At 41.7% G+C, this 144,179-nt stretch overlaps 2 protein-coding genes across 2 annotated transcripts; both read right to left on the bottom strand.

The window, feature by feature from the left end:
- Positions 1-24,907: 24,907 nt before the first annotated feature.
- Positions 24,908-94,083, bottom strand: SCN10A (sodium voltage-gated channel alpha subunit 10). The gene is made up of 24 exons (XM_032351968.1): positions 93,907-94,083; positions 93,266-93,357; positions 90,974-91,195; positions 90,525-90,588; positions 86,754-86,895; positions 86,416-86,613; positions 85,530-85,700; positions 82,078-82,371; positions 79,656-79,770; positions 68,262-68,500; positions 65,905-66,078; positions 54,741-55,100; positions 52,750-53,196; positions 51,264-51,404; positions 49,486-49,609; positions 48,276-48,430; positions 44,953-45,126; positions 40,695-40,817; positions 39,161-39,445; positions 38,393-38,446; positions 37,412-37,553; positions 35,021-35,121; positions 29,434-29,704; positions 24,908-26,678 (listed from the first exon to the last, which is right to left on the bottom strand). The coding sequence occupies exons 1-24, from the start codon at positions 94,062-94,064 to the stop codon at positions 25,465-25,467; spliced, it is 5,460 nt and encodes a 1,819-aa protein (XP_032207859.1). The 5' UTR covers positions 94,065-94,083; the 3' UTR covers positions 24,908-25,464.
- A 28,493-nt stretch (positions 94,084-122,576) lies between these two features.
- Positions 122,577-141,289, bottom strand: LOC116589206 (sodium channel protein type 10 subunit alpha-like). The gene is made up of 3 exons (XM_032341208.1): positions 141,157-141,289; positions 124,418-124,696; positions 122,577-122,780 (listed from the first exon to the last, which is right to left on the bottom strand). The coding sequence occupies exons 2-3, from the start codon at positions 124,682-124,684 to the stop codon at positions 122,577-122,579; spliced, it is 471 nt and encodes a 156-aa protein (XP_032197099.1). The 5' UTR covers positions 124,685-124,696; positions 141,157-141,289.
- Between the last annotated feature and the right edge of the window lie 2,890 nt (positions 141,290-144,179).

Below are 144,179 nucleotides of genomic sequence, written 5' to 3'. Positions count from 1 at the left end.
AGCAGTTCAAAGTTTTACAAGATGTGTAAGATGCAGGGAGAAGGTGACAAAAATGTGAAAGTGTTTGCAAACATGTGAATACAAAGCTAGACCATGACATCAAAGTAGGTAAGAGGTAGCATCTGGGTGGCTCAGTCTGTTAAGTGTCCAACTTTTGGTTTTGGTTCAGGTCATGATCTCAGGGTCGTGAGATGGAGTCCCCATCAGGATCTGCCTGCTTGAGACTTTTTCCCCTCTCTTCCCCACCTCCTCTGCTACTCCCTCTGCTCTCTCTCTAAAAATAAATAAAATCTTAAAGAAACAACAACAAAGTGGGACAGGAGAGGATAAAAGTGATGGAAAGTCAAAGACCTACAGAAGACTTACAGCACTGAAAGAATTGTTTCAAGGAGAATAATAAGTTAAGTGTACTGGAGAGGGAAAAGTTGGCAAAATTAGGAGATTGGTGTTGCAATCGGTGATGGCAAAGTTCAGAATATGATCATCTGAGAGAATGATGAACGTGGAGTGGAGGATATCATCACTGGGCCTGAGAAACCTGTGTACTGGATGAATCACTCTGGAACTGAGGATAAGAACAGAGTTGGGAACAGCAAGTCAGAGGCCATGGCATTGATGTATGGTGAAGAATAACCTCAAACTTACTGCCAGTGATACTCCAGAGTTCAGTGGATAGATCAAAAGCACTGGTCATTAGGGCCAGGATTAGGATGAGGCAAAAAAGGTGCCAGGTGCAAAATATAAAGAGGCACTCACTCTTGGGTTAATGCAAGTGCAAGATCAGCACTTGAGAATCAACTCTTCCCTAAATTTAGTGCTCAGAGCACCTTGCTTGCCTCATTCTAGTCCCAGCCTGGTAAATGTTACTAGAGGGGAAAGGACATCCCTGAAAAAGGGAAGGAGGTTAGCCTTCTCTTTGAGTACTTGGCACACTGAGAAAGATCAAGATTACCATGGGGAGGCTTTTTGAATGGACCTCTACTTCAGAAACCCTGCTTCATGATACTGAGGGCAATCCATGAGAACCACAGATACTTGGCAGGAGGTGTTGCTAAATCTAACTAGAAAACAACTTTTCTGGTTCAATATGGCTAAGGATTCTCAGACAATACATTGTTGGATATTTGCTCAGGTGGGCTCCAGCTATGGTGTCTTCAGGATCTACTGCAATGCAAAAGTTCTGCTTTTTCTGTGCTGCTCCCACCAATGACTGAAGATGGTGGGGGGACAAGAGTTGGGCCATTCTTGCTCAACAAATAGTCCTCCACTGGGCAATCTTTGTTCTGGGACTCCCCAGCAACTCTCACAGATGCACTGCAGTCCGAGGGTCTTCCTGCCCAATCTTACTTCCTTCCCGTTCTTCTTCCAGAGCATCAGACTTGCATCTCAGTCTGAGGCTCTCCCTGCAGACTCCTGCACCCTCCCTTTTATTCTTCATAAAGGTCTACCCAATAAATCTCTTGCACATATAGTTATGACTTGACATCAGCTCTTGGAGGACTAAGGGTGACACAGGAGTCCTCTCCCCATCACGTACTAAGAGAAGTTTGTTTTGGTAATAGATTCTTTATGGGAGAGATCCAGGGAGGGATTTTGAGAACTGGTTGCTATAGGAAATGTTTCAACTGGCAAAGATAAAGTGCTCTCTATTTTCCTCAAGGAGATTCATATTCAGAGATTTAAAACTTTGTAAAACACAGTGCAGGCTCTGTCCAAAGATGGGAGAGTGGGTGGAGCAGTTGGACATCACAGTCCACACATATGATCCCACTTGGAATGAAGGCATCAGTTTGACTCCTTATTCCTTGGTGCTCAGGAGAGAGCTTCACATGCTCATTGACTTCTTTTATGGGGTAGCTAACAAAGGGGAAAACAGGAAGTTTCTCTCAGTCCTCTGCTGCTTTGAGCGACACAAATTAAGCTACTTGTTAAGTGATGGACACTTAGCATGTGCCACGTGACATAATGCCACATGCCAGGAATAGGCATATGTCAACTTCTCGGTAAAGTCCCAACCTGAGGGTCTTGGTGCAAACTGTGGACTTCCAAGATGCCCAGTACAATAAAAGCAGTAATGGAAAAGGGGGCCATAGGTGGTCGTAGACTTGTGAAGAATCTTGTCAGTTTACAAGATGTTCTGAAAAGCCCAAACTTGAGCTTATAATGAACCTTTGTTTATCACAGAACAGTTTTGAAGGGGAGGCAAGGATCTGCTTGGTCTTAAGGCCATTCCCCGCCAAATCAAATCTTCGGTAGTACTTTGAGAGGATAGGGAGAGGAGCCTCACCAGCATCATCAGTCAGGAGTGGGGGGTGATGGGTAGGATACTAGAACAGGGAGATTACGTTATCACTTCTGGGCAGGACCCTGTATATACCTCATATAACTTAGGGGAAGTGATTCCCTTCCTGCAGCTTTTTTCCGGGAATAATATACAGCAAGCCTGCAGATGGGATGATGGGTATGTGGACAGCCTGAGAAAGCAGCTTCCTAGTTCTGAGCAATGGGATATCTGGGAGTTTGTCTTAATTTGGGTTCCCTCAAATCAGGAGCTGAGACAAAGAACTGGGGACAGGTAGTATTTGGAAGGTGACAAAAGTGAAGAAGCAGAGAGAGTTAGCTAAGGAAAGGAGAAAATCCCCCAAAAGCTGGATAGTGCTGTGGGCAAATGGGCAGTGCGGGGGGTAGGGTGAGTGAAGACAGTCATCTAAGGCACAAAAGTTAAGGGGGCTCTAACTCTCAGGTTTGCAAAAAGCTGCCTCTATAACCAGGGCTCAGACGTCTCTGATCAAGCTGACTCTGAACTGCCCTCTGAGGCCTAGAAAGCTGGGTATTTACTGCATTGGTTGAGAGTTATGCCGAAGGCTCTCAACATCTCCCCTTCTCTGTGTACACCTGGGATGTAGTGCCTATTGTGTGCTTGTGCAGAAAAGCTCAGTGACTTTGGAGAAGGCCCTGAGAGTGGAAAGCTGTATGGTTATTCAAAGCTGGATGAGGCAAGGAATGTGGTGTAGGGTGTGGTATCTGCTCAAGGGTCAAAAATTGTAGGATGCAAGCATGGCCTCCCAAAATGGGTTTTGGAGAAGCTGTCCACCAGCTTGTGTGCTATTCAAAGTGCTGGATGTATCCAGAGAGGAACCTGCATGTCGTTAGATGCTCCTTTGCAAGCGAAGTACGGTGTTACCCACCCAACACATCTACACTCCATGGGGGTGGGGCTGCAGCATTGCCCTTTCTGTGAACTACCCTAAGGCACTTCATGGCAGGATGGGTTTTCTGATTTTCTCCTCTGTTATTTTTCTGCTTCTTTCAGTGGGCAGAGAGAGCATTTTTATCTCCTTCAAACTTTCTTGGTGGGTTCTACTGGGCAGGAATCTTTACTCCCATTGTATAAGCAAGGGAAGTTGTTTTTGATCACAACCAAAGATTGTGACATGTGAGCAAGGGAAGGCCTGGAATCAAATTAGAACCTTCTGCCCTCTCTTCCAGAGCTCAGTCTAGAGCACCATATTGCTTACCTGATGAATTGAGTGATCATTTGCAGACATCTTCAGCCTCCAAATGATTCTGGGGCTCCCTGTTCTAACTATAGGAAGCATCATCATTCAACAGGCATACAACACATGCCTTTATATTGCTTTATAATATGATTAAATCTGTAAGCAGGAGCAGCCACATTTCTAGTAATAAATTCACTTGGTTCTAATCAGGGAAAAAAATGAGTCCTCGTCATGCATACCCCTTTAGAATTTGTTTTCTTCATATAATGAAACATATCAACTGAGTTTTGTTTTTGGTGTTGGTTCTATTATCAGAACCGGTGTTTTAATGGGTCAACAGTAGACATGAACTACCTTGGTATAGATTTGATGTCTATAGGCAAATCCTGCTTTTCTCTGCCTAAACTCTCTTGGGTGATGATTCATTTGGGGCCACTGAAGAGAACACTCTTCAAACATATTTCCACATCAGGGAATATATGAGTGATTTTCCAGAGACAGAGTGCATTGCTCATATTTGGGCTCATATTTTCCTTCAAACTATTTGTTTGAAGGAAAAGGATTTGGATTTGTCACCACAGATGAAGATGCAAGCTGACATTCTGGTCCATGTTGTGGGGTGGGGAGTGGGGTTCTCACGGAGCATACCTAGTGACTTTAGCCTCTCCAGAGACTAAAATCCACAGTACAGGTTCCCATTTGACACAACCTCCAGTCTCTCTGTCCCAAACTTCAGCTTCTCCATGATTCATCACTGTGGCCAGAGTGATTTCTACAATACACACATCCATCTGTAACCTTCACTGGGCATTTTTGCCTGTCCAATAACTTCTTCCTATTTGGTAAGAGTACCTTAACTTGTTTTTGGGGTGTGTGTGTGTGTGTGTTTCTGGGATGGGAGGAGGTAATTGACTGGAGTCTTGTTGGGGCTATCAATCAAAATGCCCTTGCCCTGTCTAGCTGGAGCTGGGCCAATCAAATCCCTGACTGGACACCTGCAGGGAAAAGGCTGGGACTAATTGGTCCTGGCTCCCTGAAGAGATTGTCTGTTGGTGCCTATTGCCCAGAGACCTGGCTGCTATTCTGGCTGATTATTCAGCATTTATTTCCATTCTGAGCTTCCCCAAGGTCTTCCAGTAAATTTGTTTTATGTTGGAATTGTTGTCTGTTGCTTGTAACCAGAAACTGATACCTGGAGGTGGGTATTGCTATTAATATACCTTAAAGTGTGGCATTGGATATGTTGAGAAGTGGCAGGATACTGAGACTCTCCCATGTCAAATCAGAATCTGGACGTTCATTTCTTTCTTTCTTCCTTCCTTCCTCCCTCCCTCCCTCCCTCCCTCCCTCTCTCTCTCTCTCTCTCTCTCCCTTCCTTCCTTCCTTCCTTCTTTCCTTCCTTCCTTCCTTCCTTTTAAAAAGACTTTACTTATTTGTTTATTTACTTAGAAAGCACAAGCAGGGGGAAGGGCAAAGGGAGAGGGAGAAAGGATCTTAAGCAGACTACTTCTGAGCATGGAGCCTTATACAGGGATCAATCCCATGACCCTAAGATCATGATCTAAGCCCAAAATCAAGAGTCAGATATTTAACCAACTGAACCTGGAAGACACTCCTGAATCTGGAAATTCCTGCTATGCTTTTAGCTATAGCTTGTTGTATCTGGAGACTCAGATAACCTGCTCTTTACAGCAGGAGTTTAAGGGACTTTGAAAAAACAACAGCTCTAGGATTTGGAAATCTGTGGGCTCCTTCCCGCAGCCTTAGTGAAGGCACATAAAGAAAGACAAACTTTGCCTCAACCGGTCCATGTGGAAGCGGAAAGCGAGGCTTTTTCTGACTTGTACCCTGAGTCTTGGAATCTTAGCCTTAGAGAGTGTCCTAGATTAATATTGTTAGAGAAAGAGCATGATGGTTTGAAACAGGGATGTGTTGGAGCCAGCTCATACTGGCTCTAGTTGACTGCACACACTTCTTCTCCATTCTGTCTTCAGGGATGTCATGTTGGTAGCCTTGATATGGACCATGGTGGGAGTATTTATACCCGATAAATCAGAAACTGCTAAAATCAGAGATTTTATACATTATATGTTTATAAAAAAATTTAAAAATTAAAAAAAATAAAATCAGAGATTTTTCCTCCTGAAGAGCTAATTGTTGAACATTTTCCAGCATACCAATGATTGGAAACAGAGAGATGACAGTAAGAATGGGAGCTGGGAGAAGACTGACACCCTTCCTGCCTTTTCTCCCCCTGAATGATCCTTTCCCTCTACTCCCTGTAGAGAAATGGAGACATGACTCTAATTTATAGAGCTTCTCAGTGAGATATAGACTGGGATTGGGCAGGTGAGATGTGCCTCCACACCCAAGCCAACGTTTTTCAACAAAATCTGTATACAGTGGGTAGTTGAGGCCAGGATGAAGGCCATTCAGCCAAGGACTGCAGATGGGGGTGGGAGGGACAAGATGTTTATTGATAAAAAGCAGTAATATTCCACCCACAAGTCTAGATGAAAGACCATAACCCAGCAAAAACTACTGAGTTGCTAAAATGCAAGAGATGGAAATCATGTCATTGTTTTTAGGGAGTTGTATTGCCAGAGAGACTTCAGTCCAGGCAAATAATGGCTTGTGACTGCTCAAACCTGAAGACAATTCCAAGCCCACAGAGGCCAACAGAAAGTGCAATAAGTTGTCCATTCCTCAGCAGGAGTCTCTTCCCAGTGCTCCTTCTCATGAGGGAGTAGGACAGTGGATGAAGGATTCTCCCAGAAGCAGAGCCAAGAAGTCCCTCCATTGTCAGGGCAAGCAGTACATGCGCCAGTGTATACTGTGGACTTGTACTTCTGGAGGTGGTTCCTTTTCTAAATAGGTTTTTTTTAAATTGGAGCTAAATGTTTATCCTATATTATTGTATATCAGATGACTAGCCTTCAGGTAGGGGCTATAAGAAGTTAACTGTGGACTGATCAAGAAGAAAGTGCTTCATTCATTTTACAAATATTGTGAATCTACTTTGACATGTTCTAGGTATAGGGAACTATCAGTGAGCAAAGTAGGTAGAGTCCTTGCCCTCATAGAGCTTACATTCCAGTGGGGAAGACAGACCATAAACAAGTACATGTATGATATCTGGGAGGGCGATAAGTGCTATGGATATAGCTGGTAATTAGACAGGTTGGTCAGGAAGAACTGAAGAAAGTATAGGAAAGAGCCATGTGGATATATTGCCTGAGAGAAAAGCAAATTCCAAGGGCCTTTATACCAAGGCAAGAGCATGCCTTGTGTATTTAAGGAACAGGAGGGAGGACAATATGGCTGGGAGATGAGGTCAGAAAGGAGTGAGAGGCAAATTACATAAAACCATTGTAATTACATCTACTTGGAGAACCATAGGTGCCATGGTTGGATTTTAAGCTCTGGCTGCTGTTTGAGGAGAACAGACAATTGAGAACAAGAGTAGAAATGGGGGACCATTTGGGAGACTATTCAAAAAACACTTGTGAGAGATGATAATTATTTGGATAAAGTTAATTGTTAAGGTGATAAGAAGTGGTCAAATCCTGGATATTTCTTTAACATAAATATTAACTTTAAACAATGTTTTCAAGAATTTTAATTTAATATTAATATAAAAATTCAAAAAAGTTTTTGATAATGCACAAAGTAAAAAGAATAATATCATCTATTCTATCATCATCAAAACAAAACCACTGTAAAATATTTTGGTGTATTCATCCCATCTTTTCTTTTTTTAATGCATAGAATTTAAAAGATCATCATAATATTACATCATATGCAGTTTTTCATACTTAGTTTTTCATTTAACATTAGATTATCAACATTTTCACAGTATTACCTCATCTTTATAAATATTATTTTTTAAAAATTTCTAACTTAAGTTCAATTTAATTAATATATACTATGTTATCAGTTTCAAAGTTACAATTTAGTGATTCATCAGTTGCATACAAGACCCAGTGCTCATTACTTCAAGTGCCCTCTTTATTTTTATTTATTTATTTTTTTAAAAAAGATTTTATTTATTTATTTGTCAAAGACAGAGGGAGAGAGAGCGAGTGAGCACAGGCAGACAGAGAGGCAGGCAGAGGCAGAGGGAGAAGCAGGCTCCCTGCCAAGCAAGGAGCCCCATGTGGGACTCGATCCCAGAACCCTGGGATCATGACCTGAGCCGAAGGCAGCTACTTAACCAACTGAGACACCCAGGCATCCCTCAAGCGCCCTCTTTAATGGCCATCACTCAATTACCCCATCCCCTGATCCCTCTCCCTTCCAGCAACACTCAGTTTGTTTCCTACAGTTAAGAGTCTCTTATAATTTGCCTCCCTCTCTCTTTTTATCTTACTTTGTTTTTCCTTCCCTTCCCCTCTGTTCATATGTTTTATTTCTTAAATTCCACATATGAGTAAGATCATCTGGTATTTGTCTTTCTCTGACTGACCTATTTCACTTAGCTTAATACCCTCTAGATCCATCGATGCCATTGCAAATGGCAAAGTTTCATTCTTTTTTGATAGCTGAGTAATATTGTATATATTTATATATGTCTATTATAGATCTAGATATATATAATCTCACATCTTCTTTATCCATTCATCTATTGATTGATATTTGGGCTCTTTCCATATTTTGGCTATTGTGGACATTGCTGCTATAAACATTGGGGTGCATTGCCCCTTCAAATCACTATTTTTGTAATCTTTAGATAAATACTTAGTAGTGCAATTGCTGGTTCATATGGTACTTGTGTTTTTAACCTTTTGAGGAACTTCCATACTGTTTCCAACAGTGGTTGCACAAGTTTGCATTCCCACCAACAGTGTAAGAGGGCCCCCTTTTTTCCACATCCTCACCAACATCTGTTGTTTCTTGAGTAGTTAATTTTAGCCATTCTGACCAGTGTGACGTGGTATCTCATTGTGGTTTTGAATTTTATTTCCCTGATGATGAGTGTTGTTGAGCAGCTTTTCATGTGTCTTTTGGCCATTTGTTTGTCTTCTTTGGAGAAATGGATACTAGCCCTTTATTTGATAGGACATTTGCAAATATCTTCTCCCATTTTGTAGGTTGCTTTTCAGTTTGTTACCTGTTTACTTTGCTGTGCAAAAGCCTTTTATCTTGATGAAGTCCCAATAGTTCATTTTTGCTTTTGTTGCTCTTGTCTTTGGAGATGTGTCTAGCAAGAAGGCGCTGTGATCAAAGAGGTTGCTGCCTGTGTTCGAGTCTAGGATTTTGATGGATTCCTGTCTCACATTGAGGTCTTTCATCCATTTTGAGTCTATTTTTGTGTATTGTGTAAGGAAGTGGTCCAGTTTCATTCTTCTGCATGTGACTGTCCAGTTTTCCCAGCACCATTTATTGAAGAGACTGTCTTTTTTCCATTGGATACTCTTTCCTGCTTTGTTGAAGATTAGTTGACCATAGAGTTGAAGGTCCATTTTTGGGTTCTGTATTTTGTTCCTTTGATCTACGTGTCTGTTTGCTGGTACCGTACTGTTTTGATGATTACAGCTTTGTGATAGAGTTTGAAGTTCAGAATTGTGGTATCTCCAGGTTTGGTTTTCTTTTCAACATTCCTTTGGCTATTTAGGGTTTTTGTGGTTCCATACAAATTTTAAGATTGTTTGTTCCAGCTCTGTGAAAAATGTTGTTGGTAAGTGGATAAGGATTGCATTGAATGTGTAGATTGCTCTAGGTAGCATAGACATTCTCACAATATTTGTTCTTCCAATCCACGAGAATGGAATGTTTTTCCATTTCTTTGTGAGTTCCTCAATTTCTTTTGTGAGTGTTCTATAGTTTTCAGAGTACAGATCCTTTACCTCTTTGGTTAAGTTTTTTCCTAGGCACCTTATGTTTTTTAGTGTAATTATAAATGGGATTGATTCCTTGATTTCTCTTTCTTCTGCCTCATTTTTGTTGTATAAGAATGTAACTGACCTCTGTGCCTTGATTTTATATCTTGCAACTTGGCTGAATTCCTGTATCAATTCTAGCAGTTTTTTGTTGGAATCTTTGGGTTTTCTACATAGACTATCATGTCATCTGGGAAAGAGTGAGAGTTTGACTTCTTCTTTGCTGATTTGCCTGCCTTTTATTTCCATTTGTTGTCTGATTGCTGAGGTTAAGACTTCCAGTACTATGTTTATGTTGAACAGCAGTGGTAAGAGTGGACATCCCTGTTGTGTTCTTGACCTTGGGGGAAACCTCTCAGTTTTCCCCCACTGAGGATGGTATTCACTGTGAGTTTTTTGGTATATGGCTTTTATGATATTGAGGTACATTCCCTCTATCCTTACAAGGCAGGGAATTTTTATCAAGAAAGGATGTTGTACTTTGTCAAATGCTTTTTCTCCATCTATTGAGATCATATGGTTCCTGTCCTTTCTTTTATTAATGTTGTGTATCACATTGATTGATTTGTAGACGTAGAATCACCCTTGCAACACAGGAATAAATCCCACTTGGTCGCAGTGTATAATTCTCTTAATGCACTATTGGATCCTCTTAGTATCTTTTTTAAAAAAGATTATTTATTTATTTGACAGAGAGAGAGACAGCAAGAGATGTAACACAAGCAGGGGAAGTGAGAGAGGGAGAAGCAGGCTTCCCATAGAGCAGGGAGCCTGATGTGGGCCTTGATCCCAGGACCCTGGGATCATGACCTGAGCTGAAGGCAGACGCTTAATGACTGAGCCACCCAGGTGCCCTGATTCAATTTCTTTGCTGGTTATGGGTCTTTTCAGGTTTTCTCTTTCTTCCCTTTTCAGTTTTGGTCATTTATGTTTCTAGGAATGCATCCATTTCTTCCAGATTGTCTAATATGTTGTCATATAATTGTTTATAATATTCTTTTACAATTGTTTGTGTTTCTTTGGTGTTGGTTGTGATCTCTCCTCTTTCATTCTTCATTATTTATTTGGGTCCTTTCTCTTTTTCTTTTGATAAGTCTGGCTATGGGCTTATCAATCTTATTAATTCTTTCAAAGAAGCAACTCTTAGTTTCATTGATCTGTTCTACCATTTTAAAAAAAATTTCTAGATCATTGATTTCTTTTTTTTTTTATTTCTTTTCAGCATAACAGTGTTCATTGTTTTTGCACCACACCCAGTGCTCCATGCAATCCATGCCCTCTCTAATACCTACCACCTGGTTCCCCCAACCTCCCACCCCTCGCCCCTTCAAAACCCTCAGATTGTTTTTCAGAGTCCATAGTCTCTCATGGTTCTCCTCCCCTTCCAATTTCCCTCAACTCCCTTCTCCTCTCCATCTCCCCTTGTCCTCCATGCTATTTGTTATGCTCCACAAATAAGTGAAACCATATGATAATTGACTCTCTCTGCTTGACTTATTTCACTCAGCAGAATCTCTTCCAGTCCCGTCCATATTGCTACAAAAGTTGGGTATTTATCCTTTCTGATGGAGGCATAATACTCCATAGTGTATATGGACCACATCTTCCTTATCCATTTGTCCGTTGAAGGGCATCTTGGTTCTTTCCACAGTTTGGCGACCGTGGCCATTGCTGCTATGAACATTGGGGTACAGATGGCCCTTCTTTTCACGACATCTGTATCTTTGGGGTAAATACCCAGGAGTGCAGTTGCAGGGTCATAGGGAAGCTCTATTTTTAATTTCTTTTTTTAAAAATTTATTTATTTGACAGAGAGAGATCGCAAGTAGGCAGAGAGGGAGGCAGAGAGAGAGAGAGAGAGGAGGAAGCAGGCTCCCTGCCGAGCAGAGAGCCCGATGTGGGACTCGATCCCAGGACCCTGAGATCATGACCTGAGCGGAAGGCAGCGGCTTAACCCACTGAGCCACCCAGGCGCCCTATTTTTAATTTCTTGAGGAATCTTCACACTGTTCTCCAAAGTGGCTGTACCAACTTGCATTCCCACCAACAACAGTGTAAGAGGGTTCCCCTTTCTCCATATCCTCTCCAAAACATGTTGTTTTCTGTCTTGCTGATTTTGGCCATTCTAACTGGTATAAGTTGGTATCTCAATGTGGTTTTAATTTGAATCCAGATCATTGATTTCTGCTCTAATCTTTATTATTTCTCTTCTTCTATTGGGTTTAAGCTTTATTTCCTGTTCTTTTTCCATCTCCTTTAGTAGGAGTAAGGTTAGGTTGTATATTTGGGATTTTTCTTGTTTCTTTTTTTTAATTAAAAAAAAGATTATTCATTCATTTATTTGACACAGAGAGCAGAATAGCTGAGAAAAAACACAAGTGGGGGGAGGGGCAGAGGGAGAAGGAGAAGAAGCCTCCCCACTGAGCAGGGAGTCTGATGATGTGGGGCTTAATCCCAGGATCCTGGGACCATGATGCAAGCTAATGGCAGACATCCAATTGACTGAGCTACCCAGGCACCCCTAGACTTTTCTTCTTTCTTAAGGAAGGTCTGTATTGCTATAGACTTCCCTCTTAGGACCACCTTTGTTGCTTTCTAAAAGTTCTGAACTGTCATGTTTTCCTTTTCATTTGCCTCCATGTATTTTTAAAATTCATCTTTAATTTTATGGTTAACCCATTAATTCTTTAGCAGGATGCTCTAATCTTCATGTATTTGTGGTCCTTCCAAATTTTTTCTTGTAGTCAACTTCAGGTTTTAAAGCATTGTGGTCTGAAAATATGAATGGAATAATATCAATCATTTCATACCAGCTGATACCTGATTTGTGACCAATATGTGATCTATTCTGGAGAATGTTCTATGTGCACTTGAGAAGAATGTGTATTCTGCTGCTTTAGGATGAAATGCTGTGTATATATCTGTTAAGTTCATCTGGTCCAGTGTATCATTCAAAGCCCTTGTTTCTTTGTTGGTCTTCTGCTTAGATAATCTGCCCATTGCTGTGAGTGGGGTGTTAAAATACCCCACTATTACTGTATGATTATCAATGAGCATCTCTAACTTTGTTAACTGGTTTATATGTTTGGCTGCTCCCAAGTTAGGGGCATTAATATTTACAAATGTTAGAACTTCTTGTTGGATAGACACTTTTATTATGAAATAGTATCCTTCTTCATCTCTTATTGCAGTCTTTGGTTTAATTTCTAGTTTGTCTGACATAAGGATTGCTACTCTAGCTTTCCTTTGATGTCCATTAACATGATAAATTGTTCTTCACCCCTCACATTCAATCTGGAGGTGTCAAGGGTCTGAAATGAGTCTCTTGTAGACAGCATATTGAAGGGTCTTTTTATTTATTTATTTATTTATTTATTTATTTATTTATTTATTATTATTTTAAAGACCCCATTCATTCATTTGACGGACAGAGATCACAAGTTGGCAGAGGCAGGCAGCGGGAGGTGGGGGGGAAGCAGGCTCCCTGCCAAGCAGAGAGCCCAATGCGGGGCTCAATCCCAGGACCCTGGGATCATGACCCAAGCCAAAGGCAGAAGCCTAAACCGCTGAGCCACCCAGGCACCCCTGAAGGGTCTTTTTTTTTTTTAATCCAATCTGATACCCTATATATTTTTATTAAATTTATTTTTTATTTATTTTCAGCATAACAGTATTCATTATTTTTGCACCACACCCAGTGCTCCATGCAATCCGTGCCCTCCCTAATACCCGCCATCTGGTACCCCAACCTCCCACCCCCCATCCCTTCAAAACTCTCAGATTGTTTTTCAGAGTCCATAGTCTCTCATGGTCCACCTCCCTTTCCAATTTTCCTCAACTCCCTTCTCCTCTCTAACTCCCCATGTCTGCCATGCTATTTGTTATGCTCCACAAATAAGTGAAACCATATGATAATTGACTCTCTCTGCTTGACTTATTTCACTCAGCAGAATCTCTTCCAGTCCCATCCATGTTGCTACAAAAGTTGGGTATTCATCCTTTCTGATGGAGGCATAATACTCCATAGTGTATATGGACCATATCTTCCTTATCCATTCGTCCATTGAAGGGCATCTTGGTTCTTTCCACAGTTTGGCGACCGTGGCCATTGCTGCTATAAACATTGGGGTACAGATGACCCTTCTTTTCACTACATCTGTATCTTTGGGGTAAATACCCTTTGAATGGAGCATTTAGTCCATTTCCATTCAGAGTAATTATTGAAAGATATGAACTTAGTGCCACTGTATTACTGTCAAGTCACTGTTTCTGCACATCGTCTCTGTTCCTTTCTGATCTTTGTTATTTTTGGGCTCCCTCTCTGTTTAAAACATCCCCTTTAATATCTCTTTCAGGATTTGTTCACAAATTCCTTTAGTTTCTTTTGTCCTGGAAACTCTTTATCTCTTCTTCTATCCTGAATTACAGCCTAGCTGGATAAAGTATTCTTGGCTGAATATTTTTCCCATTTAGCATACTGAACATACCATGCCAGTCTTTTCTGGCCTGTCAGGTCTTTGTGGATAGGTCTGCTCCCAAACTTATGTTTCTACCCTTGTAGGTTAAGGACCTCTTGTCCTGAGCTGCTTTTGGGATTTTCTCTTTATCTCTGAAATTGCAAGCTTCATTATTAAATGTTGAGGTGTTGACCTATTTTTATTGATTTTGAGGGGGTTCTCTGTGTCACCTGGATTGAATGCCTGTTTTCTCCACCAGATTAGGGAAGTTCTTGTCTATAATTTGTTCAAATAAACCTTATGGTTCCCCCCTCTTCATCTTCTGGGACCTCTATTAGCCAGATACTATTTTGCTTTATGGAGTCACTAATTTCTTAAAGTCTTCCTTAGTGATCCAGTAGTTGTCTTCTTCCTCTCCTCATTATGTCCAAAAAAGAACAAAGAGAGAGAGAGAAAAAAAAAAAAAACAACACCAATGCAACAACAGGGAAAAAACAAACAAACTAGAAGAAAACAAAAACAAAACAAAATAAGAAAAAAATCAAACCAGAAACAAAACAGAACAAAACAAAATACTAGATCTTGGGTGTATTTTGGTCTGCTTGTTAAAAGAAATGATCCCAAAATAAGAATGAAAGAAACACACACACACACACACACACAGATACACACACACACACAAAAGTAAAAAAAAAAAAAAAAAAAAAAATGAACAGAAACCAAAAAGAAAAAAAATATAATGTATATATAAAAATAGTAGGTATTATAGAGGGCACGGATTGCATGGAGCACTGGGTGTGGTGAAAAATAATGATACTGTTATGCTGAAAATAAATAAATGAAAAAAAATTAAAAAAGAATTGAAAAATTAAGAAAATAAGTTGAAAAAAGCCTGAAAGGCAAAAGAATAACTTAAAAACCTGCAAATGTTATATACTGTTTTCCCTAAGAGCTGAGGTTTCACAGTTCTCTATGATTGGTAAACTTGGTGCTAGCAGGTTGTTCCTGCTGGTTTGTTGGGGGAGGGGCCTGTTGCACTGATTGTCAATTGGTAGAGTTGGGCCTCCTTTGCCAAGAGACCAGGCTCCAGAGGCTCCTGATTGCACTATGTGGCACTGTTTGCTCCCTGAAGACTTTGGACACTGATATGGGGGATGAGAAGTCAATCACTTTTGACCAGTTTCCCAACAGACTGGATGTTCACCCAGCCCATGATAGAACATTTTTATCTCAGGCACGTGACTGAATTTCACATTGCTAAACTTATAGACTCCTACAGCTCAGACCCACAGTGTTCCTCTCAGAGGAGGGAATGATGTCTCCCTGTGCTTCTTCCTTTTTCTGGGCTCCTGATGGGAGAGTGGTCACGGCTTATGGAAACACCAAGCAGAAAGCCGATGCCTAGACTTGCTATTTTCAGCTAGCTTCCCCACTTTGATGCTTGGGAACTCTATCTCACTCAGGCACCCCTTTTCTACTTGTGACTTCAGGGACCCTGAGACTGCTCTGTGCCACATGGGATTCCACCCTGCTTTACCACCTGAGTACCATTAAGCCAGGAATGTCCCCCACTGTAGCACACTTCTAAAAGTTCCAATTTTGTGATCTGTTGATTCTAATACTTTGCGGTAGCCTTCTTAAGCTGTATCTCTCCCTGCTGCCATATCCTCCAGTTTATCACCCCGATTCAAGTCTCCGCACCTCCTACCTTCCAAAAAGTGGTTTATTTTCTATTTGTAGAATTGCAGCATTTCTTTTCACAGATCTTTGATTGATTTTGCAGATGTTCAGAATGATTTAATAATGATCTAGCTGAATTTCATGGATTGGAGGAACTTAGGGTCCTCTAATCCTTTGCCATCTTAACTTCTCCCCTCCTGGATGTTTTGAAAGTAAAGTTGGCATGATTTGCTCATCTATTATTCAAATAGTCTTCAGTTGAAGCTGGATGCAATAATTGGACAAAATTTTGGACTGCCTTTCTTTGGGAGGAGGGGGAGTGCATTTCTATGTAGGATAGTTACATTATGTTAGGAAGATGTTTCGATATTACATGTCTGGAAAAAAGTGATATTGGGTGACTCATGTGTGGACAGAGTGGATGGTTATTGTTTTAGCCTGTTCATCATCCTTTCTCTCTTCTTATGACCACAGAACTTTTCTATTTGGAAACCGATCCCAGCTCAGCTTGTGGCTTTCAGGGTGAACATAAGATCTAGGAATAGTCAATGAGTTGCCTGTCTGGATACGGCATTTGCTTAAGGAAAGGGGTATGATAAGATCTGGGCCAGGGACATGCTTCCCTGGGAATTTTGCTAGAATTATTGGGAAAGAGTAATTTCCCCTCTTAGATCACAGATGTAATCTGTGACTTGCAGAATAATCTTTTGCCACTACATGGAGAGAGCCTGCTTGAGAATGGAGCTAATATAGAATAAAGCAGAACCCGGAAGGAGAGACATAATATCCTGATGCATCATTTGAGCTCCTAGATCCAGGTAGGCCTGGATCCAACTGTATCTCTTGCCTTCCTGTTAAATGGATGAAGATATTTTTTTTCTTTTCCCCATAAACTAATTTGGGTTGGATTTCTATCACTTGCAACCAGGGCTAATAATATTCCATCAGTATGAACAGGTAAAACAAAGTACTTCTGTACTGTGTGGTAAATAGCTGATGCCTTGGGTGCTCCCTACCTTTTCCCCAGCTTTCCTGGCCTTCTTTTGGGACCTCCCTCTAGACTTCTTCTAGATGCAACAACTGAAGGGTTAGTACCTGGCACAATGGCGGGGAGAGGGAGGGCCGAGTTGCTGCCAGAAGCCTGCTTTAGCAATATGGTCAGTCCTGATTGGTGCCCTATGCCAGGCAGGTTGTTAAGTATTTTAATATCACCCATGATACTGTAAAAAGAATTTATAGAGGTACAAAATTTTGTTCTCATTATGATCATATCACTCCTCCATTTCCTGCTGTGATTGGTTCACAATAGTTCAGTTACATTTGCTCAAACTCTTCATCCACTCGCACATTTCCTTCATCTTTTGCTTTTGGTATTCCTTTTCTCTAAAATTTCCTTTTTTATTACTCATTATAGGCAGTCCTCAAAGACATTGCATGTTTGGTTCCAGACCATCACAATGAAGTGAATATAGTAATAAAGTGAGTAAAATTAATTTTTTGGTTTCCCAATGCATATAAACCTTATGTTTACACTATATTATAGTCTAGTAAGTGTGCAATGGGATTATGTCTAAAAAAGTACATATTTGGGCACCTGGGTGGCTCAGTGGGTTAAGCCACTGCCTTCGACTCAGGTCATGATCTCGGGGTCCTGGGATGGAGTCCCGCATCGGGCTCTCTGCTCAGCAGGGAGCCTTCTTCCTCCTCTCTCTCTCTGCCTGCCTCTCTGCCTACTTGTGATCTGTGTGTCAAATAAATAAATAAATATATATTTTTTAAAAGTACATATTTTAATTAAAAATACTTTACTGCTAAAAAATGCTAACCGTCATTCCAGCTTCCAGTGAGTCATCTTTTTGTTGATGGAGGGTCTTGCCTCAATGTTGATGGCCACTGACTGATCAGGGTAGTGGTTACCAAAGGCTGTGGTGACTGTGGTAATTTCTTAAAATAAAACAACAATGAAGTTTGCTGCATTGATTGACTTCCTTTCATGAATGGTTTCTCTGTAGTATGAAATACTGTTTGATAGCATATTACCCACAGTGGAACTTCTTTCAAAATGAGATCAGTGTTCTCAAACTTTGCTGCTGCTTTATCAACTAAATAAATATAATATTCTATATCCTTTGTTGTCATTTCATAAATCTTCACAGCATCTTCATCAGAAGTATATTCCATATTTATTTTAAAAGATTTATTTATTTATTTTAAAGAGAGAGAGAGAGTGCAAATGGGAGAGTGTGGCTCCCAGTGAGTGTAGGGCCTGATGCTGGGCTTGATCACACAACCCATGAGATCATGACCTAAGCCAAAATCACAAGTCAGATGCTTAACTGACTGAGACACCCAGGTGCCCCATTTTTTTTTTTAAGATTCATTTACTTATTTGAGAGAGAGAGAGTGAGAGAGAGAAAGAGAGACAGAGTTGTAGGAGTATATTTCATCTTAGGAAACCACTTTCTTTGCTCATCCATAAGAAACATCTCTTCATCCATTCCAGTTTTACCATGAGATTGCAGCAATTCAATTTCACCTTCAGGCTCCGCTTCTAATTCCAGTTCTCTTGTTATTTTGACCACATCTGCAAGTACAACCTCCACTGAAGCCTTGAGCCCCTCAGTCATCCATAAGGAATCAGCTTCTTAAATTCCTGTTAATATTGGTGTTTTGATCTCCTCTTGTGAATCACAAATACTCTTAATGGCATCTAAAATAGGTGAATCCTTTCCAGAGGGTTTTCAATTTACTTTGCCCACATCCACCATGGGAATCACTATCTATGGCAGCTATAATCTTATGAAATGTATTTCTTAAATAATAAGATTTGAAAGTCAAAATTACTCCTTGATCCATGAGCTGCAGAATGGATGTAGTATTAGACATGAAGACAACATTAATCTCATTGTCCATCTCCATCAGAGCTCTTGGGTGACCAAGTGTATTGTCAGTGAGCAGTAATATTTTAAAAAGACAGTTTTAAGTAGGTCTCAGCAGTAGCTCTCAACACTGGACTTAAGATATTCAGTAAACTGTGTTGTAAAAACATGTGCTCTCACTCAAGCTTGTTGTTCCATTTATAGCACATAGGCAGAGTAGATTGAGCTTTATTCTTAAGGGCCCTGGCATTTTTGGATTGGTATATGAGCATTGGCTTCAACTTAAAATCACTGGCTGCATCAGCCCCTAAAGAGAGTCACCCTGTCCTTTGAAGTCAGGCACTGACTTCTCTCTCACCTTGGAAGTCCCAGTGGCATCTTCTTCCTTAGAAGGCTGTTTCCTCTACATAGAAAATCTGTCGTTTAGTGTAGCCACCTTCATTAATGATCTTAACCAGATCCTTAGGAGAACTTGCTTTATCTTCTACACCAGCAGAAGCTGCTTCACCTTGCACTTTGATGTTATGCAGATGGCTTCTTTCCTTAAACCTCACAAATCAACCTTTGCTAGCTTCAACTGCTCTTTTGTGGTTTCCTCACCCCCTCAGACTTCACAGTGGGTATTATAGAGGGCACAGATTGCATGGAGCACTGGGTGTGGTGAAAAAATAATGAGTACTGTTTTTCTGAAAATAAATAAATTAATTTATTAAAAAAAATAAAATAAAGAGAGTTAGGGCCTTGCTCTGGATGAGGCTTTGGCTTGATAGAATGTTGTGGCTGGTTTGATCTTCTGTCCAGACTCCTAAAACTTTTTCCATATCAGCAATAAGGATATTTTGCTCTCTTATCATTCCTGTGTTTACTGAAATAGCACTTTTAATACCCTTCAAGAACTTTTCCTTTGCTGTCACACTTGGCTGAAAGATTGGTGCAAGAGGCCTAGCTTTCAGCCCATCTTGGTTTTCAACATGCCTTCCTCACTAAGCTTAATAATCTTTAGCTTTTGACTCAAAGTGAGAGATGTATGACTCTCTGTCCTTTTCATTTGAACATTCAGAGGCCACTAAGCATTATTAATTGGCTTAATTTCAATATTGTTGTTTCAGGGAATAAGGAGGCCTGAGGAGTGGGAGAGAGGTGCGGGAAATGGCCAGTTGGTGGAGCAGGCAGAGCACACACAACATTAATTAGTTAAGTTTGTCGTCTTATATGGGCACAGTTTGTGGCACCTTGAAACAATTACAATAGTAGCATTGATGATCCTTGATGACAGACCATTATAACAAATATAATAACAATGAGAAAGTTTAAAATGTGAGAATTACCACAATGTGACCCTGAGACATGAAGTGAGCAAATGCTATTGGGGAAATGGCGCCAATAGACTTGCTGGATATAGGGTTGTCAAAGAATTTCAACTTGTTAAAAAACGGTATTTGTGAAGTGCAATAAAGTGACACACAACAAACATGGCATGCCTCTATTGAACTCCTACTCCTCCTTTTATAATTCAGCTCAGATAATCCAAGTCCAAGATAGAAACACCATAATTCAGAGTAGCAGATAGTAACTACTTCTGTGAGAGGGAGGGGAATCTAAGCTAAGTCATTACTTTTTAAATTGCAATATATACACACAGAAAAGTACATTAGAAATGTATGTTTATATTCACATTTAGTTATAAATGCAACACTCATTAAGAGAACCACCTGTGTGATGAATTAGAATGTTGCCAAAAACCCAGTCACAAATGTCTCTTTCCCCCTGGTGGGAATCTCTACCCTAATTTTTATGTGGTAATCTGTTTTTTATGTCATTCCTAAACAATATATTTCTTTTGCCTGTTTTTGAACCTCTTTTAATCACATAATATATGTAGTTTTACATCTGGCTTCTTTCACTCAATATTGTGCTTCTAAGATTCATCTGTAGCAATCTCTTAACCATTTTCATTACTGCATAAAATTACACTTGTGAAAACATACAACATATTGACTTATTCTATTGCTGGTGAACATGAGGTTCTGTCTAACTTGTGTCCATTATGAACAATGTTGATAAGAGGTTTTCTTGTACATGTCTCCTAGAGTATGTGTGCATAGATTTCTCTAGGTTTCCACTTAGAGTGGAAAACCTGAGTCATAGGTATAATGTATCTTTAAGTCTTCTAGTAAAGTGTTTCTCAGGATGATTGTGACAATTTAATTACTTTCCAGTGGTGCAGTTCTTGTTGCTCAACATCTTTGTCAACAATTGTTATTTGTTAGACTCCAAAAGCTTTGCAGATCTGATAGAGGTGTAGTGGTATTTCACTATGGTATTCATTTGAATTTCTCTGATTACTAATTAAGTTGTGTACCTTCACATTTCTTGGTTATTCAGGTTTCTTTTTTTGTGAAGAAACCATTTTGCCATTTTTTTTGCCATTTTTCTACTGTGTTGTGTATTGATTCGTAGAAATCCTTTGAATATTACACTTTCACTGGGTCTAAATATTTTAAATATTTTTTCCACTGTAAAGTTTACTTTTTCACCTTTTAACAATCTATTTTAATAAACTTTTTAATGATCTATTTTAATGAACCGATGTTCTAAATTTTAATGTGTTTAAATTTATCAGTCTTTTCCTTATTCTATGTCATGTAGATATTTTCCTGTATTGTCTTTTAAAAGCTTTATAGATTTGCCTTTCACATTTACGTACACTTGAATTTGATTTTTCACGTACAGTTTTTAGTAGGGATCCAATTTTGTTTTATTTCTTGTGAAAACACTATTGTCCTATTACCATTTGTAGGAAGGTCATCTTTTCCTCACTGCTATGTTATGCCATCTTTGTCATATACTAAGTGTCCATATATGTTTGGTCTGTTTCCTTTTGTTATTGATTCTCAGCTAAATCAGATTATGGTCAGAAAACACACCATATGATTTTAATTTCCTGAAAACTTTAAAAATATTATTCTATGTCTAGTTATAATGACTATTTTTTAAAATTATCCCTAAGAACTTGAAAAAAACCCATGTATTTTGCAGCTACATGTTTAATATTTACATGATATATCTTTTCCCCTTTTTTTACCTTTTTGATAATCTTAGGTTATAGTGGTGTCTTTCTATAAACATTATTTATTAGAATTTTAAAATTCTGTCTTACAATCATTGTTGATTTTTTGAAGCACATAGTCCGTTTATATTTAATACAATTCTTGATATATTTGTGTTCAAATATATTACATTTCTTTGTCTTTTGAACTCATTCCTCTTGCTCTTTATTTCTCTTTTATCTTCTTTATTATCTTACTTTTTTAAAAAAGGTTTTATTTATTTATTTGACAGAGAGAGAGATCACAAGTAGGCAGAGAGTCAGGCAGAGCTAGAAGGGGAAGCAGGCTCCCTGCTGAGTAGAGAGCCCAATGTGGGGCTCATCCCAGGACACTGAGATCATGACCTGAGCCGAAGGCAGCGGCTTAATCCACTGAGCCACCCAGGTGCCCCATTATCTTACTTTTTTGATTGTCTAATTATTTATTCATATATTTCCCCCATCCTAGTTTGGAATATACTCTGTTTCTGTTCTGCTTGTGGCAATCCTAGTAATTAATTCATGAATTCTTAACTTATCAAAGTCTAATAATAATGCAAACTTTTATTTTCCTTTTGAATAAAAGTAAGGCTTTAGAGCCCTTACTCAATTCACATCTTCCCAACTTACATATTATTTTAGTCTAGTATTTATCTATCATTTTCATTGTTTTCAATTGGAGGGGTGTTTCAAAAAACTTAGCTTGTAACTGCTGGAAATCTTGGGATTAAAAAAAATTTTTTTTTTAAATTAATCTCAGCCTATGTTCAGCTCCAGGCTGAGGATGTGTCTTACTAATTTTTGCATCCCCAGTGCTTAAGGAAGTGACCTCTTTTAAGGCAAATGCTCTAGCAGAGTGATTTCTGCCGACATCTTCCCATATGTGTTGGCTGAATGTTCCTGAATGCTCTTGGCCATCTATATCTGCGTGTTACACAGTTTAGTGGATTAAAAAGTCAGGGTAGGGGTGTCTGGGTGGCTCAGTCAGTTAAGTGTCGGCCTTCTGCTCAGGTCATGATCTCAAGGTCCTGGGATTGAGCACTGAGGGAGCCTGTTCCTCCCTCTGCCTGCCACTCTCCCTGCTTATGTTCTCTCTTTTGCTTTCTGTCAAATAAATAAATAAAATCTTTTTTTTTTTTTAAGTCAAGGTAGTGTTTATGGAGGAGACATTTTAAGGAACCTGCAGGTTCCAGATATTTATACAGTCAACACCACTGTTCTGTCTCTTGTTTCCCTTCAGCACTTAGGTACACTCACATAATCTGGATCAGAGAGATTCCAGTGCCATCTCCTATGGGTGATGCTGAGGAGCTAGCTCTGACTCTCCATCTGCCCTGGATCTCTGAGATTTGCTCCTATCTTGTAAGTGGACCACCAGGTGAACTTTGAAACTAGATCTCATGAAATTTTCGAAGGCTAAGCCTGAATTTGCACCGAATAAATTTCTGAAAACTGTGCAATACACTCTGTATATATTGTATCACTTTTCCAGTAGTTCCCATCATAATTTGGAATATGTGTCTGAATGGCATTAAATGTGGGGTGTGTTAGTTTGCTAGGGCTCCTGTAAAAAAGTACTACAAACTAGGTAGCTTTATATAACTGGAATGTGTTCTATCTCAGTTCTGGAGGCCAGAGTCTGAAATCAAGATATTGATAGGGCTGTGCTGTCTCTGAAGGTTCCTGAGAAGAATCCTTCCTTGCCCTTTTCTAGTTTTGGTACTTGCCAGCAATACTTTGCATTCCTTGGCTTGCAGCCATGTCACTCCAATTTCTGCCTCTGTCTTCACAAAGTTGCCTTCTCACTCTGTGTGTATGTTTTCACATGGCATTCTTCTCCATGTGTGTTTATGTCCAAATTTCCCTCATGTTTTAAAGACATTCATCATTGGATTAGGGCCCACTTAAATCCAGTATGACTGTGTTATAATTTGATTCATCTGCACTCTATTTCCAAATAAGACCACACTTGCAGGTACCATGAGTTAGAACGTCAACATATCTTTTCTTTGGCAGAAGGAGTGTGTGTGCACAGTTCAACTTACAGCCTGGGGCAAAAAATGTATCAAGAATATCTTCAAGAATAATAGCATCTACTTAATAGAACTAGTCTGATGATTTGGTACATTTAATTCTTCCACATAACATAAAAATAAGCCAGTCTCCAAGCTCTCTGTCTATCCAGCTGTCTTAGATGACATTTTAATTTACTGCATGGGATTTAGATGTTGAAGAAATGACACAGTCAATATCTGTTCTCCCTTGTTCGGTGGAACCAGTGAGGAAGAGCCATTTTGTTGAACTCATCCTTAAGATACAAACCGTACATCTGGAGAACATCTGATTTGTACAAAGACAACCCAGCCCTCAGATATTCCATCATAGCCTTACTAACGTACATCTGTGGGTACTGGCCAACCCCACAAACATCTTGACAGCCTCCTCAACCTCTGAGGGGCTAACAGTGACAGAGAAAGGAAATCAAGATTTCAGAAAATCTGTACCAATGAGGCATGTATGGTGGACTAGTATCTAGGCTTTGTAATTATATAAATGGGAGCTTTTATGAAGTGACCAAATGTCAGTCAAATTGACCTGATCCTTGTCATTGTGGCAGGAAATGTCCCAAAGGCTAATGCAAGATCATGGCTGTCATTATGATCCTTTATATCCTATGTTGTCACAAAACTCCTTGCTCTCCTTCATCTTAAGACCCACTACATTCTTTGGCCTGAATATTATTTCCTGACAACAAATTCTCCACCTGCTGCATAAATCCAAGTAATCATATGGGGCTTAGTTTCCATTATCTCTTGTGCTTAGAGCATGCTTGTCATATAATAGGTACTTAATAACATTTGTAGGATATATTTAAGAAAATAGTGACCATACTTTTTATCTTTCAGACCATCTTTTTCAAAATGTCCCTTTTCTTTTGATTATACTAATTATGGAATCGTGGCCAAAGGGGAATGTGAAAACCTTCCTTATTAAGGTCTGACTATGAGATGTGAAACAGGTTCTGGAATGTATCCAAAGCTACCACTTTAGCTACACAAAAGAAAAGTCTGGCCATTATAACTTCAGGAGAGAGTGTTTTCCTTATTTAAATTGGTGCAAAGCACCACTGAGTTTTACAAAAAGAAATGCAAGGGCCATAGAGAATGTCCACTTTGTCTCCCATCTCCCACCACTTTTACAAGTGTGGAAACAGGTTCAGAGGGGAAAGAATGTGGTGCAGGTAGCATGCTGTTGGTGGAATACTTAGGATTAGAACAAACTTTCAGGACAGTGCTCCCTCCTGCTCCACCCAGATTCAAGCTCAAACTGCAAAATAATAATAGGAACACTGAAAATGAAGAAGTGATTTATGACACATGTCAGTATTACATTAGATTTAAAAATGGTGCTTTAAGATGTAACATTGGTCTTGATATACTTTTTAAAAATATTAATTTTAATGGATATCTCAAAGGCCTTTCATGACATAGACCACAGGTATTACCTTGGGCAGGAGCAATTGTCTGGCAGCTGTCAACATGCAGTCATGCAAAATCCTAAATAACATTGTCATTCTCAGTGTGGTGTTTCGCAGAGGAATAAACTGGACCTTCAGTAACATCCTTGCCATATATCTTTGGTAGTTCTGGTCCTGAGAAGTTTATCACATTAAATGTAAGCTCTGGGCACAATTAAAGTAAAAGGACCAGGGACATTTTCTGGAAAGTAAGAGAATACATCATCTGATATTGAAATTCAAAAGGATTGTCACAGTGGAGATGTTCTTGGCTTCTGACCCCTGTTGGTTTTGAGGGCTTCTCCAAAGGTGGGCACCAAATGCATTCTCTGCCCAGTTCTGACACTGTGACTGGTGGCATGCATTGGTGAGGTGGTAACTGAGTGCCACCTTTAGTGGGAAAGAGTTAGCACAGAGCAGAAGGTCACACCAGAACTTGTTAAGTCCATGCCGCAGTGTCCTCACTAGGGCCCAGGGGCAGTTACTTTTTTACTGGTAGCTTCCTCTTCATTCTGCATTGAGCTAGATGTGCTCATGTTGACTCGATCACTAAGGCCTCTAGTGACACTATCATAGGATGGTGGGAAAGATGTGGTAGATGCAGTTTCAGATTTGTCTGGGAGTGTGCAATTTTCATTTGCCATGAATGCAACAAAGGCTTCATCTGGGGGAGACATAGCCTCTTCCTCAGCCCTTGGCACATCTCGGGGGTTGGAGATTGTCATGGAGCGGTGTAACACATAGCTCCGATAGGCCTTTTGAATGACAGTAGCTGAAATGTCTTCCTGCTTCCATCGGAGGGTAGTTGCTATTGGTTCATAGGATGTTTTTGAAACATTAGTTGCCATAAACTTCTCTTCAATATTTGCCTTCAGAGAATCCAACTCCCCAGATTCTCCCAGAACATTCTTAGTGAAAGCAAAAAGAATGTCCAAACAGTGAATCTTATCTCCAGGGACCAAGGGTAGGTCCATCTGGATTAATATATTCTGATTGGGTTTTGGAATTCGCAGGGGGCCTGAAAGGGTGTCTGCAAAGTCTGAGAGGGCAGAAAAGGTAATAAATTGAGTGGCCTCTGGGTCGAACTTCTCCCAGGTCTCATAGAACATGTCAAAGTCATCCTCACTCAAAGGTTCACTGCTTTCCTGCGTGGCCACATTGAAGTTCTCCAGAATCACTGCAATGTACATGTTGACCACAATGAGGAAGGAAACGATGATGTACGTGGTAAAGAAGAGGATGCCCACGGCGGGGTTCCCACAGTTGCCCCGGGAACCATTGCTGTTGGGCAGATTGGGGTCACAGTAAGGGGGTCCTGTGTTGAGGATAGGACTGAGGAGGCCATCCCAGCCAGCTGATGTGGTGATCTGGAAGAGGCACAGCATGCTGTTGGCGAAGGTCTGGAAGTTGAACATGTCATCGATGCCAGCCTCCCAACTTACATGGGGGAAGCTGGCCATGCCAAAAATGGAGTAGATGAACATGACGAGGAAGAGCAGCAGCCCTATGTTAAAGAGGGCAGGCAGGGACATCATAAGGGCAAAGAGCAGTGTGCGGATTCCCTTGGCTGCTCGTATCAGCCTGAGGATGCGACCAATTCGGGCCAAGCGGATGACTCGGAAGAGTGTTGGGGAGAAGTAATTTTCAAGTGACGTAAGAATTGCAGAAAATACCAGGCCTTTAGAAGAGAGGGAAATGATCTAATTAGTACTTGCAAGCTTGAGCCCTGACAAAGCTGGCTGCAATCATACTCTCCAATCTCTGCTCTGTATGGATCCCCATGTGAGCATCTATATTCAAGGACTCTGGGCCTTCTGAGCCTTGCATGGTGGCTGGCATAAAGTGGAAGCTCCGTATATGCTCATTGCATAAGTTTTTTCTCTCTCAAATAGGTCTCGTGCTTCCCACCATGTTCTTATGTTTCTTTCCCTCCACCCAGAATGTTTTCTTCTCAGTCTATGGTCAAAGCCCTGCCCTTTGCAGCCTAGTTTAATTGGAAGTGACTACACCATATTCTGCATGTACACAGCCCTTGTCTGCTTCTGTCTATGACACAGGCTCTACTCTTGCCTGAGAATTCAGCCTTGAGACATGACTTTTCCTCCACCTTTTCCTGGTCCTGTGCTCTGCGAAGGCCAGGATCCCCTGTGATTCATCTCCTCATCTCCTACTGTGAAGATTGACTCAGTTCCTGGCACACGGTCCTGGGAATAATTGTACAGAGCTTGGTGTTAATTATAAGGGGGTCTGAAGAGTCGGGCAACTTGCTGACAGCTAAAGTAGACTGGCTTTGAATGGCCAGCTGTCTGCATAATGGCTTTTATTTGTTTCTTTCATCTCCAGCTGTGTTTGAACTCTATGTTAGGGCCTGGAGATGGGCTTGTTTAGGGTCAGTTATGGTCCTCCCAATCCCCAACTATGAACAAAGTTGGAAAGATGAAGAATGTATATGTCTCTCTATATGATATTAACTTGAAGATTTCTTAAGCTTGATCTTGGGGCTGTGGATCCCTATAAGGACCATGAAAGATTAGGTGAAGTTAGGTCAAACAGGATTCAAAACCTCTCAGGACAAATGGTGAGGAGCGTGGTGGCAAACTCTCTCTCCTTGCCAGAGTTCCCTTGACCCTCTTCCCCTACTTGCCTTTCATCATATGAATATGGATGGTCATAGTATTGTGTTGGAAAGAGGAAGGAAATGGGAAGAGATTTCGGAAGTAATTATAATATTGTATTATTAAAAACTTTATGAAAGCCCCTCTCTTAAAGCAAATTTAATTAGGATGTATATGTCTATATAATCTACTAAGATTCTGCCAGCCAATGAGTCTACATAATACCTTAAGGGAGTATGAGTCTTTATACTTGTAATAAATTGTTACTCAGTACATGTCTTGCTAGTGGGAAGGGAGAAAGGGAGAGAGGGAGGGCAGAAGGATTAAGAGGTGGGTTCTTTCGCTTGTTTTCCAGCGGTCTCTATGACTGATTTCTAACCAGTGGATTGTGTTGTTGTGTAGGTCATTGGAACTGGTAGTTACAGTGTCGCCATCATAGAATGGAGTACTCTGAGTGTATTTTATTTCTATAGTGTTGATATGGCAGTCACATAAGCAGGCTCTTTTCTCTATTATAAAGTCAAAATGATCTTTAGAGTTTCTCAGTTTGGAAAGCAAACACACAAAACAAACCTCCCACAAAAAACAGCAGCAACAGGAAAACAAAACAAAACAGAAAACAAAAATAAACATAAACTTCCCAAACGAACAGTCCAAGGCTGTATTTCAGCACCAGGGTGGAGAGATTGATTAAGTTCTGCCAAGTTGTATTTAGATACTATTAGCTCTTGATGGTAAATCAATGGAAAATTAAATCTACAGCAATGTTTTGACATGAAAAGTAAGCAGATCATGATATAATAGGTCAGGATATATTTATAATGCCAAGTAAATCTGGCGCACTGGGATTTGGCCTTTGTAGGGCCAGACTTTGCCTAAACCACAAGAGGGCTAAGGACATTCTTTTGGTTGTTGGTAGAAGGCAGCTAACTCATTAGAAGAACATTAGCTAGGTCTAAATTCAGCTCTATCCTTTACAAACTATATGACCTTACACAACTTTATTAATCTGTAAGGCTCAATTTTAAAATGTATAAAATGAGGATAATGACATTCCTTCAGAGAGCTGTTGTGAAGATCCAAGGAACCCAGTCTAGTCCTCAGAAGTCAGCAAACTCTCAGTTGTGGTGGCTCTTTTCCCTGCTTTAACATCTGACTTTATGAGTTTTCTCTGAACACCCATTGGCCCCCGCAATACCGGGTCTATTCAACACCCAGACTAGGCTCTAAGAGCACTGATCTCTTGGTATTGATTCTTTGACTTGTCAAAGATTCTTTGACTCACATTCCCTAAGTAGATAGTTATATAAAGATTTAATTGCAGATTCTTGACTTAAGAATCTCCTTTGAATAGTTTTGGTTGAATACTCTTTGAATACTCCTAGTTTTTCTCACTCTTCTGGCAACCACTTCCTTTTACAGAAAGCATTTAATGACTCACCTCAAATCATACCACCCATTCTCCTCTTTGAAGACCATCAAGATAAGGCCCACTGGAAATTCCATCATATATCATCTGGAGGAGTGATTGTCCCTATCAGCCCCAAAGTTCAGGCAATAGGGTATGCACACAGTGGGTGTCTAAAAACACTTTGTGATAGCATGGAGAAGGCCAATGGAAACTCTCCCTTTCACAGAGAGGATAGGGACATTTTAAATCTGCTGCTCTTGGAAAGCAGCAAATACTGGGCTCCTCTAACATATAATGTATATTGAAAAAGTTTGTTGGTTGTCCTCTTGGTTTTGAAAAAAAAAAAAAAACAGCCCAAACAACTCAAGCAGAGTTTGGGTTTCCCCACCACCTGTAAGCCCACTTACTCCCAATGGAGAGGACCACGACAATGAAGTCAAACACATTCCAGCCATTGGTGAAGTAGTAATGCCGCAAGGCAAACATCTTCATGACACATTCGCCCGTGAAGACAGCCACAAAGAACTGATTGATTTTGTTAAGGATTTTTGTCTTTTCTTCACTCTGCTCATCAGTCTCCACCATCATGGTGATCATGTTGAGGCAGATGAGGACCATGATGACAATGTCGAAAGCTTGTCTGGTCACAATGTCAAAGACAAAGCCCTGGTACTTGTTCTGGGAAAACAAGAGATGGTCCATCAGTGCCTTTCTGGCCAATATACAAGGGGCATCTGGAGAGGCTGCATTCTCCATAGAAGGCTTTCTGAAACCTGTCTCTTACCTTCTTCACACCACATCCAAACAGAAGCCAAGTCCTGTCCTTACGCCTTCCAAAATCTTATTCTTAGTTGATTCTACTTCAACTCTTCAATTCAAGTCCTCATTGCCTTTCCCATCCCCTTGAAGTCACCAGGCAATTTTCCTCATTGGTGGACCATTTGCAAGCTCTTCCCATTCCATCACTTGGCTATCTAAATTCCAATAGTCTTGAGTATCTATTTTTCTTAAACCCCACTCCTTCCAGGGAGATCTCCCTAATTTCCTAATCACATAGCACTACATTGCCCATTTCCTCTCTCCCACAGCCTTTGGTCAGACTTGAGTTCTAGCATTTCGTGTGTGTTTCTTTTCTTCTCTACTAGAGAGAACTACTTTGAAGTTGGGACCATGTCTTATTTAACATTCTGTTCCCATAGTTTCTACATAGCACAAGTTCAAGAACTCCAAACCCAGTGGCTGCTCATTCTCCCCTACCCTATGTATTCTAGGGCAGGAGGGTAGGCCTGGAGTCCTTCTTGTTTCCCACTATAACTTTCAGACCTTTGCTCCTCCTGCATCTTGCAAAACCCTTCCTCCTTTGAAGCTTGTGTCATCTAGGTAGTTTACCTTCACCTCTTCTTCATTGCTGCCACTTACCAACCTCCTGATCCTCTGGCTTCATTACTAAGGAATGAGGCTTTTAGCCAGACTTGCCCACTCTTTGTTACTTACTCTTGGTTCCTTAGGTAAATCTCTAATGACCTAGCTCTTCCTAGTTTAAAGAAAAAAAAAATCTTCCTGAACCTTACATCTCCCTCCAGCTACCACCCTACTTCTCCCCCCTACTTTCACAGCCGAATTCTTGAAGGCATTTTCTGTAATCACTGTTCCCACTCATTTCTCAATTCACTCCCCACATGGCTTTTGTCCACATTCTGTTACTGAGATGGTTCTCGTTAAGATCACCAATGACCTCCAGAATTTAAGTACAAGGACACCTGTTTGGCATTGCTTGCCACACCTGCCACCCTGAAACTCTCCTTTCTTAGTCTTCAACATGCCTTACTTCCTTGGTTCTTTTCTTGTCTTTCTTTTTCTTTTTTTAATTAATTAATTTATTTTCAGAAAAACAGTATTCATTATTTTTTCACCACACCCAGTGCTCCATGCAATCCGTGCCCTCTATAATATCCACCACCTGGTACCCCAGCCTCCCACACCCCCGCCACTTCAAACCCCTCAGATTGTTTTTCAGAGTCCATAGTCTCTCATGATTCACCTCCCCTTCCAATTTACCCCGACTCCCTTCTCCTCTCTAACACCCCTTGTCCTCCATGATATTTGTTATGCTCCACAAATAAGTGAAACCATATGATAATTGACTCTCTCTGCTTGACTTATTTCACTCAGCAGAATCTCTTCCAGTCCCGTCCATGTTGCTACAAAAGTTGGGTATTCATCCTTTCTGATGGAGGCATAATACTCCATAGTGTATATGGACCACATCTTCCTTATCCATTCATCCGTTGAAGGGCATCTTGGTTCTTTCCACAGTTTGGCGACCGTGGCCATTGCTGCTATAAACATTGGGGTACAGATGGCACTTCTTTTCACGACATCTGTATCTTTGGGGTAAATACCCAGGAGTGCAACTGCAGGGTCATAGGGAAGTTCTGTTTTTAATTTCTTGAGGAATCTCCACACTGTTCTCCAAAGAGGCTGCACCAACTTGCATTCCCACCAACAGTGTAAGAGGGTTCCCCTTTCTCCACATCCTCTCCAACACATGTTGTTTCCTGTTTTGTTAATTTTGGCCATTCTAACTGGTGTAAGGTGATATCTCAATGTGGTTTTAATTTGAATCTCCCTGAGGGCTAGTGATGATGAACATTTTTTCATGTGTCTGCTAGCCATTTGTATGTCTTGATTGGAGAAGTGTCTGTTCTTGTCTTTCTATCTATTCTTTTTTGAGTCTTCTTCATGCAACCCTTAGATGTTGGAGCACCTCAAGGCTCAGTCCTAGGCACCCTTTGCTCTTCACTCCATTCTTTCTCTCTTAGGAATCTCTCCAACCTGTGAATTGGTATCTGTGTGATTTTTGCTAATTTTATTTCTATGTCACAGGACTAAAGTCTCTTTGAGGGAAGGAATTTTTTATGTGTTACTCACTGCTCTTTCCTCAGTGTCTGCAGAGTACCTGGCATGCAATGGATGTTCAATAAATAGATGAATGAATGGATGACAGAATGGACAGCTCTGAATTACCCACACCTCATATAAAATTAGAAGATCACTCTATTGTATACAACAGGCACTTACTGAATGTATACTATGTGCTGGCCTCTGCATGAGTGGAGGCAGAGAGGACCCTGTTATGTGTCTCATCAGGGAGCTCACAGGAGCTGCAAAGCAGATATGGGAAGAAGGGCTGAGACAGAGACTGGGTCTCACTTTATTCTTCCTGGTGAGGAGAGGTTGTTACACTGTGGAGTTAGAGCAAAGAATCAGACACAGGTAGGCCTGGATCTGGGGATAACTGATGTCCCATGTCTTTTCCGGAGTAGGAGGGGGATTGAAGAGCCACTAATAACTTCAATTTCATCACTGAAAATGGTGAAAAAATAAAGCCCTTTCATGACCACACAACTTCTAATTAAACAGAGCAGGTGACAACATTACTAAGTTGTGGGCATTGAGCTTATCCTGAGTATTTGGATGCTGGGGAATGGAGCAGCTTGCTGGCTGCTCTTGGCTTAACCTGTGAGCAGGGTTCACTCCTTTGCAACTCTCAGTGCTCTCAGAGATGTTGAAGTGGGTGACTGATGATGTGAGCCTATTATTTTCCTATATAGTGAAGTACGTGAAACCTGCTTTTAGTAATTTCTATAGCAGGGAATGTTATAGAATAAAACTTCCCAGTTTTGTGGAAGCTGTAGCCTTTGCTATGGATGAAGCATACAATTTAGAACTTGAGCTTTGCCAGTGGTGAGGTGGAGTGAGTGTGTGTGTGTGTGTGTGTGTGTGTGTGTGTATCCCAAGTTGGCCCTGCTGTGAAATGGCACCTATGCTCCTGTGAGGCAGAACTCTTGTGTCAGTGCTCTGTTTATCTGACCAGCTCAACCTATTGGGGCCGCTAAGAGAAGAAGGTGAGTATTCCAGTGCCAATAATCTAGTGAAAAGAGAGCTGGATCTGGGAGGATGAACCTTAGATAGGAGTGGGAATTTCTCTTTTTGCTGGTGTTTCTTTCTTGGCTCTGGACTTTGAGGAGGGCAGATGATCAGGCTTATCTGACAGGGTGGTGGGTGACAAGATGTGGCCTGCCATATGGCTGCTGTCCAGGAGCAAGGATGGGCCGAGACTTGTGGACCCTGGAGAGCAGCCATATGCAGTTGCTGCTTGGGCCCCTGATCTGCTAGTTTTTTCTTTGGGACCCCTAAGACTTCAAAGCCTTGTTTAAATGTTCCAGCCTTGCCTTGGCTATGATAGGGGAACAAAGGGAAAAAAGTGTTGGCTATGCTTGGAACAGAGTGTTAAGGAGAGAGCCACGTTCCTCCCCTAAAGCTAGGGCAGTACTGATAGTTAATTAATAATATACCCCCTTCCCATCCAAAGGGATGATGACTCTCAGAAACACAGTTAGGTTGTGAGGCCTCACTTCCCTTATCTGTGTGGTGGGCCTGTCTCACTGTCAACCTTGGAGGGTCTTGGTAATGGTTTGATTAGGAGAAATGGTGACTATCATGATTTTGCCAAGGGATGTCCATAGCACAGACTCCTTAGTGTCTGGTTCAAGTGTAGATTCAGCATCAGTCCAGCCACCAGTGAAGGCCAGCAGGGACTCATCTGCTTGTTTCTCTGTAAGTTGCAGGATCTTTCTTCCCTGAATTGATGCTGATTGGCTGGGCTCAGCCACTTACCTACATCTTTTCATTCTGAGCCTGTTCCTGCTCATTGGACTGGATGACTGAGGGGTACTTCCTGAGACTTAAGGCTCACTGAACCCCAGTTATCTTGATTTGATAGGGATTTGGAAGGAAACCTCTGCCCCTACAGAGGTCTGAACATCCTATCACCCTTCATTATAACACTTCTTATCGGAACCGAGCATACCAATACATTTATGACCACTGTTTCCAAGTAAAGTATATCCAAAGGTCATAGAATTTTTTCCCCCTGCGGATGTTTTCAAGACTATGTGCTCATGAAGTTTTTAGCAATTTATATAAATCCCATACCTTGACTTAGAAATCTTAAAGCCTTGGCCAACAGAATATGTCTCCTTAATTCTAGGGAAAGGTCCTCTCCTTTGTTGTAGGTCTTTAGGCTTTGCCCTGGTAGTGGTGGTTGGAGGGGGTGCCAATGGCATAGTGTCCTAGACACAGCTATAGTTCTCTTCACAGATACTGCATCTTATCCACAGAAAGGTTATGTAAGTGAACAAGATGTCAATTCTATTCTGATGGCTCAGAAACTCTTGGAAGAGGTTACTGTACATTTCCTACATAATAATACTCCCACTGACAAACCTGTTCATCCACTCTCAGCAGAGGCTAACTAGAGGTTTGACATTTTCCATCTTCTAGTGGAGGACTGAGAGGAACTTAAGTGATAATATGTATGGTTTGGGTGTTGTGTTTCATGGGGTAATGGAGGGCATGTCTCTTAAGGCTTTTGTGAATAAAGAAATCAAAGTGGAGTATAGCTCTAAGTTTTGGTCAATCTTTAAACACAAGGATGGGATAACTTTTGACTCCTATTGACCATGACCATGACCATGACTGGGGCAAGGATTCTACGGGCTTGGGTTTTGGCCATTTCCTATCTATGTACTGTAGGCATGGGGTGGGATGTAGGATGAGGCTGGAGATTCATTGCCACCTAGATCCTGAAGCATAACCACAAAACCGCTTCATCTCAGGACTCTTACCATCTTTAGTATCATTTAGCCTAACCTGCTCCCAATCTTGTGATTGAACCCTAAACTGGTTGGGGAACTCAGTACTTCCTTAAATAGATATATTTGGAGTACCTATGGAGATATACTCTCTCCAGAAGACCAGAGTTTTTTCTTTAACGCTTCTAATTCCTTGGGCCAGGGAACTCTCATTACATCATCCCCAAATTCAACCCAGTTTTCCCCGTTCACAGAGAGCACTGGCCAACCCCTACCCACCCACCATAGGCATAAGCTATTGGTTGGACTTCCAGACACATTCTGCTCCGGGGCTCACCAGGGGCCGTGGGATGGGCTTCTGGGGCTTCTTGGAGCCTAGCTTCTTCATGGCGTTGTAGTACTTCTTTTGTTCCTCTGTCATGAAGATGTCCTGGCCCCCTAAGTACAGGAGAGGATAACAAACACCACTGTTATTAAAGTTACAGGAACTCCCAGGGCTACCAAAATCAGAGCATGCTGGAAAAGAGCAACATCTCCACATTCTTCCTTCTCTGCAGAAAGACAATGTCAAGGCCCGAATCAAGCAGTGACCTGCCTAGGTGCCACAATCGGTGACAGAGTGGGTGGGACAGAGCCCCATCTCTGTCTCCCTGCCTGAGTCTCTGGAACAAAACCTGTTTGTTTCTCTTCCATAAGAACCCAGAGGGGATGCTTGAAAAGAGGGTGGGAAGAATCTGGAGGCAGAACCTAAGGAGAAAGTAAATATTGTTTAAATCTGAGCCTTGCATCCAGCCTGACCATTTTAGTCAAATCCACTGGGCTTCTGGAATCTTAGTTCCTGCCTAGGACAAGATATCCTCTCAGGGCATTCTGCAGCAAAGACCTTGAGATCCGGCCCCTTAACCCCTTCCTGGAGAGGAGGAGCTAAGGACAGTTACTGCCTTATCCAAGGGTCCTTGGAGAACTCTTTATTGGTTCTCTTGAGTCCCACCATTTGCACTGACTTCTGCTTTACAGTGCCAAAATTTTCACCATCAAAAATGCCTTCCTCCCTTAGTTTTGGGTTTTCTTTGAGGACCCTCTAGAACCCCTTCATTCAATACCTCAAATTCCTGGCCTAATTTGAATTCTTCCCATTTCCATACCATGTTTATGTAAAGTAGTTAACTGCAAATGCTTGGGAAATGGTTTGAGATCTCTGGGATTTGAGAGGAGATTTTAGAAAATCTATGGATACAGAGAGCCTTCAGGGAGAGACCTCTCAGTGGGGCAGGGGCAGAGGATTGGGAACACTGGGTGGAGCACTGAAAATTCTGGGCAAGGAGTCAGCATATATAGCCCCCACCCCCAAATTCATCACTGGTTTATCTCATTCTGTTACCTAACATGACCCTGTCAAGGTCTCACTTAGTTTCCTCACCTATAAAATGGAGAATGGATTGTTTGAGTGGTCTCAAAGCCCTCAAGGGTGTGGATGACATTGATCAGCACTTCATAGCTGTCTTGCTGAGCCCCTCTGGCGTGGAAAAGGGCTGCCCACTTCTTATGCCCAGAACTCTGGCAAGGACTTCCTATAGGTGGGAAGGCTATGCCATTAGTCTTTTATTCTAAAATATAATATAGTACAGTAGCTCCGTCCTAAACTAGGTACTTTTTTTTTTTGAGATTTGATTTATTTATCTGAGAGAGAGAGAGAGAAAACAAGCGAGCAAGAAAGGATGGGGGGGGAGAGGCAGAGGGAGAAGGAGAAGACTCTCCACTGAGTGGGGAGCCCAAAACAGTGGCCTGATCCCAGGACCTTAGGATCATGACCTGAGAAGAAAAGCAGACACTTAACCTACCTTCTTGTACAGGCTTTTACTTTCCCCTCACCAGAATCTTATGAGCAGGTATTATTAACTCCACTGAATAGACAAGAAAGCTGAGGCTCAGAGAGTTTTCAGTAATTGCTAGGATCAGCCATCTAGCGAGTGGTTGAACTGGGAATGCAAGCCCAGGTTTGTATGATGCCAAAACTAATCCTGGGCTCTTGGTGCTATACTATGTGACTTATCCATAGGACCCTGTTTTTTCCTCTTGATTTCAGCTTACTTTAGTCTAAAGTGTTGCTTTATTTACCTCAAGGGAATGGAAGGTGTTAAATGAAAGGGTAAATAGAGGGTAACAAGAAAGCATCTTACACTTTTAATGCCCTAACATTTTAATGTAAGTATGAGAGGTTATTTGAGATTCAGTTCCTATTCATCAGAGTCAGCATCCATGGAGGCAAGGGTCTTCCTCCCCATCCCAGGGAGGATTGGGATTCTGCCAACACTGGATCTCTGGCCCTTGTGGAGGCCTCCTGACTTAGTGCTTCTGGGGGTCAGAGCTCCAGACAGAGGCAACAAGTTTTGGAGCCCTTTCTTTACCCTTTGATGTTTCCCAAGGGTTACCTGGGGCACACTCAGCATACCTGGTTCCAACTGGGAAGACCCGGGCACTCTGGGAAAGAGGAAGGGGACCCGGACAGAAGTGGGGACGTTGTTGACACAGAGAAATGCAGCTCTTCCAGCAGCAACCCCAGGACACCAGGCAGGGGTGAGTGCTACAATCGTGGTGCAAAGGTGGATGTTGGTATAAAAGGCCCAAACTGGGCTTCTGGTCAGACATGAAGGCTAGGGAGTGTTGGCTTTAGTCATGAAGTCAGGTGACAGGGAGGGAAGGATTCATGGAAACACCCGAGCCCCACTTATCTTTTTTTTCTGTTGATTGAAGTTGTCAATTATGACCCCAACAAACAGATTGAGTGTGAAGAAGCCACCAAAAATGATGAAGATGACGAAGTACAAGTACATGTACACATTGTCCTCCCACTTAGGCTGCAAGTTCACCTGTGAACAGACAAGGGGAGGCATGGGGAGCAGGTGGGTATGTTTGTGTTCATCCCTGAGACAAGGACCTGGGTGTAGGTGGGTGGTTTATTTGAGAGTCAGGAAGCAGGACTGAGGGATGGGGAGGGTAAACAGGAGATAAGCCAAATGAGGTGTTGTTAAGCAGGCCATCACAGGGGGGCAACTGGTACTCTATCCTGTTGGGGTTCTCCAGTGAACTGCACAGAATGAACCTTAGAATTGTACCTCTAAGGGTCTGGGAAGCTGGAGCATTTATCTGCAGATTCCCCAAACTTATCTGTGAAGGTTGCCCCTGTGGACATTCAATCCCTTACCCTTGGGGGAGGGACTCTGAGGCATTAAAGAAAGTCAAGTCTTCGAGAATCAGAAGCATGGCTCAGGAGTGAACTCAAGAAGTGGAATGAGGGGATTGGGGCAGGACATCAGCTCTGCCCCAGCAGCAAAGTGTCCTTCCTCAGCAGCACCCATCTCCTCCCCCTGACGCCATGACAATATCCTTGTTGTGGCCAGCACCCCACTCCTGCCTCTGCCCAGGGAGTGCTCTCACACACAGTCCTGGAGAGGTTATCTGATATTTTCCTCAGTGGTAAGCAGGAGAACTTGAAAAGCCTAGGGAGTGTGCCCGGTAGGGGAACAGGTGAGGTTGGCTTAAACATTCAAGAGAGGGCCAGCTGGACACTGCTCCAGGGAAGGATAAGGCCAGGCTATTGGGGGACTGCCGTTTTTGGTACCAAAGCCACCTCATTCCATTTCAAACAGACTGATGTGAGTAGGATGGACCAAAGGGAAGGCAGTAGGCATGGCAGGCTGAGACTCACATCTCGGGCATCAACAGCTGCATACATGATGTCCATCCAGCCTTTAAAGGTTGCCTGGAAACAAGGAGCAGAGGCCACTCAGTGTCTGACCATAGTCTATGCTGAACTTTGTTTTGATTCACTTATTTGTCTGTTTTTCTCATAGAGCACGGGCCCCCTGGAGGCAATTCTCTATATCTGCTGGGGCTAAGCACAGCACCTGGCCCACCACAGCCATTCAGGGATTATTTGTTGAACCAATGCATGAACAAACAATGGGATGTAGGAAGGTGTGGGTAACTGCATGACAAGTGTATAAGCAATTGCATCAACAACTGATGGATGAAGGCAAGGTATGAATGAATGAATGGCAGTGTGGATGTTTTTGCCTGTCATCGCCACCAACACTTTCTATCATTATAACAGAACTGGAATACAATTTATTACTGTCTAGGAGAGGATCTTCAGTAGAAGACTGAACAGGTGGCTATATCATGTCTATTTTGTACAAAGAGTAAATTCTCAGTTATCACCTGATACAGATGCATTGCAGGCTCATCCCTTTATTCTAGGCTGCCAGCCCACACTTGTCTAATTGCACCACTGTGACATCGCTTTCATGGGTAAGGCCCTGCAGCCTCATGCTAGTCTGTAGGAATGGGTAGTGACTTCAGCTCACACTGATTTCTACCTCTTGCAAAGTCTCTACATGGCAACTTCTGGAAGACCCCAGACCCTCCACATTATAAAATAGTCAAAGGAAGAGACATGGTTGATCTCAGAACTTACCACCTGCAGAAGTGCTAGGTAACCCATCGCAACATTATCAAAGTTGACTTTCACATTGACCCAGAAGAAGCTGCCAGTGTGGTTCTGATCTTTGCAGTCAGATATGTTATTCACAATAGACAAAGGCACAAGAGAAAGGTGTTCATTGGTTTTGTTGATGCACCGCCCAAACTTCCCCGCAAAGAAGTTCACACCCATGATGCTGAAGATGAGCCAGAAGATGAGGCAGACGAGGAGAACATTCATGATGGATGGGATGGCACCCACCAGGGCATCTACCACCACCTGGGGGGAAACACAAAAGGATTTGGAAACCTTCTTGCTGAATCCTACTTCTGTCTACACACACTCTGCTTCATGAACCAGTGGTCTTTGCAAGCAGTACGGGAAGTGGGTTAATTAGAGCAATAATTCAGACTCAGAAGACTGAGAGGTACTGGGTAGCTGAAGATGGGTTTAGATCTTCTCCCTAAATGTTCTGGGCAGGTTTTAGGTCTTTCCCCAGGATTGAGGAGATGGATGAACTTACAGTACACACATGCTCTTTTAGGGGTGTGAGTGGGTGTGTTGTGCTTGTACATACAGACTTCTAGGAACTTGCTTTATTCTTCTTAAATGTTATTTTAAAAGGGCTTTAAAAAATATAGTTCAAGGTGTGCCTTGGTCAAGAATCAGTGAAAATCAAAATCCATATTCACAAACATGCTTATTTGTAAAGCAGCAACCTAGAAATAAAATAAAACAAATTTCAAACTATTTCAATCATAAGTTCCTAGTGTTTGTGAAGGTACAAGTGAATTTTTATAGTCCACTTTTGTTTTTGAAGATACGATGTCTTCTTTGAGTCAATGGGGGAAGAAAACAAAACCTTACTTTCAGTACCTGGAGCCTTTTATAATTAGGAGGAAGGGGAGGGGGACAAAATAGCAATCCCTTGTCCCCCCAGTAATTCAAAGGCTTGGCTTGTGAGCATTCCATTGTGAGGAAGACAGTGAGGACACAGTGGGGGTGACAGTGATGGGCAAGGAAAGGTTTGGATGAAAGGGAAGAATCCATAGGAACCCATGACTACATTGTGTTGGGGAGGATGCATTCCAGTGGATGACAGCCATGGTGCTGAGCTGATGGTGCCACCACATTCAAATGGAGTGTCAGAGGAAAGGTTCATTTGTCTTGGAAAAATGAATCATTTGGGGGTGTTCTGGAGATCTTGGCAAAAAGGACATTAGGCAGGTTAGGGAGATCGAGGTAAGAGATGTTAAAGCACACTTCACTATAAGCAGGAAAGTGTGAGTCTGAGTGCTGATAGACATGATCTTTGAGTTGAGACAGGGGGAGTGTTCACAAAGGGACACGAAGGAAAACCAGAGCGTTAGGGTATGGCAGTGCTACCAAAATCCCAGTGGGAAACAAGTACCAAGAGCCCACCTGTTGGGGTAGGCCTAGAGCTCAGGTTCAGGGGCATGTGGGGCCTGGGAAGCGGGGAAGGGGTACCAAATGCTGCAGACCAGAGCAGTCTGGAAATAGGTCTTACCCGCATGCCTTCGAATCGAGACAAAGCCCGCAGGGGCCTCAGGGCACGGAGGGTCCGAAGGGCTTTGATGGATGCCACGTCAGAATACTGCAGGATTTTTGCTATAAGGCTTGTCAGGGAGATCTGAAGGCAGGCAGAGAGCAAAAGCATTACTCTAGGTTCCAGAGGTCCTGGTAGAAGGAGACAGGAAATCCCTCCCATACCACACTCTGTCCAAGCCATCATCCTGGCTCCCATCTTATTTTGAACTCCAGTGGAAGTTCTAGGGACAGTTCCATTTCTTTCCCTTATTAAAGATTTCATTCATTACTTCTTGAACCTCTGGGAAAGAAAACCTCGGTCCTCCACAGCACCACGCTGTGTTGTGTGGGTGGTCAAGCTCCCAGTGTATTATATCAACCTTCCTTTTCCCCTCCAGAGGCACCAGCCAGACTTCAACAGCCTTGAAACTCTGACTTTCAGGGACTTGGAGACATGATTTCCTTTGTGGAGGTCGTGCTGAAAGTCTATTTTGAAGAATGCAAAGTGAGTCTCAACTGTATTTGCCAAGAAAAGTAGATGGCAAAGAGTCCTGGTCTCTTTCCCTTCTCAACCCCTGATTTCATTTATTTATTTATTTATTTATTTATTTATTTATTTGGCTTTGGGTCAGTGCTTTGCTAGTCCAGGTCACATTTTCCCCCTGTATAAAATGAAGGAGTCAAAGTTAGAGTGAGTGGCATGGATCTATGAAATCCAGCTTTGACAGGTGGCTGAGATACAAAGACTAGGTTGTGTGATTCCCTGTTGGGGTTTTTTTTTTTAAGTGTTGGACCAAGGGACATAAATCGACATGGACAAATGGCCACACCTTCCAGGAGCTTTGAAGGTCCCAGCGTGGTACCATATGCATAGGCTTCAGCTTGCTGGATACTGTAACCCAATTCTGGAAGACCCCAACTGCACCATGACTGGTGGGCTAAATTCAGGCTTAGCTTCTCCTGGCAGCTAGGTCGGGAGATACACCAGACCTTCAGGAAGGAAGGGGTCTCCATTTGGTTGCTAGAGCCTCAAACAATGCCTATTCTCTAAATGCTTATTCCATCGGGACAAAGACAGGGAATGGAAAAAATACCTTTTCTTCATCCATGCAGGGCTCCAGACACCAGCATGTGGCACCCAGCTGTCTGGCTGACAGAGGGAGGGGAGGTTTGAAGCCAGTTTTATGCTGGACCCTATTCTGTCTTTTGCTCAGCCTCCTGGGAAGGCTGCCTCATGTGTAAAATCTATAGCTGGAGGAATCAGGGTCTGGGGTCAAAGCCCTCCACCTAGCCCAGCTCCACTCCACTCCCACTGCTCAGGCTGTTAGCCCCCCAACTGGTCTCTAGTATTGCATCCATTCTCCACTGCAAATTTGATTACAATCATGTGTGTCTCTTACTCCCAGAATTCACTGGTGTTTTATCATCCTCAGGTTAAGTCCTAGATTTCTTAGCCTGTATTATTTAGCTGCATACTACTTTTTCAGTCGTATTTCACTCATATATTCTACCTAAGTAAAATTGTTCCCTAAATTTATCTGTGTCTGTACTTTTGCTCAGGGTCAACTTTTAAATAAAATTGCCCCCCCCCATCCCGCAGTCCTCTTTGCATTTCAATGCTCCTGCTCATTTTAAACCCCACATTTAATGTCAGTTCCTATACGAAGCCTTCCCAACTACCCCACCCCCACAGGCTCTTGTCTCTGTGTCCCTAAGACAATAATTATTTCCAGCAGTGCTCACCACATACCACCCTTATAATAGGTTTATTTTTCTCTGTGTGTCTTATCTGCTGAAAGATTACCACACAAACTCTTAGAGATAGGGGGTTTTTACTTCTTGGCTTCTGCTCATCCCACAGCACTGCATAAGACAATCCTATGTTCAGTAGTCAAAAATAAACATTTGATAAATTGAAGAAAGTATAGAGGCATGTTGGGATGGATGAAAAGAAGAAGAGAAAGAAGGAAGATGGATGGAAGAGTGTTTGGATAGAATAATGGATTAAAAGAAACAAAGATGGATAGGACAGGCCGTTGAGAGGAAGGATGAAAGAAAGAAGAAGGACAAAATATGGAAGTATAGCACACTGGATGGATGGAATGGATGAAAGGGAGAAGAACGGATGGCTGAGCGAAATGCCTGATGGATGAATGGAAAGAGATTTAGATAGAATAAATGAATAGAAGAGATTAGAGAATGGATGGAAGGTTGATTGGTTGAGAAGTGAAAGGAAAATGGATGAATGGGTAAATGGGTGGAAAGAAGGAAGGATGGGGGCATCTGGGTGGCTCAGTCAGTTACGGGTCTGCTTTTAGCTCAGGTTATCCTGGGGTCCTAGGCTTGAGCCCCACGTTGGGCTCCGTGCTCAGCAGGGAGTCTGCTCCTCCCTCTCCCTCTGTCCTTCCCTCTTTTGTGCATGGGCTCTCTCTCATAAATAAATAAATAAATAAATAAAATCTTTTTAAAAAGAAGGAAGGATAAGTAGATGGTTAAAGGAAACATGGGAAGATGAAAGAACGAATGGCTAGGATGATGCTTGTATTAAAGAAGCATGAATGAATGAGTAAAAGGTTAGATGATCAAATAGTCAGAGAGATGAACCAAAAGATAGAAAGACAGAAGGATTAATAACCAGTTGATAGATAGATGAAAGGAAGGTTAGGATGAATGGATAAGTGGAAGAGAAGACAGAAAGAAGAATGAGAATGGACGGAAGGAAGGAGAGGACTGACAGGATAAATGGAAGAAGTAATGATGAACGGATGTTTAGAAGAGAAAAAGGAAGGGTGAATGGCTGGGTAGATGGAAGGAGGGATATGTGGACAGAAGGATGGATGATCAGAAGGAAGAATTAGGAGGAGGATGGATGGAATGAGAGGGTGAGCACTGAAGGTGATCAGGACTTAAATGAGTGAGACGTATGTAGGTAAGAGTGACTATGCCCCTAACAGGGGTGTGAAGCCAGAAGAAAACACTTTTCCTTCATTTGTGAATAATTATTTTATATGCACAAAGTTATCACCTGTGACTCAGATTTCAGGCCTCCCAGCTAATCCCTGCGGTATAGTGTCCTGATGCTGCCAGCGTGTTGGTATCAGGCAAGAAGAGAACTGAGTACACAGACCTGCTGTGGGGGACCTGCCAGCACAGGAGCCTGGACAGAATGTTCTGTACTGGACCCCATCCAGCTTCAGGAGGCGAGCACTGAATACAGACACATTTCCTGACACCTCTGATGTGCAGCCCTTGGTCCTGGTGGCTGCTGGAGTGTGGGAGGCAGAAACAAACACAGCATGAGCCTCCCCCTGCCTGTGGGGACCCTCAGCTGCACCACAGTGAGCAAATAACTCAGGCAGCCATCCTGCAAAGCCAAGAGGGCAAAGACCTGGACAGAGATAGAGGATCTTTGTGGGTAGGATGAGAGAGAGCGACCACTCCTGGCTTTTGGGGGCAAGGAAGGCTCTTAGGAGATTTCACTGAGAAAGGTCTCCTCACAGAAGTGAGGAATCCCAGGTCTAGCATGTGGGAGGCACTTGGTCAATCCCCTTGTGCAGTTGTAAGTGGCCCCAGGTTAATGTGAGTTTGTACACATGTGCTTCAACTCAGCATCTCTCCAAAGGACCCTCTGTCCCTTTTAGTGCCACTGGGGAGAAGCTGGTGGGGCAAGCTCGGTGATTCTCCATCTGGCTGCACACATATTGGACGATGCCTAGGAGCTCCTATAAGATGTTGATGCCTGAGCTTCACCTAGGACTGGAGAGATCTGAATCTCTGGGAGCAGCAGTACTGGTTCACTGTATTTTTAAGAGTTCCCAGATGATTCCAAAGTATATCCAGGGCTGAGGACCACTTAAGCAGAAGATGGGAAGATTCTCTGGGTGATGCAGTCATTGGCTGCCATTTGCCCAGAAGCCCTGTCAAGGGATGCAAGGTCCTAAGACCCTTGAATTCCTCCCATGTCATCTTGCTTTGGATGTCAAATATGAAGGGCAGTCAGTGGTCTTGTGGGTGGAGGCCTAGGAACTGAGGACTTGACTGAGCATCACCACCGTGCCAGAGTCGTGCACTGTCTGATCTTACCATTCCCCAGTGTGCAAGCTATCTCAGAGGCCTTGCTAAGAGCTCAAGACTATGGAGTGGCCCATGAGGTGAGGCCATCACTTTCTTGGTGCTAGCAACAGCTATCCCTCAGAGGTGAGGATCCCAAGCTCCATGTGTGCCCATGAGCCACTCACATTCACGATGAGAAAGTCCAGCCAGCACCAGGCATTGGTGAAGTAATTTTTGAAGCCATAGGCCACCCACTTGAGCAGCATCTCGAATACAAAGATAAATGTAAACACCCTGTCAGTATATTCCAGCAAGGCCTTCACGGTGGGCTTCTGGTCAAGGTGATAGTCTTCAAAGGCCTGGAGGGAAGAAAGGGAGCAGAACGGTAGGCTGCCTGGACCCACAGCACTAGCGTCCAGTGATAAGGAAGGACCCCACCAACCCTGTCCTCAGCCCCTGGGAGGCTGAACCAGCTTGCCTGTATCATTTTGTTTTTCTGCTTAGGGTACATGTGTGTGGGGTGGGGTTCCGAGGGCCAGTGGAAGAGGCACTGTGTGATACAAACCAGGACCCCCTGGAGCCAATGAGGCCTGCAGCCTGGCTTACTCTTTGCAGGGGAGCTGAAAGCAAAGGAGAAAAGAAACCTTCTCAAATTGGGGCTTGGAAGTGAACCAAAGGGATCCTAACAGCAACTTGGTCTAAAAATAAAAGCATCAAAGGATGTTCACAGGCAGCTCACAAAAATGAAAGTAAGAATTGTCCATGAACCTCTGAAAAAGAATGTTCTAGCTCACTGGTAATTAAGGAAATTCAAATGGAAAGAAGATGTCATTTTTCTCTTAAGAGATTGGTGGAGAGAGAAAAGAACGAGGGTAAGGTCAGGGTTGCTATGGCCCTGGGGATGTCCCTCCTCTCCTGCCTAACTGGGAGCTGCAAACCAGCTCAGTCTTCTGGGAGACCAATCTGGCATGAGGGCTCAAAGGTTTCGGGAGCCCAGCAATTCTGCCTTCATGGATTTAGCCTAAGGACACTCGATGTTCTTGGTGCCCCACCCAGACGCCTGTGGAGGGTCCAGGGCAGTCGTCCCCCAGCAGTTGTGAGGTTGGCTGCTAACGGCTGGTGGATGCCCCCTTTTCCTAAGGACCTCCCTGGGCTGAGGCAAACTGCTTCCTCCTGCAGAAATGCCTGGGAGGCCAAATGCCTGGTCTGGGGGCAGCCACAGCCAGTCACTACCCCCTTTGCTTCAAGGTGGCACAGCTCTGTGACACCTTTTTTGCTTCATAGCTCCCGTGGGATCAAGCCGAGGTGGACTGTGTGGGAGCCCTGTCTTCTACCTCCTCCCTTGGTCCTGCCTCCCTCACAGGCTTCCCCTCAGAGCACGCCCTCCCTAACCTGCTTGCCCAGAAATCCTTGCTGCAGATTCTGCTTCTAACTGGACCCAAGACGGGAAAGAAGCCAATGTCCTCAAAGGAGTCGACATAGGCTATTCGGTGCTTTTTAGAAGTAAACAGCGGGATTATTTACATAAATGGTGGTGCATTCCCGTAATGGAAAGCAGTACAGCCACTAAGTCAGATAGTAGGAGTATATTTACTGTGAGAATTTACTGAGAAATTACAGAATGCATAAATGTGGTTTCAGCTTTGTAATATTTATGTATTATATGCATGAGAGAGATGGGAAGGAAGTATACCAAAATGTTTTCAAAGTGAGATTCTCTTTGAGTGATAGGAAAATGGGTGATAATTTTTCTTTGCATCTTCCCATGATTTCCAAGGTTTTTTTTTTTTTGCACTTTACTTTGTCAGATGAAAACTCCCGTTATTTATTTATTTATTTATTTATTTAAGTACTCAAAGTAAAAGCATAAGGAAGACTAAATTTGGTGCCAGCCTGTTCAGTCCCTTGGGGAAGGAGATGGGGAGGTGAGGGCCCAGCAGCTGGTGCAGGATCTGCACTCCCTGCTGGGAGGGAAGCAGCTGGGGTGAGTGGAGTAGGGGAACAGAAAGAAAGGAAGGAGCAGGGGAGCATGGAGAAGAGAAATGAGGAGAGGAGGCCCATGGGGAAAGACAGGAGTGGAGGAGGTAATGAGGAAAGCACCTTGTCAACAGCAAATGTGACTATTGTCCTCGTCAAGGAGGACAGGAAAGAGGGGAGGGTGGGGAGAAATCACCCAGCCCCCTCTTGCCCAGCTATGTGGCCGGTGTACCAGAGCTGTACAGAGCCAGCTGGGGCCATGGACAGTCACCACCCTGTGCCCAGCAGTGGACCCCTTCAGATGTTGCCACACCCTCCCCTTCTCCCATGCCAGAGCAGCCTTTGTTCCAGAGACGATCTTCGCCCTTCAGTCCCTTGGGGAATGGTGTAGTGCCATTGCCCACCTGCCCACCCCCTACCCCAGATCATGTCTTCTCACCTGCCTTTGCTCCTCCCCGAGGCTGAACCAGTACACAGAGTGGCTTTGGCACCCTTCCTGGGATATCTGGTGTTTAAGTAGGTGCCCAGATATCCAATAGATTGTTTTTAGGGAGTAAATGACACAGGAAGAACAAACCAAGTGAAGACACTTGGAGCCATGAGTCAGGAGAGCGGGCTTCTCGTCCTCCTTTAACTAATTAGCTGGGACCCCAGGCAGGCCCCTTCATGTCTTTGGGCTGTGCCTTCCTCAACCGTAAGAGGCAGACACCTGGGGATGGCGAGTTCCCTCCTGCGTCTACAGCTATTTTGGTCCACTGGGAAGATGAGTTGAGACTGTGCAGGGAACAATCAGAGCCTCCTTCCTTGTCCTCCTTGGCCATTCAGCAAGGGGCTAAGCAAGTGGCTCCTGAGTCAGTATCTCTATGCCTGTAAGGCATAGAGTTACTTAAAGTGTGTTATTTAAAGTGTGGTCTTTGGCCCGCGGCCTCAGCATCCCCTGGAGCTTGTTGGAAATGCCAATTCTCAGGCCCCACCCAGCTCTGATTCAGAATCTGCCTTTTAGCAAGCTCCCCCAGGTAATTACATTATGAGAAGTGTGGATATAATGATGTACTGTGAGCCTAGAATAAATAATAGTATTTGCAAGTGGCTTGATAAGACAGGAAGATGGCAATCTTTGCACTGGGCCTTTGGAGAAGGCCGGTGTTTGGTAGGCCAAGGGGGTGGAAAGCCAGGGCTTTGGGATCAGATGAGGGTAGAGGTAGGTTTTGCTACTGACAAGCTGGGTAAACATGAACAAATGCCTCAGGCCCTTTGAGTGTCCATTTCCTCATCTATAAAGTGGATGCATGCCCTCACTGCTTGAAATACTTGCAGCCAGGCTTCGCAGGCCAGGACAAGTGGACCACAAGCATCTACCCTCCCCTGCGCCTAAGGGGAGCCCGTGTGCTGGGCTGCAGCTTCTTCTGCCATTGGTTGGGGACTTTCAGGCTAGGAATCAGGGGGAGCTGCCTGCTCCAGCTCCAGGCACTTGGGATTGTGGGAGACCCGATCTGGAGAGCTTTGAGGCAGGGACCCCACCTCCCCTTACCAGAGACCCACTGCTGAGCAGGATCATGAAGATGATGAAGCTCTCAAACCAGCTGTGCTCCACGATGCGGTAGCAGGCCTTGCGCACCTGCCAGCCCATGGCCCACGGAAACTTGCTTGTGTCCACTTTACAGCAGGGACAGTGGCGAAGGCAGCCTGTGGGGAGAGGTAACTGATGGAGAGGGATTTCCCCCGGGGAGAAAGGAACATTTTTGGTCTGGCCACGCTGGGAAAGCACTCTGCTGGGAAACCCACTTGCCACCCTGTCGGAAAGGAATTCTCCGGAATATGAGAGAAGCTGTACCCCTCTCAGGCAGCCTCTCAATCCTGCCCTTTGGGTGTTCCTCCCTACCACTGGTGTCACCCACACTCAAGTCCTCCCCAATTATCATCCTTCTTAGAGAAGATACGTGTGACCCCTGTCCTATGCCCACCCATTTCTGGAAGCCTGACAAGTCATGGGGCCTGGGTCTGGTGCTGTCTGAGGGGCTATGCCCTGAGCCCTTGCTCACCTGAGAGGCCACCACATGGTCAATATGGGGCCTGGGTCCAGCCCAGCGCAGGGCTGTGTGGAACTGGAAACTCAAGGAAGTGTTGTTGCTTTTTAGTTTACAGATTTTTTTGTATTATTGAAGCCACGATGACTTTCATAGTGTGAACTATATGTCTACCCCCTTATTGCCAGCATATCTAGTGAGAACACAATGTGCCTCTCTATTCTAGACATGGAGGGAAACAAAGAGAAAGATGTGTTTTATACCTTTAGGACAAGATGTGGTGCGTTCAGAGTGCTATGGTCGTGGACATTTGTTCTGCCTTTCAGAGCTACACCGAAGACTGAGGGACATATACATGGCCTGACCCTCCTCTGGTCCTTTATATCCCCAAACAAGAGTGTTTACCCTTTCCCTGTTCAACCTCAAGAGGCCTGGTTTATTACTCTGAGGTGTTTTTGAGGGTGAGGAGGAAGGCCTGTGCTGAGGTGGCTGGGTCTGACGTGGGCCCACTAGGCTGCTGTGACCGTGGTGCTTGTGTCAGATGCCGGCCCCCGACCCTGACTGGGGGAGGAGGCAGCAAGCAGTCCTGTGTGTCTGTCTTCCATGGACCCCAGGCCATGGCCCCGGACACACAGGTACCCAGATGAGAGCTTGTTGAATGCGATTCTGGCCCAAATGAATGTCAGCACAGGAGTCCTGTGACCAACGCTTTACCTTCTGTGAAGCAGTCACCTGGCTCCTCAAGGTCGTCTGCCAGCTCAGGGATCTTCCTCAGGATCTCTTCAGGATCCAGGCAGTCGACCGTGCTGCCTTCTGAGGAGCTTGTGTCGTCCTCTCCCTGCAGGGCAGAAGCCCAGGGCAGCAAACTCAGCTCTCTGAGGACCCCAGTGAGTCTACACATGGTTACTGCAGGTCTGCCCAGCCAAGGGCTCCGAGAAGGCAGGGAGAGCCCCTTGGGGCTGGACCCACAGCAACGATCTTTGTGTGTTTGGGGCCTCGCCAGCTGAGGCCCAGAACAGTGATGCTCTCTACGGAGCCCCAGAGGTTTAGCTGTGCGAGGCTCTAAACCTCCAGACCCCTGATGGAGTGCTGGCGAGAGCCCGAGACACCGTAATTACACCCATAAAGACTCGTGGCATTCACTGGGCTTGAATATTTAATCAGGGAGCAATGCTGCAGGGGCCCTGCTGCCCTCCTGGCAGCTCCAGCCCTATAATGTCTCCAGATGAATTCAATTAGGAGTTGAAGCTGCACTCATATTAGTAAACCTGATAGCTTGGCTAATGGACCCAAATGGTGGGGTGGGTCCCTATCTGTCACTGTCAGGCTCTTCTCTGCCTGGCCGGGGTCATGGACAGAAAAAACCAAACCAAACCAAACCAAACCAAAACCGATACCCAGCAGCTGTGTGCTGAAAACACTGAGTAGAGATGACTAGCCAGGGGAATCCTGAGAATGTTCTGAAGGAAACAATGATGTCCACATGTAGAAGGTGGCAACCTCACCCGGCAGGAACCAAGTGGCTTCTGTTCCGCCCCGGTCCCCCAGCCCCAGCTCAACCCACCTTCTCCTCTCACCCTGCTGTGGTCATCCCTGCCCAGGGGCACACAGCCAGTGGCTGACATTCCTCAGACTGAAGGGCACGATAACTTTGGGCACAAATGATGTCTTCCTTATCTTTGCCCAGCCCGGTGCCTGTCACGGCGTCAGCTCTCAGAGGCTAGGTGTCAAGTTAAATTCCTGAATTTAATGCCGTGGTACGAACGACACTAAGCCTTTCTAGATGCCTCTTCCCTGTAGCTTATTTTCATCAAAGATTTGTAATGAAACCACCAAGTTTCCTTTTACCTCTTATATGACATTCCCAAACCCCAGTTTTGCTTCCTGCTCAGGCTGCGTAAGGCTGTCAGTACACTACTCACTACGGATAGCCTCTGCAGAGCACCAGAATGTTTGTGGCTGGAAAAAATGATGTGGACAAAAGAGATTGGGGGTGGGGGGAGTCACAGGGAAGACTTCCTCACCCACAAGTGACTCTGACTTTCATCTGCTGTCTCAGAAAGACACTTTCTCTGTGCATTGTCTTTTGTTCCCTTTTCTCTTGGCTGTCATTTTCTGGGCACTTATTCCATCTCAGGCAGGAACTAAACACTTGACAAGCAGCATCTCATTTAAGCTTCAAAAGAATCCTCTCAGGTAGGCATTACCATTCCGTTTCAGAGAGGAAGACAAGAAGACTCAGAGAGGTTGAAGATCTCATCCTCATCACCGCCTACCTCCTTACTGTGGAACCCCCCTTCTTTCCACTGAAATCATGACGACCAGCCTGGAGGTGAGGACAGACCTTAATAATTCTCACGCTGAGACGTGAGGCTATGTGCTGACTGTAGTCTGAAACACCACTTCCCCAGCAGCCCCATCCTCTGGCCCCTACCATCCCACCGGTCAGTATCTGGTGGGCTGTTCAACCTCCCGGAAGTTCACATACCTACCTCTGCAGGGACCTGGGCAGCAGCCTCATCTTTCCACTTCTCACCCGCGTGGGAAGCCAGGTCCTCAGAGGACATTCCAGAGCCTGGGCTCCTGGGTGCCATGTGACCCTCGCATCTCCCGACTTGCTGCAACTGCTCCTGCTAGTGAGAGAGGGTCCCATGTGGGCACCTGTGCCCACCCTCAGCTGATTGCTTCTCAGTTTGAAGAGATCTCTCCCTCATAGTCTGCCAGAGATAAGAACCTAATCTCTGCAGCAAAAATACCGGCATTCTTACACACGCTTGTGTGAAGTCAGCCTGGAGTCTCTATAACTCTATAACAAGAGTCTTTTTAACTCTTGGCTCCATTACTTCCAAGCCATGTATCAACCTGATCTCCATTTCTCCCACCTGCAAAATTGAGAAGGCAAGATCTACTTTATTCAGTGATTTTGCTGACTAAATCTGTGAATGCTTGGAAAACACTTGACATGAAGCGTTTGGCTCAATAGATGTTAACCACGACCATTACTACTTGTCCAGAAGTCAGAGAGATAGAGACCTTGGCCATCTGAAGTCCCCCACGGACCCTAAAGTATCTGAAAATGCCTCTGAGTGGAGACAGTCATCATGAAGTTCATGTCCTTTATTCCGGGGATGGTGATGCCCTGCCCTCGGCTGTCACCCACACAAAGGCATGTAAAATATGGCAGCTGATAATAGCAGCTGCTGGAACACAAGAGAAGTGACAGCTGCAAGGGAGGAAGGCTGTGGTAGAGCTACAGACTCAAAGCACAGCTGTCTGAGGCCACTTAGTGGCCTGGACAGCCGCCCTGCCTGCCTCTAGACCCCACAGGACCCCTGCCTTCCATACCGTGCCAAAGTCACTGAGAAGAGGTCAGTGAGGGTTGATACAGCAGCTTAAGGTAGTAGGGAACTGTGCAAAGTATTTAAAATTATATATATTGCCAAAAGGCTTAAATGTGCTTTGAATTCTTTGGGGCCCAAAAGAACAAGTGTCATTTCCCTGTGACATCCTTTGTCTGGAAAATCTGGATAAATGAGTCCCATGATGATCAGGACTCCCTATCTGATGAAGATCAGATGAATCTCAGTCTTGGATAACATTTGTTCTTTGGGGAGTCTTGTTAGTTCTTAGAGGAGTCTCATTAGCATCTTAGGCACAGAGACTGAGTTGGGCAAAGTAAGAGGGACAGTTGTGCAAAAGATAATCCCAAGAACCTCAAAGTGGTCTGAGACTAAGGTCCTGCCCCTGCTTTCACTTGCCTGGGGGATTCTGACCCTTTTTTCCAGGCTCTGCTCAAAGGCCACCTCCTCCAGAAACTTGGCATGGTATTTGCTTCCTGACATTGGGTGCCCATAGACTTGATTTGCCCGGGGCTCATCAAGTCTGTACCAGTCTGGATGTTGGACAACCTCCTTATTCAAATTTTCCTTCTGCCCCTGTCACTCCAGCCTTCAGGCTGTCCCATGGGAGGACTCTCACCTGCCTTTGAGGGATCACTTCCTGCTGGGAGCTCTGAGCATCCTCCTCACCATCCTCCTCCAGGTCATCAAGGTCAGATTCTCCTTCGGCAATGGGCACAGAGACCCATATGTTGGGGTTGGTGATGAAGTCGTTGTAGTCGTCTTTGGGGCCTCTGGACACTGAAAGCCCTCTGGGGCTCCCCACAGCTGCATCAGCAGCAATGTGGTTCTCAGCTTTGGAGCTGGAGAGTGGGAGTTTCACCACCAGCTGGGGCTCTGTCTTAGGCCAGGGCAGCAGGCAGGTCCTGGTGCAGAAGCTGCAGATGGCCTTCTTGGTACGATGGCCAAATGCCTGGATCCGTGCCAGGGCAACCTGTAGGTTGTTCACCTCCCCATCTTCATCTGGAGCTGCAAGGTTGTCAGCACTGAAGGAGTTCAGCAGCAGGGCGATGAACAGGTTGAGCACCTGGAGAGTAGGAGTGCAAGCAATGATGGCTTGACAAACAAGCTGAGTTCCTCCATAGTCTGCCAGGTTGGCAACCAAGCAGAGGGCAAGACAGCCACACCTGGGCCTCTCTCTGCCCACCCAACGTGCTTTCCTTCTGGGGGGGATGGACAGTTTGAGAGCCACTGAAAGGAGTCCTGGGGATGTCCCAAGCAAACTGCCTCATGTGGACAAGGCTTGGAAACACATTGTCTGCCACAGAGAAGGATCAGCCCTGCTGAACCAAGGGACATTCAGGCATAGCAGAAAGGAACACGTATGGGTCTACCCTGGGACTGCTGTCATCTGCCAAAGCCCTGGGTTCTTTTCCTTGCCTTGGGGTCCTGGGTAATCTCCTTGCTGTTTCTAACTTCATGTTCTTCTCCCATGAGCAGAGAGTGGGGACTCCCATCCTACTGGAATGGTCGTGAAGAGGAAACTACTTGAGAGCTCTAAGAGTGCTCAGAAAGAGAAAATTCCTGCCTGAGGATTAGGGGCCCCTGTAACTCTGCAGGCATGCTGAGCTCAGCCTGGAAGAAAGGATCTTCAGCCAACCCCCTAACTTGGGAATTGTGGGGGAAAGCATTTTTGGCTCCAGGCCCCAGGTGGGAAAGACTGAAAAGTTTGGGTTTGTTGTTTCATCTCTTCTGGTTTAGCTTTCTTGTGTCTGTAAGACTCTCATAGAAAAGAATCCAAATTGGTTGACTTTCAGAGCAGTAAGAAAGCGGCCTCTGAGGGTCCACATGTCCCCCTACAACAGCCAGCACTGGTACAGCAAGGGTGCCCAGAACCGCAGTGGGTGGAGATAAGCTGAGGTCATGGAGCCAACTAGGATAAAGAAGGTGGGGGTAGTGCGGGCAATTGGCAGAAAGGTCTTCAGTGAGGTGCTCCCAAATGTGGGAGTGGATTTTGTTATTGACATTATGGCATTGGTTGTTGTCCATGACCCAGCTTCTCCCTTTCACCTTGTCTCATCGTGCCCGCCCTCCTGCTCATAGCTAGGATCAGTGTAGCTCAGAGAAATCAGTCAGCTCTCATGGCCCTAAAAAAAATATCTCCTGAGACCCACTAGAGTGGGGAAGGAAATTTTTCTTCAACAAACAGCTAACAATTACTGAGTTCTTGTTGTGGCCTAGACACTGCACTAGGCAATTTGCATATGTCATCTCCTGTAATTTAATTCCCTGGGTAAGCCTATGAATAAGCACTATCTTCTTGATTTGAAGAAGATTAAAGCTTGAGGAGATTGTCTCTTGTGCTGGGTCATCCAGCTTTACTAGTCATAGAGTTGGGATTCTAAACAGGTCTTTCCATCCCTCTCCGATGTGCTCATGCCAGTAAGTCAGGTTACCTTCCTATGGACAGTTCTTAGAACATGCCCCACATGACTTTGCAAAGTTTGAAGACTTACAGTCAGGGAAGTATGATGGGGTATAAAAATACGCAACTTCAAAGCTTTTTAGGATAACCCAGAAGTCTTCTCCATTGTCCCCAAGACAGTGCCCCCAGGGAGGCTTAGCACTTACCACCAGGTTCCCCAGCACCATCACTGTCAAGAAAAGGATGAGGCATATGGATTTCTGGCCAACTTCCATGCAGGCCCACATGTTCTCGATCCACTCTCCACACAGGATCCGGAAGACGATGAGGAAGGAGTGGAAGAAGTCATACATGTGCCAGCGTGGCCATTCTTCATTGGGCGCGGAGATATTATGCCGATTGTCACGGTAATTATCCCCGAGTAGCTGCTTGCCAACCAAAGCGAAGACAAAGACAATGATGGCCAGGATGATGGTGAGATTCCCCAGTGCCCCCACCGAGTTCCCGATGATCTTGATGAGCGTATTTAAGGTTGGCCAGGACTTGGCCAGCTTGAAGACCCGTAGCTGCAGGGAAACAGAGACTGTCAGGTCCTGGCTACTGTTCTCATCCCTTTTACTCAAGCTTTGACCTGAAACCAAAGGTCAGGAAAAAGCACAAGGCAGCTCATTTTATTAAGATGGGGATGCTCCCAGGAAGCTGCTTTTAGAGACCTTTCTTTCTGTCATCAGTTACTTAAAAATATGACCAGCCTTCCATGGGTCCTTATGTATCAACATGCTTCAGCAACTGTGGAAGTTAGGAGTTTTATACTGAGGCGATGGTCTTACCATAGGTATTCTATTCTGTAGCCACAGGCTTCCTGAATGTTGACCTATTCTATGTGGCATGATGGAGCTCACAAATAAGTGAGAATGACCCACTTTCAACCCGATGTAAGCTTAGCCTTTTGCAGGGAGGTCAGGACCCACTGTATTTAAGAAGTACTGGTGAATCATATCTTAGGGCAGTTCTTATCTTGGGGCCATGGACAGCATCTGCTACCACCACCAGCTCTGAAATGGCAAGTATATGATTTCATGGACCCAGTATTTGCATGTTTGTTTGTTTCACGTTGTTGAATGCTAGCCATGCAGGTGCATGGTGTTGTGTGAACTTGTGGGTTATACAGAGAGAGGTATGTGGGCTCTTGCCCTCATGGAACTAGTGGCTTAGTTATGAAAAATAGGCAAAGACCCAAAAAGATTTCATTGTAAACCTGAACATGCTAAGTCCCACAAGGGAGCATAAACACTATGCATATAGATGTGTAGACTTTTAAAAAAATTTGTGTGTTTCTTTAATTTGTTAGAAAGAAATATCTGGGTTCTACTGTCATGGGTATTTATGGAGCACCTAGTAAAAATCGGACTCTGGCGTAGGGTTTAAGATGCAATGCCAATCAGAACAGAGCAACAATAACTTCAGCAGCCACACAGCAGTAAGGCCCAAGGGAAGTTTAATCCTCTTATGCAGGAAGTTCCATTCCTATGGGGGAGGGGCGTGCAATGGCCTATGTTCACCTTAGACCCAACCTGAAAGTTATGCTCCTTGTACTGGAAACAGAGCCTAAAACAACAGTTTTGTAGACTAAACACAGAGGCAGCATATAAGCTCAAACAAACACTGAGCACTGGAAACTAGATGGAGCCGTTTTGTGGAGGGTATTGGGAGAATGCCAAGTTTCCTTAGCAACATCATTGCCGCAGATCTCTACTCTCACAGTAAACTCTGGACAAGTGCAAAGGCAGAGACTGGAGTAGGGCCCTTGTGGGGCACGACTGGGGACAGTGAGGGACACACGGGCATGCTCACTGGCCATAAGCTAAGGACCAGACATGACTCTTGCCTTAATCTAATCCAAGTTTCCACTGGTTCCTTAGTTAGTTGGGGTGGGGGTAGGGAGTTTAGAAATTAATATTAGAATCCTGTTAGGTAGGAATTTGTAGTCCATAATTAACCTTTTGTTAAACTGCAAGCAAATCATGTGTAATTGTCATTAGGGGGCATGAATCGAGTGGTCCTCTATGAGTTCTTTTATTGTCTTTATGGAAGGCAAGAGAACAAGAGCCCTTTACTTGCTGTTCTAGAGATATCTGAGCTTGGGGGCCCCTAGTGTTAGCTATCAGTCAACACACATTTACAGAGTGCCTGCTGTAGAGCCCCTGAATGAGCTGGCTGGCTCTTGCTGGTGTCTAGAGTGAGGGGTCCAGGAAAGCAGCCCCACATGTGTCCACGATTCCCGAGAATCTCACCTCTACCTCCATGCAAATGCTTTCTCTGCACTTTGCCCAGCTTAGCAATACATCAAAAAGATTTTTTTTTTTTTAAAAGACTTTCTTTATTTGGGAGGGAAGAAGAAGCAGACTCCCTGCTGAGCAGGAACCCTGAGGCAGAGCTCCATCCCAGGACCCTGGGATCACGGCCTGAGTCGAAGCCAGACAATTGACTGAGCCACCCACGTGTCCCTCAAAAAGAATTTCTTTATAATATCACATAAGATTTATAAATTGTTGCTTTTAAGTGCTGCTGAATATTGCTTCACATTTAATTAGCCATTTCTCTAGTTAATCTCATAATATAAAAACATCTATTTAGAGGGGAAAAGACTAGAAGGAAATATACCAAGTTGGTAACATAGGCATATTTGTATGGAAATATATCCAAATGTCTTGGATCTTAGAGTTAAATTTTTCTCTATATTTTCAATTTACTTTAATTAGGATGCTTTACTTTTAGAATAGAGTGAAAAGTAAGTCTAAAGGTAAGTCTGTCCTCTACCGGGGAGGTCACCACTTGATGATGAAGTGGACCTTATGACAAATATCAATAGACAAGGTAATATGGTAGACTACACTGGATTTCCCTTGGGTTTTCCTTTCCATCAAAAAGTTCTTTCGTATGCTGGATAGGGATGCCTGGGTGGCTCAGTCAATTGTTAAGTGTCTACTTTTGGTTTGGGTGATGATTCCAAGGTCCTGGGATGGAGTCCTGCATCAGGCTTCCTGCTCAGCAGGGAGTCTGCTTCTCTCTCTCTTTTTGCCCCTCTCCTTCTGTTCCTGCTCTATCTCTGGTTTTCTCTCTCTCAAATAAATAAATAAAATCTTTAAAAATGCTGGATAATAAAATCTAAAGTGTGTTGATGGTCTATCAGTAATGTAAGTAAATTCTTTAGCCAAAAATTAAATAAATATGGGAATTCAGATGTAGAAACAGATTGTTGAAGTTAGCTTTTTCTCTAAAGACATTTGCAAAACCGAGTGAATCTAGCATAGGTTTTAATGGTCTAATGAGGCATGGGGAGCAGGAAACTTATCTCTGTCTACCATAGAAGGTCTAACAGGAATTTCTTCCCCCTTTTAAGACTAGATCCCAAAGAGCTCTAACTTCCATGTAAAGACAAACCAGAAATAAACCCAGGGGAATGCCAGTAAAATTAAATGTCTAGTCCAGGTAGAAAGTGGGAAACTGACACTGAGAATTTAGATCCCCAAAGTGGTGCTCACACAGGATTTTGGCTAAAGTTCACACTACTAAGTTGTTTCAACCTGAGAATTTAATTTAGAGAAAAACTACAAAGTGCCTTGCCGAAGTGAATGCAAATACTTTCTGAAGAAACCAGTCTGCATCCCAGGTCTCAAAGCACCTCCATCCAAAAGTGTCAAAGAGTTGCAGTAAAACAAACAAATACATAATAATGAGGCATCATGAGGGAGAGAGATCCAGGATGTGTATGTGGAAACTGCCACTCAATTTCCTTAAGTAATAGAATTATTAGCCAGAGATAACAGTATAAGTAGATATAATATGTTTAAAGAAATAAAACACAAACTGGAAGATATGGGAATAGAACAAAACATTAAAAATAAGATTTGAAAAATAACCACATGGAACTTCTAGAAATGAAAAATATAACACAACATTTAAAAACTCTAGGAGGATGGGCACCTGGTGGTTCAGTGGGTTAAGTGTCTGCCTTCAGCTCAGGTCATGATCCCAGGGTCCTGGGCTCAAGTCCCACTTTGGGCTCTCTGCTCAGTGGAGAGCCTGCTTCTCGCTGTCTCTCTCTCTGCCTGCCTCTCTGCCTACTTGTGATCTCTCTCTGTCAAATAAATAAATAAAAATCTTAAAAAAATCTATGGAGGAGTTTCATATAAGATAGATACAGTTTAGAAAAGAATTAATGAATTGCAGATATACAGAAGAAATTATCTAGAAGGTAGCCAGAAAGACATAGATGGAAAATTTCAAAAAGCCATAAAAATACAGGGAATAGAGTGGGAGAGTTTAATACATCTAATAAAAGTCCAAGAGAAGAAAAAGAGTGGTGTGGAGGCTAGATTTGCCCACATATTGTCTTGGAACTTTCTGGAACTGAAGAAAAGCACAAACCTGTAGATTCAAGAAATCAAAGAATCTTAAGCATTATAAATGAAAAAATAAATAAATGCATAGCTAAACACATACTAATGACATTACAGAACAGCAAAGACAAAGTGAAGATTTTAACAGTATCCAGAGAGAAAGGAACAACAGTTAAAATTCAAAGCTTACTACTCATCACTGAGGAACTACTCACACTATGGAAAAAATAAATCTTCGATGAACTGAGAAAAAGTAACTATTAATTATCAACTTTCTTTACATTCATTAAAAATTGTGCTTAAAGACACGGGTAAACTGAAGGGCCATCTGTACCCCAATGTTTATAGCAGCAATGGCCACGGTCTCCAAACTATGGAAAGAACCAAGATGCCCTTCAACGGATGAATGGATAAGGAAGATGTGGTCCATATACACTATGGAGTATTATGCCTCCATCAGAAAGGATAAATACCCAACTTTTGTAGCAACATGGACGGGACTGGAAGAGATTCTGCTGAGTGAAATAAGTCAAGCAGAGAGAGTCAATTATCATATGGTTTCACTTATTTGTGGAGCATAACAAATATCATGGAGGACAAGGGGTGTTAGAGAGGAGAAGGGAGTCGGGGTAAATTGGAAGGGGAGGTGAATCATGAGAGACTATGGACTCTGAAAAACAATCTGAAGGGTTTGAAGTGGCGGGGGTGTGGGAGGCTGGGGTACCAGGTGGTGGGTATTATAGAGGGCACGGATTGCATGGAACACTGGGTGCGGTGAAAAAATAATGAATGCTGCTTTCCTGAAAATAAATAAATTGAAAAAATTTAAAAAAATGAGTAAGTTGGGAATTATTTATGATTGATTGAATCATATAGCTTGTTAAAAACAAGATAAAATTAAAATGCTTAGCACAGTAGTAAGTCGGGAAGGGGTATATGGAGTGAAAAGTGGTCTTGGAAAATAGAGGTTTTAGCTAACTTTTGACTTTAATTAAATAATTCCTAAGGTAACCCCTCAAGAAATACAAACAGAGAGGTTCGCAAACTAATAAAGGAGAAAAATGGAACAGGAAAAAATAAACAGTCCAAAATAAATCAAAAATTGAGGAAGAGAGGGAGTACCTGGGTGACTCAGTGGGTTAAGTGTCTGCCTTTGGTTCATTTCATGATTCTGTGTTCCTGGGACCAAGCCCAGCAGGGAGCCTGCTTCTCCCCATCTTTCTGTCCCCCCTCCCCCACGGCTCATGTGCTCTCTCTCAAATAAATAAATAAAATCTTAAAGAAAGAATTGAGGAAGACAGGGAACAAAAATACTAGGACAGATGAAGCAAACAGAAAACCCAAAATATGATAAGCACAAATCCAAACATATCAGTATGCACGATAAAGTAAGTGGGCTAAATGTTTTGGTTAAAAGACAAAGATTGCATTGTCAGAGGTAAATAAGAATCCAAAATCTGACTGTATTCTATTTATGAGACTCATATTAAAACCCTAAAGGTATACAAAAGTCATAGAAAAAAGGATGGGTAAATCCATCATGCAAATTCTATATCAAAGGAAAACAGAGTCTTTTAATTTTAATATGAGGCAGATGAGGTGTTTTTTTTTTAGGCAAAAAGCATTTTTTAGGGAGAAAGAAGGTCAATTCTTACTGATAAAAGTTTCACTTTACAGGGAAGATATAACAACTTAAAATATGTATGCATTTAATAACACAGCTTCAAGATAGAACCATAAGGAGAAACAGACCATGCCATAATCATAGTGGGAGATATTTTTATACACTACCATCTCAGTAATTGCTAGAACAGGCAGACAAAAATAAGCAGGGATGTAGAATATTTGGACTGCACAATGAACTTTCTCTACCTGATGGATATATGCAGAGTATTGTACCCTACAACCGCAGAAGATACCTTTTCAAGTGAATAAGGAACATTTTCAACATGCTGGGCCAAAAGAAAATTACAATAAATTTCAAAGCATTGAACAAGCTGTGTATGTTCTCTTAAGTGTAATACAATTGAGCTAAAACTTGATGGCATGAAGATAACTAGAAATTAAGAACTATGCTTCTTATTAACCTTTGAGTCAAAGAAGAAATCAAATTTGAAATTAGAAAATATTTAAAACCAAATAATAAGGAAAATTCTACATATTAAAGCAGTTCTTAGAAGGAAATGAAGTCTTCATTGAATATATTGGAAAGGAAAATAGGTTGAAAATTCCATCTTAAGAAGTTAGAAAAGTGTAAAACATGTAGGACGGAGGATGTAATTAAGATAAGATGCAGGATTACTTGAAATAGAAAACATCAATGAAGGAGAAGAGACCAATGAGCTAAAAGTTGGTTCTTTGAAAAGACTAATTAAATTGAGGACCTTTGGCAAGGCTAATATAGTAACAGATGAGAGAAAGCACAAATCACCATTTTTAAAGAAAGAAAAAGGTAACATAAGTGCAGGTGATATAGACCCTTAAAATATAATGGCATAGCACACACGACTTTATGCCAAAAAATTTGAAAATTTAGATAAGGGAAATTTTTAGAAAACTATAACTTACCAAACCAATTTGAGAAACAGAAAACCTGAGTAGTCGCACAGCCAGTAAAAAAATTAAGTCAGTCATGAAAAATTTTGACCTCAAATGGCCTCATTGGTGAATTCTACCAACCCTATCAGGAGTAAGTAATTTCAATCTTATCCAAAGACTGGGTATAGAGGAAGAGGACTTTTTCTCACCTCTTTTTATGGAAATTAGTGCAACCTTGATAGCTAGTTGCTAACACCTGGCAAGTGCAATGTAGGAAGGAAAATTACAGACCAAATATTACTCATCAATAAGGATGCAAAAATTTTAAGCAAATTATAAGAAAACTGAAACTTCCATTGTATAGAAAAATGTATCATAATCAAGTTGCGTTCATCCAAGGAAGGCAATGTTGATTTTACAGCAGAAAATCAATTAATATAATGCACCACTTCAATGCATTAAAGGACAAAAATCATTTGATTATCTTAATACATGGAGGACAGTTGTCTGATAAAATTAAATATCCATTCCTGATAAATATACTTAACAAAAGAGAACTTCCTAAACTCATAAAAGTTTCTTCTTTATCTTTAAAAAAAAAAATAAACATTATACTTGGTGAAATATTGAAAGCATCTCTTTGAGATCAGGAAAACAGCAAGGATGTCTGCTATTAACACGTTCTTTCAACAGTAGGGTCATCTTAAACATCACAATAGTGTAGTTAAAAGAACCAAATGGAGAGGATGTGGAGAAAGGGAACCCTCTTACATTGTTGGTGGGAATGCAAGTTGGTGCAGCCACTTTGGAGAGCAGTGTGAAGATTCCTCAAGAAATTAAAAATAGAGCTTCCCTATGACCCTGCAATTACACTACTGGGTATTTACCCCAAAGATACAGATGTAGTGAAAAGAAGGGCCATCTGTACCCAATGTTTATAGCAGCAATGGCCACGGTCGCCAAACTGTGGAAAGAACCAAGATTCCCTTCAACGGACGAATGGATAAGGAAGATGTGGTCCATATACACTATGGAGTATTATGCCTCCATCAGAAAGGATGAATACCCAACTTTTGTAGCAACATGGACGGGACTGGAAGAGATTCTGCTGAGTGAAATAAGTCAAGCAGAGAGAGTCGATTATCATATGCTTTCACTTATTTGTGGAGCATAACAAATAGCATGGAGGACAAGGGGAGATGGAGAGGAGAAGGGAGTTGAGAGATATTGGAAGGGGAGGTGAACCATGAGAGACTATGGACTCTGAAAAACAATAAAAAAGGTGCAGGGTTTTGAAGGGGAGGGGGGTGGGAGGTTGGGGGAACCAGGTGGCGGGTATTAGGGAGGGCACAAATTGCATGGAGCACTGGGTGTGGTGCAAAAACAATGAATACTGTTATGCTGAAAAGAAATAAAAAATTTAAAAAAAAAAGAAAAAAAAAGAACCAAATGGTATAAGCACTAGAAAAAAAGAAACAAAACTCATTATTTGCATATGATATGATTGTGTTAAAAAATTTGAAAGACTGTATAGATAAATTGGAATTAATGAGAAATTTCTGGATACAAAAGTACTATGTAGCAAAATGTTAATAAAAAACACTCAGAAAAAGACATTTAAAAAGAGATTTCATTTATAATAGCATAATGAACTAGAGAATATCTAGGAATAAATCTAACAAAAGATGGAGAAAATTCCTAATGGAAAAAAATTATAAAACTCTAGGGAGAGATTATACAACTATTGAAAGGTTGAAAAAAATGGAAAGTGTGCTGTTTTCATAGGTCAGAAGACTACATAATGTAAAGGTTGCATTTCTTCCTAAATTGATGTATAAATTATTACAGTCCCAATAGAAAAGAAAAACAGTTTTGTGTGTATGTGGGGATGTAATTTGGCAAGTTGATTCTAAAATGAATACAGAGGTGCAGGGGCTAAGATATTCTTGAAGAAATAAGATGGGGTGGGTGACTTGCCTTATAGACACAGACATGCTCAAGGCAACTGCAGGACTTAAGACATGTGGTATTGCTAAAAGGACAGACCAGTGGATGCATGGAGCCAGGATATCAGTGATGGGAAGGGAGGCAATGCTACTTTGAAGGGAGCAAAAAGCAAAAAGGAAGACACAGCATTTTCATTTCTTCCTTCTGTCCTTATTTTCCTCCTTTCTTTCAATCAACAAGTGTTTATTGAGTTCCTACTATGTGATGGACATTGTGATAGAATAGTAGACAAGGAAACCCTGGTTTTTGTCTCACAGATGATTGCAAACTGTGTAAAACAGATTAATTTGCTGGGAGAATCCAACCTAAAATAATGTGGTCAGGAAGAACCTCTCTGAGGATGTGATGTGTGGGTTGAGCCAGGAGAAATGAGAATGAATGATCTAAGTAAAGACAGGGGAAATCATCCTGGGCTGAGGGAGTGAATGTGCAAAGGACCGGAGGCAGGAATAGTTCTGTTAAGTGTGAGGAGAGGGAGAGGAAGTCTCTTTGGCTGGAGTGAAGTGGGCAAAAGGAGATTGTTTTTAGAGGTAAGCAAGTCTTGATTTTGCCAACCTTGGAGACCATCAAAAAGACTCTGGATTTTGTCCTCAGAGCAATAGGAGACCACTGAAGACTTACTTGTAAGCAACAAAAGATGATAATACTAGGATAAACTGTGTGTCTGTGGTTGGCCAAGGGAGGTATATGGGAACTCTGTGTGCTGTCTGTTCAATTTTTATGAACAATCTGAAACTGTTCTAAGAAATAAAGTCTATTAATAAAAATGATGAAACTGACGATATGGGTTGTGTGAATTTTCTATGGTAATGTCCACAGCTCAGGGTTAGGCGCAACTGAGGGAATATTGGGTTTCAGCTTCAATATTTGATAGGGTTTTGCCAAATACAAAAATGTGAAGGGCTAGAGCCAAAAGGTGGTTGAGTTTCTTTCAAGCGTATCATAATATTGATAGACCATGTTATCAGTCACTTAATGAGGAATGGGAAGGTGGTGGAGGAGGAGGACTAATGGCTCCCAGAAAAGCATGGGGGTGGTAGCCGTGGTTAGGGAATGGTGAGATGAGCAGCATGTCAGGATCAGGAAGGTGGGACCAGAGAGGCAAGTCCCTGGAGAATTCTATAGGCCAAGGCTATGGAATAAACCTGCCTATTTGTGGTTGTTTGAGAATATAGGCTTCATGGAGTCAGCAAAATAAGCACGTAGATTTGAAAACACCAAGCTTGTATTTCCCCAAGTGTGCCAAAAATGTTCATATTGTAGTAGAAAACTAACTTCAGGCCCTCCAAGGGCGTAGGGAGTATGGACTCTTGCTCCCTCAATGTTTGTGCATGGGGGATCTGACATGGACCATTAATGGGTACCTGCCTCTTGACATCATTTTCTAGGTACTTAGAGAAATCTGTCTTCTAAAAATCCATTTTTCTAAAAAATCTGTCCTTCTAAATCACTAAAAAAATTGTTTTAATTCCTAACTCCTCAAGTTTCCACATTATGAGTACAGGGCTCTGTAGGCCCACTATGCCCTTCTTTCCATAGGGCAATGAAAGACGTCATTTCAGACAGATGTCACCAACTGGTGGTATATGACACAAACGTGTCCCAGGATATGCTTCATTTGACTTTCAGAGTGCCTTTTAAAAAACTGGATTAGTAGCCCACATTAAAGTATGAATTTCTTGTTTCTTATGAAAAGCTGCAGACTAGGACAATAATGGATAAGGACACTTCCTTGGCATAAATCTCCGTGACTCCTATGTAAATGCCCTTCCCTGGAGTCAAGCATTGTGTTGGGTCTGCCTACCTGTGTATGTGGGACAACTATTCAGTGCCAAGATCTCTTGCTTGGCCATCTTTATGTCATCATCTGCTTGATTCCTGCAGGCCTTTGAGTTTGCCATCCCACTGCAGATAAACCAAGCCGGGGCAGCTCAGACCTTCTGGCCTAGAAGTGGACGTTGTGAGATTGCTGGACATTCTCTCTTTCACTCTGTCCTCTCTCTCTCCAAAGATGGACACTGGACCCTGGTTGGCTCTAAGAGAATACTGAGGATGTAATTAGCCCATGCTAACATGCCATGCCATGGTATGTCAAGGGGTTAGCTCTGTGCCTGACACATTATCAGTGCTCAAGAAACAGTAGCTGCTATGATTATCACTGTTATTGTTATTTGATAAGAGAGCAAGAGGGTACAGTTGAGGGGGGCCAGGCCCAGAGTTGAGAAGTCATACCCCACTTTTGAGTAAATAGAAAGGACCGAGTCTTCAGCTTCCTGGAACCATGCCCTGCCTCCTCCACACAGGGACAGGAGAGAAAGGGATTGCTGGCTGCTGAGGTCCCCGAATGACAGCATCTGTTCCCAGAGGTGTGGCTCCATGAATGTGGAGGGAGTCTCCCCAAGTCGCCAAGAGAGAACATTACCAAGCGGAAGGTCCGCAGCACTGACAGGCTCCCCTTCTTGGCCGCACCCAGCTCTATCAGGCTCACAGTGACAATGATGCAGTCAAAGATGTTCCACCTCTTCTGGAAGTAGTAGTAGGGGTCAAAGGCAATGATTTTGAAGACCATTTCAGCAGTAAAAAACACAGTAAAGACCTGTGGTTGGAAAGAAGAATCCATCTCAGCAGAGTCTGTGGAGTTAGGGGACAATGACAAGAAGGGCAACAGGGAAATGTCTAGTTTAAAATAAAATAACAAATTACTTGACTTCGTTTTCACTTAGGTTCCTAATACTCTGTGGGCTCTTGAATGACTGCGGATGGAAACACTCAATGTGACAGCACAGAGAGACTCTGGACCAGTGTTCAGGAGCTATGCATTAGAACCCAGGCTTTAGTGTTTTCATGTGAATGGTGGTAGAGGAGGAAGATCGTTAGGATAATAATTATTATATAATTATCTAAATGAGAAGTCAATCTGGTTCAGTTAGTTAAAATCTGGGATTGTGGGGCAACACAGACCCAGAGAAAAATCCAACTTAGCCATGTCCCAGCTTGTGAAAGCAGACAGAGTCAATTTCCTCATCTGTATAATGGGCATAAAATGAGAAAATGCATACACAATTCTCAGCAAAGGTCCTGGCCAATATTACCTCATTAATAAATAATAGCTGTTAAACTAGAGCAATAATAATAAGTTCTAAAAGTCTTTCAGCTCCGGGTATCTTTAGTTGTAAAAAGGGCAGGGTTCTGACACTGAGAAAGGTCAAGCCCAGGCTCAGGTCGTGGGAAAAGCAGTAGGAAAGGGAGATAAGCAGGGAAGAAGGATCGGGTGCTATTCTCTCAGTTGCTCTTAGCAATGTCTATCACTGGCCTGGGAAAGAGGTGGTTGCATTGCCTTTACACAGAAGGAAGGGCTGGGAGTTTAAGTGATCCGCCTGATACCACAGACTGCAACTCTCTAATTCAAAGCGCATGAACTGAGTGCATTTTGCAGACAAGTGAGGCGTGGTGGGGTGGGCTGAGGTCCTGTGTCCTACTGGGACTGGGTCAATGGGCTCCATCCTCATGGGCTGTGCCATCTTGGGCAAGATACTCAATCTCTCTTAGTCTCAGTACCTTCTTTGGGGCTGTGAGGGTGGTGATAGCCTCACAGCATTGTTGTGTTGTAGAGATAACACTGACAAAGGACCAAACTTTGCCTGCCTTTTTTGCTTTCTTTTTAAAACATGTCACAATGCTCTGTCCCAATGGTGAAGACCTTTTTCATTTCTTGTTACAACTTCTCCAGCTGCAAAATGAGAGTGTGGGCTCTGAGGTCTCTTCTGAAAGACCTTCTGTGGTTTGTGCTGACTTCTCGGAAATAGGATTTTCCTTCTCTTTCCACTTCCCCTCTTCATATCAACTTTAAAGTAGAATGTGGCCTCTCAACCCAGGTGCTGCCAAAATATAATGGCTAGCTATGATGGTTCCATAGCATCCCAGAACCTGCTGGAATCCTTTTCACATCACTGGATTCTGGGAGAAGGAGAGCTTTCTAAGGAAGAGTAGTCACATTTTCCAGGGACTCTTCCTTTCTACTTAAGTCTGCAGCCCATGAGGAGTTGGAGGAGCGGGATGATCCTGGCAGACCAAATAGGCTACCTCTAGTGGGGTAGATATTGCAGTAAACATGGAGGCAGGATCCTGAGCTTGTTACCTTCTGCTTACTGTATAGTGAAGTCCAATATGGATTTTATCTTGTTAAAAGCAAATAATACTAAAAAGAAATAATGGAGGGCAACTCAAAGTAACATCCTGTCCAAACCAGATACAAAAGGAAAGTTCTGACTCCCTAGTGCTTTGGTTACAACAGCAACCACATTTCTATGTTCCCTCCCTCCCATTGCCTTCCCCGTTCCTCCCCCACTCTGTCTGCCCTTAAATGATGCCACTGAAAAATCCACCACCATTGTGTTTTGCAGTCATAAAAGCAATAGAACTAGGAGGAAACTTTGCAAGTCCATAGGCTGTCTTTAGATGTGAAAGTGACATTTATCCTAACTTCAATGGAGATGCAGCTGTGATCCAGAGAATTCAAGCGCCTGACCTAAGTTCTATAAACAGGGAGCTAGCTGCCTTTTGGTCAGGACTTTCCAGGTCTGTTTCCCTGTGCTGGTTCATCTGAAAGAAATGTGCACCAGCTCAGCCTGGCTCACCAGGCTTGACTTCCTCTCTCAATGCTACCACATCTCCAACACCTCCCCTCTCTCCATCAACATCCATTGAATGAAGACATGCTGCCACCCCACCCAAAGCCCCCCACCACGACAGCTGGGCAAAGACTGGCAGCACACTCACAATGTTGCCTATCTGGAGCATGGCTTCGAAGGCGGCACTCATTCCGTGGTGCTCCATGGCCATGAAGACTGTGTTCACCACAATGCACAAGGTGATGGTGAGCTCTGCAAAGGGGTCTGTCACAATCCCAAAGAGAAGTGTCTTGAGCTTCACCCACATGGGGCAGCACTCCCAGATCAAATACTTCTGAGCCAAAGTGGTCAAGCAGGGTGGGCACCTCCGTTCGGATTCCTCCAATTCTGTATCACAGGTGTGGTCAATGACAGCTGTCAGCCATGTATCCTCTTATGCTGGGAGCCCCTGGTCATCCCCTGAACCTTGTCAATACTAATACCACTGGCAGTTTCTGCCCCAGCACCCTGCTCATGACCTTTGCCTATTTTCTGAACTCCTTCAGTCCAGGAAGTGCAGTCCAATCTCTGTCCCCATTCAGTCCCCCAAAGCATGGACCCTACACTTTTTAATTGCCCAACCCCCAAGTCATGTTCTTAGTTCTCCATTTACCTGGCTTAGATTTCATGTCCAGCCATCTATAAACCCCCTTGCAGACACCCTTAGTTCTCTTGCCCTTCTCCACTCCTCTCTTTCCCTGAACATGCAGATTCTTCTGCATCTATACCAACCAGGTAAACCTGGTTAGAAAAACTATACAACCATGCTGACTGGTCCCACTAGCAAGTTATGAGTCCCAGTTTGTCACAGTCCAGAAATCCTGCCATGTTTCTCCATTTCAGTCTACTCCCTCAGTCTTCCAGGCTAACATTTCTCACTTCCCCACTATCCTCCAACCTTCCCCTATCTACTTTCTCGTTGCTGACCAGCATCTTTTGATTTCCCTCAGAATATAAAATCACTCACAAAAGAACTCCCCCTTCTTCTTTTCACTGAGTTTCCAAGGAATCTACAAGTTTATCACCATGTTCTGTACCCTATTCAGCACACGAGCTCACTCTACTCCTATTTGTGTACCTGCTCAAGGCCTGTGTCATCCCCTTTCTCTGCCCTCCAGACTATTCTTATCAGCACGTGAACATGCTTTAAGTGTATCTCCACTTTTCAAAAGATAACCCTGGGACCTTTGTAATTCTTTATCTACTGTCCCCTTAGCAACAAAATTCCTTGTAAGAGTTTTCTACATTTAACTTTCTCTAATATCTCACTTCTGTTTCCTCCCTGACCCCTGGAATCAGGCTTTTTACCTCTTCCACATTCAAATAATCAATTTCTAGTTATCCCCTTATTCTGCTCTCACAGCATTTGACAGAATTTGTATTGTTCTCCTCGAAATCCCTTCCAGGACATCATAACCTCTTGGTTTTTCTCCTTTGTCAGTGACTTCTTCTCAACTTCAGTTCCTGTCTCTCCCTTTCCTGCCTCTGAATGTTGGAGATCTCAAGCATTCTCTCCTTGATATTTCTTTTTTCCCCTCTCTAGGTAATCTCCCGGAGCCCCATGGTCTTAAAAAACCATCGCTATGTTATCTGCCACCAGATTATATGTTGAGTTTCTGATCTTTTCCTTAAGCAACAGGCTCATCTCTAGCTGATTCCATTAAAGCTCCATGTGGATGTGCAACTGGGCCACTTCAACAGAGGGCAACTATAGAGGTCTATCTATAAATTCTCCTGTAAGATACACACTCTGCAGATATGCCAGCCCACGTGGCAAGGAAAGATTCTGTCCATTGATTATATTACTACTACTACTACTACTAGAAACAACTGATAAAATCCATTTTGAAAAACAGTGAGTTAGATTTACCTACAGAAATGTTAAAAAAAAAAACCAACTTCATATATATGTGACCTGTGTGAGTGTGTGTGTGTGTGTGTGTGTGTGTGAATGCATGGAATGTAGCAAGAAGGATACATGAGAAACTGAGAGTGCACTGGGACACTGGGGAGCATCAAGTCTCTTTAGTATGAGAAAGACATAGTTTTCTTTGTATATGCATCTGTAGTATTTGAATTTTTTTGCTATATATATTTTTCAAAAGAAAGGAACTTATAGAAATAATATATGCTCCCAAATTTTGCTAAGTTTCATTTTCCTATACATAAATAAAAAATTATGTGTAGTCAAATTTATCCGTGTTGTTCATGTTAACTTGTTTTCATGCCTTGCATTATAAGCCATTCTCATCACAAGATTTAAAAAACACCTATTCACATTTTCTCCTAGTTCTTTTGTAGCTTTACCTTTCCCTTAAAATTTTAGTGCATTTGGGGTTTATTTTCAGTAAGGATTAAGATATTAATCCAGTTTATTTTTTCCAAACTCTGATTATTTATAAAAATGCTGTTTATTGCATAATATCTAATTTTCCAAAGGATTTGAAATTTCATTTTTGTCATAAATTATTTCCATCTATGCACATATACTTTCATATACAAGTGTCCATTTCTGTTCCATAGATCAAACTATTTTCACTACCACATTGTTGTAATGACTTATAATCTTTGTAAGCCTTTAAAATCTTCCAAACATTTTGTCAAATAAAGTAAAAAAAAACTGCGTCATATCATAGACAAAATGCTCATTTCATTAACATGTACGAACTCTTAAAAATCAATGAGAAAAAGACCAAACCAATAGAAAAATGATTAGATAGTTTCTAAAAGGAAAATTCAAATGGTTTATAAATATTTGAAAAGATGTCCAATAATACTCAAAATGAAAGAAATGCAAAATAAAGCTATATTAAAATATTATTTCATGGATCAGATTTGCTAAGATAAGACAGTTTGATAATTATGTTTTGGAGGGTGTGGGTTGAAAGACAGTATCATCCATTGCTCGGGTGGGTGCCAGTTGATATAGTTATACAGAGCATCCCTTGTTGTTCAAAACTAAAAATGCTTACCCCCATGACAAAGCAATTTCACTTTGAGGCATTGAACCTATAGTGCATGTAGAAGGTGTTGTAGTGACCGTAGAATTTACTTCCCATCAAGAAGGGAATGGCTAATTAAATTATGGCACTTCTATATAACGTAATACTAACAGTTATTGGAAAATGTAAGAGTACTTACCTGGAATGATTTTCAGGATATATTCATTAAAAAAATTATGACACAGAATAGCATATGTGATATGCTACCATTTTCAAGGGAGAAGAAAGGCTATATATTTTTAATTGAGCATAACAAAATATTTTTGGGAGGAAATACAAAACAACAGGTTTGGACATTTTTTCTGGAAAGGAGAGGTGGGTAGACAGAAATAATTCTCTTTTTTAAAATATGCCCTTTAGTGTGTTTTAAATCATGTATAACATATTGCCCATTCAAACAAAAATGTTCTAAATAAAAATTTGATAAACAGATTTTATTTAAATAATGGAGCAAAGAAAGTGTTACTCTTTCCACTTCCAGGAATCAAGGAAAGCATCCAGGAGACTGAGAAATAGAAATGCAAATTCTTGGCAATGATTTTGTGGATTTGATACCAAAAGCAAAGTCCACTAAAGCAAAAGTAAAGACACAAGATGACATCAACTAAAAAGCTTCTGCGAAGGAAACCATCAACAAAAGGAAAAGGCAACTTATGGAATGAGAGAAAATTGCAAGCCATTCATCTGATAAGGAGTTAATATTCAAAATATATAAATAGCTCCTACATATCAGTAACAAAAAATCCCCCAAATAATTTGATTTTAAGTGGGCAGAGGAACTAAGTAGACATTTTTTTTTCCAAAGAAGATGTACAAATGGCCAACAGGTACATGAAAAGATGCTTATATCAGAAATCAGCAGGGAAATGCAATTAAAAACGCAATGAGATACCACCTCACACCTGATGAGGGAGCAGGAGGCTGGCTGAGGACAAAGCAAAAGCTGGCGCCTTGCACCCCGCCTCCACCCGCTCCCCTCCATATGTGTAGCATTCCTCAGGCACCCCTGACTGCCGTAAAACGATAAATAGTTAACTTGCTGAGATCACAATCCTGCAAGACAGGAGTCTCCCTTGGTTTGCAAATGTCCTTGAGATTACAACAAAGAAGTTACCTTATCAATAGCCCAATTTCCAAAGACACAGAACTCAGTTCCTCAAGCCCTAATGTCACCCTCCCCTCCATAAAAAACCGAAGGAGGCAGAGGTAGAAGGAAAAGTAAATAAAGTTAAATTTCTTCTAAACCTAAATCTCATTAACAAGGATGCTTGATAGCAGGAATGTAACATTCCACCAGGAGACTCTCAATTGTCTTTACTTGATAGTAACCAAGCCTTCAATATCCTGATAGTATTCTTTGCCCCATAGCCCTTCTGGACACCCCTTTGTCCTCACCTACCCAACTCCTGTGTATATAACCAGCCACTCCTCACAACCCGGGGCAGCAGCTCTTCCTGCCCACGGGTCCTGTCCCCGTGCTTTAATAAACCACCATTTTGCACCAAAGATGTCTTAAGAATTCTTTCTTTAGTCGTCAGCTCCAAACCTCACCCCACCGAACCTGACTTAGGTGCTGGGACTTCATCACACCTGATAAAATGGCTATCATCAAGAATAAAAAAGACAATAAGCGTTGGCAAGGATGTGGAGAAAAGGGAACCCTGGTGCACTGCTGGTGGGGATGTAAATTAGTGCAGCCACTGTGGAAAACAGTATGGAGATTCCTCAAAACATTAAAAATAGAACTACTATGTTAGTTCCAAAGGAAATGAAATCAGTATCTCAAAGAGACATCTGTTCTCTCCATGTTTATTGATGCACTATTCACAATAGCCAAGATACGGAACAATCTAAGTGTCCATCAATAGATGGATGGATATAGAAGATGTGAGACACACCCACCCGCCCATACACCCTCCTCCCAACACGGGAATATTTATTCAGCCACAAGAAAGAAGGAAATATTGGTGTTTACCCTTAAACTTGAGGACATTATGCCAAGTGAAGTAAGTCAGACAGAACAAGGTAAATACTGATGTTACACAGTATCACTTCTATGATGAACGTGTGAGGTGTGAGGGATGTATTCATAACCTAGATAGGGAAAGTCTTTCACAATGTATACATGTATCAAATCATCACAATGTACACTTTCAATATTTTACAGTTCTGTCAATTATACCTCAAAAACTGAAAAAAATCTTCCAAAATAATGATAACATAAAAAAAGGATGTGCTGCCCCTCTACTTCCAGAAACCACTAAAGGCATCAAACCTGAGAGACAGAAATGCAAACTCTAATGAAACTAGAAAACATTTGTAAAAATCAAATCATAAGTTATGTGCAAAGGCTAGCAAATACAGCACAGGTCAATCAGAGTACAGGAGAATGCTCCGAAAGGACACTTGGAATGACAGCAATATAAACTGGCAAAGTATGTTTTCTAAAGCAGTTCGCACACCCTGGAGGCAAAATCAACGATCTCTAGCTGAAACAAAAGCAAGCACTTCCCTGGACCTATTCTGGCACTAAAAAGCACAGGAAGCCGTGTTGCATTAAAAATCTTGCAGATGCGCCATTGTGTCAGGATGCGCATGTCTGTGAGGCAAGACAGGAAAAAACTCTGCCTTGTAAACAGCCTTAACTGTTGCTGATCTTGAATGTCTGGGGAGACCCAGAGTCTAAGCGAATCATGCACTTGCTAGCTTGGAACATGATCACAGCTCTTTCCCTGAAAGACTCCTACAGAAATTTAAGCCAGAAAGAACATCCTTCCCTTCCTTTGGCTACAATTAAAGATGCCATTTCTCCTATTAATATTCTTCACTTGTGCATCCTTTCCTGTCGCTTCAGGAATCTATTGAATATTCTCTCTTTCCTTTATCTTCAGTCTTTCCCATTGTCACAGATCCTCTCCATTAGCATGTAAATATACTTTTTAAATACTGCATACAAGAAAATAAATAAACAATGCTACTTACGCCCTGGTGATGTTTTACTATCTCCTCCCTTTGGCAGGCAAACTTTTGAAAACGTTGTCTATAAACAATATATCCTTCTCCTCCCACCACACCTCCCTTCTTCAACCTCCTCCCATACCCTGCAAATCCTCACTTCTTAGATCACTGAAGACATCCCTATAACCAAAGCCCCTGGACTCTTCTCAGACTTAATCTTATTTGATTTTTCTACAGTATCTTTTGCTGCTTTTGACTTGTCTATTCTTCCTGAAGGAATTCAGACCCCAGGTCTGTGTTGTATTCTTCTGGGTCTTCTCCTATTTCTGGACATTCCTTCTCAGCTTCATCTGCTGAATTTGTCTCTTCTGCTCAATCACTAAACATTATAGTTTTCTTAGAAATCTGTCCCAGGTCTTCTCTTCTTACTCAATTCTTGTGTCATCTTATCCACTTGCACCTTTGCAAAATTATCGTCTACATTCAAACAGCTTTTAAATATGCATTTCTAGGTCATCCTCATCTTCTAAGTTCTAGAGCCATTTATTGCAAATCTGACTTCCTCCTGGAAATTCTTACCTGAATGCCCCAAGGGCACCTGAAACCTGCTATATCCCAGACTCAACTCATGATCTTCCCTCTCATCTTTCCCCAGTGAATCCCACTCAAGTATCCCTTTTACAAGCTGTTGCACCAGTATCCCTTCAGTTGCTTATGCCAGAACCATGTGACCCACCAAGTCCTGAATCTTAGGTCCCTGGGATAGCTCTTAATCCTCCCAATTCCTACCACTCTTACTGTTACCACCACAGAGTCCAGGCACTGCCATCTCTCAGCTGGTTTCCTCCCAACTGGTTTCCTTGCCAACACTCTTCCCCTTTTAATTCCATTCCCTACACGAATTCAGAGTAACCTTTACAAAATGCAAATGTAGCTCCCTTGCCTCCAATCCTTTAATGGCACCTTACTGCTCTTAGGATGAAGCCCAAAATCCTTAATTTGGTATAGGAAATTCTGTGGGTTTGGCCCCAGTCCATCTCTCCAGCCTTATTTTGAGCCCCTTTCCTCCTTGCTCTCTGTGCTTCCACCAACCACATCAGGCTTTTTCATTTCTTTAAATACTAAGCTCTCTTCTGCTTCAGAGATTTTGCTGTCCTTTCTGCTTGGAATACTTCCCTAACTCCAGGCTAAACTTACCATATTTCCTTTAGCATCCTGTACTTCTCCTTCGAGACACTCAGCACACTGGTAATAACTTATTCCAAGTCCCTGTCTCCTACTCAGCATGAGGGTAGAGACTGGGCTGTGTTGACTGCTATGCCCCTGCTTCTGGTCTAGTCTGGACAACTGTCCAATCTTAGCTTGTGTGCAAACATTGATGGTTCATGTGCCCTGAGCTCAGTGAATTGCCAAATTCTTATTGGGTTGGGCCAAACTTTCTCAGGCACAATCACTCCCAAAGAGGTGGCTTCTGTAAATTCCAACACAACTTGGACAATGCCAAGTACCGTGCATATATTGTGAGTGTTGTGGGTATAATGTCCGACCAGAGAAGATCAGAAGTCATCTGCACTATGCTCAAGCAACTTTGACCTCTTTGCCCTAATCTGAAGTTGTCTTTACCAGATTGTCTTAAAAATATCAGTGTGTCTCCTGCTTTTCCTAGTCTATTCTTCCTTGAGAGGAAGTCTGTCCTACCTCAGGATATCTGACCATTCCTTATTCTCTTCCTATCTATCAGTTCAGGTCATTATAATAAGCATCACCCCCAAATGTCACCTTTGTGTGTCACTCTCATTAACCATTCATTCAACAACTGTTTGTTGAATGTCTACTGTATGCCAAGCACTGCTCTTTCAGGTTCTGGAATCTAACCATGAATGGAACAGGTACATCTCTGCCCTCGTTTACTACTGAGTAAATAAGAATAGCCAACATCTGCTGAACATTTACTAAGTGCCAGTTGTGGATCTAGACCCTTTACTTATGCTAACTCACTTAATCCTCAAAAAACATTACAAGATAAGTACATTTTCACTATTTTACAGGTGAGGCAATTGAAGCATAGAACAGTTAATGGAGATCCAAAGTTGCACAGCCTACCCTGCATGGCAGAGCCAGGAAACAAACCCAGGCAGTCTAGCTCCAAGGTCTGTGTTCTGAACTATCACACTCTGTTGCTTCTCATCAATTCTGAAACCTCTTTTGTTCTAACCTGGGTTGGGATGTGTTTGGAACACTCTTTTTGTTAATTCTTGTCTCTTTCCTGCAAAATACATTGCATGTGACATTCATCTGTCTGGAACTCTCTCCGCTACTCTCTCTTAAGTCTGAATCCCTTACTTCATTCAGATTTCTGGTCTCCTTAGGGAGAATGGCTTTTTGCATCCACCTTATCTGAAATAGCCCCTCTGTAGTCCTATCTTTCCTATCTCCTTCCCTACTTTATTTTTCCCCCTGCTTCTTATCATTACCTGAAAATCTTTTTTTTTTTTTTATTTTCTGTATGCTCTGGCTCCCAGAATGTAAATTCTATGTGTACTGGCTTCTATCTTGTTCACCACTGAATTCCCAGCACCAGAATAATGCCAGACATAAAGCAGGTGCTGAATAAATGGTTGTTGAAGAGTAAATAAATGAAAAAAAAAAAAAAAAAGAGGACGAGGAAGCTTGAAAGTTCTGGGAAATAAATGAAGAAGCAAGCTGTTTGTATTTAACATTAACTGTTTGATGGCTAATAGCAAAAAGAAAAAAGAATCCAAGGAACTCACCAGGCCAGCAAAAAATCACAGGCATAGCAGCATGTTAACATCCTACGCAGCCATCAAAAAAAAATGCTAGGCATATCCAAATTAAAACCACATTGAGATATCACCTTACACCAGTTAGAATGGCCAAAATTAGCAAGACAGGAAACAACATGTGTTGGAGAGGATGTGGAGAAAGGGGAATCCTCTTACACTGTTGGTGGGAATGCAAGTTGGTGCAGCCACTTTGGAGAACAGTGTGGAGATTCCTCAAGAAATTAAAAATAGAACTTCCCTATGACCCTGCAATTGCACTACTGGGTATTTACCCCAAAGATACAGATGTCGTGAAAAGAAGGGCCATCTGTACCCCAATGTTTATAGCAGCAATGGCCACGGTCGCCAAACTGTGGAAAGAACCAAGATGCCCTTCAACGGATGAATGGATAAGAAAGATGTGGTCCATATACACTATGGAGTATTATGCCTCCATCAGAAAAGATGAATACCCAACTTTTGTAGCAACATGGATGGGACTGGAAGAGATTCTGCTGAGTGAAATAAGTCAAGCAGAGAGAGTCAATTATCATATGGTTTCACTTATTTGTGGAGCATAAAATATAGCATGGAGGACAAGGGGAGATGGAGAGGAGAAGGGAGTTGAGGGAATTGGAAGGGGAGTGAACCATGAGAGACTATGGACTCTGAAAAACAATCTGAGGGGTTTGAAGTGGTGGGGGGGTGGGAGGTTGGGATAACAGGTGGTGGGTATTATAGAGGGCACGGATTGCATGGAGCACTGGGTGTGGTGCAAAAATAATGAATACTGTTATGCTGAAAATAAATAAAAAATAAATTTAAAAAAATGAATAATAGACTACATATTCTGCACTTTTTCCACTTTATGTTTCTGAGAATTGCTTATACTGATACATGTTTATTTTGTTTTCATTTTCACTGCTATAGTGTAAGATTCCATTGTATGAATAAAGTGTTTTTGGTTTTTTTCATTTCTCTGGAAACAAAAACTGGAAAAAATACTATGATATTTTATTTCAGAATAAATTATTCTTAACAGAAAAAAAAATGCTAGGCATACAGACTCTATTACAATGAAAGTGATTTTGGAGGGCAGGGGATGGGAGGTTGGGTGAGCCTGGTAGTAGGTATTAAGGAGGGCACATATCGCATGGAACACTGGGTGTGGTACATAAACAATGAATTCTGGAACACTGAAAAAAAATTTAAAAATAAATAAAAATTAAAGAAAAGTGATTTTAAAATAATGATCAATGAGGGAAAATAATGAGAAAGAATATGTACAATATGTACACATGGTTTTTACTGAAATGTGTACACATTTCCCAAAACACAAACTCATGTATGCAAGAAATGTAACTTAAAGGTTCCCCCTCCATAACTGAGTTCAATATATACTGCAAGTCCCCAACCTGGGAATCTTGTTTTAGTTAATTCAATATCTGCTACTACTTCGCTATCTGAAGTTGTGTCTGAGTTCTGGAGGGCCCAGGGTTCACCAACAGTGGACTGCTGAGCTGGTCCTTGGTCATTGCCAGGTGTATTTTACAAGTCATTGTAGTTCCCATGTGGTCTCTGATGGGAGAGTCACCAAGATGGCCGTTCCTTCTTTGCCTCTCGCTCACTTCCTTCTCCAGCCCTCCAGCTACTCTCCTGCCATGCAGGCCACAGGGCACTCTCTGGGGCTGCCTCAGGCCCTCTCTACACAAGTGGGTTATCTTCCTGTTCTACTGTACAGTTTCTATGCCATATTGGGTATGTGGGTCTTTTCCCAAGACTTGCCACCCCTGGCTTCACCTAGACAGTAAGGTATAGATTGGTTCTGTTTTCAAATCCCTCAAACTTTTGTTTTTTCTTTTTTTGTTTCATCATGCCCTTCCTCACAGTTAGGATTCAGTCCAGGACTGGAAGGGGAGCACACAGAGAGCCCTTTCTCAGAAACACACCAGCATCCAAGCTTCCTCTCCCTCCTTCAGCCCAGTACATGTTAAATTTGTCTAGGGGAGGCAAGTAACTGGACAGGATGAAGGCCATATTTTCCATACCCCGAGGCAAAAAAAAGGGTGGATAAGAAGACAGGCTTTATACTCAGGGTCAGGAGGATGCAGTCATGCTTTTTTGGGAACTTGAGTGTCAGGTGGTCATGAACAAGTGCCACTTTTCCTCCAGCTTCTGTTTTGGTGTAAGCAATTGGGATACAACCCTTAGGAGGCTAAGTGGATTCCCATCTGATTGATGGAGCCCTGAATTAACAAGAATTTAGTTAAATTGACTGATTAATTTACTTAAGTCATCTTCCAATGCTTAGCATAATGGGGGTTTGAGATAAAAATTAAATTATAATCATAAAATTACAACCATGAAAAATGACAGGATAATTTTGCTGTATTTAAAAATCAAGGACTAAGTTTTCTTGCATACCTGAGGTAGCTTGAAATTCTCTGGTGCCTGCCAGATCACTCTCTCAAATTTAGTTTTGTGAATGCATATGAAGCAGATGTAAATTTGAACAAGAGATGAAACTAGGGCATTAAAAACTCATTGGATTCTATTGTTTTTGAAAAAGTTGTCCATATTCTTGAAAAAACACACATTGATAAAGGATGATGGGATGAAGGGCATAAAAAGGAATAGTATTTAGGATCCCAGGACACAGATGGGTAACATCTTTGACACAGGTTTGGAACATCTCCTCTGCTGCTCAAATGCAGACTCACTGTAGCACCATGGATGGATGTTCAAATGAGTGATACTTACCCTCAAGGACAGAGGTCATGATGCTGACAACACTCATTGCCCTTTTGGCTCTGAAAGGTTCATCCAAATATTCTGCTGATAAGAAAGTCTTCTTCTGTCCTGCATCAAATGCCTGCTGGGACACAAACAGTCAGGACACTCCCCCAACCTGAAGTCATCAGTGGAAAAGACAGGTCACTCAGCCTCTTACTGGCCAGTCTTTTGTGGTCACAAGTTGCCTGGTGAAGCTATGATCCTCTACAGTTATGCTTTGGGAAATGGGGCTGCTTCTCAAACCTGGGATAAGAGCGTAGGCATGAAGATCAAAGTCTAGGCTTGTAGCTAACACTACAATCTGGGCTCACCTGAAGCTAGGTGCAAGCAGAGTCTAGGTTTTTAACTAACACTATAACATGGGCTCACCTGAGGCTCTGCAAACTCCTGCCTGAGGACAGGCCCTTGGGCTCCAGAGTGGGACATAGGGTTGTCTCAAGCATCTCTGAGGTATCTACCCAAGGTAAGTGAGAGTTGCAAGAGTGGAGGACCGGGCAATCATTCCAAGACTTTGTCTCTTCTGTGCATATGGGGTTCACAAAGAATTCCTCTCCAGGACAGACAGGCTTTCTTGACCTCCTTTCTAATAGGCTCATTACTCTCCCAGCATACAACCCAGTTCCAAACTCCACACAGTCCTTTTCTTTCTAAGGGAACATTTGTGTGTCTTGATTCTCCAGTGTTCGTTGTCTGACACAATCCTTTGAGCCTTTCCTCTTTGGGTCTTCACTGGAAGTTACATCTGGGTTCTGTGCCCCTAAGTTTAGTCACACACTACCCTGGATATAGGGAATCCTGCGCCCACAGCAGCTGATTCAGCGCTGCACACCCATTCCGAATCCAAATCTGACAAGCATTTATTGAGCACCTCCCATAGAAGAAGCTCATAGGTTTACAGTAGAAAGTGCCTTAATACATATAAAGAACATTCAAAAAGTTTTCGATGATGAGAGCTCAACAAGAGATGCTAAAGCTATTGTTATTTGTCAGTTACCTGTGTACCAATGCAGGCACTTTATGATTCTATTTAACCCTTCAGCTACTTAGAAACTTTTTAAATGGGAGACATGGGGGATTGAAGAATTTAAGGAACTTGTTACAGGTGTCTCAGCTGGTAAGTGACACACCTGTCATTGGAACCCACATCCATGTGACACAGAAGAGCCTAAAGAGTTAATCTTGCACTAGCCAAGTAATTTAATTAAAATGAATCAAAAGCCAGAATATCTCAGAGAGTTAGTAATATAGGGAGAAATTCTTTAATGAGGTGCTTTCTGTACAAGCAGCATCACCCTGGCCCTCCCGTTCTGGTTAGGTTTGTCCAATGCGAGGCACACACAGAAGATCAGAGTCTGGAAGGAGAGAGGAGTAGGCTGTCACCTGGCTTCTTCCTTGCTGAGCTGTGGCTGGGTAGTGGCTGTGATCTTCCACCTGGTTCACAAGTTCTGCTGGGCCACCCAGCTCTTGCTGGTCCTTCCTCTCACCTCTTCAGCCTGAGCATGTAACAGCTCTCCCTTATTGCTCATCTCTAGGTGTTTCCCTGTCCCTCCTTATTCTGAGCCCAGCACACACCTCTGTAAATGCTTCAATAAACTCTCCCCACTTGCCCATTGGAATGGTTCATCTGTTTCTAGCTGGGATCACATGGCATCCAGTCAGAGATGGAGCTAAGGTAACCCGGTAGGACTTATCCAAGTCGCAGAGCCATACATGGTCAGTTTACAAGTCTGTTTGCAGACTTCTCTGTGTCCCTGGCTAGACAGAGAGGGCAAATGAAAAACACTAGAAGCATCATTACTGAAACTAAAGGGAGAGTTCAAATTAAATCACAGCTCTCAATTTAATAAGGAGTCCCTGGTTTGCTATTGTACTCTGCCATTATTCTACTAAGAGTGCTTGCCAGTTAGTCGCTGTTGCCTAATTTGTACATTTTGGCAAATTATTGCTTCTCTGAGTAAAGCAAGGAATACTTTGCCTTTATTAATATCTGTGCAGGGCCCCTCCCAGAATTTCACTGGATCCCATGTGCTAAGCCCAGCATAATTTGCACAGAGCTACAGGCAGAAAGAGAACTTTCCATTTTTCTCATATTCATGTCTCTAAAGCAGTGATAGTGAGTGGGGGCAGAGGAACACTGAAAAAAAAAGTGGGGGGATCAATTGGGAAGTAATTTGTATTTATGTACAGCAGAGTAAACCAGAGAACCTGTTTGACCTCAGGTAAACCCAACCCCTCTCTCTGGCTCTCACCTGCCCTGCCTGTAAAATGAGGGTAGCTGGGAAATGTTGGACAGAGTGTTGACTAAAGGACCCTTCCATGGGTGACACTCAGGGTTTCTTGGCCTCTACTTGGAGGGAAGCCCAAGAGTCTGGAACATTGACAAACTTACCGAGACTTCGATGCCCCCTGGGGCAAGCTCACCAGTGGACAGTGTGGAGTGTCGGTCTTCTCCATGTCCTGGCCCAGGGTTAGAGGATTGAGGCAGTGGACTCCTAAGGAGGGGGCCTTGCTGGCCAACACCCCCACCCAGAAGCAGGGAGCCCCGATGACTCTCACGGTCTCCAGGAAAAACTCCATCTTCTGTGACCCCATCAGGGAATGAGGTATCCGGGCAAGGGGCACGGAAATGGAACACACTCCCATGGCTAGCCCGGCGTCTCCCAGAGGTGAGGCCTAGGAAAGACTGGGTATTGCCCCAAAGGAGCAAGAAATAAAGGCAGGCTGGAAGCTCAGCTTGCTGGCAAATCTGGAACCCAATACTTCCTCCACCCACTCCCTTTCCCCTGCCCTTATTCTCATGAACTTCCAGAAGAAAACTAAAGACACAGATCTAAGCATAGTCAAGGTAAACATGGGAAGAGAATGAGGGAGAATAATATTTTTGACATAGCCTGGGAAAAGGCCAGGAGAGGTGAGAGATTATAGGGTGCTTAAGACCAGCAAAGAGGTCATGACAGCCAAGAATGTCAGAAGACAACCTTGTCACCCAAAGGGATTAGTCTTCACCAGCATGTGCCATGGGGCTGGACAAAGCTGTCTTAAATTCCTTGTTCCACATGTAAAGCTGAGACCTGAGGAGATTATTATGCAAGCCTGGTAAATGGTTGTTGAATGAACAAGTGTATTTTATTGTCTGAAAATTAGGTTCTGCAATTCATTAGATCCAGCATATATAAACCTGAGAGTTTGTGTTGCAAAGGAGACAAGAGCTTTGTAATGTAATGAGTTTCAAGGATCCCTTGAGGCAAACTTTGAAATGGGGAGATGGAAGGGAGAGTTACAGCCTAATTTCCTGGAAGAATAATGCCATTCCTCCAAATCAATATACATTTTCCATCAAAATCTACCACTGAGGGAACGATGAGGCTTAGAGTTGCCAGAGGAAAGGAGCTAATTCACAGGCCCAGAGCCCCTGGAGACTGGGTTGGGCAGTACCCATGACCACCGTGGGAACTTGACCATAACAAGTTATCAGTTCTGTCCTGAACCATCTGAAGTATTTCTGAAGATCTACACACTGACTTCCCAGTAAACTCTGATCACGCTGCTGAATGTTTCCCCTATCCTTAATTCCTTCTGGTAACAAAACTACTGAAGTTGGGACATCTTGTCCATTGGAGTCCTCCTTACTTATTCCCCTATACCACAGAACTGAAGTTTCCTTTCTGGATTATTTGGAGCCCAGTTCTGTTCAGCAACTATCACTATAATCTCAGTATTTTCAACAGGGCACCCTTTTCCTAGAATATATGTCCAAGGATTATGGCACTCATAAAAAAAAATCCACAAATATTTCCCACTTTTGAAGTAAAGGAGCAGATCGGACAAATCTTTATTAAAAATGGGATGACTGAGTTACTTGCAGTTGGGCACTAAGCAAACCAATGAAGAAACTAAGAAGATGATTTTGGTCCCATATTGGACATGTAGTGCTTCCCTGGCCACCAGTTAATATTTCAGAATTGACCTATTTGACAAATGGTGGGCAATGACCTCTGAATCTAAAAGCTAGAGTTGCCTTAAAATGCATCACCCAAGCAGACCAGCTGGAGTCCTGTGGTTTCCCTGAAACCCTTGCTGTGTCTCTCCTCGTTGCTACCCTCTACCTCTCACTCACAGCTGCTAGTTAGAAAATGGCTTTATGTAAAAACTGCTTATAGCCGCTTTATTACAAGAGCACACCTGGGAAAAGAGGAAGGGGAAGCCCTCTTGAGCGAATTCCAATCCATTAGTGAACAGTAAAGAAGTACCCAAATAGTGCTTCCCTGACTTTGCACATACATGTTCTCTTTTAGGCCTGGAAAAGACTCATCTTCCCCTCCTCTGCAGTCTTCAATTACTGGAGGAATCCGTACTTACTATTTGATATTCATTTCAAAATCTCCTCCTCCATGAAGGCTTTCCTGATACACCTCCACCCCCATAAGAGAGGGTGCCTCTCCTATCCCCAAAACACCATGTGTGTTTCCCTAATATAGTATGTAGCACATAAGCTGTTTTTCTATTTGTCTCCTCCACCAAGTAGATGTCCTTGGGAAATGGACCACGTTTTAGTCATCTCTTTACACCACTGCACTTAGTATTATTGCATTACCAAGATGAGCTCCTCTTTTGTCCATCTGAAGGTAAATTTATTTGGAGAGATGAGCACATACACACCAATTACTGGACATCCAGGTGCTAATCTATGTGGGGCTGACTGAATGAGGGGAATTAAAGCCCCATGCATAGTATCACTGACATTTCCATGGAAGCTGTGATTCATCCTAGTCAAATCCCCTTTCAAACATCTGATCTGTACTTTGTGCATACCAGGTGCTGCTCAAAAGAGGCAGAGCAAGGAAGGGAAGGGCCCAGAATCTGGTCAATGCTGAGGTGTGTATATCCCTGAGACCAGTGTGCACATGAGCAGGTCTATGTACATATAGGCACACCATAAGTCTGGGGATTGTAGAGACTGTGCTATAAAAAGTAGAACATCCTTCAGATGAACACAGGAAGAGAGACTGAGAGGGAAGTGAAGGTCAAGAGGAAGTGAAGGTCAAGAGCCGTGTTTATCCCCTTTCTCATACTGTTAATGTGGGAGCTGCTCTTCCACAAAGGGGTTATCATCTCTTAGGTCCCTGGAAAGAGCACATTTGGGGTACACAGGACTTTCAAGGGAGAGTGAGGTGGGGGGAGGAAACTTGGTGAGTATAGGGAATCTTGGAGTGGGATGTAGAAGGTTTGGGTGGTGAACAGAATTATTACAGGGTCTGAAGTGAGGTACTGAAGTTACTCTTAGGCTGGACTGCATCACAGAGAAGGGTCTGGAATCCTTCTTTCCAAGGTCAGAAAGAAGCTTATAAATGCGTTCAGCACCTCGGACAGAATTACAGATCAGAAAGTTTTATAAGGAAGCTAACCTTCGATGTCCACAGGTCCTTGGACAACTCAAGGCCAGCATGTCCAATATGGGCTCACCACTTTCCCCTATGAACTTAGGTTCTTCTTCCAGTGTTCCTCCCTTAGAATCACCACCCATCTAACTACACAATTCTGGAAACTGGGAGTCATTTTGGATTCCTATATCCTTTTTCCACATTCTGAAGTTCCAGTCTTATTGTCCCCTACCCCCAATAAAAGTCACAATCTGCTCCCTTTTCACATCCACAATGCCCCTGTCCTAGTTTAGGCCACCATTTGGTGGTGGAGGTGGTTGGTATGTTGTCTGGATTACTATAACATCCTCCTAATCTTTGTGTCTCTAGCTCTCTCCCTGCTACAAATGTCTTCCTACTCCAATCATTGTCCATGGCAGCTTCAAAGGTGGGTAATCCTTATAGAACTTGAGCACTTTACCATTCTGCGTTGGTTGTAAGGATCAGATTGGGGTGATTTGTTGTCATCTGTAGAGCCCTCTGACACCTTTGGTTTCATTCTGTGCTTTCTCTCACTGGCAGTTTTGGAAGCTAAAGGTGATCCATTGTGGGACTGGAGAGAGGCTGTGTCAATCCCCAGTGCTGCCAGCACCTGAAGAGAGAGAACAGCAGCTGCAGCCAACAACACGTGATTGAGCTTAGCATGAATGTGTCCCTTACCCATGCAGTGTCACAGAGGTGATGGTATCTAAAACAAAGGAGATCAGGATTAGAACCTGGGTGGTAGTGGGAATGAGGCATGGCAGGAAGAGCCATCTCTGGGTCATCCCTTTCATTCACACCCCTTAGTATGCCCTGCTGATGCCCTGCCCAAATCCATTTTCCAGGTCAGTATACTCATCTTCAGCTGCTTGAGTGTTAGCTTCTAATGGATCACAGCTACACTATTCTGTAGAGTATTTCCTTTGACTGTACATTTGGCTGGGGTAGGTATGGGGGTGTAAAAGGCCAGCCCTTTTGCCTCGAGGCACAGTTAACTTTGTGATACAAGCATACCACAGAGCTCCCCATGGGATCAGGGTGAAGGTCATCTCTAGCTGAGACCATCTTCTTGTTTAATTCTTCTCCTGTCCCATCCTACTTCCTTCTCTTTCATTTTCCGGAGAGCACCCCTCAATAAATCACTGGCACAGGATCTTCATTATGTTCTTTTTTAAGAACACCTGACCTAAAATGGCCCTTCAGGTACAGTGAATCTTCTTACAGTTCCCTGGAATGACAGACTTAATCTAAGTGGCTCATCCAGAACTCTGCCCAAGAATGTGCAGCTTGTAATGGATTTCACAAAGCATTCACCCCTCACAGACCTCCTGCTCCTTCCGGACCATCTCAAGGGCCTCTTGGAACTTCTTCTCCTTGGCTTCAATTTCATCAATAGTTGCCTGGTTCTGCTCCTCATATGCCATGGTGACCACAGCCAAGATCAAGTTGACCAGGTAGAAAGACCCCAAGAAGATGACAAGCACGAAAAAGACCATATACATTTTCCCAGAAGCCCTCAGGGTCTGCAGATTCAAGAGAAAGGACATCTGTATCCAGAGTTTGAGGGCCCCTGATGTTGTCCGTTTCCTCTAGGGAAAAAGTAGGCATGCATCTGACTCCCTAGCTTCCAAACCAGTCTGTAGGGGGACATGTAGATCAATACCTGCTGGTAGAGGCGTTCCCAGGAATCCTGTGTCATCAGGCGGAACAGTGACAGGAAAGCCCAAGCAAAGGAATCAAAGCTGGTGTAGTTAAAATCTGGGTTGTCAGATGTCTTAAGACAGAGATAACCTTGAGGGCAGTGGCTGCAGCAAGAATAGAGAAGGTCATCAATTGCATAGTCTCTCTGCTCCTTTGGGTCAAGGCAGCCCAGGACTATAGGAAGACCATAGGGTTTGAAGTCAAAGATTAGAGTTTAAGACCTGGCCTCCCTCTTGTTAACTGGATGACCTTCATTCCTTTAAGGTTCAGTTCTTCTTGCCCATTTATTTTTTATTTTATTTTTCTAAATATTTAATTTATTTATTTGAGAGAGAAAGAGAGAGAGCATGAGAAGGAGGAGGGTTAGAGGGAGAAACAGACGCCCCATTGAGTGGTGAGCCTTACAAGGGGCTCAATACAGGGCTCTGGGATTATGACCCAAGCAGAAGGCAGACACTTAACCGACTGAGCCACCCAGGCGCCCCTCTCTTGCCCATTTAAATGGGGATGATAATACTTTCACTTCAGAGTTTCATGCAGAGGGGATGGCCTGCCAGCTGACTGCCCACACACGATTCCGTAAGGTGGCAAACTCTTTGCAGGTTCACACCAGGGGAAGGAGAGTCAGTATCAATAATGCAGACTGAAAACCCGAGGCTTTTGGCGACATCTGCCAACCTGTCCATCAAAGGAGGACTCACATTAGTCAATTTCACTCACCAATTATATATAACAATAAAAACAACACTTTCCACTTACTGGGCACTTATGTGTTCCACTCTCTTCCTAAGTGCTTTACAAATGCTATAAATTAATCATTTGACCCATCCTTTCTTACAGATGTGGAAGCTGAGGTTCAGAGAAAAGAAGTCAGTTGCTAAAACCATACAGATGTCAATGTATTTATTCAAAAGGAGAAATATAAATGTCAAATAGCCTGTGAAGACTGACTTATGATGGAAGGCCAAATTGAAGATGACCACATGGTGAGCATTGGGGTGGGCAGTGCAGGACTGACTCTTCACTCTCTCATGATAAGGGAATAAGTTGATATCAAGAAGTCTCTAAGCTAAAAGCATGTGAGGTGTTCACTTACTTCAGTGGGATGGCTTTGCTGAGAAAACAGCAATATTTTATTTGTAGTCTGGGATTCTACTACTCCAGCACACCTCCACTAACACCAGTCTCTGGGGCTGTACTTATTCCAGACATCCATGGAAACACACAATTCTGGGACCCATACAATTGATTAGGGTGCCAGCAACTTGACTAAAATTAATGCTAATTCTATCTTCAATCTTGATTGGAGATTTGTGAGTTCCTAGACTCTCTAGACCCACATTTAAAGACAGACAATCTTTTGATTTGCTTGCCAAAGGAGCTAGTTAACCCATTACCTATAGGTTTTCTAGTTAACTCCAAAGGTAGCCTAATTTCCATGTCTTCCATTAAATCCTACTACAGTTGCTACACATCAATAATGAATTGCTCCAAGAATTAAATGAGATCACACTACAACACTTTTTGCATGGTGCCTTCAGCATGGTAAATATTATATGTAAATTGTAAATTAAAATTTCTGCTGTTTTTAACCTGAAGTGACCAAAAGAATGGACTGGAAGAGTACATGTGAAAGAATGCTGAAAATCATTACGTGTTTCGTAGTACTTGTTTTCTACCTTGAGACCCTGGACTTTCCTACTATAGTGCCACTGGTCAGTGAGGGTCTCAGGTCTCTGGATTCTCTGTGGTCCAGCACAGGACCCAGTTTTCATCTTCACAGTATGCCCTTCAGGACTTACTCTGCCCATCATCCTGAGTTGGCCTCCTTTGCAATCCCAGCCCTACCCACTTCTTTATTTCCTGGCCAAGACCTGCCCAGCAGGATGCCTGACCTCTTTTACAGCTGGGTTGTGGGTTGTGGGGCCATGCGTGGACACCATAACTTTCCATTGCCATGAGAAATGCCATTATCCAGATAGGAAAAAAGACATTGAGGAGGCCTTTGGTTTAGATTTAAGTCAAAGACAAACTGACATCAGAACAGTCCGATCTCTGAACCAAAGAACCAAATGCCAAGTGCATTTGTGAAGAAAGGAAAAGGAGCCCATGTTGATCAAATTCTCAGCTCTATCTGAGATTGTTTGGCTAATGGGCTGATTAAGGCAAAGCTCCATACAGGTCCCACCCACCTCCACTTGGATAATCTAGGGTTGTTAGCCATTCAGGTAATGAGGTTATATGGGCTTGGGGTTCCAGATGCCCAAACATGGAGATTGGAAAGATTAGCCTTGCTGATCTGTTGCCTAAACTTTCTGTTCATGCCTGCTCCAGTGGTCAAAGCGGCAGGCAAGCTTGAGGGGACAGCTACCCCTTTGCTTTGTCTCACATTCTGTTCTGCCCCCTGGGATGGCCCCCGTCCAAACCATCTCTTATTCAACAAAACTGGCGACATCCTGCCTGTCCTTCAATGCTCACCTCAACCACAACCTCCAGGAAACCTTCCCTGACCTCCTGCCCTGTCTCCCACCATCACCTCACTGTGTCTTCTCAGCCCATGGAGCCTCTAGCAGAGCACTGCTTCTTCACAGGGAAGCATCTTTAAGTATATGCATCCGAGCTCACAAACTGGCAGCTTGCAGGCTGAACTTGGCTTGCAGAAATATTTTGTTTGGCCCACAATATGTAGACATTTTTTAGAATTGGTAGCCAATGTTTGTAGTTGGGAGATTTCACATAAAAATATGAATTCTTATCTTTCTTTTTTAAAAGTTAGAAGAGCTGGAAGCAGTGGACTCACATTTCCATGTGGCAACCAAAAGCTGGGCTAAGCAGTGGACTAGTCCTTTTAAATGGTACAAACTGACATCACCTGGTTGCCCCCCAGCCTAATCCTCTCATTTGTTATGCCTCAAGCCACTGTAAGAATTTGAAATGGCAAAGATGGATGCACGTGTTTCTTCCTGTGTCATGTGTGGATAACAAAACCCATGTGACGGAGTTGTGATGATTAAATGTAGAACATTTGACATGGAATATATTTAATATATATTAGTTCCTTCCTGGGGTAGAATGCCAAAATGGCCACAACTGTTCTACCTGTATCCATAATACCCATTTGCCATAAAATTGCCATAGCTCCTCCAGTTAAGAGGTAGAGTTTATCTCCAAGTTCCTTAGATTTGCACTGGTCTGTGACTTGGCTTTTGTCAATAGAATGCAGCAGAAGTGACATTGTGCCAGTTCTGAACCTAGGTCTCAAGAGATCTTACACACTTTCACTCTTTCTCTTGGAACCCTCTCTCTGCCCTTGAGAACAAGACCAGGCTAGCCTGCTGGGAGATGATACCACATGGAACAGAAAAGCTGCCCCAGCTGAGACTGTCCTAGATCAGCTGGTCCCTTGCTAATCTGTTCATTGCTTGCAGATGTATGAATAAGCTCAGGCAATACCAGAACACCAGGCTGATCTCAGTTCAATATGCTAATGTGCAGAATCCTGAGCTAAATAAACGGCTAGTGTTTTAAGCCACAAAATCCTGGGGCTGTTGGTTACATAACAAAAACTAACTCCTACACTCATTCCCCATGAGCCTGGGGATGGCTAAAACTATGACTAATTCATTTCTACATCATCCTTGGGGTCTGAAAACAAGTCACTACCCAGAAAATGATAATGACAAAGAGAAAGGATGGCTGGGCATTGGTGCATCGTCATGGGTTGGGCACTCACCCTGCATCAGATCCATTGCCACACAGTAAGGGATCTGTAGTGCCTGGCTTATAATAGTAGAAATCTGCAAGAGAAAGAAAAAAATGAAAACCATGAACATAGTTCTGAAACCTCTAGCTCAAGCTTTATGCAGTGGAGGCATCACCTCCTCAGTCTTCTGCCTTAGCAAGGCATGTTCACTTGGCTATGTGCTCTCAGTAGGCATGCTGGGACTTTTGGAAAGGTGAAGTCCCATCTGGGAAGAGAAAAGCCAAGCAGTGACTTTAACTCTGAGCCTCCCCCAGCAGGAGGACTTGCCCCTAGATTTCCTTGTAAAAGGGACATTGGACAACAGAAAATGGGGACCCAAAATAAAACATAGCCCAGGAGAAGCATTTTCACAGGAAAGAGGAATGAAAATATATTTCCATATAGGTATGTGGGGGCTTTACATCCCTGGCCAACCAGACCTGTGTCACTGTGGCAGTAATTCCACTCTTGGTTTCTGTAAGAGGAATAGTTGCCCGTTTCATTGAGAGCTGCACAATTCTTGACACATTTGTTCTTGAGGTTGCCCTTGAAGAGCTGTAGACCCACCAAGGCAAAGACACTCAAGCAGAAGACCGTGAGGATGGTCACATCTGCCAGTTTCCTCACTGAGTGGATCAGAGCTCCCACAATGACCTTCAGTCCTGTTGGAAGATGACAGCAACACTCCCATGAGGTACCAGCCACAGAGCACACATATATGCCTGATGTCCTGCATCTTAACTGTCCTATCCTTTCACTACATATAGGTGTGAGGTACTTTACAAACTTTAGGGCAGTTCGAAGTGCAGTTCCCCATTTGAACCTTGTGAAAACCCTGAGATGGAGGCAGAGATTATTGCTCCATTGTAAGGATGAGACACCTGAGACACAGGTGATGTATTTTTTATCATTGTAAAGCTAATAAACTTCTGATAGTAGTAATTCAATTTAAAATATAATTCTTGAGTACCTGCTATGTTTCAGGCACTTTGCTAGATATAGGCTACTAACTTGATTCTAGTAATTTGACATCTGTTTTTCTATACTCACTTCAGTCCTGGCCCTCAGTGTGTGTGTTGAAAGACAGAAAGAGAGAGAGAGAGAAAGAGAGAGATGCCAAGGAGATAGAATGAGACAGAGAAAGAAAGACAGAAACACAAAGACACAGAGAGACAAACACAGCAATAGAATGAGAACATGAGAGACACTGGGACTAGCACAGCTGGCAGTCTCTGCTTGTTTAAGGAGAGAGGATTTGTGTCTGTGGAGAATGATATTAGCTTCTTTCAGAGAGCAGATTCACAGATAAGCAGAAAGAGCTCCAAACAGGGAAGCAGTGTGGAACCTATCCTTGTCTTGTTATTTTAGTTAGCAAATAACCTATTGAGCACTAGCTGTGTTGGTCCCTGGACTGGGAACTGAGCAGGGGGCTAAGGCAAGGGCATGTGGTGAGGTTGTTTAACAACTGAGAGGAAATGCTATTGCATTATAGAGCAGGTAGGTGTATATAGAAGCAACTCCTAAATGAAGCCTAGGGTCGGGATGGGATGGGGTGGAGTGTGGGGAAGTTGGGAGAGAGCAGGGAGTCTCCTTGAGAAGGTCAAACCTTAGCAGAACCCTGAAGAATAAGTATGAGTTGAATGAAGACAAGAAGGACTCTCTTGATAGAGAAGCAGCCTGGCCAAATGCTGGGAGATGAGAAAAGGCAGGAATTATTTGTAGAATCACAGGTAGATTCTAGAACATGATGCAAGACAGGTAGAGGAGAGAGAAGAGATTGGAGAGGGAGTCTAGACAGGACAGGTCTTATAAACAAGACTCAGGGTCTTCCTGGCTAAGACTAGGTAAGAGATATCAAATGGCAGCATTGACTACCTTCTTGCTATGGCTCTCTTCATGAGGAAGCTTATACAGTGGAAGTTGGCAAAGACTTTCTAACATTTCCTGCAGAGCCAGACATAGAATGGTTGAAAGGACTTCCTCCATGGCTTGAGTGTTTCTGTTTTCCAGATGAGAGAATGGATTCTCAGGGGTGAGAGAAGGGAGATAATCCATCAGGCCACAAGGTGGAAGTCACAACGGTTTGCCTGGTCTCTGGCCTCACCAGTCTTTCCACCATTCCATTGTGGGGTAAGGTGTATCCCTGAGATACTGGTGACAACAGAAGTCTTGAGGGCCCAATAAGATAAGCTCTGGTGAAACACTTTTGTTTCTGAATTCTCTGTAATCAAGAATGCCCAAATCTTTTCTCCTCTGTGGGTCCAAAGACAGGACTGAGGTTCAAGCTTTCAGATACATGGAAATGGCAAAGACACTCACTAGAGCCTAGGACTGCCTACTCCCTTCCTCCCTATTTCCAAGTTTATACATTTAGCTTAGTGTATAAAGGAGAAGCTCCAATTGGAAGCTTGCCTGAACCCCACAACAAGAACATAAAATGAGGACATGACCTTTTTGTCATTTATTGATGGCGATGTTATGAGGTATTATGCACAGAGCATTAGCCTAGGAATTGGGATACTAGGTCTCCAGGTCACACTTCACCTCATTAGTGGTGGCGATTTGGTATTGTGTTTTCTACTCTCTGGTCCTCAGTTTCTTGGTCTTTTAAATGGGGACAACAGTCCATGCCCTGGAGCTTTATAGGACTCTTGCAAAAATCAAAGTAGGACATTAGACTATGTAAACCAGCATATGCTCTATGAATACAGGTAGTGATTAAAGCAACTCACCTGGGATCACAGAAACTGTCTTTAAAGCTCTAAGAACTCTGAATGTCCGCAGGCCTGAAATACCTCGGAGATCTGTTGCTTCACCAATGTATCTGTAGGACCAGAAGTTGGTCAGTATCTCTGCAAAGAGAGGGTCCTGGGAATGTATGTAGCAAAAATAAGGACAATTTTGGGTAACAAGAGCCTAAGAAAGACCCAGAGTGGGCACAAAATCTAACGGCATTTCCACCTATAGACTGACACACTAAATTAACTGTTGCAATAGCCTTTAAAATGGCTCCCTTGAGAAGGTTATTATGATCCTGAGGGCTCTGTGTGGATGGGTATTCAAGCATGTGGGCTTGGGTAACCTCATATACTGGTTCCTCAGGCAAAGTCCTTCAAGTCAGGTAAGTACAAGGCTGAGCCTTCTCTGCTCACTTTGACAGGCCAGTTATTAACTCATAGTTGAGGTCTCTGACTTCTACCTGAAGGTATGGGACTAATCCTAAAGTAACTGTCTGCATAACACTTAGAAGCAGGGAAACCCCAGGCCATGCAGTTTCATATGAGGAAGCTGGATAGAGACAGGAAACATCCCCAGAGTGTGAGCTACCCAGAAGCCCATGCAGACAAACACATCAGCACAGAGAAATACTTACGCCAGGGTAATGACGCTAAAATCCAGCCAGTTCCAAGGATCTCGCAGATAAGCAAACTCATTTAGAAAAAATCCTCTTGCCAGTATCTTTATCAAGGCTTCAAAGGTGTAAATTACAGTGAAGACATATCTGGGAGAGAAGGTGGAAAGGAGTGCCATAGAGAGAGCTCAGAGGGGAGCTGCTAGGATGGCTCCATAGGAAAATGTGCAAAAATCATCAGCAAGGTGGGAAAAAGGAAGAAGTAAGGTAAGGAGGCAAGACTGGGGAACTCAGAGAAGTCACACAAATGGGGGCTGATGTGTGCAGCTGAGAAGGTTGGCAGCATCTTGGTTTGAAAGGTGAGCAGAGGGCAATGGGAGGTGCAGAGCCACCAGAAGGTTCAGAACAAGGATGCTCCTCTTTGTTGAGGTGTCCAGAGGGAAGCTCAAGGCTCCTCTCCCAACCCGTTGTCAGCTGACATGTAGAAGAGGTGGAGGCCCTTCTATGTCCCTCCTCTTCAAATTTCCTCTACTTCCAGCTGTCTTTTCTTCTCCCACAATCTTTGGTCTGCAAGTGTTTTGGGGCCCAGGAATCCCAGTCAAAGAGCCATTTAAGGCAGGAAACAGCTAGGTGTCATGGAAGAAAAGCACCTAACATAAACATTTTCTCTGGAGGTTGGGTCTTGCCAGGGGAGGTCATCTCAAATAGTCCTTTGAGTTTGCTGGGCACTTTGTGGGTTTGTAGGTGAAGAGATGGATCTAGAGCTGAGGTTGAGAGTAAGGTAGTGTTCCTCAAATGTTCAGAATCACTCAATCACTGATGGCAGACGTTTTCAAACAATAGCAAACATCTGAACACCTGGAGGACTTGTTCAAACATAGATTTCTGGGTTCTACCTCCAGGGTCTCTTATTTAGTAAATCAAGCATAAGGCCTAAGAATGCGTATTTCTAACACATTCCCAGTAGATGCTAATGCTACTAGCCAGAGAGAATTACCCTTCCAGAACCAAAGAGATTCAGATGCACACAAAATTTTGGGTACCATCAATTTTTTAAATTGTAAAATCATAAACATAAACACTGCTATTAAAAATGGAAAGACATGATTACATATGACAGATTGAACATATGTATTTACCTCTATCCTTTCTGAAATTCTTCTTAAATGTTAGTAGAAGGATTTTTCTTTTTTCTTTCCTTTTTTTTTTTTTTTTTTTTTAAGCATAAACCCAGTAGGAGGAAGATAATGGAGAACACAACAACAACATTTTGGAAACTAGGGAGCAGATGGATGGGTAGTAACTGACAGAGCAGACTCAAGAAAGCTAAAACCTGAGCTGGGAAGCGGGGAGTTCCTAGAAGTGAGACAACCCACACTGCAGGACTGCTTAGGGCTTAGAGACACTAAATACCTCTGAAAGTGGGGTTTGGGGAGAGGTGGTCAGGTGGAGCTGGATACAGCTTGAAAGTCTTTATAAGAAACAGCTATTCAGTGAGAAACCCCTTCAGTGAAGAACTGCTTCCTCTGTTCCAGGAAGAGATTGGATGTTCATTCTTTCAAGAGTTGAACAAGAGGGAGAGAGAGTTGCATGCTGAAACAGGATAAAGGACACTTCATACACCGAAAATCAGGCAACCCTCCCACCCACCTACTCTGTTCTGCCTTTCAGTTAGTTTCTAGAAGCCTGGCAGTAAGGTTAATAGCCCAAGAAGATGATATTTTTAATGTGAACCACTAGGGAACAAGCATCAGGAATTTGAAGGATGCTTCTAACACCAAAGACTAAAGAGACCAAAGAGGAAAGAAAGAAAAGCAAGAGGAGGAGGAGGAAGATGGCAGAGAAGTAGGAGATTGAAATATCATCAGATCCCAGGAGTTCAACTGGATAGTTATTAAACCATTCTGAATACCTACAAAATCAACAGGAGATAGAAAAGAAGAAGAGCAGCAATTCTAGGAAGAGAAAATCAACCACCTTCCAGAAGGTAGGATGTGTGGAGAAGTGAATCCAAAGTGTCAGAGAGATAGACCGCCAGGTGCGGGGCCTGCTCCCAGCAAGTGAGAAAGCAGCAGAGCACAAAATCAGAACTTTCAGAAGTCTGTTCCACTGAGGGATGTCATTCCAGAAGCTAAGTTGGCAGGGGGTGGGGGGATAGAGCCCTTGCAGGAACAGTGTGGTCTCAGGACCCGTGGGGACACAAAAACACCGGGGGTGTCTGAGGGTGACAGAGCTCCCAGGTATCAGAGTGGGAAAGCCGACTACAGAGACGGAGCCAAGCAATGAGCTCTCAGCTAAGGGTTACCTTAAACTATGATCCAAGGCACACTCAGACCACTGTTCTTTGAGCAAGGACCCCACAAGTGGCAGATCTGGAGAGAACCCCCTCTTCCTTCCTCCTCTGGGAGGAGCAGCGCAGAAGTGCACTGCAGAAATCAGCTGGGTTTGGAGACTCCAAATGGGGCTGTGCACCAGAGATAGAAATGCTCAGTCACAGGCTGGGTGAGCTCAGAGTGTGGCTGGAGACCAGGGAGACGGGAGTGACTGACTGTTTCTCTTTGAGGGCACACTGAGGAGTGGGGCCCAAGCTCTCCACTCCTACAGGGCTGGAGATTGGGAGGCCACCATCTTCATTCCCATCCTTCGAAGAGGTGTGGAAAGCATTCAGGGAACAAAAACTCCAGAGAGTGAACCCAAACGGATTACTTAGCTGGGCCCCTGGCAAGGGCAGTGCAATTCTACCTCAGGCAAAGACATTTGAGAATCACTGCAACAGGCCCCTACCCAAGAAGAGAGGCTTTGTTCTAGTCTCCAGCCTGAATACATTCTTTCTTCTTCTTTTTTTTTTCAGTTAACTTCTTATGAATTCCTTATTTAGAATCTTTTAAAATTTTCATCTTTACAGTTGTATTCCATCCCTTCATCGTGTTTACCCTTATTTTTGTGTATATATATGTTTTTCTTTCTTTGATATTTTGGGAGGTAGTTTCTTCTAACAGTATAAAATACACTAAAAATCAAGTGTGTGTCTCTGTTCTATTCACCAGTTGTGTGTGTGTGTATACATACACACACACACACACACACACACACTCCCTCCAGTTTTGGGTCTCTTCTGATTTGGTTAGTATACATTTTTCTGGGGTCATTGCTACCCTTTTAGTATTTTGTTCTCGCATTCATCTATTCATATTTAGATAAAATGACAAGGTGGAAAAACTCACCACAAAAAAGAACAAGAGGCAACATCAACAACTAGGTAGCTAATCAATACTGACATTAGTAATATGTCAAAAGTAGAGTTCAGAATGATGATTATCAAGGTGCTGGCTGGGCTCAAAAAAACATGGAAGATATTAGAGAATCTCTTTCTGGAGAAATAAAAGAACTAAAATCTAGTCCAGTTGAAATTTTAAAAAGCTATTAATGAGGTGAAATAAAAAATGGAGACTCTTGTTGCTAGGATAAATGAGGTAGAAGAGAGAATTGGTGATACAGAAGACTAAATGATGGAGAATAAAGAGGCTGAGCAAAAGAGAGACAAACAACTACTAGGCCATGAGGGGAGAATTTGAGAGATAAGTGATACCATAAGATGAAACAATATTAGAATAATTGGGACCCCAGAAGAAGAGAGAGAGGGGCAGAAGGTATATTTGCAAATTATAGTAGAGAATTTCCCTAATTTGGTGACGGGAACAAGCATCAAAATCCAGGAGGCAGAGAACCACCTTTAAAATCAACAAATAGGGGCGCCTGGGTGGCTCAGTGGGTTAAAGCCTCTGCCTTCGGCTCAGGTCATGATCCCAGGGTCCTGGGATCGAGCCCCGCATCGGGCTCTCTGCTCCGCAGGGAGCCTGCTTCCTCCCCTCTCTCTCTGCCTGCCTCTCTGCCTGCTTGTGATCTCTGTCAAATAAATAAATAAAATCTTAAAAAAAAATAAATAAAATCAACAAATATAGGTCCACAGCCCATCATCTAATAGTAAAACTTACAAGTCTTAGTGACAAAGAGAAAATCATGAAAGCAGCTCTGGACAAGAGACCTTAACACACAATGGTAGAAATATTAGATTGGCAGCACACTTATCCACAGAGACCTGGCAGGCCAGAAAGGATGGGCATGATATATTAGAGCACTAAATGAGAATAATATGCAGCCAAGAATATTATATCCAACTAGGTTGTCATTGAAAATAGGAGAGATAAAAAGTTTCCAGGACAAACAAAAGCTAAAAGAATTTGCAAACACCAAACCAGCCCTACAGGAAATATTGAAAGGGGTCCTGTAAGCAAAGACAGAGCTTCAAAGTAACCTAGACCAGGATGGAATAGAGACAATATACAGTAACAGTCACCTTACAGGCAATACAATGGCACTAAATTCTTATCTTTCATTAGATACCCTGAAAGCAAATGGGCTAAATGCCCCAATCAAAAGACACAGGATATCAGAATGGATTAAAAAAAAAAAAAAAAAACAAGACCCATCCGTATGCTGTCTACAAGAAACGCATTTTAGACCCAAAGACACCACCAGATTTAAAGTGAGGGGGCGGAAAACAATTTATCATGCTAATGGACATCAAAAGAAAACTGGGGTGGCAATCCTTATATCAGATCAATTAGATTTTAAGCCAAAGACTGTAATAAGAGATGAGGAAGGACACTATACCATACTTAAAGGGTCTGTCCCACAAGATCTAACAATTTTAAATATCTATGCTCCTAACATGGGAGCAGCCAATTATATAAAACAATTAATAACAAAATCAAAGAAACATATCAAAAATAATACAATAATAGTAGGGGACTTTAACAACCCCCTTACTGAAATGGCAAGATCATCTAAGCAAAAGATCAACAAGGAAATAAAGGCTTTAAATAACACACTGGACCAGATGGACATCACAGATATATTTAGAACATTCCATCCCAAAGCAACAAAATACACATTCTTCTCTAGTGCACATGGAACATTCTCCAGAATAGATCACATCCTGGGTCACAAATCAGGTTTCAACTAGTACCAAAAGATTGGGATCATTCTGAATATTTTCAGACTGCAATGCTCTGAATCTAGAAATCAATCACAAGAGGAAAATTGGGAACTCAAGTTCATGGAGGTTAAAGAGCATCCTACTAAAGAATAAATGGATCAACCAGGAAATTAAGGAAGAATTGAAAAAAATCATGGAAACAAATGAAAATGAAAACAACCATTCAAAATCTTTGGGACACACCAAAGGCAGTCCTGAGGAAAAAGTACAGCAATACAAGACTTTCTCAAGAAACAAGAAAGGTCTCATGTACACAACCTAACCCTATACCTAAAGGAACTGGAGAAAGAACAGCAAAGAAAGCCTAAACCCAGCAGGAGAAGAGCGATCATAAAGATCAGAGCAGAAATCAATGAAATAGAAACCAAAGGAACAGTAGAATAGATCAACAAAACTAGGAGCTGGTTCTTTGAAAGAATTAATAAGATTGATAAAACCCTGGCCAGACTTCTCAAAAAGAAAAGAGAAAGGCCCCAAATTAATAAAATCATGAATGAAAGAGGAGAGATAACAACCAACACCAAAGAAATACAAACAATTATAAGAACATATTATGAGCAGCTATATACCAGCAAATTTGACAATCTGGAAGAAATGCATGCATTCCTACCCACATATAACCTACCAAAACTGAACCAGGAAGAAATAGAAAACCTGAACTGACTCATAACCCCTAAGGATTGAAGCATAACCCATAAGGATTGAAGCATAACCCATAAGGATTGAAGCAATCATCAAAAATCTCCCAAGAGCCCAGAGCCAGAGAACTTCCCAGGGGAATTCTACCAAATATTTAAAGAAGAATTAATACCTACTCTCCTAAAATTGTTCCAAAAATATAGAAATGGAAGGAAAACATCCAAACTCATTTTATGAGGCCAGCATTACCTTGATCTTAAAACCGACAAAGACCCCATCAAAATGGAGAATTACAGACCAATATCCTTGATGTACACAGATGCAAAAATTCTCAACAAAATACTATCCAATAAGATCCAACAGTACATTAAAAAGTTTATTCACCACGAACAAGTGGGATTTTCTCCTGGGCTGCAAGGTAGGTCCAACAATGGCAAATCAATCAATGTGATACAATACATTAATGAAAGAAAGAACAAGAACCATATGATACTCTCAATAGATGCTGAAAAAGCATTTGACAAAATATAGCATTCTTTCTTGATCAAAACTCTCCACAGTATAGGCATAGAGGGTATATGCCTCAATATCATCAAAGCCATCTATGAAAAACACAGGGCAATTATCATTCTCAATGAGGAAAAACTGAGAACTTTTCCCCTAAGATCAGGAACACAGCAGGGAGGTCCACTATTTCCACTGCTATTCAACATAGCACTAGAAGTCCTAGCCTAAACAATCAGACAACAAAAAGAAATACAGGGCATCTGCATCAGCAAAGAAGAAGCAAAACTTTCACTCTTTGCAGATGATATGATACTTTATGTGGAAAACCCAAAAGACTCCACTCCAAAACTGATAGAACTCATACAGAAATTCAATGAAGTGTTAGAATATAAAAATCAATCCACAGAAATCAGTTGCATTTCTATACACCAACAGCAAGACAGAAGAAAGAGAAATTAAGGAGTCGATCCGATTTACAATTGCACCACAAACCATAAGATACCTATGAATAAACCAAAGAGTCAAAGAATCTGTACTCAGAAAACTATAAAGTACTTATGAAAGAAATTGAGGAAGACACAAAGAAATGGAAAAACGTTCCATGCTTGTGGATTGGAAGAACAAATAGTGTGAAAACGTCTCTGCTATCTAAAGCAATCTGCACATTTAATGCAACCCCTATCAAAATACCATCATTTTTTTCAAAGAAATGGAACAAATAATCCTAAAATTTATATGGAACCAGAAAAGACCCTGAATATCTAGAGAAATGTTGAAAAGGAAATCCAAAGTTGGTGGCATCACAATTCCAGACTTCAAGCTCTATTATAAAGCTGTAATCATCAAGATGGTATGGTACTAGTACAAAAACAGACACATAGATCAATGGAACAGAATAGAGAGCCCAGAAATGGACTCTCAACTCTATGGCCAACTAATCTGTGACAAAACAGGAAAGAATATCCAATGGAAAAAAGACTCTCTCTTCAACAAATGGTGTTGGGAAAATTGGACAGCCACATGGAGAAGAATGAAACTGGACCATTTCCTTACACCACACATAAAAATAGACTCAAAATGGATGAAAGACCTCAGTGTGAGAAAGGAATCCAACAAAATCTTTGAGGAGAACACAGGCAGCAGCCTCTTCTACCTCAGCTGCAGCACCTTCCTAGAAACATCACCAAAGGCAAGGAAAGCAAGGACAAAAATGAACTATTGGGACTTCAAAATCAAAAGCCTTTGCACAGCAAAGGAAACAGTCAACAAAACCAAAAGACAACTAACAGTCAGAATGGGAGAAGATTGTTTGCAAATGACATATCAGATAAAGGGTTAGTGTCCAAAATCTATAAAGAACTTAGGAAACTCAACATCCAAAGAACAAATAATCCAATCAAGAAATGGGCAAAGGACATGAAGAAACATTTCTGCAAAAAGGACATCCAGATGGCCAACAGACACATGAAAAAGTGCTCCATATCACTCGGCATCAGGGAAATACAAATCAAAACCACAATGAGATATCACCTCACACCAGTCAGAATGGCTAAAATTAACAAGTCAGGAAATGACAGATGCTGGCGAGGATGCGAAGAAAGGGGAACCCTCCTACATTGTTGGTAGGAATGCAAGCTGGTACAACCACTCTGAAAAACAGTGTGGAGGTTCCTCAAAATGTTGAAAATAGAACTGCCCTATGACCCAGCAATTGCACTACTGGGTATTTATCATAAAGATACAAACATAGTGATCCGAAGGGGCACGTGCACCCGAATGTTTATAGCAGCAATGTCCACAATAGCCAAACTATGGAAAGAACCTAGATGTCCATCAACAGATGAATGGATAAAGAAGATGTGGTATATATACTCAATTGAATACTATGCAGCCATCAAAAGAAATAAAATCTTGCCATTTGAGACAACTTGGATGGAACTAGAGCGTATCATGCTTAGCAAAATAAGTCAAGCAGAGAAAGACAACTGTCATATGATCTTTCTGATATGAGGAAGTGGTGATGCAACATGGGGGCTTAAGGGTGTAGGAGAAGAATAAATGAAACAAGATGGGATTGGGAGGGAGACAAATCATAAGTGACTCTTAATCTCACAAAACAAACTGAGGGTTGCTGGGGGGAGGGGGGTTGGGAGAAGGGGGGTGGGGTTATGGACATTGGGGAGGGTATGTGCTTTGGTGAGTGCTGTGAAGTATGTAAACCTGGCGATTCACAGACCTGTACCCTTGGGGATAAAAATATATATTTATTAAAAATTAAAAATTAAAAAAAAAAGAAATGGACAGAAGTCATGAACAGACATTTCTGCAAAGAAGACATCCAAATGGCCAACAGACACATGAAAAAGTGTTCAACAGGACTCACCACCAGAGAAATACAAATCAAAACCACAATGAGATACCACCTCACACCAGTCAGAATGGCTAAATTTAACAAGTCAGGAAATGACAGATGTTGGCAAGGACGTGGAGAAAGGGGAACCCTCCTACACTGTTGGTGGGAATGCAAGCTGGTGCAGCAACTCTGGAAAACGGTATTGAGGTTCCTCAAAAAGTTGAAAATAGAGCTACCCTATGACCCAACAATTGCATTACTGGGTATTTACCCCAAAGATACAAATGTAGTGATCAGAAGGGGCATGTGCACCCAAATGTTTATAGCAGCAATGTCCACAATAGGCAAACTACGGATAGAATCTAGATGTTGATCAACAGATGAATGGATAAAGAAGATGTGGTATATATATACAATGAAATACTATGTAACCATCAAGAGATATGAAATCTTGCCAATTGCACCAACATGGATGCAACTAGAGGGTATTATGCTGAGCGAAATAAGTCAATCAGAGAAAGACAGCTATCATATGAGCTCTCTGATATGAGGAAAATGAGAGGTAGGGCAGGGGGTTATGGTGGGTAGGGAGGGAAAAAATGAAACAAGATGGGATCAGGAGGGAGGCGAACCATAAGAGACTCTGAATCTCATGGAACAAACTGAGGGTTGCTGGGAGGTAGGGGGTTAGGGAGAGGGTGACTGGGTTATACACATTGGGGAGGGTATGTACTCTGGTGAGTGCTGTGAAGGGTGTAAGCCTGATGATTCACAGACCTGTACTCCTGGGGGAAATAATACATTGTACGTTATAAATAAATAAATAAATAAATAAATAAATAAATAAATGAAAAGAGGCAATACAGGAGCAGAAGAAAAGTTAGGAAAAAGTTATCATGGTCTTCCAACTTTTTGTGTCTTCTTCAATTTCTTGAAGAAGACACAAAAAGATGGAAGACCATTCCATGCTCTTGGATTGGAAGAATAAACATTGTTAAAATGTCTATACTGCCTAGAGCAATCTATACTTTTAATGCCATTCCAATCAAAATTCCACTGGTATTCTTCAAAGAGCTGGAGCAAATAATCCAAAAATTTATATGGAATCAGAAGAGACCCCAAATCGCTAAGGAAATGTTGAAAAACAAAAATAAAACTGGGGGCGTCACATTACCTGGTTTCAAGCTTTACTACAAAGCTGTGATCACCAAGACAGCATGGTATGGCATAAAAACAGACACATAAACCAGTGGAACAGAGTAGAGAGCCCAGATATGGACCCTCATCTCTATGGTCAAATAATCTTCAACAAAACAGGAAAAAATATACAGTGGAAAAAAGGCAGTCTCTTCAATAAATGGTGCTGAGAAAAATGGGCAGCTATATGTAGAAGAATGAAACTCGACCTTTCTCTTACACCATACACAAAAATAAACTCAAAATGGATAAAAGACCTCAATGTGAGACAGGAATCCATCAGAATCCTAGAGGAGAACATAGGCAGTAATCTCTTCAATATCAACCACAGCAACTTCTTTCAAGATATGTCTCCAAAGGCAAAGGAAACAAAAGCCAAAATAAACTTTTGGGACTTCATCAAAATCAAAAGCTTCTGCACCGCAAAGGAAACAGTCAACAAAACAAAGAGGCAACCCGTGGAATGGGAGAAGATATTTGCAAATGACAGTACAGACAAAAGGTTGATATCCAGGATCTATAAAGAACTCCTTAAACTCAACACACACAAAACAGATAATCATATCAAAAATTGGGCAGAAGATATGAACAGACACTTCTCCAATGAAGACATACAAATGGCTATCAGATGCATGAAAAAGTGCTCATCATCACTAGCCATCAGGGAGATTCAAATTAAAACCACATTGAGATATCACCTTACACCAGTTAGAATTACCCAAATTAGCAAGACAGGAAACAACATGTGTTGGAGAGGATGTGGAGAAAGGGGAACCCTCTTACACTGTTGGTGGGAATGCAAGTTGGTGCAGCCTCTTTGGAGAACAGTGTGGAGATTCCTCAAGAAATTAAAAATAGAACTTCCCTATGACCCTTCAATTGCACTACTGGGTATTTACCCCAAAGATACAGATGTAGTGAAAAGAAGGGCCATCTGTACCCCAATGTTTATAGCAGCAATGGCCACAGTTGCCAAACTGTAGAAAGAACTAAGATTCCCTTCAATGGACGAATGGATAAGGAAGATGTGGTCCATATACACTATGGAGTATTATGCCTCCATCAGAAAGGATGAATACCCAACTTTTATAGCAACATGGATGGGACTGGAGGAGATTCTGCTGAGTGAAATAAGTCAAGCAGAGAGAGTCAATTATCATATGGTTTCACTTATTTGTGGAGCATAACAAATAGCATGGTGGACATTGGGGGGTTAGGAGAAGGGAGTTGGGGGATATTGGAAGGGGAGGTGAACCACGAGAGACTATGGACTCTGAAAAACAATCTGAGGGGTTTTAAGTGTCGGGGGGGAGGTTGGGGGAACCAGGTGGTGGGTATTAGAGAGGGCACGAATTGCATGGAGCACTGGGTGTGGTACAAAAACAATGAATACTGTTATGCTGAAAATAAAAAATAAATTTAAAAAAGTTATCATAAATATTTTTAGAGAGTTAAGCAATGAAATGATATGGGATACTTAGAACAAGAACAGAAGGCTGTAAAAATGATTTAAAGAACAGAACAGAACTTGAAAATAAAAACATGATAGCAAAAGTAAAACATTAATAGAAGAGGTGGAAATAAAATTAAAGAGATCTCCCAGGAAGTAGGACCAAAAGAAATGACGAGAGGTGGTTTATAAGCATGAAAATTAGAGTCAGACCAGTAGGTACAATGTTGACCAATAGGAGGTCTAGAAATAGACAACGAGACTAGAGAAAGTTATCAAAGAAATAATTCAAGAAAATTTCTGAAAACTGAAGGATCTAAGTATTCAGTTGGAAACACCTAGAAGTGTTCAGGAAAATGAATGAATTTCAAGGCATAACATCACCAAATTTCAGAACATTGTACACAGACAGAAGACCATAACTTTTTTTGAGGGAGTGAAAATCATAGGTTACATCCAGAAAATTAAGAATCAAAGTATCATCAGATTTATCAATGGCAACCTTGGAGGGTATCAGACAATGAAACAAATACCTTCAAAATTTTTAGGAAAATAATTTCTAATATAGAATTTCTTCCTCAGCTGAACTGTTATTATGAGGGCAAAATAAAGATATTTCCAGATATACCATGTCTCAGAAAATGTACTTTCATCTACCCTTCTAAGAAAGTTACCATAAGATGCTCCACCCAAATAAGAAAGTGACCAACAAAGAGGAAGATCTGGGGATGCAGGGGAGAGAAATATGGATTCTAAGAGAAAATGGAGAAGGGAAAATCTCCAGAAAAGGTCTGTGCATCATGCCTTGAGAACACCTAGGCCACACTGAGTCAGGAGATGGAGGACTCCAGGAAACTGATGGATAGCCTGATACGTTTGACTAAATTGAAGCAATGAATAAACCTCTGGAGAAGAGTTTGGGAGAAAATTAGGGTAAAGATATAGAAATCAGAGCAAATAAAGTAATGAAATCTGTATTAACTCTAGAGAAAGCGAAAGGAGCATGTAATCAAAGGACACTGCATGACACAGCTGTCATGCCATTTGCTTGGCAATACTATTACATAATCGCGTCTGTAGTCAGGTGACGTATGCATCGTCTGATTACCTAACCCCAGATGATAATATAACTACAATATGAAAATAAGTGCGAGAGGAATTACGTGTGGGTACGTACACCTAATTCTTTTTTTTCCACAACAGAAAGCCCATAGATAACATCTAAAGTGGAAAAATAAAAAATACAGTATGAGTATCTTTTCCGAGAGAGGGAAGTATCAGGATAAAAAGGTAAAAAAGCTGACAGCACTCGCCTCTGGAAATACAGGATTAGGGACAAGGAGATGAAAAGCATGAAGCTGTTGTTTTGTTAGAATTTTTGTAGAACTCTGTGACCTTTTAAACTGTAAATCTCTGTACTTTATGTAAAAGTAAAAATCACATGAAAAAGAGAATGGCGGTAATGTCTTTTCATATCTGTGAGAGGGAAATAGTGTTTGAAATTATTCACGAAGAAATCTATATCTGGCTGGATGGCTGCTTGAGCTGTCAGCTTTCATATCTTGTTGGTCCCCCGCCCCAACTCTTTATGTTTTCTAAATTAGAAAACCTTAACTCAGAATTATAGGTTGTTGGGAAGCTTTGACGGATATTTCTGGCTTTTCAGATCAAATGCAGATCCAGAAATTATGGAGAGAGTTCTGAAGACTAATTTCAGTGTTTCACCAGAGGACGCAAGCCGAGGCTTTAACACCACCAGAAGCTGGAGGGTTAACGGTCTCAACTCGGGGGACAGTAGCTGACAGAGTCGTAGCCTCTTTCTGGTGGCATTTGGCTCACAAGGTATTTTTTTATGTTCTGTTGCCATGTTTGGATGTGATTTTTAATATGCAAAGACACTCCTAATGGAGGAAGAAAATCACTGGGTATTGAGAAAGTCAAACTCTCAGCCATCAAACCATTTGCCCCACTGTTCAGTCTTAAGAAATCCTGGTGTCTGATCATCAAAAAATCCTGGTGTTTAGACCCTGAAGTCAAAGATCCATACTGTTCAAAATCCTAAATGTATCGCTGAGACAGACCATGTGTACTAGCAGAAATGGCCATTTTAAAAGATTCTATTCCTTATTTTAAAACACTCTAAGTCTTTTCTGTTTGCCCGTCACAGCAATCCAGTGTGGGAAAGCAGCATCTTATACTCACTTTCATCCCAGCCCTGTCAGCTGTGGAGATTCAGGCTAAGTGGCCACAGTCAGTTTGTACTCACAATTTCCGCTGTGTCCCTCAAAGGCAACTCAGGGTCTGAAGGCATGCTATGGACCCCCACTTTTTTCCACGAATGAGGGATGTAGTGCATTTGGAAGCAGTGTCTTTTCGTTTGTAGAGTGATGCCTTTCCTTGTTAACCATGTGACTGGAGCTTCTTCAGTACAAGTTCTGTGGGTCTTTCCCCCAACCCCCCAAGCAACTGTGGTGAAATATACATAACATAAAATTTACTGCCATCACCATTTTAAGTACGCAATTCAGTGGCATTAAGTGTCTTCACAACATTGAGCAACCACGGCCACTATCCGTCTCCAAAACTTTTTTAGTATCCCAAAAAGAAACTCAGTACTCATCAAACAACTCCTTAGTCCTCCCCGGGTTAGTCCCTGGCAACTTCGATTCTACTTTCTGTCTCCATAAATTCCTATTCTAGGTAACTCATATAAGTGGAATCAGACAAGTCATACAATTTGTCCTTTAGTATCTGGCTAATTTTACTCACCATAATGTTTTTTAAGGTCCATCCGTGTTGAAGCATGTGTCAGAATCTCATTCTTTTTTTAAAAATTAACATACAATGTATTGTTTGTTTCAGGGGTACAGACCTGTACCCCTGAAACAACCATTTTTCATGCTGAATAATATTTTTCATGCTGAATAATATTCCATTGTCCACCAATAAATCTATCACATTTTGTTATCTTTTCAGCCGTTGACAGACATTCGGACTGTTTCCACCTTTTGGTTCTTGTGAATAGTGCTTGTGAATAGCTAAGAACTTTGGTGCACACCCTAACATGCGTTTTTAAGTTTACAAGCTAATCTTTAATGAATTAAACCAGAAATCTCTTTTAAAATTAGCTACATGATAAATAAGACAAAAGTCATTGATCACTTCTTTCTCACATATATGGTGAATGTATAGTGAAAACTGGTATATCCATAGTTTCATTGAACTACAAAGTGGAATGTCTTCTTGTTTATATATGTAACAGTCATTGATTTTAAATGCCAGTCGCATTATAAGAAATGCAGTAGTTCTTATAAGAACTACTATTGCACCAATTGCTTGCTGCTTTCTTTCCAACTACAATATTTGTCATTGATTTGGAAGCTGGTTTCATGTCTTACCAGCAAGGTTATAGTTGTATTTGTTTTTGCTGCAAGGAGGAATGAGGACACTACCGTTTTCATGTCTTTTCAACCTTTAACATCAAGTGTTGATCACTTTTAGTGGAAAGCCTAATTTTGTTTCTTGTTTTTTTTTTTTCTTCTTGGTGATTATTTTATTTATTAATTTTATTAACATATAATGTATTATTTGTTCCAGAGTTACAGGTCTGTGACTCATCAGTCTTATACAATTCATAGTAGTTATCACAGCACATCTAATTTTGTTTTTGTACTAGGAATAGTCAACTGGTTTAAAAGTGAGGTTGATAAGATTTGTTGGAAAATAATATGGAACTTTCAGTATTTTGGAAAATAATATGGAACTTTCAGTAGTATATTATTATTTGATGAAAATGTTATTAGTAGATAATAAAATAAAACTGTCCACTTGTCTCATGACTTGCCTCAGATTCCAGCTTTGTATTTATGACAGAGTCCATTCATTATTTATATCCGTGAACTTACTTCATATTGTGAGGTGTACTTTTTTATTTTCATCACCATTGTTGTATTTCTGCAAACCACTTTTGAAATGATTCATTTTTTTTTGAACTGTGATATTATGCAATGCAAGGGTAACAGTGACAAATGCAAGTTTAAAAAATGTAAACAGGAACTGTTGGGTGACGATAAAGTACATTAGTTGGGATAAACTACACATGATTAACTTCATGTTAATCAGCATGAACTGTCAGTCTATGAAACATATACACTGCTTTTAAGAACATGAAAAGGTCAGAAATTCTATGAAAATTATGATCTAACATACATTTTAGATTTTTAAATTATGCATGAAAGAACTGCATTGCTTTTCCTTCTTATCTGTGAAATGATTTAGAGGCTACTGAGAGACTAGTGACCAACAGAGATCCTTGGGTAACTTGCTAAGGAACATTGTAGGGGAGGAAGATACCTGAATTACTATGCAAAACAGTGAGAAGACTTTGGAGTTCCCAGGGACAGTACAGAAGAGGATAATGAGGCAGAGACGTGGAAAAGCAGCCCAAAGGGACAACTTACGAGAGAAGATTATAAATCAGCCTCATTTACCAAGACAGAGCAAATGAAATACTGGCAAGTTGAATCCAGCAATGATCAACCTGGAACTATTAAAATTATATTGGAAAATTTATTAATGTAACCTACTATATTAACAGATGAAAGATAATGAAATAGAAATATTGATAGAAACCATTCATAATGAAACTTTTAACAAGCCAAGAGTGGAAAGAAATTCCCCCAACTTGATAAAGGCTAATTATGAGAATCCTATAGTCACCCTGATAATAGTGAAAATTAGAAGCATACTCTTTAAAATCAATGGCAAAAGAAATATGCTTACTATTGTAGCTTCAGTTCAGCAATGTGCTGAATGTCCAGCCAGTTTGAAAAGATAGGAAAAACAAACAAGTCATATAAGACTCATAAAGAAAAAATTTCATCATTATTTGTAGATAATATAATTGTTTAAATAGAAAACTCAAGCTAATCCATAGAAAAATGTTGAGCTTGTTCAGTTCAGCGAGGTTGCTGGATGCAAAACCAGTATGTAGACATTATTTTATTGGTAAAGTAAAAATATATATTCAAAAGGATGACCAAAGTGATAATAATATACCTAAGGATAAGAAACGTAAGAATCTTACATAGGACAATGTTACAGAAGAATATAAAATAAGGCCTGTGTAAATTGGGAGCTACCCCACGCTGATATGAGGGAAGTCTTGATATTACAAATGTGGCAGTTCTTCCAGTGGTAATCAATAAATTCAGTGGATTTACAATCAAAGTTACAAGAGACTTGTAAGGAAAAAGCTTGAAAATATGACCCTTTAATTATAGAAAAGTAAAGAGAAGGACTAATGATTTTCAAGAAGGTAAATAAGGAGGGGAGTTCTTATCAACAGGTCAAATTTTATCATCAAACATTTAGACCTGTGTGGTCTCCTGATGGAGTAAGAAATCAATCAGGTTACTCCTGATGGAGTAACAAATCAATGCCCAGGAGAAACAGACCTGAGTATGCACAAGAATCTGGTGCATGACAGAGGGAGTAAGAGGAATCACTCAGGGAATGATGATCCATTAAAAATGGTGTTGGGATAATCCATACAGAAAAATATCAGAAGCCTATCTCAAGCCATGTGCATACATGTTAAAGTCTAGCAGGGGATGAAATATCTAAATGTAAAAAGAAATACTAGGACTTTTAGAAGAAAATACAGAAAACCTTTATGGAATATTATATAGCAGTAACAAATGAATGAACTAGGTCTACATGTATCCACTTAAACCCATCTCAAAAACACAAGGTTGATTTAAAAAGTTTCAGCTAGAGCATCCATACAATGTGATGTTATTCGTGTACACCTGAAAATCACAAAACTGTACTTCATGCATGTAACACAGGTGCCCCTCCCCTGTTCACCACAGGTTCCGTTTCATTTCATGTGTTTTTTCTGGGTGAGAAAACATTTATCTTTCCACTGTGCTTTTCCCTGTGACCAAATTGCTGTATTTTGTCAACTGCTTCTCCAGATTCTCAGTATGGTTAGTGATGGGTGTCCCAGGGCTGTCGAAGGATCCCTTTAGTGATTCTACGTGAGCTCAGAGGGTGAGGATGGTGGGACATCCTTCTGCATTTTTTATCTCCAGCAATCTGGGGCCCAATATGATATATCCTCCCCCTCTTTGGCTTCAGTGAATCTCTAGTTTCTTTCAGAGCCCAAGAAGGGATTTAAAAATGAAATATGTATATGAAATCTTCCCACAGGCAGACAGATAGGCAGGCAGGCAGGCAGAGAGGCAGGGGCCTAACTTTGCCAGCAGGTAACAATACAAAGCTAATGTTTCAGGGAGCTATCATGGCTGGGAGGGGAGATAAGGGATGGGAACTGCTTGTGTCCAAAACACTGTATCAAGAACATGGTGATAGGACCGGCTTCTGATTCCTCACTGGCTATGATCTCATTTCTACTCAAAAATACACAGCACGATCTTTGTAGTCCAAGGCTATGCCAGGGACACTTACCCTTTTCCTTTGGGCTCTCAGCAACATAGTAAACAACCAGTGACTGTTATCAGTTTGTCTCTCAAAAATAAAATCTGGAATCTGATCATCTTAATGGGGCCAAAGATACTGAACATCATCCCCTCCCTGCCACAGACATTTCTAGAAATGAGACTTTTTTTTCCGAAGTGTGTTTATAAAGGAAGTTTTGTCAACAATGCAGTTCATACGAAATATGATAAAGAGTGAATTTAGTAATAGTGGGGATGGAAATTAGCACAGCTTTGAAAAACAATTTGGTAAGATTTCAAAAATTAACCCAGCAACTCCACTTCTGAGAATTCATCTCTCACAGGTACCTGTGTTATGTGTTCAAAGATGTGTGTGTAAGGAAGGATACTCACTGAAGAATCAAGATTGCAGAATATGGAGATTATGTTGATTAGGGTCAACATAAGTGCCTATCAATAGGATAATAGTTAAGTAAATTTTGCTTCATCCATGTAAGCAAAATCTATTCGGTTCCTACAGAACTGCTAGGATTTTCATTGGGACTTTATCAAATCTATAGATTATGGATCATAGATCTATAGGTTAATTTGGACAACACTGGCATTTTAACAGCTGGTGAGTTGTCTAATCCCTGAACATAAGATATTGCTAAATTTATTTGATACTTTAAAATTTCTCTCAGTTGTGTTTTGTTATCCTTCAGTATAAAGATCTCACACACATATTTTTTAACAGCTTTTGGATTCATTATTTCTACTGTTTTTCTATTTCTTTTTTTTTCCCCAAAGATTTTATTTATTTATTTATTTATTTTAGAGAGAAATAGTGAGAGAGCATGAGCCGGGGGAGGGGTAGAGGTAGAGGCTGAGAGAGAAGCCCAAGCAGACTCCACAATGAGCATGGAGGCCAAGGTGGGGTTTGATCCCAGGATCCTGATATCATGACCTGAGCTGAAATAAAAAAAAAACAGATGCTTAACTGACAGAGCCACCCAGGTACCCCTGTTTTACTATTTCTTAACTCGTTAAGTTTTTCTTTGAAATTATTAATTTTTTTCCAATTTTCCTTTCATTTATTGTTCTTTTTCTGGTTTTATATTAGGTGCTTAAATAATTCTTTTCATTTTGTACTGAAATAAATATTCTCTGCTTTAATTCTATGGATTATCCCCTTAATATCTTTAACTGTACTCTATAGGTTCTAAAGAAAGTGCTTTTAAAATTTTTTCTTCCCTAGAAATTCTATAACTTTAGTTTGTACTATTTTTTTAAATATAAGAGTTGAAAGGTTTTTAACATTTCTAAATGGAAAGGTCTTTTTTTTCCCCTAATTTTGTTTTTACTTTATTGCTGTGTGATCAGAGGATGTTTCTCATCTTTTTACTTTTTGGAGCTATTTGAGGTTTTGTTGTGATTTAATATTTGGCCAATTTGTATGGAGGTATATTCTCTATTTTTTAGGGAATACAGTTTGATATATATGAATCAGATGTGTCTTATTAATTATTCAGGTCATCTATATATCTTTACATACTTTTTTATACACTTGATCTGTTATGGGCTGAAAGAATTAATTATACTTTCTAATCCTTATAACGTTTTTATTTCCCTTATAGTGTCATAATTTTCAATTTACGAACATTGTTGCCATATTATTTATTGCAAAGATATAGGTTACTGTTTTGGATTATTTAGCATTACAAAGTGTCATTTTTATCCTGTTTAATGACTTTGGGCCTAGATACCACCTTCTTTGATATTCACATCTGACTTCCTGCTCTTTTCGTGTGCCTTGGCTTATATCTTTGTCCATTCATTAATTTTGACCTTTCTGAAACACCTGGAGCAGTATATTTTATTCAACATAAACTTGGCTATTGCTTTGTTATATATGAATATGTGTGAAGACAACAGAGAAGTCCGATCCATTTATATTTATTAACATAACAGAGTTGTTTGATCTTTGTTTGTGTAACTTTAAGTTATGTATTTAATAGTTTTAAAAAATATTTCATTGTCTGGTATGTTTTATTTGCTTTTTGTGTGTGTGATTCGAAACTTAGAACAGTTTTTATTTTAAATCTAGCAGTTGCCTTTGTAAATTCATAATTATAACTGCAATGCTGTAATGTATCACCCTTAGTATGCTATCTCTTTACATTCCATTTGGCAATTTTCTTTTCCCCTCTGTTTTATGCATCATCTGATTGTACTTAGTTGTGTTTTTTTAGTGCTAACCTTTGTACTGTCAAATATAATTATTTTTCATTCCTTGATTTATCTACTTTAAAGAATACTCTTTAACTCCTTGCTATTACAGAAGCAACAGTAAGTGAACATACTCTGCTCCCACGTTCTTTCCTCTTTCCTCTTATTGCTATTTGTATCATGTTCACATTTTCAGGGCCTCTGAGGTTTTAGGGGTAAATGCCTTGATTGTCATTTTTATCCCTCTTCGCAGTCACCTCGGTTAACAAACCCCGATGTGCTGAGTCATTTATCGGGCCTCTGCCCACTTTTGGCCCTCTGAGATTGTTATGACATCTTTGTCCTCTGCGCTTTTCTTTCTCCTTCTCTTTGTTCTTGTATATTTATACCGTTCTTTTCCCATGCTGTCATTTTATTGGCGTTCTGAGAGGGTTGGGGTAAAACATATGCATGCTATCTTCCATATTTAACCAGGATCCCCAAATAACTCTTACTTTTGAGAGAAAATGCTTTGCATTAAAAGTTCAAAATAAGGATAGAGATTTTACATGCTATACAATCTCAGCCTATATATAGTTAAGAAAACTGCAGACCCAAAAGGGTGCCACTTAGACTGAGTTCCCAAATGGGGGCTTAAAATCCAATCTATTGACAGTTTCAGCCTCCCCTGGAAATAGGGCCTTGACTGGTCAATCAGGAAATTGTTCTTTCCATTGGCATCTAAGAGTCTTCCACACAGGTCCTCTTCATCCCCCAAAGAAAGATAAGGTATTCTGCATGAGAAGACACCTTGTTTTTTCCCCTAGCAAACTGCCCCCTCTGGAAGAATCTTTTGCCTTTGCTAATAACTTTATTGCCCCCACCCTCCTACCTATGAAGACTTCCATTTTATACAACTCCTCTCAGTGCCTCTCTGCTTGCTAGATGGACTGCTGCCTGGTGCATGAATCATTTGATAAAGCCAATTAGATCTTCAAATAGATGTATATACATATATATATATATATATATATATATATATATATATATATGTATACACACACACAATAGAAAGAGAGAGAGAGAGAAAGACTAAGAGAGGGAGAGAAGATAATAACCTGAAATACCGACAGTGATTTCTCTACCTCCTCTCTTCTGATTTATATTTTTCAGTTGTCTGCATTATATGCAATGGCCATTTAAAAAAAATCATTTTGTTTTTAAGTTATTTATTGTGATATGTAATGTGCATAATAGAAATGCACATGAATTATAAATTCATTATAAAATGAACACTTGTGTATTAGCTCGGTCTACCATAACAATGTACCATAGACAGAGTGGTTAAAGTACAGAAATTGACTTCTCATGGTTCTAGAGGCTGGAAATTGGAGATGAGGGTGCCTCTTGGAGAGGCTCTGGTGAGAACCCTCTTCTTGGCTTGCTAAGGATTGATTTCTTACTGTGTCCTCACATGGCAGAGAGAGTTCTGGGCTCCATTCCCCTTTGTACAAGGACACCAGTTCTACTGGGTCATGGCTCTGCCCTCCTGACCTCTTTGAACCATAGCACTGTCCTTAAAGGCCCTTTCTCCAGTATATCACGTGGGTTAGGCCTTCCATGTGTGAATGTAGGGAGACATAATCCAGTCCATAGTGGCCGTGAGATAACTACTCATGTCGCTAAATGGAACATTGTAAACACCCCACAAGCCTCTTCCCAATTATGTCCTCCTTTCTCTGTCTTAAAGGTTTCATTTATATTTTTGAGCTCCTAAGTAAGCATGTCTAAACAGAATAGTTAATTTCTGCTTGTTTATGAATCTTGTATAAATGGAGTCATACTTATGCACTCTTTTGTGTCTGGCCTTTTTCATCTTTGTTTTGTGGACTATAGTTTATTCATTTTCATTGCTGTACATTATCCCATTTTAAGAAAGTAAGAGAGATATTTAACATATTCCAAAATTTTTGGACATTTAGGTTGTTTCCAATTGGGGCTTTCTATGGGCAGTGTTCATAAACTTTCTCATAGCTCTATCTTGGAGCCCACACATATTTCTGTTGAGCGTTTTATGTATCTAAGAGTTTAATTAATAATCACAGTCTATGTGTGTCTGCACCTGTATTTGATGATATCTATTGATCTCCAAAGAAGTTGGACAAATTTACATTCCCACCAGCATTAAATGAGTTTCTATTATTTTATATCTTTTTTAATACTTGGTATTGTCAAAATTTTAAATTTCCCTCATCTGATGTATTTATAATAATCTCTCTGTGTAATTTTAAATCACATTTCCTTGATTAAGAAAAAGATTAAGAAAATTTTTATGTTAATTGGCCATTTGGGTTTCTGCTTTTGTGAAATATCTATACAAATTTTTTGCTCATTTCAAAATTGGTTGCTCTGATGTGTTTCTACTTGATTTGTAGGGGATCATCTTCTGGATATAAACACTTTTTAGGTACACGTGTTGCAAATATCTCTTCCTCAGTAGGCTTGCTTTCTCGCTCTTACAAAATTGTCTTCTGACGAACATACGTACTTAATTTTAGTGTGCGAAAATGTATCAGTTTTTTCCTCTATGGTTACTGCTTCTTTTGTCACATGTAATAAATCTCTCTCTAAACTGAGTTCATCAGAAATTCTCATTTTTCCCCTAAAATCTTTATGTTTCGTCTTTCACAAAGAAATTTAGATTTTAATCTACCTAGAATTGATTCTTGTATGTGGCATAAAGTTGGATGTTCAAAGTAATTTTTCTTTTTAAAAAAATTTAAATTCAATTTAATTAACATATAGTATATTGTTAGTATTGGGGATAGAATTTAGTGATTCATCAGATGTTTCTCCAAAGAAGACATAAAAATGACTAACACACACACACAAAAATGTTCAACATCACTTGCATCAGGGAAATACAAATCAAAATCACAATAAGATACTGCCTCACACTGGTCAGAAGGGCTAAAAGGAACAACTCAGGAAACAACAGATGTTGGTGAGGATGCAGAGAAAGGACAAACCTTCTTACACTGTTTGTGGGAATGCAAACTGGTGTAGCCACTGTGGAAAACAGCATAGAGTTTCCTCAAAAAAGTTGTAAATAAAGCTACCTTATGACCCAACAATTGCATTACTAGGTATTTATCCAAAAGATACAAAAATAGTGATACAAACAGGCACAGGCACCCTAATGTTTATAACAGCACTGTCCACAATAGCCAAAATATGAAAAGAGCCCAGATGTCCAGTGACAGATGAATGGATAAAGAAGACGATATATATGTATATGTGTGTGTGTATACACACAACACACACACACACACACACACACACACACACACACTGGAATATTACTCAGCCATCAAAAAGAAAGAAATTTTGCCATTTGAAATGATGTGGCTGGAACTAGAGGGTATTATGCTAAGCAATAAGTCAGTCACAGGAAGACAAATACTATATGGTTTCATTCATATGTGGAATTTAAGAAACAAAACAGATGAACAAGGAGGAAGGGAAGGAAAAATAAAATAAGATAAAAAATGAGAGGGAGGCAAACCATAAGAGATGCTGAACTCTAGGAAACAAACTGAGGGTTGCTGGAGGGAAGGTGCATGGGGAGAAGGGCTTAATGGGTTATGGGCATTAAGGAGGACACTTGCTGTGATGAGCAAAGTAATTTTTCTGTTAAGATTCCTAATTCTTCAGCATCATTTATTGAGAACTGCCTTTTCCCCACTGTTCCACTGTGCCACCATCAGCACAAATTCAATGTCTGTATGTGCACTGGCCTGTTGATGAGCCAACAATTCTGTCCCACTAGTCTGACTAATCCAATCCTAGTCACACACATTTTCAATGATTAGAGCTTTACAATACATTCTAACATCCTGAGGGCCAGTTCTCTTTTTCCACCTTGTATTTCTTCCTCAGAAGTATCTTGGTTATAATTTGCTCTTTGCAATTTTATATAAATCTTTGAGTCAGGTTGCTGAGTAATACAAAAAAAGAAAAGCCTATTGGGATTTTGACTGGGCTCATATTAAATTTATTAGCTATTTTGGGAAGTCTTAAAATATTGTGACTTTAAATCCAGGAATGTAATACATCTCTCCATTTATTGGGTTTTCTGTAATATTACTCAATATTTTTCATAATTTTCTTTGTAGAGATCTTATTCATACTTTGATAATCCTCTTTCTAGATACTTGATATTTTAAAACAGCAGTGTAACTGATATTTTTAAAAACCTGGCTATTTTCTGTTTGTTGCTAGTATATAAATATGTAACTAACCCAGCTACCTTTCTATACCGTCTTGTTAACTTTAATAGTTTATCTCTAGATTATATTGGCTGTTGTATCATGCAGTTGTATTATCTGTAGATCATGGCATCTTTGCTACTTTTCTTATTCTTATATATATTTTTTTCTTTTCCTTCCCTTACTATGCTGGCTGGGCTCTCATTTACGAAGTTAAATAGGACTGATGAAACTGACATCTTCCCTTTCTTTCTTTTTGTTTCTGATTTCAAAGGGAAAGCTGGCCATGTTTCACAATTAAGCATGCTGTTTGTTACTTCCTTCAAAGTAATTACCCTTTATCAGAGTGCAACAATTCCCTTCTATTCCTTCTTTTCTTGGTATTTCTAATTATAAGCAGATATTAAACTTTATCAAATGATTTGTTAGCATCAGTTAAGGTGACACCTGATTAGCCTTCTTTAATCTATTAATAGAAATACAACATATGGTGGACCCTTGGAAAACTTAGAGGTTAAAGGTACTGACACCTCCCATACAGTAAAAACCCACATATAAGTTTTGCCTCCCCCAAAACTTAACTATTAACAGCATACTGTTGACAGGAAGCCATTCAATAACATCAACAGTCAATTAGCACATATTTTGTAGGTTATATGTCTTATATACTGTCTTCTTACAGTAAAATAAGCTAGAAAAAGAAAATGTTACTAAGAAAATCCTAAGGAAGAGAAAATACATTGATAGTACTGTAGTATACTTATTTTTATAAAATTCATGTAAAAGTGGATCCACACAGTTTAAACTTATGTTGCTCAAGGGTCAAGTGTATTTTCTATTGTGGCATGTATTAATGTTATGACCAGCAAAAATTTTTTTTAAAAATTTAGAAGTTCAAAAAAGAAATTTCTACAGAGTTCCTATTATTGAGGCAAATGTATGTCAGTCTTACGCTGAGCTGGGGGCACCCCTCCTGGACGTGTTGGTGCAGGAGTTTATGGAAAGTTCCTATGCTCCCAAACTGCAGAGGTTCCATCTGCTAACCCAGGGAAAGAGAATACTCTCAGGAATATTAAGGTCACTTTGAAGTATATGAGCCATGATAACATAAACAGCTTTATTCATGGGTAGTTTTCTGAATATGTTCCAGAACCATTTGTTCTTCTTTCTGTCTCAGTTTTGCGCCTGCCTCTCAGAGTAGGCCATCCTTAAACTTGGTTCATGTGTGCACCTAGCAGGCGAATGCAGCAAGTAACTGGGGAAGCTCATTTGCCCAGACCACCCCAGACCCATGAAATCAGACTCTCTGAGACGGAGATCCAGGCATTAATGTTTTTAAAATCTCCCCAGGGGATTCCGAGGTTGAGAACCAACAACTGATAGTTCTCCACAGTTGAAAACCACATGTGTCTTTATGCACCAAAGTCCACAGAAGAGGAAATATCTAACCACCCCAAAGCATGCAATGCTCAAATGAGACCGGCAGGAAAAATAAAAGAAAAAAGCTGCCAAGTGAAGGAAGAGAAGGACAGAAAGAGGAGGCCCAGGTATGACAGTGACAGCAAATCTACTTACTCGATTCTTTCTGGAAGCTCAGTTTGGGTCATGCCCACACAATTGACCAAAATAGTGACGGTAATAAATAGACTGAACCACCTGAGCAGACTGTGTTAAGGAAAAGCTGAGAGTTGCCATGCTTCTCTGATGTCACCTATAATCACCTTGATGCTGAATGATTAAATTCATAGCTTTTAGCTAGGATCAGCTTTTCGAACTTGTCACATAACAGCTGCTAACATTTACTGAGTGCCTATGCCGGGCTGGTTACTTCATTCACATTATTTCTAATACAACTGAACTTGTATGTAAATATCATATCTATACTTTGTAAAACAGGCTGGAAAACTTAAATAATTTTTCCAAGGCCGTACAAGTTAGTTAGATATATGGTGCTGAGATGTGACCTCAGATTGATAACAGAACCCTCAGCAAGATGGAAGAAAACAAGAATCCTTTCTCTAAAATGTCTTTCTTCCCTGACACCTTCACTTTATGATACAATGTAGCCTGAAATTTTGTCCAGGAAGTGTCTCTTTTTTCCTAAAAGACAAAGAGACTACTTCTAGGAAGTTAGAGCTAAAGGGAGGGTTACCAGCTGTCATGGGAATTAGTTGAGTTGGATGGTTTTCCCCACTTAGCTGAGATCAGTCGCACTGAGAAAATGGGCCCCTGGCTAGAAATGGTGGAGGCAGGCACAGGGATGTAAAATGCTGCTTCAAGGAGAAAATTCCAGATAGAATTAGGTTGGGATGGAGAACTCTTTCTAACCAGAGATGAGAATATTCAAGGTTGAACCACGGGATTACCACAAGGGGAAGGTGACACTGAAGAAGGTGAGTAGAAAGGGGTAACCTGATGGGAAGAAATGTTGGTGGAGAAAACCCAAAGAAAAATTTCCCCCACAGGACATTTTTCTCAGGACCAGCTTGGGTTCCTAACCATTACATCCTAAAGAAAAACAAAGCCTGAAGATAAGCTTGATCTACAGAGAGAGTGAACCACTCATCTTTCATAATTTCGGTTTGAGCAGAAGTATTTAAATCTATTTTAGTTTTCTGTAAATGTCTTTAATGTGCCCTGTTTTACAGTTACTTAGGAACACATCTATTTTGAAAAGGGAAATTCTGCTAATTAAACCGCATTTTCCTGTTGACTTGCAATTAAATTAAGAAATGTGTTCACATGGGGGGAAAATGTTAACCCAAGGATTAAATTAAAATAATATCTTCAACTTCACAAACCTTTAAAGGTAATATATTACCTACACTATTACTTGTGGAAACATTCATAGCAAATTTGATTAGAATTATAATTTTGGTGAAATATTAGTAATAGGACACTGAGAATTCTAATACCTTGAAGAATATCTTTTGGAGTGGAGCTACCAAGTTCATAAGATTTAAATATATAAATATAGGCTTTGTGAGAAGGAGACACCTAAGAGCTTTTCTGTCCAGCTATGACTCCATCCAGCAATTATGATTCATCAAATCTCAAGATGAAAAGAATATTCACTGGTCACTTGATTCTTTAAAGGGATTTCATTTCTAATTAGCTGTTTCTTACAGATAATTAAGATGTAACTGAACCAGGATGTGTGGAGAGGAGTTTGTATATTTGCTGTTTTTCTTTATTGGTGATTTTTATGTAACTGGATATATTTTTTTAAAAAAACCCAAGTAGAGATGACATACTGAGAGAATAAATTACCTCAGTTCATTTCCCTTAACTGCTTACTTCCTTATTGCTGATACTGTTCTAAGCAGGGTACAGGCTGGGCCTCTTAACTGACTCTGTGACCTTGGACAATTTATTTAATTCCTTTGAGTAACAGTTTCATCATCTGTAAGATGGGGATGCAAATCTCTTCTTCAAAGGTTTCTGTACCTATGACAGTGATGACACTTAGGAGGTATTTAGCAAATGGTAGCCTATTATTACCACTAAATATCCTTCTATAGGATCAGAAAATTCAAGATTGAATTAAGAAAATATAACTCCCACTGCTTGGTCATAAAGATAAAACACGTAAAAGGAAAATGTAGTGCAACTACATGGAGCAGTGCAGTTTCATTTTTGAAATGACTCTTTGCCAGAGCTATCAGCTCACTGAATGCTGTCCAGCAATCCAGCAAGCTGCCCCAGAGTGGGGGGAGAGAGCTCCTTTTACTGGAGCCTCCCCAGAAGAGGCTGGCTACCATCTGTCAGGCAGCTGAGGCAAGGCTGTTCTTGCAAATCAACCTCCTGGAAGCCAGGGCTGAATTTGTCATTAGGAACTTCCAATTTGGACAGTCACCAGGGAAGATCCTTGGAAACGAAGCCAAAGTCTCTTTTTTGTCCTAGTTTGGCTTGCCTTGAAAAACAAAACAAAACAAAACAAAAACTGGAGTCAGATTCTGAAGGTACCTAAAACTGTTATTATAATACAGACATTTGACCGATTTTTCTCTAATCATTACTATATTCCCCAATGGCATGAACCTTGAACTATTAACATTTTTTTTGGACTACTGAACTTAGTAGCCTGCTAGTAGTTTGGGGGTAACTTGGGATATTGGCAGTGTCTGTGACCAGTGTGGTCCCACTGAGACAATCTAAGCTCTGCCCATTGTCGTCTGTCCTCTTTGTCCTCTGGCAGGTGCTGCTCTTTTGCCCAATGAACAGCCAGTCCTCATCATGGCTAGGGCACAGAGTAACAACCCATGCCTATTTCAAAAGCCAAAGAAGCTTCGGTGACCTCTCATTGGTTATCATATTGTGAGATGAGCCCGTCTCACATGGTAACAATGTGCCCTGTATATCAGCAAAGCTCATTCATAAGTAGGGCATTTTTTTAGGTGGTACATGCCCAGGTGTGTCCATACTAGTCTAAACCCACCTGTGGCTTGCACGAGCACCTCCTCTTTCTTGGGACAGCTTTCAGATGTTGGACATATTAAAGCCACAGACATTTTTCTCTCAATGCAATGTTTTCGTTGTTTCAGGATTCAATTAGAGGACACCCATATTGCTAACCTCGAAAGAAGGTGCTGAACACAGTGGCAAAGCCTGATTTTAAAGGAATCATGTGGAAGAAGCAACAGTGCAAAGGATATGAGTGGACAGACACTTTGATGGCTGTTCTTCTGATCAGGTTGAAAGGACTGAATAACCACAGGGCCCGAGTGGCACTAAACCGTGAGATGGTCCTCCCTTTGTTGAGCACCATAAACGTCTACAACAAAACAAAGCAGAAGGTGGACCTGAAGTGAGAAGTATGCATCCTCACACAATCATGGTTTGGAGTACAAATGGTATCATTTCAGGCTTATGAGCAAGACGAGGTCTGGGAACCATGCATCCATTAGTGGAGAGCCAAGTGGAGGGGCAGAGGTAGTGGGGATCAAGGACTGAGGGCCACATTCTCACCCTCCTAGCAAGACCTCAGGCCCTGTCAGTGACTGACTGTGCATCAAGATGAGCCCACTGAGAGTGCCCAGTGGGCAGGAGTCTGATCTGGGGCTGGTGGGATGCTTCAGCCCCAGGGCCAGGATTCTGGCAACTGGAGGATATGGTTCTGGCTGCATTAAATTCCTCTTCTGATTAGCGGATCAACCCTGGTGTGGGGATGCTCCCTCTGCTCTCTGCCTCCTAGGTCTCCCCTGTAAAGCCCTCGCTACTCCTTGCCTCTGAGCATCTAGGAAGGTGAGGGTTCTTGGCCTGTGAGAGGAGGGAGAAAGACATTTTAGTGTCTTTTTATTTTCTCTATAAACCATATTTGAGATGGCTGATTCCTGTCCTTCCCAACTCCCAAACATGCACACATCATTTTGGGGGCGGGAGGTTGCTGTGTGGAACATCTAAGACACAATACAAATAGGGAAATTGTCATGAAGCAGCTTTCATTTAAACTAGTGGTTCTCAAATGTTATGACTTCAGAAGACTTTTATACTCTATGGAATATTATGCCTCTGTCAGAAAGGATGAATATGCAACTTTTGTATCAACGTGGACTGGGACTGGAGGAGATTATGCTGAGTGATATAAGTCCAGCAGAGAGGGTCAATTATCAGATGGTTTCACTTACTTGTGGAGTATAAGGAATAACACGGAGGACATTGGATGAAGGAGAAGAGAAAGAAGATTGTTGGGGGAAATTGGAGGAGGAGACAAACCATGAGAGACCATGGACTCTGAGAAACAAACTGAGGGTTTTAGAGGGGTAGAGATGGGAGGATGGGTGAGCCTGGTGGTGGGTATTAAGGAGGGCACATATTGCATGGAGCACTGGGTGTGGTGCATAAACAATGAATCTTGGAGCACTGAAAAAATAAAGTTAAAAAAAAATTATTGAGGACCCCAAAGAGTTTTTGTTACTATTTATGCCTTTTTGCTTATACTGTGTGTGTGAGACAGAGAGAGTATAGAAGACCTCCTTCACCCACTAAAAGGGTTTAAGGAATGCTAGGGATTTTGAGATCAAACTTTGAGGACCACTCATTAAATCATTCTGATTTCTGATCCCCTTGTCTACTCTACCCCCACCCCAAGACTCAGGATCCCTGCCCCCTTTTGCAAAGACAGCCAACATCATGGGAGATCCTAGGACAGTGGTCATCCAAGTGAACAGCCAACTTCCTCTTAAAATTTCATAGCAGCTGTTGTTGCTTTTGAGGATTTGAGTTTAATTAGTCTCCACCATAAATATAAAAATATGAAGACAGTACCAAAGATGGAGTTGGATACATTTGTCATTAACTGAGTCTAGCTCACAGCCACATCACCCAGGTCAGGAGAACGCCCTAGGCTGAGTGGAACAGAGGCTTCCTCTGCCAGAGCTCAGAACAGCCTTCCCAGCCAATCACCCTTACCCGGTGTGTGCTGTAGAAAGGGTCCAGATCCTCCAGGGGCTCCCCAATCAGCTCTGCTGGGAGCTCACCATAGAACTTGGGCAGCTGGTTGCAAGCTTTCAAGTCTAGCTGGGGCCGAGGCTTCTCTTCTTGGTCCTTCTCCCTGTGCTTATCTTTGGCTTTCTTTGCTGCCTGTGTGGCAGCAATTCGCTTTTCAATCTCCACCAGTGACTCCGGAGTGAATCGACGGAAATTGGTAGTTTCCAGGGACCCAAAGGGGAATGCCATCTTCTCATTCTTCTTCAGGAAGAATTATACTCTTATGAGAGTGGACATCACAACAGAGAGGTAACAGCTTGCCCATTGGCCCTCTCCCTCCATTTCTTTCCTTAACTCACACTTCCTTGCTGGAACAGCAACCCCCTGCCCCAACTCAGTTCCTTCCTTAACTCACACTGAGCTCTCCCCAGAGCTTTCCCCAGAGTCTCACTGTCCCTGTGGCATTCTCTGGGAAGGGTGTTTATTCAATCCTCCTCCAGGCACCTCAGGGTTTAGCTATGTTCTCCATGAGCTTCTAAGACATAGCTCCTTCATCCGTTGCTCCTTCACCACCACCACCACCACCACCACCACCACCACCACCACCAGATTTAGCCACTCTGCCCTCTCTTCTCAATTCTATGACCACTGAGCAACAGGTTCTCACTTGCATTCATCAAATACTGGTTCATGTGGTCTGTGGCAAAAATGCTAGTAAAATTTTCCCCATTGAAAAGCATTTGTTAAAAAGAATGGAAGACATTAACATTTTTTGTTGTTCTTTTATTATGCAATGATATGCTTTTAAGAAGTGACAGCCATTCCTGGACATGAAAAGAGAGAGGAGGAGGCCCATTACCTTGAGCACATGGCTGCACCTGCCAGCCAAGAGTGTGCTGTGTGCCTAATGCTCTAAGCTTGGCAGCATATTTGTATTTTTTGTTCTTAATAAAGTACATTATTTAATTTTCCTATTTAGTTGTTTTTTTCTTCTAATGTAAAGTTTTTCTTTAAAAAACTCATATGAGTAAGATTTTGATTCTTTCTTCAAATGATTGATTCATGAGCCCATTTTTGCTGTGTATTTTAATCTAAGTGCACCCACATTTCCTGACAGTGTATTGATGACTTAAAACACACCACGATGATTTAAAAATTATTCATAAGTTTATAAAATCCTGATCTAATTCATGGTCTCTAATACTGCCAGACTCGGTCTTTGGGACTCTGGGTTCACCATGGTCCATAAAAAGCCTGGAAGGCACTCCAATGACTAGATTTCCCTTCTTCTTTTTTTTTTTTTAAATTAACATATAATGTATTATTAGCCCCAGAGGTACAGGTCTGTGAATCATCAGTCTTACACAATCCACAGCACTCATCATAGCACATACCCTCCCCAACGTCCATCACCCAGTCCCCCTATCCCTACCCCACACCCCCCAGCAACCTTCAGTATGTTTCGTTTCCTGAGATTAAGAGTCTCTTATGGTTTATGACTAGGTTTTCTATGAGCTACAATATTCTCAGAAAGTTTATCACCCCTAGCACTAGCCTAGAAGCAAATAGGATGGCTTGCTATCACAGAAAGATAGAGCATTATCTATGTGGCATTCTCCTGACTTACTCTAGGAAAGCTACATCTGAAGCCCTGCAACAGGCATCCATCCTCTTAGTTCTCTGCAGTCAACACTGGATCTGTGGATAATGTAGTTTTCCCACCTACTCTAGTGCAGAGATCTTCAAATGCCAGTGTACAATGTGGTGCTACACCAACTGCGTCATTTTCACTGGGGGTGTGAGTTAAGATACAGATAGCTGGACCTCTACCTACAAAGATTCTCAATCAATAGGTCTAAGGTGAGATCTAGGAAGCTGCATTTTACAGGCTCATAGCTGAACTGTTGAAGTGTTCTATCTTTGAGAGGCAGCGGAAGTTACTGCAACTGTGGATGTGAGATGGAATGAAGATTAGGGTTATAAAATCAAAGTAGGATCTGGCGGCCTGCTCCCACAGCTCTAGAATCTGGAGGAAAGTCTTCCTGGATTCTAAAGGGAAGTCAGAAGCCAGTGTTGGTTGGATTAGAGAAGAGACCTGGCATCACGTGGTCACTCGTGTTGAGTGACCATCCTAAGAAACCTACCCCTCAGAGGTTTTGGTGGGGCAGACTTTGGGACCTCCTCCCTTCTGCAATCAGAATGAGGGCAATCTGGCCAGAAACCTCAGGGAGCTTATACTCAGGGAATTGGAACAAAGAGTGAAATTTGGTTGTTTCTGAGGATTAAGTTTCTGTAGGTATTTGCTCTGTATCTGGGATTGCTGGGCTACAAAAGGACCTACTGGATCTCCTCTGGATGGACCATAAAGACAGGCGTCTTAACTTAGATTTCTGAGCTCTGGTAGTAGGCGGTTTCTAAGAAGGACCGAAGGTGATTGAATAGATAACAGGAGTTTCACATTTGTCATTTCACTTGTGATGGAAATAACTTGTTGGTCTTATTTATTTATTTATTTATTTATTTGACAGAGAAAGATCACAAGTAGACAGAGAGAGGCAGGCAGAGAGAGAGATAGGGGGAAGCAGGCTCCCCGCTGAGCAGAGAGCCCGATGCGGGACTTGATCCCAGGACCCTGAGATCATGACCTGAGCCGAAGGCAGTGGCTTAACCTACTGAGTCACCCAGGCGCCCCATAACTGGTTGGTCTTTAATCAAGATTTGTAATATAGGAAGGCCAGCTGACTCAGGATTGCTAAATGGAGGTGGATGTAAATAAGGGTGCAAAAGAAGGTTTCCTTGAAATGACAGTGGACAGGGCAGGTGTGATATTGTGATTTATAATAAGAAATGTATGTTTAGACTTTGTCCCCATTTCTGGCACAGAGCTCTTAAAACCCTTGGAATTTCCTAAGTGATGTGTTTTGTATGATATTGAGGTACATTTTGAAAGTCACCTAAGGATGGGGACTGATTGTCAGCAGAACCAACTATTAGAAGATTGAAAGTTTAGGTTCCCCATCTCACCTCTGACCTCCAGGGAGAGGAAAGAGGCTGGAAGTTGAATTCAATAACCAACAGTCAATGGTTTAATCAATCATGCCTATGTCATAAAGCCTTCATAAGAATACAAAAGGACAGAATTTGGAGAGCTTCTGTGTTGTTGAATACATAGAGATTGGGGAGAGAGATCACCTCAGAGAGGATATGAAAATTCTGCACTCCTTTCCCCATATTCTGCCCTATGCATCTCTTCCATCTCGCTGTCCCCGAGTTATATCTTTTTATAAAAGACCTGCAATCTAGTAAGTAAAATGTTTCTCTAAGTTCTGTGAGCCATCCTAGCAAATTAATCAAACCCAAGGAGGAGGTCACGGAAACCTCTAGTTTAGAGATTTCTAAATTGTTCAGAAGCACAGGGAAAAATCTGGCTTGCAATTGGCATCTGAAGTTTTGTATATGTGGGCAAGGGTCAGTCTTGTAAAACTGAGCCCTTAACCTGTGGGACCTGATGCTAATTGAACTATTGAACACCCAACTTGTGTCTGGAAAATTGCACCTTGGTGGAGTGGGAACCCTCCCCCCCCACACACCTATTAGAATTGATAATTAGAACATCTTAGCAGGACAAACGGTTTTTTCTTCCAGCCTCTGTTGTTATTCGTGGAACAAATGTTTCTATGGTCTTGCAGCAAGTCTGAGGAGCTCACAAAGATGGCTGAGCATCATGAGAAGACTTACTTAAATTATCAATCCACAGTGACAACAAGAGTGGGCACAATTATCTCTCTCCCTTTTTAGGGAGAGAAAGAGAGAGTGTGAGCAAATGCATGCTGGGGGGAGAGGCAGAAGGATGGGGGGAGAGAGAATCTTCAGCAAAATGGGGCTGCATCTCATGACCCCAAGATCTTGACCTGAGCTAAAATCGAGTCGGATGCTTAACTGAATGAGCCACCCAGTCACACCCACAATGATCTCTTTTAATCCCCACAGAAATCCTATAGAGTAGGTAGAAGGCATTTTCTTACATATAAGAGAATTAATAATCAGTGGTTACTATAGGTTATAAAGAGATTATTGAACTAAACAAGATCATCTCTGAGTTTTTTGACTCCATACCCAGTGCTCTCATTTCTGGGATGGGTCCCACTTGCTGAAGCAGTTCTGGAATCCTACTGACTGCGGTATCATCGAAGGGCTCTGGGACTTGAAAGGTACGGATTGATCTGAATGCATTCAGATTTGACGAAGTTTCAAGGGGTCTCAGAACAGCCTCTTTGTGTTATATTGTTCATTGATGCTGTTAAGAAATTGATAGGGAATTTTCCCCACTAATGTAGCTTTTTGCCTCTGTAAGGCAGTTATGATGTAAGCAAACAGATAATTATAATTTTTCCAGGACCTGATTAGTAGGTGAATATATCAGCCCCTATCCCATGTAGGATTGGATATTCTCATGCATCTTATGGTTGTTCTCATCCATTTACATACAACAAAAATGATCATTTTCTTGCATGTGAGTCCTAAATCTGGAACCTTTCTTCTGAGCTCTGGACCCACTAATCCAATGTCTTTGACATATAGCTCTTTGGATACTCCACAGACACCTCAAAGTCATTGTCCTCCATGATCTCTCTATCCTCTCTCCACCCCAACTTTTCTGCCTCCTTGTTCCCTATATCAGTAAATTACATAACCATTTTTTAAAATGGAGGCTTAGGGGGTCCTCTTTGTGTCTCTTTCTCCCACAAGTCTTCCTCCCTTATGTTTTCAACTCCTCGGATACAGCAATGAAAAAAACTATAGACTTTTGGGAGCTTAAATGTATCTCTGGGTCTCAGCCAACTTAGGCCAGCTTCCTAGAGAGAGACTTTCCAGAAAATATTGAAATTATGATGACATCATTGGAAGTCTGGAGTCACATTTGAAACATAAATCTAAATTTATATCTCTAGCCAAGACCTTTCACTTACATTCCAAATTGTTATATTTAGCTAACCATTGATTATCCTTCACAAAGATGCCTGATAGATGTATAAAGCCTAACTACTGACATCCTTACCCTAAATAAATATGTTTTTCCTTTTGTCATGACCATTTCAATAAATTGAGACTTCATCCTTCCAAGGGCTCAAACCCTGAGTCTTGAAACTTTAGAATTATCCATTACTTCATTTTCTCTCTCCCTAATCTCAGATTTAGATGACCAGAAAACTTGAATCAACTTGCATTGGAAGTTCAGCTGTCTACTTCTTATCACAGCTACTGCTACCTGCATAGCTCAAACCACTATCATCTACCTCCTTGGCTACTGCCCTGGTCCAACCACTGTGACCAATTTTCAATGCTACTTCTATAGCCCAAATCACTATCATCTGCCACCACCTACATAGTTCAAACCACTACCACCTACCTCCACTGCTACTCCCCTGGTCCAACCCTTATCCACTGCTACGCCTATGGCCCAAATCACTACCATCTCCTCTACTGCTCCTGTTATGGTCTAAACTACTGTCACTGAACTGCTGCTACCTCCATGGACCAAACCATTGTCACGTCCTGCTTGTGTCACTAATCCGTCTTTTCAAAATGTCTCACTGCTAGGATTGTTTCAAGTCTTTGCAGCTTACACTTCTAGAAGCAACAGGAATGATCCTTTGAAGTGTATTGCTGTAAACTTCATCTCTGAGCTCAACACATATCATTCTCTTCCTTACTCACTGAAACCCAGGCCCATAGACCACCTAGATGTTTATTGGACACAACAAGTACACTCTTGCCTCAAGGTGTTTGAACTTGTTATTCTTTCTGCATACTATTCTCTTCCCATTTATAACCACAGGGCTCATTTGAATATCACCTGTTAGGGAAGCCTCACCTGACCATTCAAAATGAAGGCCTTTGGCCAATCTCTACCCTTTTACCTCTCTTCACTTTTCCTCAAAGCACTTTTAACTAATTAACCTTTATTTATTTACTATCTTCCTAAACTAGTACTTTTGCTTTCATGAAAGTTTGGATTTTTCTGTTTGTTTAACTGTTGAATCCTTAACAGTCAGAGCAATGCTCAGCACATACTATATGATAACAAACATTTGTGGATTACAGAGTGAATAAACTCAAGGTATCCTGAATGGGTATCAGATACTTACAGAATATTGCTAAACTTTTATCTGCAAGCAGAATTGGGTTTGGGGAAAACAAACACAAGTACTTAAACTGTGAGACCAGAGTGGGTAGAAACTAACCATTTCCCATGTTGCAGGGAAAAAAGATGAAAGGTTGTCTGTTCAATAACAACTTAAGGTTTAAGATTTTAGGAAAGGTTTTAGGAAACCCACCCTGATTTGAATAAAGTTTGATCTCTAAGGTGAAAGGAGAAAAATTAAGATGGGAACCTGGAGGGCTGTGGGGGCAGAGAAGCACTGAACATTATAGAGATGCTATACCCCAAAAGGAAGAAAAACAGGGAAATCTTGGTGTCATAGAAATAGTAGGAAGGCAAGTTTTAAAAACTGTTGAGCTTTGTTCTAATAGTGGGAATGGTTTTTAGTCAGGGAGAGTGTGAATAAGTACCATGGAGTGGAGAGGATGTGACTAGATCGTTTGAGTTGTTGAAAGAGACAGATTGGAGTATGGGAATAACTGCAAAGTTGAATAAACTAATTACATTACCCAAAGAACAGTAACAGGAAAATGAACTGCTCCATGTTCTGTTGCCATGACTTGGCTGCCTGATGGAACATCAAGCATTTTGTCAGGATGTCACTAAGACTGAGAATATAGTTGGACCTTTCATACCACTAGATTGAGAGAAAGATGAATTGGTGGTGAGAAATAGTAACCACTCTACTGACACATTTGAGTGAAACTGTGTTGCATGTGTTGTCACACATGGTGCTCAGAGTGTAGTTAGGCTCTCTAGCTCATGGAATGAGCAAACAACTTAGCTTTGGCATTGGTGTTGTCGCTGGACTCTCTAAGCTAATGGGAGCATGGAATTAAATGTCCTGTTTTTGGGAAGATGTGGCCAGAGTAGCCAAGACTTAGAAATTTCCCTGAGATGTCAGAATTTTAGATCATCAGTGATGCTGACATTTGCCTATCTAAGCTACCCATTTCCCTGAAAATTTTAATCATTAGGCACCTAATTGGAGCAACAGGGCACTGGACAGGGGAGCAAGTTGGCCAGGGAAGAGATAGAATTTGAAGTAACTACGCCACTGGGAAAGTGTAAAAAGCTTTTTTCAGTGAAGAAAGTGAGACCACATTATCTGTGATCCTGTCCAGTAGTCAAAAATTGAGCCTCAGCTATCTGTGGCCCAGGAAAATATCACTAAGTCATCTTTGAAGTTGAATAGTCCTGAGTTGCCCCTGGTTCTAAAAGAATGGAGTTATGGAAATCCTTGCTGAATGTAATTTACCTCCAAATAATTCAGAGATAATAGCTAGCTAATCTGTTGTCCAGGGATGGAGTATTTTGGGCGGGGGTGGTGGCGTTGTGGGGGCGGGTGGGGAGGGAGGACATGTACTATCCATGGTCCTGAAAGAGCAAGCCTATCTACTGTGGTTTGAGCTGTCCATGGTTCTGAAGAAGAACTCTGGGGATGGGTAAGAGCTTAGTGGGAATGGTTTTCTGTGAGGTGTGGTGAATAACTGATATGTTTATAATGCTGAATCAGTGTGCCAGGCTGAAATGCTGAAAATGCTGAGAATAAGTGAGTTTTTGTGGGGGTTAAAATAGAAGAAAGGAATAATTAAAGGAAGAAAGAAAGCTGGGAGTTTCAGGAAGAAAGTGCCCAAAAGGCATTTAAGTAATAACATCTCTACTTAACAAAATTGATATCCAAATGAAGTTTGAGAGGAGGAAAATATTATTTTGTGAATGGTCTTTACCTCCCTACCATTTCCCCCACGCCACTGAAAATGAGATTGGAAGGAGGAAAAATACTTTCATCACTAAGGAAGAAAATAAGTTTCTTATCACATCATAAGTTCCTGGGAGTGTTGCGGACTTAGAAACTCAGGATGGTGGGTTGAGTCAGCTTTAGAGACTTCAAGCTATAATTATTCAAGAAACCCAGAGAGGTGGTGTGGTTTTGTCACAACAACACTGGACTTGGAAACAGAAAACTTTAGTTCTGAATTATCTCTCTCATTTCTATGATTTGTAAACTGGTGATGATAACATCTGCTCTGCTAATTTGACACTGTTGTTGGGAGAATCAAATAATGTATGTGAAAGCATTTTGTAAGCTAAGTGCTGTACAAATGCACAATATAGACTTTAATATTTCCCATTACACATGCCATTTAATGGCCAATAGCCACTTAGCCTCTTTCAATTCGACACCACTAGCTCTCAGCATATAAATGAAATAAACATGTTGGATCATTTACAATTAAGCGGTGTAAAGAACTCATAATGTTGCCACTTTATTTCTCTATCTCCCAACTTTAATGTGTGAATATTTTGAATATGGTTCTGCTACCCTAAATAAAAGTGTTTATTTAATGGGGTAATACAAATTACAGTAGACTCAAGAATTTGAAGGGGATTTATGATGTGGATATAATTTTTGATGTAAAACATATAAAATCTATTTCTTTCCACCATTCTTAATTCTCTTCTCTAACAGAATTCCTGTTCTATTCAAAAGGACCCTATCAGAATATATCACTAACAAACCTTCAGAATTCTTGCAGAAGGGTGTCTGGTGGGGCACCTGGGTGGCTCAGTGGGTTAGAGCCTCTGCCTTCAGCTCAGGCCATGATCTCAGGGTCCTGGGATCGAGTCCCATGTCAGGCTCTCTGCTCAGCGGGAAGCCTTCTTCCCCTTCTCTCTCTGCCTGCTTCTCTGCCTACTTGTGATCTCTCTCTGTCAAATAAATAAATAAAATCTTTTTTTTTTAAAAGAAGGGTGTCTGGCAAGTGAGTTTCTTTTAATTTTTAAAACTGTGTCTTAACTATGCCCAAGCATATTTAAATAATCCAATGATATTGTAAGGATAAAGTGCAAGCTTGATTTAACAAGAATATGGAAATCACCACATAGACAATTTTTTGCCATTGCAAAATCCTGGTGGACAGTAGAATTTGGACAGTGAATTTTATAATTGCTTAATATTTTTAGGGATCCTGGAAATTCCTAGCATTAGAATTAGCTAGATGACATAATATCACAAAGGACATTCATGACAGATGCATTCTTTACTACATGTCATTACACCTCAACACACTCTAGTATGTCTCTTCCAGTCCCTTTCATAAAAGTTTTTACTAAGTTGTAAATGACCTCTGGGGTGCCAAATCCATACAAACTTTTAGATTTCTACTTACTTGACTTCTTAGCAGGATTTGACACAGTTGACCCTTCCATTTTTCTTGAAATCCTCTCTCTTTGTCACATCTAAGACATTATCAAAGGCTTCTTTTCTATATGCATGCTAAATACTGAGCTTCTTTGGGTTCTGTCCTAACTCTCTTCTACATCCCCTCTCATGGAAATCTAATCCTTTCCCATGGGTTTAACTTCCACTCAAACCTCTCTTCTGCGCCAGACCTGACTACTTGCCTGTTGTTGTTGTTTTTTTAATTTCCTTCATCTAAACTAGCTTCTTTCCAGTTCCGTCTTTTGTTAAATGGCACCATCAAGCACCTTTATGGCTACTGCCATCATAAACCCATAGACTCTCCCTCTCCCTCACTGTTCACATGTGCCTCAAACACCAAGCCTCAGCCATCTCTTATCTGGCTTCTGTGCTTGTTCATTAACAAGTCTCTCTGTACATTCTGTTTTCTCTATACACATACCAACCAACACAATCTTTTAAAAATGTAAATCTCATATCATTCCTCTGATTATATTTTTCAATGGCTTCCCAAGCCCTTCAGACAATGTCTAAATTCATTCCTGTGGCACATAAGTCTTGGCAGGATCTGGTCCATGCCCATCTCCTCCATCTATATCTCCCTTTCCCTGGCTTTTTCCCCAGTAGTTACCCTGGTTCTCTTTCAGTTTCTCAAATTTACCATATTCCTTTCTGCTTTGGTAGCTTCACACATGCATTTTTTCCTCTCATTAATGCCTTTTCTATCCTTTTCCCCTGATTGTCTTCTATTTTTCCTTCAGTTTATTTTAAATATCACTTTCTCAGAGCAGTCTTTCCTGACCCTCTGGCCTAGACTAGTTTGCTTTTTATTCATTTGCACAGAAGCCTTTACTTTCCTTTATGACACACGTAAGTGTTTGATAAATATTTGTTGAGTAAAGGAATAGGTGAATGAATGGTGGTGGCTCTCAGAGACAAACTATTTTAGAGGAGCATCATGAATATGATCTATGATTGTTCAGTCTAATGTTTCTGTTGTCCATGTACCTGATTTGACCTTAGAGGAAAGAGATTTTTCTCATTGTCCTCTAGTGACTCAGCTTCTCTGGTGTAGGAAAAAAAATCCTGGAGCTGTCCATGGGTGCAAGAAAACTGAAATGGGGGAGAAGATGACTGAAGGAGAATTCAGTGAATGTACTGAGAGGGAGTCCTTGTGATGCAATGGAAGGAACTATGACTGGAGAATGAGGAGACCTGGGTTCACTTTTGGTCCTTCTATTGATTTGCTTTCTCATGTTGAATATGTTTTGTTTGTTTGTATTTGAGAAGCAGTTACATACAGGAAGACGAGGAAGTGCTCGGACGCTTCCTTTGTGAGATCTGGTACCTTATGAACATGGAAGTAATGCTATGGCTTTGATTTGTTCTGATTCTGATCTTGTGAGGAAACTAAGATTTTGTTTGATGAAGGACTAGGTAGTTTTCAAGAAGACAGATTAACTTTCTAGCAGCAGGACTGGGTTTGATCATGACCTGGCACAAGTATTTCTCCCTCACAGGATTGGTCCCTTCAGTTGCCTTCTCGTTGCAACTCCTAGAGGGATAAGAGAATTGTCCTTCATCTTTATTTTGATTCTTGACTGCCTAGGGAAGGAGAAGCAACAGAACTGTGTTCTCTTAGCTACATTCAAATATATGCCTATAAGTTTCAGAGGCTTCTCTTTTCAAACTGCCACATCCTGGAAGTGTCCAGTTGAGCTGCCAGAGGTTGCGGGGTGAGTCAGGAACGCTTAGCTCTCCCTCATTTTGTCAAATAGTCAGAAATTCTTTCATTCTCAGTAATTGTTGAGGGATTACTGTGAATTTAGCACTACTAGATGTTGTGGAAGATGGTGTGGTGTAGAAAGAAGAGCATTGGGCAGAAGTCACAAGACTGGAGTCGTAGCCATCAGCCTGTAATAAACCATATTTTGTCTTTGGGTATTTTCCATCTCTGGACTTCCGTTTGTTCATCTGTACAAGGAGGGGATTTGTCTAGCAATATATTGAGATCCTTTCATTTTGACAAGAAACCAAATTTCTTATTTTGGAGGCCTTTGAGTCTTCTCAGGGAGAAAAGAAACCTTGAGAGAGGTGCCTTTATGAGAGAGGCAGTCGTTTAAATGTCCAACTCTTGATTTCAGCTCAGATCATCATCTCAGGGTCATGAGATGAGATGAGATTGAGCCCCGTGTTGGGCTCTGTGCTGGGCATGAAGCCTGCTTGAGATTCTCTCTCCGGCTCTCATTGCCCCTCCACCATGCCCATGCATGTCTGTGCATGCTCTCTCTTTCTCCAAAAAGAAGAAAAGGAAATAATTAGAAAAATAAATAAGGGCTCCAATGGGTGGTTCTGGCCATGGGGTTTTAAAAAGATAGACAAATGCCTCAAAGTTTTAAAGAAGGGAGGGACCAAAATAGGCAAGAGAAGCTCAGTGAAGGCTTCCTGGAGGAAGTTATTTGTAGAGCATCTTTATGTTTATGATATATCTGTATCTTCATCTTTATGAGCTCATATGTTTCACAATATGAATCTCTATGTTCTAGCTTGAGAGGCCTTAAGTATACTCTGGGTCTGGAATCCTGAAGAATATGCAAATGCATACTCACTGGGTATGCTTAATGCTCCCTCTGGGGCACTTTCTGGCCTTGGCTAAACACCTTTTAAAAGCAGAAGCACCTATATGAGACTTCTTTTCATGAGGAAATTCTATGGCTGTTAATCTTCTTAAACATTAATTATTTTAGAGCCAAATATGTTTCTCATGAACAATAACCCTCCTTTTTCTTTGCTAAGTTTCTAAAGAAAAAATTTGCAAATTCTGACAGGTAGAAATGGGTTTTGGACAAGGTTCTAAGGCAAGAGCCCTGTGAATATTATGTAAATGCCAACCAATATAATGCAGCCCATCAGTTTATTCCAGGGAAGCAAAGGGTACTCAGAAAATCCGTTGCTTCTGCCCAGCTCCTGACATTGAAGGAATTCATCTTTTGTCCACACATCACATTGTGATTTGGTCCTCAATTGCTACTTCCAAATAGCAAATTCTGACAAAAATAGTGTAGCTCGTTTTAGGCCACCACGTAATTGTCACTTCCTCAGAGAGGCCTTCCTTGATCTTGCCTTTCTAAATTAGGAGCCTTTAAGATGATCTCCCAAAGAATCCTGGCCTTTCCTGACCCTTGTCACAGTTTATAATTATATTTATTTGTGTGTTTATTTAATATGTGTGTGCGCCACTAGACTGTCAGTTCTGTGAGGGCAGAAACAACTTTCTTCTGCCCATAAATCTGTGTCCCCAGTGTTTGGCACCATGTACAGCATGAAATGTTGTCTTTAGGTAAAATTGGGGTCTCAGTGAAATGTTTCATGATCATGTAACCTATGCTTGTGTTTCAGACCTTTCAAAATGCGTTGTATGATTGCATCTAATATTTGTGTCCTCTACATTTTTTTTACACATTTTTACACTTATCATATCTCTAACCCAATATAACAAGCTACTTTCCACTGGCTAAGAAATCAAAATGTATAGTGGCAACAGAGTGTAATGGCTAAGTTCTTGGATTCTGGATCTGGGCTTAAATCACCACTGTGCACGTTACTATTTGTGGGACATTGGGAAGTTTATGTAACTTCTATGTTCTCGATCTTCTCATCCATAAAATGGGCATAATAATAGTACTATGAGGTGGTCATCAGAAAGAAATGAGTGCTTTGAACAATGCATACAACTTTAGAAACGTTATATTAATTTTGCTGCTAATGTTATTTTCCCCCAAGGGAATGTGATAATTTTAAGAAGCTGACACAGAGGTGTCACACAATCAGGCTTATTTCACATCATATAGTCTTCCTAGACTACAACTATCTCCACCAATAAAGAATCTATGACCCAGGTGGATAATGGATCTTATTCAAGGACTTCAGCTAGAAAAAGGCGGAGTTGGGACAACAACCCAGATTTCCTAGTGCTTTCCGTATTCCGGTATCAATGCTATCAGTTGCCTCAGGATTCCCTTTTTCCTGCCTCATCCTGATTTCCCACAAAGCTGGGATCAGAATCCACTGGAGCAGGAAAGACAGTGCGGTGTCTGGATGAGCACTGAGCCAGTGGGCCAAGCAGGACATGGTGAGTCCCTCCTCTCCCCTCACTCGGTTACAGCTGGGCACTGAGCCAAGAATAAGCTAACATTTTCTGAGCGCCCTGATCTGTGCATGCCTGCCTGCCAACAAGCTCTGAGGCACTCTGAATGCAGCCTCTGAATGACGCTGCCCCACACTTGACCTGTGATCACCCACTGAGCCAGCCAGTCCTTAAAAAAAAATTTAATCACAACTTCATTTGTTCAAAAATTGAACAAAAAAATTGATAGTCTTATTAATAAACATGTTTTCTTGTTTACTTTGTATATGTGGGGCTCAGTGTTGGGTATTTCACATACATCGTGTCATTTAATCCTCACAGGATCATAGGTGGTCTACCCTGTTATTAACCCATTTCCACAGACTAAGCACTAAAGCCTTGAGGCTGGCTTAGCCAAGGTCATAGCCTAAGTCATTATTCTTACCTCTTCTGTCCAGAAGGTAAGGAATAAAAATATGAACAAAGATTACTCTTGGGGAGTAGAATTATTGCTGATTTTTTTAAAATAAAGGGAGAATATATGTCTAAAAAATAAATGAGGTGCACTAATCTTAAATTTAGAGTTTGATGCCTTTCCAGTGGCTGCTCTGGCCCTGCCTGAGATGATTACTATCGTGACTGCTGCAGTCAGAGTCAGCACTTTCTAGGTGTCTCTGAGCCTTTGCCCATGTCACCACACCCAGGGCACAGCAACCTCCCCTCTCTTCTCCATCTCTTTAAAGCCCATGCTCAAGTCTTCCATGAAGGATTCTCTGATTTGTCCTATTGGTCATCTCTGAAATGACCTCAAAGTAATCATAATAATTAATAATAATCCTAATGTCACAATTCACTCCACCCTCCCTACAGAATTCGAACAAGGCATCTCCAACAGCTAGGAGCAAGGTAAAAGACCATGGGCTCTAAAGAGCAAGATGGACCAGAGTGACATCTTGACTCAGGACAGAGTTCTGGGTCTCCCAGAACTGTTGCCAGTGAGGAAGGGAGAGACCACATTTTCTTGAAAGGGGAGGTGAAAGAAGGTTTTTCTGTCGTATCTGAAACTCCTTCCCATATGATCCAGGGCAAAAAACCATGATTTTTACTTAGGAAGCACTCAGTGAACTGCTAATATGTACAAAGTTTTGATGGAGGTATAAAAATCAAGGAGGCTGAGACTCTGTCACTCATAAATTCAGTTTGGTGGGAGCAGACAGTAACAGAAGTGCCACTGTAATTGGAGACATGCTCATACACACAAACATAGATGAAAAGGTGATGCCAGGGCAAAGAAGGGAGATGGGGCATGAGGTCTTGTGGAAGAATGAGGTCTCTCCAGGACTTTGAAGGAGAGGTAAGGTCTGCGCAGGAAATGACTACGCAGAAATGGTGAGCCCAGTGGATCAAGGATGTATGAAAAAGGATACAGCAGCCCCAGAGGGTGACGGGAAAGTGTGTCTTTCGTGGGTTCAAGAGGCATGGACTCTAAGCTCATGTATTTGTTTGTATATGGGTCCCTGGGCTCAGGGACTCTGGGAGGGAAGGAGAGAGAATGGGAAGCATGGGGCTGCTGCTCTTGAAGGAGCTATGGTCCCAGGAATCTTTTGGACCTGATAGGCTTTTGATATAAGGGAATGCATGGCCGGACACCTGCCTAGAGTCAGTGGTCACTGGTTTTCCTCCTCCTAGAACAGCATTACCTTAGCAATATTTAATTATGAAAGACTCTTTCTCCACCATTTATGATTACAGAATATCCTCAGGGTCTTTTTCCATTTCCTTCTGAGGAAGATTTTCTCAAAACCATTTTTTTGCATGTATGTACTTTCATGTGACGATGCTTACTTTCAGTGCCCATTCATTATTATTATTATTATTATTATTATCAACATTAGCTGACTGCTAAGTGAGTGAACAGGAAACTAGGAAATTGCTTTTTAAGACCACTCTAAAATCTTCCTAACATTTCAAACCAAGTTTATGCCATTTCAAAACAAATTTTTCCATCAGACTAAAAGCAATTCATTTCTCTGCGTCATTTCCACCTTCTTTCCACACCATGTGGCTAGAAAGCCCAACTTTTGGCATCTACTGCACAAAAATACATAAGTGCAGTTGACTCTTCCTGCTTCATTTTGCAAGTCCAGGGAAGGTGACTAAATCTACATTTGAAAAAATCATAGCAGACTTTTCTTTTTCTGGCACTGATCCAGTCAGGTAATCTCAAAAAGCAAAATCATGATCAGGAATCACTTTCTACCAAGTGCACTTGAGCTGTGGGGGAAAAGCCAGAACCACAGAAATCTCATCTCTCATCCAATCATTCTTTTGGATTTCAGAGTTAGGCTAAAAACAAAGGATAGATGACTTTGGCCCTACCTGTTGTCACCTTTCTGGACATGTATAAATGCTCCCTGCAGGACGAAAATAGCCTTGGTCACCTGGATTTCTCTTGTTTCATCACAATATCTTTAAACAGGTGTCCGTCATGCTTGTTGCGCATTGGAGTTTTGAGGAAACCATTGAAAAAACATAAGTGCTTGGCTGTCAGCTCTGGACATTTAGATTTAGGTCGAGACCTAGAGTAGGGTCCAAGAGTCTGTGTCTCTAAAAGCTTCTCCAATATATTCTAATGTGTAATCCAGAGTGGGAACCACTGCGCTCAATCCTATCCACACTTTTCTAACGAGAGTACTTTTGCCTTGAGTTTGAAGCAAAACTTATCTGTGAAGGATTGTATCACCTCCTATCTGCAGACTATGCAGACTACCACAGACTATACCTGTGCGTTCTATGTCCATTTTTACTTAGATGTAACATTTTGGTCAATACTTTTAGGATATTTGGCCTCTGTTACCACAGCTTTGGTAAACTATCTGAAATAGCATCTGCTAATAAAACATTTCTTTGTATCAATATGACTCTTTGAAGAACATAAACCTGACATTAATTTGGCATGTAGAGATTGCTAGTTTTTGGATTTGACTATAATTTTCCTCCTTATCTTTCAGAGGATGGGAAATAATGGGAGTGTTCTATAAAAATAGATTAACCATACTAGTTTTCTAAGAACTGTGGGTGTTTGGGGAAGGTCATATATTCAAAACAGCCCACAACCGTGCTTTGTTTTGGCTCACACGTAAAACCTCCAATCCTTCCCATATAACCCCAAGCATATATCTTTACACCATTAGCCATAGATTGGCCCCCAAGTCCCACAGCCAAACCTTTGCTGGCTCAGTCTCGCTTGTCTTCTAGGTAAGGGATCCTCTCTTCTATCCCAGCTCTCCTCCACTGGAATCCATGAGCTCCTGGAACACACATTCAGGGAGAGCAAGAAGAAACTCCGTCTGTCCCCTCGTCTGCCGGAGAGGCTAGTGAGTAGCTCTGGTAGGGGAGGTCCTTCGGAGACCACCCCCCCCAACACCCCAGCTCTGTGAAGACTTACACTTGTTTGTGCCTTCAGTGAATGCGCTCCGGCCTGTCTGATAGGAACCTCCCTGGTGTTCAGGGAACTGCGAAGACTCATGCTTCCTTGGGTGCCATTCCCATTTCCCGTCACGAGTCCCACCCTGGCTGCTGGTGCTCCAGAAAAGTGCACTCCTTGGACGGAAGCAGAGCGGGGGTGGGGGAGGGGGTGTGGGGAGAAGCTTATGTGTGATTAGATGGTAAAGTAACAAATGTGATTTTAAATGGTCTCGTGGGAAATGCTGAAACCGGAGGAAGCAAAGAGGCTGCACTTAGATAAGGATGCCTCCAGCATGCACAATAGACTACCAGCCCAGAAGGCTGCCTAAGAGAGCTGGATGGTCTGTTTCCCACCACTGACCCGAGAGAGTGCAGAGCTGCACCCATTCATACAGTGCCTGCTTGTCTCTGGGTCCTTGTTCCAAGCACTCATGTCTATTAAAACTGTTTTTTCCCTTCCCCAATAGAAACCTGAAAAAAAATACATTTTTTTTGCATTTTGGAAAAATTTAATTTAAAAAAGCTTGAGTAATTTTCATATTCTTCATGCATACTCAGTAATAGACCAGGTCGTATGAAACAATAGTTTGAAATGAAATTATAGAAAAGGTCTCAAACCCCAGATCTGATAGAAGACAAGAGCAGAGGAAAATGACCTGTACACATGGCCATGGGACCAGGAGGGAGGCGAGGTATGCAAAGGGTAACAGCCCCTCCTGACCCTCTGTGTCTGCGTGAGACGATGTGGGCTGGTACAGGAAGTATCCCTCAATGCCAGTTCAGATCACAGAATGCTAACTGGCTGGGTGTTTATTGTATTACAACTCTATTTATTCAAAGTCTCCCAAATCAAACCAAAAGCAGCTTCTTCAGTTCAGGATTCAGATTATATGAAATGTTGACCTCTCTCTGCAGGGACCACAACTTTCAAAGGGTCAGGCCAAGAAGAGCCAGCACGCCTGCTCCAAGGCAGAGCCCGGTAGAAAGTGTGGAGGCTGGAGGGTTTGGGCGCTGGGACAGCACCGTGGGAGGAAGAGGAAGAACGATCCTGCTCGCTGCAATGACCTCGGGACGCCTCTTCATGCGGTCCACCCAAGCAATGGACTCTGCAGTGCTCCCAAAGAGGGTGCTTCTGAAATATAGTTATCCTTGAACAATGCAAAGGGTTAAAGGTGCTTGACACCCCTCTTGAAGTCGGAAAGCTAGGTACAAATTTTGACTCCCCAAAAACTTAACTATTAGTAGCCTGACTTGAAGCCCTCCCAATGGCATAAACAGATCATTAACACGTATTTCATAGTTATATGTGTCCTATACTATATTCTTACAATAAAGTAATCTAGAGAAAAGCAAATTTTATTAAGAAAATCATAAGGAAAAGAAAAATACATTTATAGTACTGTACTGTATTTCTTTTTTTTTTTTTTAATTCCTTGTATAAGTGGACACACGCAGTTCAAACCTGTGTTGATCAAGTGTCAGCTGTATTTATGGAAGGAATGAAATGCTATCTGGGATTTTCTGCGAAATAATCTAAAGGGAGTGGGTACAGTGGGGTGAAAAGGAAACAAGATTGGCCATGCGTAGTTAATTGGGAAATGGAGTAGGTAAGGATTTACCACACTATTCTCACTAGTTTGGTATGTGTTTGAATTTCTAAAAAAAAAAAAAAAATTTTTTAAAGATTTTATTTATTTATTTGACAGACAGAGATCACAAGTAGGCAGAGTGGCAGGCAGAGAGAGAGGGGGAAGCAGGGTCCCCCCACAGCAGAGAGCCCGATGCAGGGCTCAATCCCAGAACCCTGAGACCATTACCTGAGCCGAAGGCAGAGGCTTTAACCCACTGAGCCACCCAGGTGCCCCTACAAAAAAAAAAAAAAAAGTTTTTAAAGCCAATGCTCATGCAAAAGCATTAACTTTAAGCTCCTTTGTGAAAAGTGGATTATGACACTATAGTGATCCTAAAGTTTATGAACAAAGACTCTAGCTATCTGCAAAGAATATTGTCTGGAAAGAAAGACACCAAAAGTTTATTTATTTGGATATATGTATACACACACACACACACACACACATACATAGTGGAATTAGGAGTGATTTAAGTTTTTCCTTTTTTAAACCTCTCTTTGTATAATCTTTCCACAATAAATATGGTAATTAAAGACACTATTTAAAGAACATGGTTAGGGTTCCAGCTCCCAGGGTCTCTGTTCTGCAAAGTCCTGGTCTGGCAGGTAGGAGGGAGGGGCTGCTGGGAACGCTGGCTGGAAGAAGGAGGTCCTTGCACTTAGGGGCTGTTCCCTGAGCACCCCAGGGTGTTTGTTAAACCCTTTCATCACTATGGGAGAGCATCTTCAGCGCTCTCAAGGGTGGCATCTTTAAGGGGAACAGCCTTGGGGTTGATGTCAGGGATGTTTTGTGTCCTTAGACAAGTCACCTGATTTCTCTGGGCCTCATTTTCTCCACTACTTCTTCCCACCCTCCAGTACACTCTCCACACAGTAGCTAGAGTGTTCTCTGTAATAGACCTCTGATCAGAAATCACCTCCGCAGGAAACCTCTGAAGGCAGGGGTTGTGAACGCTCTGCATTCTCTTGGCTTAGTGGCAACCACTAAGTGGCCCACCCACCACATCTCCGTGCCCCAGTGATGCTGGGTTGCCTTCAGATGCTTGAACACAACGCTGCCTTTGAACTCAGGAGTCCCTGTGGATGTTGTTCTCTCTTGTTTCCTTGCATTTAATTTCCTCCCTTTTCCTTCACTTACCAATATCTGGTCAT

This window comes from Mustela erminea, chromosome 1 (assembly GCF_009829155.1).
Source record: "Mustela erminea isolate mMusErm1 chromosome 1, mMusErm1.Pri, whole genome shotgun sequence".
Taxonomy (NCBI): Eukaryota; Metazoa; Chordata; class Mammalia; order Carnivora; family Mustelidae; genus Mustela; species Mustela erminea.
The sequence above is the reverse complement of the archived record's forward strand: the minus strand, read 5'-3'. Positions and strand labels throughout refer to the sequence as shown.

Coding starts and splice junctions, on each gene's coding strand:
- SCN10A (XM_032351968.1), bottom strand. CDS start 94,064: ATGGCACTCCTTTCCACCTTCTCTCCCAGATATGTCTTCACTGTAATT. Junction 37,554..38,392: donor CAGCTGTTGATGCCCGAGAT/GTGAGTCTCAGC, acceptor GTCTGTTCACAG/GTGAACTTGCAGCCTAAGTG. Junction 26,679..29,433: donor CGTGGTCCTCTCCATTGGGA/GTAAGTGGGCTT, acceptor TCTCTTCTAAAG/GCCTGGTATTTTCTGCAATT.
- LOC116589206 (XM_032341208.1), bottom strand. CDS start 124,684: ATGGCATTCCCCTTTGGGTCCCTGGAAACTACCAATTTCCGTCGATTC. Junction 122,781..124,417: donor CTTTCTACAGCACACACCGG/GTAAGGGTGATT, acceptor GTTTTGTTGTAG/ACGTTTATGGTGCTCAACAA.